Consider the following 144,179-nt stretch of genomic DNA (forward strand, 5'->3'; position numbering starts at 1 on the left):
GTCATTGTATTAACTGCTTTACCTGAATTATCTCATTTAATTCTTAAAAATTCTAATACCATCATTATACCAATTTCACATCCACAGAAATGTAAGGTGGTGTGATGATTGAGTGGAAATCTCCCTGCCAGCTGATTGCCAAACTGTGATTTGGACCTTTACAGTGTTATAGTATAGACTGTCTTTTTTATGATTCAAGGAACTATAACAAAAATTGCCTTCGGTTAGGCAGACATTCTCAAATCTCAAAATAAAATTAATTAAAGTGACTTTAATTAATGCAAAAAAGACTTTTGGAGGACTAAGAGACAGATACAGCAAAATCAAACTATCCATCCCCACATCAACCCTGTGCAACCCAGTGCAGCTCACTGTTAATGAGAATAGCTAATGGAGTCAGATATGAGTGAGTCTTCACTTATATTTCAACCCTCTAGAGTTTAGAGAGGAAATCTCTAACACAAATCTGATGTTTACAAGGTTGGAAAAATTATAGTATAAATTTGCTTCTTAGGTGAGTGAGTGGAAAATTAGAAAGGATTAAGCTAAGTAAATTAACAGTAAAATACAAGGACTTTTGGGCTTCCCTGGTGGCACAGTGGTTGAGAGTCCGCCTGCCAATGCAGGGGACACGGGTTCGTGCCCCAGTCCAGGAGGATCCCACATGCCGCAGAGCGGCTAGGCCCGTGAGCCATGGCCGCTGAGCCTGCGCATCCGGAGCCTGTGCTCCGCAAAGGGAGAGGCCACAACAGTGAGAGGCCCGCGTAATGCAAAAAAAAAAAAAAAAAAAGACAAGGACTTTAAATTTCATTAATTCAAAATAATCCAGATTTTATAATGATTTGCATACAGGCTCTATTAAAGCTTACTGTTATTTTTAAATTATAAGAATTGCTAAGCAAATTAACTTTTTAAATAAGCTTGTAGCATCTCATGATGCTCAACTTAATAGACTATTTTCAAGTAGTCCAATATCATGTTAAATTGAAATAATACTGTGCTAATTTTCTGGTCATGTTAGCTGCTATGTCAGAACCTCTCCTTCGCTGTACTTTACTCTGCATTTGTTTAAATCCCTCCACATATGTAACAGTGAAACAAACAACACTGTCTCCTTGGAAATATGTAATCCAAGGTTTATATTGACTCAGAAAATTTTAATTACAAGTGTCTTATATTCTACAATGGGATTAACATGCAATAATTCTTATCTTTCTGCAAGAGAACAGTCCTCCTGTTATGAAGATTTTATTTGATTGTCAATTCTGTTTCAGTGCAGGGTAGCATAGTCTGTTATTGATGCCTAGATGGCGTCAACTGATGTATATATCAGGAACGCAAGTCTGGGTACAGGTTTTCTGCAGGAAGGGACGATGCAGGCAAGAGGGAGGAGGATAATTTTGTAAACTTCCACTTGGTTATCTGAAACATACATTTCTGGAACCAATAATCCAGATAGGGACTTCTATTTAGATATAAATCACTATAAATCAGAACATTTGGCTACTAGGTGCATTTGTGTCATTTATGAGCTATGGCACCTTTGGTAAATCATTTTATCAATTAAGTTTTCAGCTTTTTCATCTCCTCTAATAACCAATAGCATCAAACTAGAAATATTTTAAATTTCTATAATGTTGTTAATTTGTCACTTCTTAAAAGTGAAAGCATTGATGTTTTAACTCATAAACTAGGTAGGAAAGAAGAATAATTTCATCACATAATTTCAAACTTTTATATTCAGGAAAGTTTGGGGCAACTACTAACTTTTGTAATCTGTAGCTTGCTTCATGGTGCAACTGGTTTCCAGTCTCTAACTGATAAGCAAAATGCATGTTAGCTCATTCTGCTTAGTTTTTTTTTTTTTAACCTGTCAAAGGACCACTTCATTACTAATGATTTGTATCCCTACTAAAGTGCATTCATGCTTAGAATATTACTATAATGTATTGACAAAGGATTTTATTGCTGCCAGTGTGCTAATTGAAACTCTTTACACTACAGTTAAATAAAACAAAACTGAATAAATCCAGCATAGCAATCTGACCAGTAACACTTCCCATATATTTCTGGCCTTCAAATTCATGCAATTGAAACATAGCAGAAAGTTAGGAAATTATCTGCATAACACAGAAGAAGAAAATGTTCAAATAAGTAATTTCACAACTATCCATGCTATTTTGGATGCTATTTGTGATCACTATTTGAGATTCAGATTCAAATAAAAATATAAAAGTATATGTTTTAAGATTCTGAATTAAAATATTTCTAATATTTTGGGTCAGAAGAAGTACACATATATTGGTTTAAGAGATCTTAATTGAGCATATATAGTTCAGGAGGATGTAGCAATGAGCAAAATGTATAAAGTCTTTATTCTTATGGAGCTGATAGTATAATGAGGAGTAGAGTTATATAAACAAACAATTAAAGTACAGCTTCACCAGGACGGTGATAGGGGAGGACTTTGGGAGCATAGAAAGGATCACTTAATCAGACCTAGTAGGAGAATAAAAGTACGGAGAAGCAACTGGCCACCAGGTCAAGAAAGAAGTGACCTCTAAAGAGACACCTGAAGGAGGAGTAGTAATTAAAGAGTAGAGGAGGAGGAGGAGGAAGTGGGGATAATGTTGGAAACAAAGGAATGAACATGTGTAAAGGCCCAAAAAGGCCTGGTGAATTCAAGGACCTAATAAAGCGGAAGTGAATTTAGATTTTAATGAGTGAGAGCTCAAGTTGGGAGAGTTGAGTTTGGGGAAGTGAGCCTGAGCCAGACTTATATAAGTGGATATTTTTAAGGTTGGTATTTTCTAGACAAAGCAAAAGATGAAGTAGGGCCATTATAGTAGAAAAGGTGAGCTCTAAACAGTGTGAAAATAAAAATAAATACCTAATATTTTCTCATGACTAAATCCAAAAGGACCAGAGGAAGCTTATAACAAATAGCATTAGTACAAGCGACCCACTGAAATAAGGCTAAAAGAACAAGAGCAAGGACTTGACATATATACACTACTATGTATATAAAATAGATAACTAATGAGAACCTAGTTTATAGCATAGAGAACTCTACTCAGTGATCTGTGGTGACGTAACTGGGAAGGAAATCTAAAAAAGAGGGGATACATGTATACGTATAACTGATTCACTCTGCTGTACAGCAGAAACTAACACAACAATGTAAAACAACTATCCGCCTATTAAAAAAAAAAGAATAAGAGCAAGGACTGAGGCTGGTTAAACCATGGTTACACTCATAAACAAAGACTAGGGTACCTCGTGAGAGACTTGCATTGGGACATTCAAATTAGCTTGAGTTTCCTAGTACTCAAGCTAACCACGGAAAGATGACTTCACTGGTCAGTAAAGAGAGAATAGAGATGAGTACTGAATGCCAAGATGCACCTAGAAATATAAAGTAGAATTGAAATATTGTATTTCTATATCTTGTAAGAATATAAGGAGGCACTGAAAAGTAGAGTGGTCTGTTTCTAGACTGAAGCTGTGATAAACAAGCAGAAATTATTTTGCTGTCCATTTCTTATGTGTCCTTGATTATAGTAAAGTGCAGTATGTGATCATATTTCTGGAAACATTTCTACTAGGAGCTAGAATAATACACTTGTATAAATTTCTAGTTGGAGAGATTTGATACTATTAACTATTATTAACTATTGTTAACTATTTAACTATTGTTAGGTATTAGAAAACAAGTTGTATTGTATTTTTTTCTATCTTAATTTCCATTTTAAATCATACACAAGTGAATTGCCTTAAAGGATGGTAAGTCTCCAATGAAAATGCCTGTTTGCAGTGGACCATTAAGAAAAAAATGGGCTAAGGACGAAGGAGCCCACCAGGTGTGAAAATCACCCTCCCCTATGCTAGAGCAAATTAATGCATACTAAATTGTATTTGTCAAAGTTACTATTTTTTTAAATGTTTATTTCTAAGTTAAATAAACACTGCGTTCTGAACTATGATTTAGACTATACTCACTGAGAGATCAAGAACTGTATCGATATCAGTTTGAATATAGAACCCTAATCCCACAACAGGATTTAAGAGAGGCCCTAAAATTCCATATCGACTGGGTAAAGCTGCTATTCCTCTCCCACATGCCCACCACTGTATGGAACTTCCTGCCAAAGAGCCCACTCACAATAAGCAATTCATAATTCAAACTAACACCCACCTTCCACTAAGTGACCCTTAGTACTTATTTACATGCTATTTACATGTTCACGATTTATATGCTCATTTCCTCAGCGTTGAGCAGAATTCCAAGCCTTTCAAGTCACCCACTTCACTCAGAATTTTAATCCCATGTATGTACCTCTGAATATCTAGACTATTTCACTCTAGCACCTCCATCTGCCCTCTCCCTCCACTCTCTGTTCTCAAACTCTTCTCTGAACTGTTTCCTTTGCTTTCCTGGAATCCATTTACCCCACCATTATTTACTGAGTGAGTATGACCCAGATGTAAATTTCCCTCCCGAATTCACTATTTCCCTCTCTGAGATGACTATCTCAGTCCTTCTCTTCTCAGACCTTTATTATTACCCCCTTCTCCTTTCCCACTCTCAGGTGGTAATCTTTCTTCCTATTTCATCAAGAACATAAAATCAATCAGGTGAGAATGGAATCATTTTTCCATGTTCAAATCTAATTACTATTCGCATATGTACCTACATGTTCTTCCTTCCTCCCGTTACACTGGATGACACTATGACATGGATGGCTCCTCCACTGTGTTCTTGATCCATTTACATTTCCTTTGTACAAGGCTTTTGCTCTGACATATATGCTATTCTTTATCTCCATCATCAATATATTATTCTATACTAATTCCCATTACAATATAAATATGCTGTAAGAATTCCCAACTTAAAAATAATTCTCATCTGTTTTGACTAATTTTTTATCACTTTAATTCAATCCACAGGTCTCATATTAATCAACTATCTACAGCATTTGTATCATCTGTTTCACTTCATGAAATTTAATTTTTAGACTTCACACTCTCCTAACATTTTTCTTGATGCAATGGTCATGCTTTCTTATATACTAAGCTGCCTCCTATTCTTTTCAGACCTCTTTCAGGTACTGTAATTATGAAGAGCCCCAGGAAACAGTTCTTAAGTCTCCCCTTTCCTCCATTTTCATTCTCTCCTTAAGTGATATATTTGAGTCTCATAACTTTAAATATCATTATATGCTAACTTCCCAATTTATATTTCCAGACCTGACCATTCTCTTAACCTCTAACTTATATACCCAGTTACCTTCTGGAAATATTTTCTTGGAGACTTAACAGATACTTAAATTTAAATACCAAAATGTTAACTCTCAGTTTAACTGCTACCCAAAATATGATTCTTCCTCAACATTTCCCCATCAACTGTGTTGCCCAAGCCAGAAACATAGGTCATATTTTTTATTCCTCAGCATTTCTTATCAGAAAGTTTTGTCAACCATAAAGTTAAAGAATGTCCTCAATCAAATCATTTGTCACTTGGTGACTACTATTAGAGTCCAAGTCATTATCATCTCACACCTGGACCACTCATTATGTTAGCCTCTTGTTTCCTGCTTTAGAATCTATTCCCAACACAACAGAGACATTTTTCTTCAAAATATCATATTATAAAAAATGTAAAAAACAAGAACATAGAATGATGAAAGTAAACCTTGTAAAATATACTCATCAATCACTTTAACTAAAAGGAAAATATATATTTCATCAGATTTTTTTATGTTAAGGAAATAGAACAGTATAATTATGAACATCCAACAATATAGTCTTTCCTTATTCCATTTCCCTGCATTCTCAACTGAATAAAAACTAGTTTAATACACGCTTTTACATTATTATTTATTTATGCATCCATAACACACGATAGTATTATGTATGTTTTAAAGTTTTATATAAACTATATTATACTCTATGTACCCTTTGGCAACTTGCAGTTTTTTTTTTTTACTTAAAAATATATCCTGAATATTTATATATGGTGTTCTTTATAGTTCTCTCTCATTTATTTTATCTGCTATATAATATTCTATGAAAATATTATAATTTATTTTTTCATTCTCTTATAGACATCATTTCATTCGTTTCTGATATTTCAGAGTATTGCAACATACATTCCTGTAAATGCCATCTTGCCACATATGTAAAAGTTTTCAGATATTACATTGTTCTAAAAAACAGTTGTGTCTATCTCCACACCACCAGCAGAGCATGAGACTTTGTCTTGCTTCGAATATTTATGTATATGCCAATATGATGTGTATGTGATAGCACCTTAGTGTATTATTATTATCAAGCTTAAAAACAAGTTAAAAGATAATGTTTTGATTGAACAGTTAAAATAAAAACTATGAGCAATAAAACAGGTGAATACTAGGAGTACAAATGCAAAGGCACACACAAAGAGTATGACCCACCATAAACTCAAGATAAAAGAAAACAAACTTATAAAAGTTTCCATAACCCTGATGAAATTCTGTGTACAGTAAGTCCCTTACATACGAACCTCCAAGTTGCAAACCTTCAAAGATGCGAATGTGCTTTTGCATGTCCAATCACGTTAGTTCACATGTCTGGCGTACACTGTCATGTGTGTGCATCCTCTACAAGTGGTCGTGCTTTTGTGTACTTTTCTGTACAGTACTGTATATAGTACAGTAGTACAGTGTCTTTATTTTAAGCTAGATCTGTGAGAGAACGAATTCATTGACCTCCTTGCTGTGCAACATGAGGAGCTTACTTATGAAGACCTGATGGAACTGGAGGCCCAGAAAAAGGATGAAGAGAGACAAGAAGAAGTAACTGAAGAAGCGAAGAGATTCACAATGCAGGAAATGGCAAGTGGATTTTCTTTATTTGAGGAGGCAATGTTACTTTTTGAGGCACAGGACCCGAACGTAGAATGGTACACGAAGGTTGCAGCAGCTGTTCAGAATGCTCTCCAGTGCTACCATGTCATCTATGACGAGAAAAAAAATAGCTACTACCCATACATCACTGGATTGTTTTTTCAAGAGGGTAGATATTGGGGATGGCCAAAAAGTTCGTTCGGGTTTTTCGTAACATCTTATGGAAAAACCCGAATGAACTTTTTTTTTTTTTTTTTTTTTTGTGTGTGTGTGTGTGGTACGCGGGCCTCTCACTGTTGTGGCCTCCCCCGTTGCGGAGCACAGGCTCCGGATGCGCAGGCTCAGCAGCCATGGCTCACGGGCCCAGCCGCTCGGCGGCATATGGGATCCTCCCAGACCGGGGCACGAACCCGTATCCCCTGCATCGGCAGGCGGACTCTCAACCACTGCGCCACCAGGGAGGCCCCCGAATGAACTTTTTGACCAACCCAATAGAATTGAACCCAGCAGGGAACCAGAACCTGTGCCATCATCGTCAGGCATGAGTGAAATTGCAGCTTGCTCTCCATCTCCTATTGCTCACAAGCCCTCAGCTCTACCATCTCCCACCTCCTCTTCCTCCTCCAGTCAGTAATTCTCCTTGCCTGTTCACTCGATGCCAGCCCCTGTACGCCAGCTGTTGTACTGTACTACTGTACTTTTCAAGGTACTGTACTGTAAGATTAAAAATGTTTTATTTTTTTGTTTTTTTATGTATTATTTATATGAAAAGTATCACAAATCTATTGGGTACCCAGGCTAACTTTGTTAGATTTATGAACAAATTGGACTTATGAACATGCTCTCAGAACGGAACTCATTTGTATGTAGGGGACTTACTGTAAATGAAGGGGAATTTCAGTGCCAGCACAAGAAAAGTCTTTCAGCAACAAGAAAAGAGGTGATAGATAGGTGTTTTACTGTTGTCTCTGCTGATTTTTAAAATGTACAGATACTTAATTACTAGTGAGGTTTAATCCATACTTTAATTGGCTTTTCCTTTTTCTTCTTTTGTAAAGTACTTTTTCATGTCTCTGGCCCATTTTTTAATTGTGGGATTTCATTATCTATTATTAATTGAAAAGCTCCTTATAAAATAAGAATACCGACCCTCTTCCTTTTATACATATCATAAATTATTCCCAAATTGTTGCTATATATTTGCATTTTTTTTTTTACAAACTTCATTTTGGAAGTGTTTTTGTAGTCAAATTTTCAGTCTCTATATTTTCTTTTTTTAACATTATATTTAGAAAATCCTCCCATAGGGAAAGTTAAGACAAATGTACACCTATATTTTCATCTGCAACATGCTTGCATATTTTCATGAGTATCATTTACACCAAAACTTAGCAACTTAAAGCAGCAAACATTTATTATCTCACATTTTCTGTGGGTGAGGAATTGAGGCACAGCTTAGCTTGATTCTCTGGCTCTGAGTCTCTCATATAGCTGCAATCAAGGTGCCAGCCAGAGTATACAGTCATCTCAAATCCCAACTTCGCTCATTCATTCATTCAGCACCTTTTTATTTAGCACTGACACTCATAAATATACAGATTTGAACAAAATGGATATAAGCTCTCCCTCATGTAGCTCATCAAACTTTTCTGCTCATAAATCTATTAAATGATATTTTCACTCTGCTTTATTCATTGAATGTTTATAGCCAGTAAAACCTTTTTTCTCCCCCAAATTCTTATCACTATGTTAGAACATTTACTTTCTTATAGGAATTTGTAATGTTAATATACATCCCCTCAACTTATCAAAATCGGATTATAATTGAAATTGAAATCTATTTATTGCCTAACTGGCAGATAATTTACATAGTTTGCATCATCAGATAACACAGTATGCCTCCTCAATTAATCAAGTGTATTCTATGTATCTCAAATTTTGAAATATCTCTTTAAAAAATTTTATTTTATTTTAATAAAAATTATATATATATATATTTAAGGTATACAACATGATGGTTTAATATACATACATAGTGAAATGATTATTGCATGTTTATTTTTAAGTGAGATTGGCCATGATTTTTACTTTCTACTGTTCTGTGCTAATTTTGTTACATTTTGCTGGCTTAAAACAAATTTTTAAAAATACATATTTTTCTATGCTTTTGAACATTTAAAATATAAGTGAGTCAGTTCTTTAACTTTTGAAAGAAAACTGGCATTCTTCAAGGAAGTAGTTCTTTGATGTAATTTTCAAGATCTGTATTCAAGTCTTCATGTGTTCTAATTCACAAGCTAGTTTGGTTCATTTATATTTCATACAGACATCATTTATTTTTTTCTAGATTTTTAAATATATTAGCATATAGATCTAAAGACTATTATAGTTTAACAATCTTTCAAATAGCTGTTTATCTCCTCCTTTTCAATTGTTTTTCTCTTTAAAAACCTTCCTTATTTCAATATTATCTCTTTAAAATTTTCTTTTTTGTCTTGATTACACTTACTGGCTATATATGGATGATATTAGTTTCTTCAAAGAAAATCTTAAAAATCTTAACCAGTAAGCATTTCAGCTTCCCTGTTCCCTAATTGATTAGTTTCTGCTATTTAGAGTGTTAATTTCTACCTTTTGCTTTTTTTGTTTTCTTTGGCACTACGTGTCTAATTTCTTGAGCTAACTACTCAGGTTATTATTTTTCTTTTACTTCCAAAACCATGGGAACACTTAAGGCACACCACATTTTCTGCCAAGTACAGTATCAGCTAAACACCATAAAATATAATATTTGTGCAGTAATATTTTCTAAATAGACTATAATCACACTTTTAATTTCCTTTTTAACCCAAGATTTAAGGAAATGTTCTTTATTTTCTAAGTTTTTAAATTTTAAAATGTTATTAAATTCTAGTTTTATATTTTGATGGTCATAGAGTATGACCTCTGCAATTTCTACTTGGAAAATCTGTTGAGCATTTCTTTGTAGCCTGCAAAATAATACAATTTGTAAATGTTCCACAGGCACTGAGGAATAAAGAATATCCTCAGCTTACAGACTACAAATTTGAGTGTATGATTATTAAATCAATAATATTTATTATGTTATTCTGAGCTTCTAAATTAGGCTTAAATATTTTTGTGTTTGTGGCAGTTTTTACATGCCAGAAAATTTGGCAGTGCATTTAAAGAGATTAAAAGATTGAAAGCAACATAAAACAAATCAGCTTTAATAACTGTACTCTCACCATTAAATGTGAACAATACTACTCCATATTGACAAAATGGGATTATAGTAATCACTGAGATTTGAGTGCTTAGTATGTGGCAGGCACAGCTCAATGTGATTCACACGCATTTAATCTGTGCACAACACACCTGTGAGCTACGTACTATTATTAGCTCTGTTTTAAAGATGAAAAAAATGAGGCACAGAGGTTGGGCATAATTGTCTACAAATATTAAAATAATGCAACAATCATATTATTGTTTTTGTTAAAACAGAGAATTACTTAGATGAGAGGTAATTGGAGAAATAAGATATGCTATTGTAATTTTTGGAAAACTGGAAAATATGATTTATTCATTCATTTTTTAATGTACCAGACATTTATTGAGTGCTTATTATGTGCCAGGCATTGTTTTAGGCCCTAGAGATACAAAGTGAATATGAAAGTATCCCCATCACACAGAAAGAGTATAAAGGAGAAACCTCTGCTTTGACTTACTAGGGTTGTTGAGAATGGGAATTGCAATTGAGAAGGCAGGATTGAAATAATATATAATTCCCTCCTTTGCCTCCACCCCTTTGTAAATTTCAAACAAATTAAGTTTACCTCTCTGTCTTGTCTGTCTGTCTGTCTGTCTCTCTCTCACACACACACACACACACACACACACACACACATCCCTTGACTGTCTCTCAAGCAGTTGTTGAGTGGGTCATGTGTAAACTGAACCAAGGAATTTTTTTTTTTTTTTAAGTAACCATCAGTAGCCTCAGAGAGCTAAAGGTGAATGGAGGATTTGTATCTCCTTGCAACAACTTCACTACTGGGTGGTACTTTACAAAGTAACAAACATATACACATTTATTAGCCACATGTACCTATTCACAAACTAATTTTTGTAATCTCAGGGATTTACCCAGTCTCTTTCCACAGACACTCAGGGAGGTGTACCTCGAGATTGGTGCTGTGACCTTCTGAGGGCAGGATCAGCCAATATGGGTCACAAAACAGTTCTCCACAAAATGAAACTGGAGGGGACCAAGTAGGAATACACAGAATCAAACAGAATTTAAGCCCTGCTCTGCTGCTCCTGGCCATCAGATGATGCAAAGGTGGTGGCACTTGTACAGTAATTCTCTGAGTATACATAGTTCTTAAGTGCCACTTATTTTGCTAAAGATAAGCATTTCTAACATCTGTATACTACCTAAAAACAAAAACAAACACTCTGCCCTGCAAAATCTCTGGTACACATTTCAAGAACAATATTTCAAATATTTCTATAACAAGTGTTTACATTGTGGATTCCAAAGTTTTTTTTCAAATGCTGAGTACCCCTAAGGTATGGACTAAAGTTTCCTTCCACTCACAGATATCATGCTTATAATGGCATATGTTAAAATAATTATCATATGGATGGTCTAACTGGAAGGGAAACAGGTTAATCAATTTCGTGCCATACCCAGCTTTCAGTTGGCTACTATAATTGTCCCAGCAATGTGACAGGAAAATGGACAAACTTTCTCCAGCAGATCAAAGGATTATATCATTTCAGTAACAGGAAGAGAGGAAATAACAGGCTTCTCTGCCCTCTTGATTAGCAACAATAGTTTGTCAGAGAAACTATGTTTTTTGTAAGCAAATTAGGAAAGAATGTTGGAAACTCAACTCTTGATATTGAAACTTATACAATAAATTGTTTAGAATACAAAATTATGAATGGAAGCGAATGGCAAGAAAATAGCAATAACTTAGCTGTATGTGGAAGTGTACACACAAAAATGTTTACTAAACACAAAAGAAACATGTCCCAAATGAATGTTCTTTTAGCAATATTCTAAAGATGTGCATGATCACTCCAGTGCTATGCTTTTAAGAGGCATACAGTGATAGCAAGAAATTCAAAGTGCAAAGGGAGAATAGTTTTTCATGATTTTGGCTAATTTTTTTATTGTCTTTTTTTTAACCTTTGAAATCTCCTGGAGCCTTCAGAAGCGTTCATGTAAATGAGGGGTCCTGACATTTAAGATTTATATTTTCATAGTAAATCTACCTATGCCTGAATAAAGAAAATGTTTATAATATTCTCTAACTATTAGGTTTGCTCTTTGTAGTTTGTGATAAAAACTTTACTGCTGATTTGTTTAAATACTTTTATTATACATGGAAAATACAAGAAAAATAATTATTTAGTTATAGGAATTTATTATATGTATCCTCAAGAGTATAACTTCCCATGTGCATAGAGTATGAAATGTGCATTTTCTTTAAGTATCCACACTAGGTATTATGCAGTTTATATCCAATGAGTATGCAATAAATACTGACAGAGTAACTAAATGGAAAAAGTAACTGGAAGGAAATTTTCTAAAGAAGTTTCTGTAACACCTATAATAAGCTGTGGTTTGTATCAGGTTTTTAATAGATTTTCTGCTTTTATTGAACTCACTGGTTCCATTTGCCCAGTGTACATGCTATTTATTTAGAGAACTATATTCAGAATTGTTTTTGCAACTTTCTGAATAACACTAGCTCCATTTTAAAAAATAAATTGGAAAAGCTCTTGTTTGATTGGGGGATTCAGTCTCTCTCTTTTTTTTTTTTTCCACCTCATCTAAAGCTAAGTATAGTTGAAGAAAATGGTCTCTATTCTTTAGAAAAATGGTTTACCATATTTTAAACACTGTCATTTATGAAACTGAATAAAAACATATAAGAAGTCAGAGGTTATAATGCTGGTCTTTCTTAGGAGTAAAGAATTTTATTGGAGGTTTCTCATTCAGAATACAAAGCTATGAATGAAAGTGAAAGGCAGGAAAATTGCAATAACTTGCTTGTACGTGAAAGTGTACACAAAAATGTTGTACTATATCCAAAAGAAACATGATTGTCTCATGATTCTCAAGTCTAGGATTCTGAAATAAAGGAGTGGGGAGGGTTGATTCCTTCTGAGGTCTGTGAGGGAGAATTAGTTCCATGCCTCTCTCCTAGCTTCTGGTAGCTTCAGGTTTTCTCAATGTATATAAGAATTAAGTGCTTTGTGTTGGATTAGGGCTCATCTTAATGACCTTATCTTAGCTTGATCATATGCAACACACTCTATTTCCAATTAAGATCATATCTGTAGATACTTATAATAATATTAATATATTGATATTATAAAATATCAATATTGATATTATAATATATCATGTTTTGTGGGGGACACAATTCAACCTATGATACCATGTGGCTTCTTTGGCCAATGGCATGTGGATGGAAGTGCCAGTATGCCAACTGCAAGCCTAATCATATAAAAATGCCTCATGTGCTTATAATTTCTTATATCTGTCATTGACATGAAAAGAACATAGGTTGCTGCTCACAGAAAGAGAATGAAAGGAGAATAGTAGTTAGTATCTAAATTATCCTCCTCTAAGTTTACTTACTGACTTGATTTCAGAAGATTTCATGCATTTTATTTCAATATGATAAATGCTTATTTTCTCTACCTTCCTATAATTTTGGGGATTTTTCTTAACAGATAAAATTTGTAAAAAGTAAAACCAGTAACAAGGAAAGTATGGGGAAGATCTTTTTCAGTTTTATAAGTCTAAAACATTTATAATGAGAAAGGAGAGATGCATATGATTTATTGAGTTCATAAATGTTTTGTTCTGCTGTAATCTTAACTCTCATCCTAACTCGAAACCTATACATATTAATCAAGAGTAAACAGGCAGAGCAAATATTTAAAATAGTAGATAGATAGTTAGCTAAGCTTTCCAACCTCTTTCTACTAGGCAGAATTCAACCTCTTTCTACTAGGCAGAATACATAATTCTGAAAAATAGAGGAATGTGGAGTATTTAAGAAGTTAAAATTTGCTGTGGTAGTTTGTCTAAGAGAGCTTATACGTAGAGCCGTCATTCAGATGGAATGGTTTTTCATCCCTAGAGTAGCCCTGCCCTCTTGAGTCATTCTAGACAGAATATTCTCACATGAATTTCTGCAAAAGAAGAAATAAGAGTATTACCTACAAGCTAAGGAGTCAGCAACTGCACTGTGTGCTCCATCTAATAAATGTAACGAAAGGAAACAACCATAAAGTGATACATTAATACCTAAGATTTGCTTGTCTCAGTAGAGATGACTGGAGATACCATCAGCTCCAATACATGAAATAATAGGTTTCTTTAATCTGGTATACAACTGAGTCTAAATGTGAATTTATCTTTACATTATCACCTATGAAAACTTCAATCTAATTACTATTTTCAGTCTGTTACTAAAATCGAGAACATAGAAAAATCAAAACATTATTTTTTGTTTCACTAGGACTTCACATTGTCATTATCTGGTTATTTTGACCAGCTCTGTTTGTTAAGTCATTTGAATCAATGTATTTTCTTTTAATTTTCTGGAGTTATTTTAATGATTGTCTCCTATTTTCCTCTTCAACTTGCAGTGAAGAGACCCCACCCCCCACCCTGGTGTAAGTCTTCTTTGTAGTTATTTGTATTTCTTCGTCTCCATTTGTTTCTCATTAGTTTGAGGAGCTTTGAAAGGCCTAAAGGAAGCACTATGTATTTCCTAAATGTTAATAAAGAGATTTTATATCTTACCCTAATGAATTAGGGAACAGTGAAAAATTTCACTCTTGTCTAATTTCATTCCATCTACCTGGCAAAAGGGCAGTCAAGTTATCATTGAAACCTAAGACCTTGAAACATGTATTTCTATAAATACATTAAAGGAACAAGTTGAATCAAGAAAAAGAGGATGGTGGGAAAAAGCTATGACAAAAAGTTTACTTTATGAGAAACAACCGTATTCTATTTGCTTTATTTAAAAAGACTAATCATTGTGTAAGATAACAGAAAACAATATCACTTAAGTTTTCTCAAAAATTTGTCAAATATCTTGATTTTTTTCCTATATTAAACTTATCATTATTAACATTCAAAACTATCAGCAAATTAAAGAACAAGCACTGTTCCAAGACATTTTGCAGAGCAAAATGGCAGATGCAAATGGCAGTATGTTAAGTTTCAATTCCATAAAAATTGATTAAAAAGAAAAAATCCCTCAGGTATATAGGCACTCAGCCTGGTAAGGTCTCTCCAAATTTTATACAAATCAGCAAATAAAAAAAATTAGGAAGCAAATAACTTAGTTTTATACAGTTCAAGGCATTTTGTTTTGTATCTCAGGCAAAAAAATAAAACAGCTGAGCGTAAAATCAGGCAGGCACACAGTCCTTAATCTAAAACGTATACTATATTTAAAACATAAATTAAATTTCTTGCATCTGGATACATTATGAGAAACTGGATGGAATCCTAATGTAACTTCTCTGGGAACAAATTAATTCCCCAGCCAACCAAATCAGCCAAATGATTTTTTTCATAGATTTATCTTTGTTTATAGGGCAAAACAAGCATTTTCCAAGTGTAGTATATTATACTTTTGCTACACATTTTTTTTCCTCCTACTTCTTACTCTTGCCTACACAGCACATGCATAAGCATTGAAGTTCTTATAGGAAAAGATTTATCTTTATTTTACAAATGATCTACTGGAATATTCACAAAGGCAAACTTCAGCATCCACCCTAGAACGTAGGACACTCACATATCTCTCTGACAGATAACCTTAACTAGTTGACTAGGATGCACTAGAAGAAGGAGTAGGTAAACCACAGCAAGCAAGTTTAAGTCCAGGGTTCCAGTAACTAGCTAACATGCAAGAGTATCTTCTACATATCTCTGGAATTGGAATGGAAAAATATTTTTCAAAACATTCAACAGTTCTTTTTGTTGTTGTTTTTGTTTTTGGGGGGTTTTTTTGGCATCCAATTACACAATGGGGCTATCAACACTCTTGAAAAAATAGCCAAGAAATTTAAAAAGTACAGAAAATATCAGTAAGATACCATTTCCTGCCAAATAAAAATAAAATACTGTATAAAGAAGCATTCAGGTAAATGGCTATACTTAAGCAATGATCGTGGAGATATAAATAGTAGTAATGCTGTAGGGTAATTTAATAAATAAATCATGTTAGATTTTTATGTGCTATTTACATACATGGTTCCAGTTATAGTAATACATTGTAGTAAAATAATGTGAATATATATGACAATTGAACTGCAGAGATGTCCATTGAGGACATCATATATATAGTGAAGGAAAATTGCAAACAATCCAAAACCACAACCATACTGGACTGATTCAGAAATTCATAAAATTACACAACAAACTAGCTTTAAAATATGGAGAACAGAAGTTTTTCTGAACTTCTTTGGCACTTGTACTTTTTCCCCCAAATGATATTGTATGTAGTGCTCAATTCTCTAATTGTGGAGCAAGGCACCCAAGAATGCTACTTAGTTTTTCTCTACCATAAATAGTATCCCATGAAGTACTTCTGTGGAACCTAGGGGAACCCTGGAACTCTTTTGGAGAATCCCTGTTACAGAAAATTATTTAACAGGTTCAAATCTGTTTAAAACATGTGGCTGAGTAACAAAAAACAAGTTACAAAAGACATAAACATACAAATATCTGTACAAAAAGGACTAAAAGTACATACTAAAAAAATTTAATAGGAATTACCTTTTAGAGATGACTTTTTTCCCCCTGCAAATATTTATATTCAATTCTTTCTGAAATGTTACCTTCTCAGGTAGGCCTTCCCAAACAAGTCTATTTTAAGTTGCATACACAGTCAATATTTCTGATGTCCTTTAATCTGCTCTACTTTCTTATTTTCCCTTATTTACACTTAGTACATTTTATTTTACCATATGATTTACTTTTTAATTTTTTATTTATCATTTTTTTTCCCACTCTGGTAGCATGTAAGCCCAGGAAAAAGACATATTTTGTTCAGTGATATTATTTACCTTGCCTAGCATTACCTGGTACATACTATTTCCTCAATAAATTCATGACTGAATGAAAGTTTATTTGTATTTTGTAAATATTCTCCTATGGTATACTAATTTTATAAAAGAAAAGTAAAGCTTTTGTCCTTTAAAATATTTTTGTTTGAAATTCATAGGAATGCTGTGACTCTGGGAAATTTAAGAAAACTTGGTTACCTAGGAAGCCGAAATATAGCAAGTAATATCTAAAGAGCATCACAGAAGAGCTTCAGAGTTTTTTGTGTAGTTTATATAAAAGATACCTAGGACTTATAATTTGACTATAATTTTACTCTTAGATGAAAATTATTATAAATCTTTCCTTAGTCATTTAGTAACTATAAATTAGAAGTGCATAGCTATGTAAGGAATAAAATGCTGGACCATCGATCTCAAAATCATTGTGAAGCAGTAGTAAAAATTTTCTACTATGATAAAAAAGAGCACATTTTAAAAGTCAGCCAAATAGAAAGTTATTATTTTTAATAATTAGACTGGCCATATATCTGAACTTCTACATTAAAGTCCCAAAGACACAAATCAGTTGGAAAAGCATTAGCATCTATTCTAAATGAATACTTATTTTAAGATGATGGTGTATAGAAACCTAATCATTTCAAGTTAAGGCAAAGGACATTGCATGAGACCATCACTTCTACTCAAACAATGAGAAAATACCCAGGAAACGCTTTTAAGCTATTCAGAGCTGTAGATGAAAAAAAGTCTAAATGAACTAAATTCCAAAGACATATGAGCCTTCTTATGTGAGAAGAGAACGATGACCTCTTTTTTTTCCCTTGGGAGGCATTATGGAAAGAGAACTAAACCTGTCAGGAAATATTACAGGAGTAAGGAAAAAATGGCCACAACTTTCATCCTGGCAATTTTAAATTTTTATATATTTTCAAATTTATAGAAAGTTTGCAAGAATAGTACAAAGAGCTTCCATATCCTCTTTTCTCAGATTAAGCATGTTTTGTGTTTTGCCTCATTTGCTTCATCATCTGCTCTCTAACATATCAATCCATTGATCTATCAACACATATATTTTCTTGAACAATTTTAGAGTAAGTGAAGACTTTTACAAGTTTCATGGGCATTTCTTAAGAATATGAACATTGTCTTAAATAATCACAGGAGAATTATCAAAGTCAGAAAATTAAAAATTTTCTGGAAAAAAATCCACAGTACATATTCAAATTTTGTCAATTGCCCCAATAATGTCCTTTATAGTGTTTTTCATTTCTAGTCCACAATATGCATTGCCTTTAGTTGTCATTTCTCTTTATTCTTTATCCTAGAATAGTTTCTCTGCCTTTCTTTGTGTTTCTTGGCCTTGATATTTTTTGAAGAGTACAGGCCAGGTTTTGTTTTGTTTGTTTGTTTTACATAATATCTCTCTATTTGGCTTTTCTCTAATATTTCCTCATGATTAGAACGATGTTTAACAATTTATCAGAAGGCATATGATGTCAATTTGGCTCAATATTAGTGATGCTAGTATTGATCATTAGTTACCAGCCAAGTTTCAGTGAACCTGTAGACAAGAATGACAGACTGGAATAGAGACAACTTACACAATTAATTTTGTCTCATAAAATGTTAGTAACAATAGAGTATTTATGGACTATTTGTGGTAAATATTTATACATTTCAACATTTTAAAAACTACTACTGTGAATAGCATCTGTTCAGTGGATTTGTCCTGAGTTTGCCAGGTCCCTTAGCACCTGTAGAGTGATTATTTCCTGAAGTAAAACTATTAGGATATACAGAAAAGAGAGGTGAAAGAGTGAACATTTTAAAATGTATTAACAAAAAAGACTACCTTAAGAAATATTTGTAAGCAATTCTTTAAAAGGCTTAGGTTGAAAAAAATATTACATTGAAAAATATATGGTTAGCCGTGGGGCAACTAAGCCCACACGCCACAACTACTGAGCTCATGCACCTCAACTAGTGAGCCTGTGTGCTGCAAACTACAGAGCCCACATGCTCTGGAACCCGCACACCACAACTACAAAGCCCACATGCCCTGGAGCCCGCACGCCACAATTAGAGAAGAGAAAACCTGCCACCACAATTAGAGAGCCCACGTGCTGCAACAAAAGATCCCACATGCTTGAACAAAGATCCCAAAGGCCACAACTAACACCTGACACAGCCAAAAAATAAAAAATAAAAATTTAATTAAAAAAAAAAGAAAAACATATGGCTATACCAAACTGATTAAAATTCGTAAATAAGTATTTTCTGTTTAAGCTCTTGAAAATGATCAGATATTCAATGTAATATTTTTGAACACTGCTTTAATTTACACAGATAAATGGTAGTTTAAGAAATTATTTTATTTTATTAAAAAAATATTTTTGAATAAGCATTTTTATGTGAACACCAATATGATGAAACCAACATTTAGGTCACTAAATAAATATTTTTAAATTATCATAATATTCTTAGAATTTTATCACCATCTATTGTTTTCATATGTCTCAGACTAGATGATAAATATAAGGTCAATCTTAAGATATATGCATTTTTTACAGAAGATAGACTTTTGCATAAAGGTACAAAAATTGGGACTTGCCTGGTGGCGCAGTGGTTAAGAGTCCACCTGCCAATGCAGGGGACACAGGTTCAAGCGCTGTTCCAGGAAGATCCCATATGCTGCGGAGCAACTAAGCCCGTGTACCACAACTACTGAGGCTGCGCTTTAGAGCCAGTGAGCCACAACTACTGAGCCCACGTGTCACAGCTACTGAAGCCTGCGTTCCTAGAGCCTGTGCTCTGCAACAAGAGGAGCCACCACTGTGAGAAGCCTGCGCACTGCAACAAAGAGTAGCCCCCACTCACCGCAACTAGAGAAAGCCCACGCGCAAAGACAGAGACCCAACGCAACCAAAAATAAATAAATAAAGGGTACAAAAATTGTTATAAAAAACTTATAATGAGCTCTGATCAGAGATATGGAGACAACTAATGCTCTGAAGGGCATTTAACCTCTTTGAGGTCAATGTCTTCACCTTTGAAATTACAGGGGTACATTGATTATTAAGGAGCCATCCAGTTTAACAATATGTAATCCAATGGTCTACAGAGCAGTTAATAGCCAAAAGCCAAAAATATTTGAACAAGCTTTACACAAAATACGTAGTTTCTTTTTCATGGTAACATCAACTAGAAACCATTCTTCGGAACTAAAGGGTCATAATATTTTTTTTCCTAAAATGTAGCACTAAATGAAAATAAAATACGTTAAGGACCTCTGGACCAGTGTTTTCTAAATCTTATCAGAATTTTTGACTCAAACTTCAGGGATGAGATTGAAAAATAATTGGCCATAACATATGATATAGATGATTTGACAGAAAAAAAGAACCTTTAGAAAAGAAAAAAACTTTTTTTTTTTTTTTTTTTTTTTTTTGCGGTACGCAGGCCTCTCACTGTTGTGGCCTCTCCCTTTGTGGAGCACAGCCTCCGGACGCACAGGGCCAGCGGCCATGGCCCACGGGCCCAGCTGCTCAGCAGCACGTGGGATCCTCCCGGACCGGGGCACGAACCCGCATCCCCTGCATCGGCAGGCAGACTCTCAACCACTGCGCCACCAGAGAAGCCCAGAAAAAAACATTCTTAACAGTAGTCAAGGGTGATGGGAAACATGGCTGTAGAAATTATTCATGGATGAAAAATGGATGATGGACTACAAGGTCATATTGAAACCATAAAAGAGGACAAGCTCAACCTGCAGTGGTTAGCTGCAATTTAAAGCCTTACATACATATAAACACTTACAGATATACCTGCAATGTAAACAGCAGAGCCAAAGGGAAGTAGCATCCAAAAACCAAGAGGAAGTCTCTACTAAGAGTCAAGGTTAGATGCGGGAGTTGCATCTAATATTTGAGACTTCCTGATCTTTGACTACAAACAACTAATGTGATAAAGCTGCCTGTCTAATTATCTGATGCAACCTATCACTGTGGTAGCTAAACACATTACTTTTCAAACCTTGCTGTCAGAATTTTAGTGCAAAAATCATATTCTGTATTTGATACTTTTTTTTTTTTTTTTTGCATTACGTGGGCTTCTCACTGCTGTGGCCTCTCCCGTTGCGGAGCACAGGCTCCGGACGCGCAGGCCCAGTAGCCATGGCTCACGGGCCTAGCCGCTCCGCGGCATGTGGGATCCTCCCAGACCGGGGCACGAACCCGCGTCCCCTGCATCGGCAGGCGGACTCTCAACCACTGCGCCACCAGGGAAGCCCTGTATTTGATACTTGAATTCCCAGCCAAGATTCTTTCAAAAAAGAAGTGGGAGACTTTTCCCTTAATAATTGAATTAAGCTCAGAATCTAATTGAAGTCATGGATGGCTTTGTGATAGCTATCTTAAAGCTTCTGAAATAAATAAAATAATTATTAGGTATTTTCTTAAGGATAAAAATACAATAGTGGAAAGGTTCGGCATCAAAGTAAAAGAGAACTTCCAATTAGCTACTGTGTTATTCTGAAATCTTTGCCATAACTGAATCAGAAAATGTTCCCGAAACTATGATTCCTTGTGACTCTAAATTAAGAGGATCAGTAAATAATTAGGAACAATGTAGTCAATAATAAGGCTAATAGATGACAAATGTAGTACCTGGAAGCTTAATGCTAAGACTAATGAGCTATGGAAAAAATTTAAAAGAACTCCTCTTTTAATGGTTCAGAATTATGCTAAACTAACCCAAACTTGTACTTTGGGAAGAAGACAAGATACAGAAATGTACAGAGCACAAAATGAAAGTGTGAAAGCATACCAAGACACCTACAGAAAAGTCAGCTACACAGTCACAAAAAACTTTCAGGTAACTTTTTTTTAAAGCAGCTCTTCATGTCATGGACTTAGGGGTCTTTTCATTCAGGAGTCCCCAGATTAAAATATAGTCTCCATGACTGATACAAATCTCAGTGTCCAGATTGAGTTTACAGCCATTCATATTTTACCACTAAGACAAATAAAATGAAGCATTTGACTATGCTGTCAGCCAATTATTTTTGTGGTTTACAATTAACCACCAATTTCCTGAATTTGTTGTTACAGAAGATTGGTGGTTTCTAGTTTGAAAAGCTATGGATCATAACCACAGTTTCCCCATGCTTTCTTTCAATTTATAGGTAAAAATAATCTGAGTAAGACTTTGCCATTTCTAATTGGTGATAGGAATTGGAAGGAGTCCAGAGCTTCACCTCACAGTGTTATGTAATCATACCTTAACCTCCACATCAAACAAACACACATACAACAAGACTGTGGCATTATCAAGTGAACAAATTATCTCAGGGAGCTAGCTGTCTCAGCAGTCTGAATACTAAATTATTTTATCATTTTCAGTGATAAAGTTAATTGGTATAGGCATTCAAGTATATTATTTTGAAACAATAAAAATATCAATTATTCCCCAATTAATCTATAAAATCTATGCAATCCAATGCAATTACAATCAAAATCCCAAGTATTTTTTCTGTAGATATTGATAACCTGATACTAAATTGTATATACAAAGTTAGAGTATTTAGACTTGCTGAACAAATTTTTAAAGAGAACAAAATTAGAGAACTTATGTTATTGATTTTAATTATTAGTATAATAATTTAATTAGCATAGGAATTTAACTTCTGTTAAATTGTGGGCCAATCCCTACTGTGACCTGCTTTTGTATGGCCTAAGAGCTAAGAATAGTTTTTATATTTCAAAGAGTTGTAAAAATAAACAAAGAAGAATATACAATGTGGCCCCTAAAACATAAAATATTTAATATCTGGTCCTTTATGAAAAAAATTGCCAACTCTTGATATAAAGAAAAAGGAATCAAGATAGTGTGGTACTGGCAAAGGATCGGCAAACACATCAAGGAACAGAGTAAATGTCTTAAAATCCAGCCATACATGCATAGTCAAGTTACCTTTGACAGAGGCTTTGATGTAATTTAGTGAGGACAGTAATTTCTTTTCAAAAATAATTGTTGAATATTTTCCATATTTTAAGCTAGCTCCCTACCTCACATCACTCACTAAAATTGAGGATGACCTCTTGTCACCTGTAATTGGAAGCAAGTATAAAGATAACTGAAGATACCTAAAAGAACATCAATGTGGCTAGAGGGGACAGGAGGGAAGACCAAGGGGAGAGAAATGAGAGAAGCCTATAGAGAGAAGAGGAACTAAAATATGCACAGGGGTTGAGCAATTTTGGACAAGATACTTAGGCTAGGCTTCCATGATAAGGTGACATTTGAGCAGAGAACTGGAAGTAGAGAGGGTCAGGTGAATGGCCAATGGAAGAACAAAGGTCGTAACACAGACAGAAGCTTGTTGTATTTTAGGAAAACGACAACACCACCATGGCTTTAATAGAATGAGCAAGGGTTTCAGTGGTGGGAAATTTGAAAAAGGGACTTGTAACAGTGAGAACTTTTGACTTTTATTCGAAATGTGATCTCAAGCCATTGGAAGATGTAGAGCAAAGGAATGCTATAATTTAGTCCACGTGTAAAAAATCAGTTTCTTTACTGCTCAGAGAGTAAACTGAATGGGAAGCAAAAGTGGAATCAAGATCAGTTAGACGACAAGCCCTATTGCCAGACAAAAGATGGTAGAGACAGAATACAAAGTTCTTTAGTAATTATATATTTAATTCAATAGTCAGCACCATTTTCTCTCTAAAGTAGGGAGCCAATTATTCCCACTGTTCATATGAGGAATTAAGGGTTAATCAAGGCACAGAACTAAACAATTATGGAGTTGGTATCAATGGTGTTTTCAGTCACCTTGTTATACTGCTTCCTGTAAACACACGAAGTACAAATATAAGGGTGAGGGGGGAGTTTCAGAGAGGTTAATTGCTAAATACAGTGAAATAATCAAATCAGAATAAAGAAGAGGATCACTTATTGGGACCATTTCATTTTATACTATCAAATGCACTTTTAATATAAATTGCAAATATTGCTGGGGAAAACAAAATAAAATAAGTTGACTAAAGTGTGTCCTTATGGTTGTCTCCACACCTTCAAAAAAAGAGATGTAAGGAATGACACAGTCTCTAATTGCATTGTTGCTTTCTTTAGGAAACAGTGTTTGTCAGAAAGTCACGACAGATAGAGAGCACATAACCTGCAATTCTCAATATTCATTTCAGGGTTTAGGCTAAGTTTTTTGTTTGGGTCCTTGCTGCCTATTCAGACTACTAGTTCATGTAATAAGACATGCAACCACAAAGAAGTCATTATGGTTAGAGTTTTCCTATTTAAAGCACATGCTATCAATTAAATCTGATCATATCCTTAGGGTAAGAGACATTATGGTTTGTCTTCTAATTGCCCTTATATTGAACACTGATGTGAGGTTTCTTTTGTGGTTAACCTTTATCAACAGTATTGCTGGATTGACTTTCCCTTCACACAGCGCCTGCTTTCACGTCATCTTTTATTTCCATAAATCTCTTTGGCCTTTTCCCTTTCCGTGTCAACAATGAATGTAGAATTACCTCTTTTCCATAAAGAAAAAACTTTTTAAAACGTTTAGCATTCTTTAGTTCTAACTGCTGCGCAGAATGTTTATCTGTTTTCTTTTCCCTCAGATTCCCAGACCAATGATACCAGTCTGTTCTGTTGAAGTGAGGAACAGATGGAGTGAGTTTAATTTCATGAATTAAAAATTGCATGTGTATGTGGGGAATTTATAGAGGTAATGTGCTTTCATTTAATAGCTAAGAAAATCGTGTATCAAACTTAAGTGGATTCTGTGTATCTATAGTTATGGAAACTTTGGAATTAATCAGATCTAGCTCTATGATCCATATTGGAGTTTGGCCCTTTTACCCTGGGGCCACATTACCCTGCTGCCTGACTTTGTAAATAAAGTTTTATTTGAACTCAGCAACACCCATTAGTTTATATAATAATGGAGTTGAGTAATAGTCACTCAGGTTGTATGACAGGAAAAGCAGAAAATACTATGAATTTTACAGAAAAAAACTATGTTGATTCCTGATCTACATAATCTCTTTCAAGAATGCTTACATTATAGAGCTGTTCTAATGATGAACAATATTGAGATATGTGAAGAAGTATTCCCTTGGAACACAGCTGGCACTCAATAATTAGTAACATTGATATCAATAGGCATGGGATAGAGGATGTTGCTAAAAAAGCCCAAATAATGAGAGTTCAGTGATCTTGGGTCTCTTCTGTGGACCAGCAACCCTCATCATCTGTGTTATAGACGCATTTCCTATACCATCCTTCCAAGATTTGGTGGATTATAAACTAACCTAACAACGTGATATATGCTCTATTATCTATGAGTCAGAAATATTATTTTATCTTTAAATGGGTAACATGTTTTTAATTTAGGGTAACTGCTGGGCTATTGCATTAAAGTGATACTTTCTAATTAATATTTGAATTTTATTTAAGCATCACTTTGTCAATCACACTGAGTTTCTGGTATCTCCAATTTGTACCTCTTTCACAGGGCCATTACCAAAATTACTCTTTATGAAATGTAAAAATCCAGACATGACAGTGAAAATAATCTAATCTGCATAAGCTTAATAAATGCCTTCCAATGAGGCAAAAAGCAGAGAAAAGGGTCTTGGGCAATGGGGTAAAAAGTGGGTATGTTTTATAAAAGAATATTTGGAGCACTGGAGAGATCCTTGTAATCTTAGAAATGCTGACCTAATTGACATATTACATGTTTGGGGGTTTCTAAGAGCCCTGGAGAGTTGAAGGCCATGTTACTTCAGCAGGGACACAGTCACAGGAGGGGAAGGAACTGAGCAGAGAGAGAACAGAAGTCAAATGTCACAAGAAAATCAACTTTGGTGAAGATGGACGTGCAAACAATTTGTTGAACTTCGTTCATACTTCTCTAGAAAATAATATTTTAAATTAATTTTGTTCCCCAAATTTTCCTCGATTAGAAAATTTTGGTTAAAAGCAAAATATTCCAAAATCACCAAAATTCCCTTTCAGACATGCCACAAGCAAAAAAACATATTTTTAAAAACTTTTATCTTCTTTTGATGCATAAAAATACTGGATCTATGCCAAAAATGGTGACAGCCTTGGAACTTGTGGAATTTTGTCATAGAAAAATTCTTTTTCTAAGTGCTACATTCTACTTTTCATTACTTAATGTGATTCCAGGCCTGAATCAATCCTAATTTGAGTTCTGCAGGATGTATGAGGATCCAATGAGGTCTTACTTTGTAATGCCTTACAACCCTAAAAATGGTGGTAACAATGACATTAATAAGAATCATTTAAATATATTTTATTTCCTCACTCTCTTTATGGTGAATATTTTTCAAATTGACAAGAGTTTTGTTATAAAGAGAAGTGAGAGTCAGGTGTTCAAGGCCAAAAGGAATGCTGCTTTGGTCAGGCAAGAAGGGAATTGGTTTGACTTTGCTCCAAGCAGGCAATTAAGGATGATGAATTAGAATCCCCTCAAAGCAGGAACCCTATTACTCTCAGATATGTCATGCACTCTGAAGTGTAAAATGCCTGATCATAAATAATAATGTCACTAATTGTGTGAAAAAAAAAACCTGAAAACAAATACTGTTGCTATGTGTAAGTGGCATCACTTATTGAAAAAAATGAACTCATCTCAAATTTTCTCACTGCGGTTGAAAGCACCTAATTTTACTCCTAAAATACTAAAGTACAAGTGGAGGGAAATGACATGATACTAAGACAGTATCTGTTGCTTTATCCAAAACTTGTAATAGACTCCAAACATCCTTGTTGTCTGAGATATGGATCACAGTAACTTACTGAAAAATCAAACTGACTGCACTAATATTAAACTCAAAAAAAGCCTAGTTGAAATTTGTACAAGTATGATATGAATATATATTATGATATTTGATATTCAGTATGGTCATAAGTATCTGAGAACATATATAAGCACAGTATGAATGCCATACATATTGACTAAATCAATAAATACATGATTAATGTTTACAACAGATACAACTATTTAAAAAATTAGTAATTTTGTTCAAATTGCTAGAATAAAAATAATTTAATGTGACATCTCAACCACATTTTTGTCAAACGATAACATGAACTTAATAAAAAAACACATTCATTAAATTTTTATTCTTATCCACATAATATAACCTTGGAAATTAGTTCTTTACCAAATTTATGATGCCATTATATTCACAAAAGATATACTGATAGTAATCAATATATATTCTGGGAAGTTTGCATCTACCACATTAAAACTTTAGAAAAAAAATTTTTTTCCCAGATTTATTGAGATCTAATTGACATGTAACATTGTGTAAGTTTAAGATGCATATGTGCTAAATTTGATACACCTATATATTGCAAAATGAGTACCACCATAGCTCTAGCTAACATTTCCAACATTTCATACCCATATAGAGGCTCACTGAAATTAAAAAAAAAATAATCTCCATCACAGCTCATTTGAGAAAGTTATTTTGTTTTCTACCTTGATGAAATTTTTGCTATTTTAATGCTATTACACAATAATTTCACAATAATAATGTCAACAACTTTTGAGAGTCAAAAGCTTTTGTTCTTGTGGATTTGGTAATTGTCTTTCCAGTGGGAAGTTGAGGAGAAGCATGTTTCAATTATTCCACTATCCCAGAACAGTGTAAGCTTATGTGTTTTGAACAATCACATTTAATCTTCAGGACAACCATTCTAGGCACGTATTACTTCCTGCATGTTAGTGATAAGAAGTTCGAGACTTACACATTTTTCCAATGTTGCCAGAGTGGCTCAGTTGCCTGCTCTGGGTCTGTTCATGTCCCTCGATGCTAGGCCTACTCTTTTGTTTATATATTGGCCTAGTCACCCACACTGGGGGAAAACTAATCAGATATAACAAAGAAGTACAGAGGTATGCTGTTGGGGAAACATTTTATAGGCTATACGTTTGTCAATTATACCCAACTGTCACACACTGTATGTGTGCTTCAAGCAGTAGACTTAAAACCAGCAATGATATACATCATAAGTAGTTATATACTCTGTGACAACTTCACTAGAAAATGTATAACTAGAAGTATGACTGACAACATAATACCAGAACATATTCAAATTTTAGAAACTTCATATAATTTCTAGAACACTAGATGAGGTTACCCATACAGTATGACCTAAGAATGTTTATCATTATTATTTGACGGTGTTTTCCGTGTAATTTAATGTACCAAATAATCCTAGTTATTTTACTGTTTCTTCTGAGATGCCTCAGGGGCCTTCTGGAATACTCAAAGTTAACTAGAGGGGCTTCCCTGGTGGCGCAGTGGTTGAGAGTCCGCCTGCCGATGCAGGGGACACGGGTTCGTGCCCCGGTCTGGGAAGATCCCACATGCCGCAGAGCGGCTGGGCCCATGAGCCATGGCCGCTGAGCCTGCGCGTCCGGAGCCTGTGCTCCGCAACGGGAGAGACCACAACAGTGAGAGGCCCGCGTACCGCAAAAAAAAAAAAGTTAGCTAGAGAAGAAACTTACAGTCTGTTATCAAAAGCAATTCAATATTCCAGGAAAACCTTGTTCTCATAACAGAAAGAGAAAACCAAATTCCAGTCCTGTACCAGCTTACTATTAATAACAACATTCATTTATCTAATTAAATTCAATCTAATCTTAATCCCGACAACTTACAAAATTCTTTTCTCAAAATTCCTTTTTCACAAACCTTTTATCATTTTCTGGATCCATATTAATATCCCTTATTTTCCCCATACATAAGCAGCCAGCTCAATTATTCTCCTTTTTTGGCTTAACAAAATATCTCCAGTCTTTACACATTCTCTTGCCGACAACACATATGCTACTTGCTTTACACACTGAAATGTTCCCCTTATCATTTTAGTAGCTTTAATTACATATTGAACTTTTAACCCATGAAAGGCCTTAACAAAACCAAGAAACAAGTAATTGGACTGTTATACCAGCATTTTCTGATTGGCAAACTTCAGAACATATTCCTTAACCTCTGAAAATATACATTTTTCTCATAGCACAGTTTCTCTTTAATGTCGTACAAGATACACGTTTAATGAACCCAAACATCTTTTGAATTTCTACTAATTAACCCAAGGCTGAAGTTTCAGGCAAAGTGGGCTGTTTTTGTATTTCAAGGACACGATAAGAGTTAACTTCAAGCTTTCTCTTAGGCATATTTTTGGTCTCTCGGGGTCACAGTTCTGAAAACAGTATTTTATAAGCTTTTTCTCTACTGAATTGAACCTGAATTTCCCATTTTACAAAAGACAACAAAGATTCAAATCACACAAATGGAATATACACGCACGCACCAGAAGACAAAACTGTCACAAATCCTTCAAGAGGACAACCCATATGTAGTCCCAAACAAACACTTCTCCAAAACAAAAGGTCCTCGACATCAGACACACACCAGAACCAACTGGAAAAATGCCCAAATGACCCTCAGTGCTCACAAACGGTCATCAACGTCAGACACACGTCAGAACCAATTGGCAAAATGCCCAAATAGCACTCTGTGCTCACAAACGGTCCTCAATGGCAGACAGACATCTGAACCAATCGGCAAAATGCCCAAACAGCACTTCATGCTCAAAAGAGAGGTTTGCCGGGGTGCACACCGGTGGACTTACTTGGTTTCAGAGCTGGTCAGCTCATCCAGCGGCATGTTTCCGTTCCACCAAGGAAAAGTGTAAGCTGACAGCCAGTACCGAGCAGGGGAGAAACAGGGAGGATCCCTGAAACCAATGGTTTTGGCAGCTGCTAGGAACGTGCCTCAAAAAAATCCCTCCCTCAGCGTCAGCTCACTACAAGCAGCTTGCTCCTTGCAGCCATCTTGGCGTGTAGTAATGGCCCGAGGTTCTACTCAGCGAAAACGCTGGGGAACCAGATATCGCGAGAGGACAGCCTCACCTTGGACGCCAAATAACTGCGATTCAGCTGCTCGCTGCTCAAAAGCCAATTAAGAGGCAAGGTGGAGGGAAAGGAAAGTTTGCTTTATTTCGGAGGCCAGCAACCGAGGGTGGGGGGAGGGCGGAATCCTGTCCAAAGGCTGACCCCTCCCACTGACAATCAGTGCGCAAGAGCTTTTATAGACGGAGGAAGGGGGCTACATGCAGAAACAGCACAGTCAGCTCTGACAGTCCTCTTGAAATTAGTCATGCAGTGGTCTGATCAGCGTCATATTGATCGCTTTAAGTACAGTTAGTCTTTAGTTCCAGGGTCAGTTTGTTCCCATTTCTTTGAGGCCTGTTCTCAGAATTGTGGAAGCTTATGTCATGGCTATAGTCTGGTCATTATGTAGTTAACTTTTTCCACCTGGTGGGTCTTTCAATATCTTTAAGACAGATCAACGGATATGTCTCAGAATATTATGTATAGCCCTTGCGGAGGAACTAAAGGTCCTTGACTTTGCTTAATGACTAAACTATTATTGTTTGGTCTTGTTTGACTGTTTTCCTTTGTTTCTGCGTTTCTCACTTCTCTGATTAAACTTATTCTCTGGCTAAAGTTTTTCTACAGACAAAAGGCAGGCTGAGTACATGGGGGCAGCGACCATAATAGGGTCCTGCTCCGTTTCAGTGCTATACACTTTGTTAGGTTTCCATTTTAGTTACCTGTACACTAAGGCTATGAGCTAGACGTTTTGAGTAGACTTGGATATTGCCATAATCCTTAGTTGCTCATTAATTGATAATCTCTTACTTCACTTTAAGAGGTGGTCTCATTTATTGTGTATGTATATACATATATACATATGTAAATATATACATACATATATATGTATATATATATGTGTGTATATATATATATGTATATGCATACAGGGCACCTTACTCTGCCTTGTGTACTAATGATATAATCACAAGAGATATAGCAACATATAATAGAATGAACATAGATTTTTTTTTTTTTTTTTTTTTTTTTTTTGCGGTATGTGGGCCTCTCACTGCTGTGGCCTCTCCCGTTGCGGAGCACAGGCTCCGGACGCACAGGCCCAGCGGCCATGGCTCACGGGCCCAGCCGCTCCGCAGCATGTGGGATCCTCCCAGACCGGGGCACGAACCCGCTTCCCCTGCATCGGCAGGTGGACTCTCAACCACTGCGCCACCAGGGAAGCCCTGAACATAGATTTTAATCACAATTTCAAACTGAACTGGCATTTTGTTAGAGCTCAAAACACCTATCTGATTCTGAGAGAGCTACGAAAACCCTGCGTGTTGTTTTGTCATCCCTAAAAGCGTGCATGACACTTAAACTCATAGAGTCATTATGAGGATTAAATTAGAGATATAAAATTCTAGCACAATCTTCAATATATACTTGTAGCTCTTGTTATATAAACAGGGCATAATAATACTCTGCTGACAGGTTGTTTGAGAATGGAAAAGCCTATATGTACCATCCCTAGTATAGTGCCTGACTAGGCACTGTTTTCTAAATGGTAGCTCTTTATGATTTAAGAGCCATGTCTTTTCTTACAGCCTGGGATTAATTCATTTGAAAAATTTCAGTAATGCAATAAGCAGATTTTGAGTGTCTTTACTATTTCAAGCAGTATGCTTACCCTTACAGGGGAAATAAAATGAAATAAGATATAAGTATTGCCTGCAAAGAACACAATACATTATATCCATTATATACATAATGGATATAATTATATGTAATAATTATATATATATTTATATACAAGTTATATATAAGTAACTATAATACTGTACTATCACTGAAGTATTATAATACTGTTTTGAGATAGGAAAAAATTACTACTTTTGGAAGCTTGAGTATTATCCCTTTATTTCATAAAAAATTGTGGAATTCTGTAAATAGCTTTAGTTAATAGTCCTTGATGGTTAGGATTTTATCTTTTATTTTTGCAGTGTTCCTTTTAGCATAATTAGAACGATTCATGTATTCTGGCAGCGTTTCTGTTTAGCAGTACACACATCTGTATACAAAGAATAATCTATTGGCAAAACACATCTTCAGCTCTCTTTTGTTTGATTTGTATTTGCTTTTAGGCTTAAAACATAATTCAGTTTTATGGCTTATTAAGAAAGACAAAAAATAAGTACTCCATAACTTTATTTTTACCATAAAGTGTATGTTACCTCTTGATATCTTAAACATTTTAACATATTAACTGTTAGTTTTCTTCTGCCTCTTCTTATGGAAGTGCAAATACATTTAGGGAATATTGTACATTGGAAGTAAAAATAATAAAATCCAGATAGGTTAGTAAAGGAGTCCTGTGTAGAAGATTCAAGTCAATTAGTAGAATAATATTGGATCTTTCTTTCATGAGAAACCAAGTATATATTTATCAGGTGTTCACTTCAGTAGAATTAGGTGTGTCTTTTATCTCATTTTATATTCTAAACCATTTTTGTTATAGAATATAAGTGGTAGAAATCTGACAGCTATGCTAACTGAGGATGACAATAGGGTAAAGGACAAGGAAAAAGCCTTTTGTAATTTAATTTTAAGTAGTACCATCATTTATTTTCAGTTGGCATTCAATTTTCGATACATTCACTTAAAAATGTGTTACTGTTTAGTTTTCAATGTTATGGTAATTTTGGAGTTGACTTAGCTTTTCTCAGTCACAGATATGAGGCATATTAATGCACATGAGTTCCAGATGACAAACGGTGCTTGAAGTTTCCATGTCTGCTAATTCATTTTTGATTATAACATGATGTCTCCTGAAATATAAATGGCATTTGCCTAGCCAAACGGTCATCGGATTTGAACATATGATGTGATGCTTCGCTGATGTTTGAACTTTGGAGTCATTTCAAATTCATTGATAATAGTCCTTATAAAGGCCATGTTCCCTCACTCAGAATGAAATAAACTAGGAGACTTTATCATCTGCTTCTCAGGTACGTTTCTCTAATGTATTTCATTTATGGAAAGTATTTGGAATTAATTTAGCACTAACCTTTGAAATCAGTGGATGTTTCACATCACTCACATTTTCAAAACCAAGTTTAAATAGTCCAGATTATATTGTGTCAAAGGATTCCAACGACATTAGTTGTCTTGGATCTTAGTTTTTTACAAAAAATGGCAGCTATTAATGTCCATTATCACTCAAAGTAAACTTAAATCTTAAAAATAGAGTCAATTTTATCATTAACCATCTAAATCACCTTGAGATTGAGAAAAGAAATGATAAAAAAAAAGTTGTACCACTATGTTTATTTTTATGCCACAAAGTATTTTCATGTATTTAAAAATTTCTTATACATTTTGAAAATCATTACTATCTCTAATAAAGTAGAAAAGGTAAAAAAAACATTTGTTTGAAAAATGTTTTATCATGCTCCTTGAAATTCTTATAGCATTCTAATTTTTAATTGTTTTAAGTTCCTTCCTGAGTGTCAGAGTGATATCAAACACCATCACACTATGAATTCACTAAGATCCAGTGATGCACCTGAAACAAGGCTGGGCTATGGTAAGTGGTCTCTTGAGATCTTAAAAACAATAAAACTGACTAAAAGTCAATTTGCTTTTATGCTTTATCACCATGATTCTAAACAATCAAAGATACACTATTCCTCCTTGAAATAATCTCGTTTGTATAACCTCTAAATATGTGCTGAGTTACAGGTGAGTTTTAATAATACCTTTTTAAGCTTCATATTTTAAGCTTTAGCATATTTTATTACTTGTATTTCATAAACATTATATTCTATGAGGAAGTTAATTTGAAGAAATCCTAGTGATTTAGTTGACTATCACACATAGAGACTCGGCTACATACATTTGTTTTCAAAGTTTGTAATGTTTCAAAAACTTGTGAACGTTTTGGGGGCAGATTTTGTGTTTTCAAGCCTGATCATACCATGTATTCTTACATATAAACATTAGATTTCTAATAAACAATGATAGCCTGACAGTTGTGTAGAAATAGAACTTGAATTGATTTAATTCTATTATTATATGGACCATTTGAAATGTTTGTGTTAAGTTTCTTGGAATTTGTTGAGAAATTCTTTTTTTAAAAGTATACTTATATTTATGACATTTCTAACTATTTGTATATCTGTTGCATCATGTGAAAGAAACTTCTGAAATTAATTCTTCAATAAAGTATGAACTAAGACTAACCAATCTGATTAAAATATTTACTGAAAGGAATATGCAAAAGTTATCCATTGTGACAAAGTCCTTGATGAACTGACAGAAATTAGGCTCTTAAACAGGAACTTGAATGTAGCTACTCATTACTGTGGGAGACCAATATTTAGGTATAATTTTCTTTTTTTTTGAAAAAAAGATTTATGGTATTAAAATATTAATCTATTCATTTCTCCTTTTTCTACAGTAATATTTATTTTATTTTTATTGACATAATTATATCTAAAGTAAAATATAAGAAGTTTCACTGGTTCTTTTCTGCCCATTATTGTTCATTTCATTGTATGATTATAACTAAAAATAATTTTGTTCTGTAGAGGAGGAAGTATCAAAAAATTATTCTCTACAGGAAAACATGCCTGGTATACTATTGATAGAAATGTAAAAGAAAAGTCTGGGAAAATACATGTAAAGAAAAAAATAATTCAGCAACTTGTTTAAGAAGTAGATACCTGCCTGACTTTTTTTTTTTTTTTCAAATGCATTATAAATCCTACGTGGGGTATGCTTAATTAAAATATCTCTGTAGGTGAAAGAAGAAGTAAGTGAGAGAAAGAGGTAAATCCCCTCTAATTTGTTCAGCAATAATTATTATGCTAACTTTTATGACCTATTATTAGCTTTACATTTCTAATAAATCAACATTTACATTATTTTAACACTATGAATTTTAACATTCCTCACCCCTACCCCTGTTCAGGTGATAGTAAAATGGAAACAGTATTATGTGGTGAAGAAAAAGTATATTTTACAACTGGAAAGATGACAATTCAAATCCAGATTTCAAACAAGTGGAAGCAAGGTAAGTATACTGTCTAAACTGTAAAATTGAATTAATATTTTTAAGTACAAGTCTGCTATGAGATAATATATAAGAATGTACTAGAACATAGAAATAAATTTGAATTCCTTTTTTTCAAGGATTAACACATATATCTGATATTTTAAAATTTAAATATATACTTATTAAATCATTGTGTGTTTCATTGTAATGTATCTTATGAGGAGGTCATATATGGAATACTAGGTTTAATTACAGTTAAATTTTTCTTAAGAAGTTAGAAACAAATATCTTATCCATTCTCAACAACAGCAATAAATCAGAAAACAAATTTCGATTTTCCAGTAGATAAAGGAAACTCCTATTTCTGGAAATATGTAGTTTTCATAAATTTACACTTTAGGATATCATTTAGGAAATAAAAAATAATAATTGAAATTAGCTTCCAATGAAGTATGTGAAATTAAGATACTACAAAATCTGATGATATAAATATACGGCATCTACATGCAGCTACCTATATGAAATATTTTTCAAAGGCACTGATAAAAATCTTTTGAGCAAGTACTGAACTCCCTTTAAATAGCAGGCATTGTAATAGATGCTGAGTATGCATATGTAAGAAAGAAACCATTGCAATATTCAAATACCCACAATTTGCTGAAAGGTTCATTTTAAAAACCATCATCATCAACAACAACAAAAACAAGAAAGGCAATAACAACTTAAGTCGAGACCATAGATTATTCAATGAAAGTAACTTGATGGTAGTCACTATAAGAGATTATTACATTATTAAATCTGCATTCAAAATAAATATTTATATCCTTTAATTGGATAAATACCCATTAATCTTCACTTTTTGAAACTGGTTAATGAAGCTATAGTTGTGCATTAAATCAAAAGGAAGAGGGAAGATACTAGTTATTCTTTCAGAAGAGAATTTGAAAGTTGAAGAAGATGATGGCAATGGCTTATTGAGATTGTATTTCAAATATAATTCCAATTTGGAAAGGTAAGGTTAACTGATCTGGTAACTATATAGCATAGACAGAGGAGTTGCTCACAGTCTACTTTTCTATGCGTAGAACAAGATTTGATGTGACAGCTCATGTGTTATGATTTTGTTATATATAATAAGTAGGAAACATTTGAAAACTGACAACATTTGTTAATAAAAGTAGGGTAGAGGGGCTTCCCTGGTGGCGCAGTGGTTGACAGTCTGCCTGCCGATGCAGGGGACACGGGTTCATGCCCCGGTCCGGGAAGATCCCACATGCCGCGGAGCGGCTGGGCCCGTGAGCCATGGCCGCTGAGCCTGCGCGTCTGGAGCCTGTGCTCCGCAACGGGAGAGGCCACAACAGTGAGAGGCCCGCGTACCGAAAATAATAATAATAATAATAATAATAAAAGTAGAGTAGATAAGCTGACTGTAAAACAAATTCAATCAAAATATATTGGTTTTTTACACTAGGTAAGCTCTGCAAAAGTTGGACATGGTCTAAGATCTAATATTAAAAATTTTGTCTTTCAATGTCATTTCAGGTTAGAAGCTATATTATTACGAAATACATTCCTAAGCACACATTTTCTTGAAAACTAGACTATAAGATAAATTTAATGTAGCTAACACTACAGTTCTTGATTTGAGTGGATGCTAAAAAGTTGTTTCCCTTTAGGGAAATTATTCCAAGCTTTACACATTTCATGTCTATTTTGCAATTAGTTTAATTTCCATTAAAAACTCTCCAACTCTGTCCTTTGTCACATGAAAATATAAAATGTGAGCAATAACTAAGTAGCCTTGTTTCTGACAAGAAAAGTTAAACTTTTAATTTTCCAATTCTCCTGTAAGTGCTTCTAAATGTGCTGTGTTGTATATAATGTGAAGATAAGTAATAAATATAAGTATTCAGTATGAAACTTTCAGGCACATTCCATTATTTTATGTAAATTGACTGATAGTTAAACTTTTTTTTATTAGTTTCTGCTTTATAACAAAGTGAATCAGTCATACATATACATCTGTTCCCACATCCCTTCCCTCTTGCGTCTCCCTCTAGTTAAACTTTTAATACAGACATTTTTGAATTCTTATGCTAAAAGGAATATATAGCAACCATTTTCAGGGGGCCAAGATGAGAGAACATAATATTGTTTAAAACTATATTTTAAAAAACATAAATATACAAGTTTGAATAGCAGACTTGATCCATTTACCACTTCATTTGGACCAGTCTTCTGATAGTCTATGAGAATTTTTGTGGTCCAATTGATACTACAACTGCTTAATCTTTTCTGACTCTCTTTTCAGAATCTCAGAGACTTATTTGTTCCTGCCTCTGTGGCATTTAGGTTACTAGTGCTTATTTTTGAACCATTTGTAGAATGAATAGTCTATAAAAAAAAAAAGTAAATACAAATGCATGTAATTTCCCTTTATGTCTTTACCTTTTGACTTATATATGCATGTATGTATGTATGCATGTGTGTATGTATATATGTATGTAATGTATTTATTTGTATGTATTATATTTTTTTTTGGTAATTTTTTTCAGACCTTAAAGAAGTGCATGGAGGGAAACTGTTTTGTAGAGGCTAATTTTTTCTGTGTTTTTGCTATTGCTGCTGCTGTTTGTTTTCTTTTAGTGTTTCCCCAACTTTCTTTTCCATTTTTTCTGATAAGAAGACCTCCCTTTATAAGAGAAAAACCACTCTCTAATTACATGTGTTTATGGGGATGCTGATTCTCTAGCCACAGGTGTGGACACAAAAGCCCTGTAAGGCCCTTGGATTAATATGTACGTTGGGTGAGAGAGAGTCATGTTTCCTTCTGGGGTCATTGAGTCTGAGGTGCAGGTAAGCTTAGATTTCTCGGTGCCCTCATCACCCCCAAATAAGGGACACGTAAAGCCAACAAAGAGAATGATGGAACCTAGTGATGATGGAGATTGAAAGAGAGCGAGAGAGAAAAAGAAAATAACATCATTTGAAGTGTCTGTGTAGCTTAACCTAATTTGCATTGTTCGAGTTTTTGGTTTCTGTTACTTCAAACAACAACAATAAAAAATAGTTCAACACAGCTATTTCTTAATAATATTACACCTATATACATATTTTGCAATTGAATGTACCATATATGTGCAATGTCATCAATTTACTTCCTCATTTCCTTGCCTCCATAAAGAATAGTTTTTTTCATCCAATCCAGTTCATGGTTTACTTAAACCATGGCATTCAGGAACCAGTATACGCTTTTATCTAATCCCTCCCAATCCTCACCTTATAAAAACAACAAAGCATGTGATTTCAAGTGTGGTGGGATAGGACATAAATCAAGCACTTTTTTATCATAGAGTAAGATAATTTTTTTTTTCAAATTGTATTCTGTCTTAGCCTTAACAAATATCATTCAGTCTCTGCCTTGTTACTTCACTAACTACATGTCTTTTTTAGAGCAAATTATATTTTATCATAAATCTAATTTAACAGGGAATATTAAATATCTTCTTGAAATAAACTATATATACATGCATGGCACAAATATGAACACACATACATAGATATACGTATACGTATATATATGTTGGTATATCACAGAAAATGACTAGACAGAAATGCACTCTCTTCCAATGAATACCTAAAAACTACAGAGGGAAAGTATATATAAGTAAGATAGATAAGTAGTCTACTTAATTTAATTTTCAATTTTTTTTTTAGTTGATTATTAGTGTGCCCCTGACCTCAAAGGCAGAGTCAATTTCTTCTTCTTTTATATCCATGTGATAGTTATTTGGGCTATTAACCCTTATTATGGTTCTTTATCCATTGCTTATGTCCCTTTATAATCCTTACTTTGGCCAATGAAATGCAAATGTAAGTGGTGTGTTATTTTTGTACACAAATTATAAGAGCTTTCTCTTGCCACAATAATTATGTAAATATTTTGGGACCTTTGGTAACAAACTGCGTAGATGTCTTATTGCCAACTGGGATTGGACATTGATGTTAGTGAAAACAACACTTTGTTGTGCTAAAGCCACAGAGACTGAGTTTATTTATTATTGAAGTATAATTTAGCCCATCCTGACTAATGAACGCAATTTTTTTTTGCCACTACATGTTATTCAGTTCCTATTATAGCATTCACCTCATTCCACTGCATTATGATATTTGCATAGATAACTCCCTGTTAGGTTATAAATGTCTCACGTTTAAGCATAGAGACTGGCATACAACAGCCATTTAAAAATGTTTGTTGACAGAGTATAATGAATATACAGTAAAGAGCAAAATATCATTCTTCTGGTATCTCTTCTAGAAAAGGAAACATAACATATAGCATATAATGTAGAATATGCATGGCACACATAAAACAAGACGCATAGTGGTTAGGAAGCAATTCAACATAAGCTTAGTTACCTGGAGTTGTCTCCTTCTCTGCTACTTCCTAGTTACGTGATCATGTAAATCTATATAATCTTTTGTATCTGAGTTTCCTCTTCCATAAAATGGGAGTAAATATAGTATGACTCTCATACAGTATTTGCAATAATAAAAAATGAATATAAATAATTTATAAAATACACAGACAGTACTAAGCACTCAAACTTGTATATAGGGGTGTACATACATAAACACACAAAAGTGAATTCCTCAGTTTTATATAAATATCATTGGGTATATTTGTGTTTAAATTATATCAGATGTTATATCAATTAAATATAATTTCAGATGCATTATCAATATACCTGATTGATTTCCATTCAGTAGTGGCAATAAGACTTTTAACTTTCTTCTGATTTTTGTGACCTCCTGAGAGTACTCTATTCTAGCTCAATATCAGGAATGTAATAATCATGAAAGGAACAGTATATCACCAAAGGAGCTAAAAGTTTCTTTATCTTATACCCTTTAGAAATATTGTGATCCCTTTTATAAACTTTTAATGAAAGATTTGTATGTGTTGTTGAAACAGAACAGGACCCTGTGGTCCTTCCCACACTATGTCCTCTGCTTGCCTTTTGTCTGTAGAAAAACTTAAGTAAAAGAATAAATTTAACCAGAGAGGTAAGAAAATAAAGAAGCAAAGGAAAACAGTCAAACAGGACAAAATAATAATAGTTTAGTCATTAAACAAAGTCAAGGACTTTTAGTTCCTCCTCAAGGGCTATAGATAATATTCTGAGCCACATTCTTTGAGCTGTTTTGTGGACGCTGAAACCCCTACCAGGTGGAAGAAGTTAACTTCGTGATGACCAGACTGTAGCCATGACATAAGCTGCCACAATTCTGAGAAGTGGCTTCAAAGAAATGGAAAAGAACTGACCCTGGAACTAAAGACTAACTGTACTTAAAACAATCAAGATGACACTGATCAAACTACCTCATGACCAATTTCAAGATGACTGTCAGAGCTGACTGTGCTGTTTCTGCATGTAGCCCCCTCCTTCCATCTATACACCTCTGAAACTCCCCTTTAAAAGCTCTTGCCCCCTTATTGTCGGAGGGTGGGGGAGGAGTCGACCTTTGGCACAAGTTCCTCCCCTGCCCCCAGGTTAGCAGCCTCCAGAATAAAGCAAATTTTCCTTTACACCAACCTTGCCTCTTAGAGTATTTGCTTTAGAGTGGTGAGCAGTCAGACCCCACTTTCAATAACATTATGTCTAATTTAATATATATTGTAGATTGATCTATAGTATATATAAATGTATTCTATGTATATATGTAGAGAGAGATGTAAGTATATGACCTATAAAGAGTATATATATATATGTGTATATGTAATATAACTGAACTATCCTCTTGCTTTCAAAGCATTTCAGTTGATTGATTGATTCATTGATCTACTATGGGAATTATTTCCTTCTTCCTTGTATTGTTGTTGGCTGTTTATAGATGTGTTCACCTATAGATTTGAAATTCCTTAGGCAGAACCTCCTCTAAGATTTGAGGCACCCAGGGCAAGAGTACAAATAAAGGCACCAATACCATATGACTAAATATTTAAAAGTTATGAATCAAGCTAACCTTCTATTAAATAAAGCATGATGTAGCCTCCTAAGTAGATGACTATATCTTTGTAATGAACTGGAAGGCCAAATATTAAGTAACAATTATAGGATTCCCAGTGGGAATTGAAGCACAGAAAGCTGGAGTTGTTAAAAAAAAAATGCTTCTACTCTGGATCATGCTACTTCTGGGAGTAATAAACTATCCTTTGTTTTCAGTCCATGAATCCTGTGTCTTCTGACAGCATCTATGAAACTGAGGCAGGCTAACTTGTTAGCGTGCAAGTAGGATAAACATCTCAGACTCTTGACATGGAGCTGATTAATTTCTATAGCCATTTATATATATATATATATATATATATATATATATATATATATATAAATAATTTATATATTTACATAATTTATCCTCACAAAGATCTACATTTAAGGCAGTAGGTACTAACTGATTTCTTTGTATTGTTTAGTTTTGTTTTTGCTTGATTGTTTGTTTTTCAGAGAGCATAATGCAGATATAGATACTTTCGTTAAATAAAAAGTAAAACTGTTACGGGTAAGATAAGAGACTTGCCTAATGTTATATGAGGAATAAAGAATCTGGATAGAGTTTTGGTCTCCAGATTCCTCCAATATCATGAAGTATCTACAAATTTACCAATAATGCAAGATACTCTCCTTTCTCACTATGATCACTGTAATTCGATAATAACTTACATGCTAGGTACAAAGAGAAAGCTAGAAGAAAAATGTCACTCAGAATGTTTACATCAAAAGCATTAGAGCATATCTATTCTCCATTAACAGTTATAATGAAAGCACTTTGATGAAAGAAGATTTAAGACCTCTTTGAACTGATCTCTCTCAACACTATAGATAATAAGGCACTTTATTTGCAAATACCCCATACTCTGAAAATCATGTTACTGGCTACATTACAGAATTCAATTAGTTACTTTATTCTCTGCTGGACACCATTAGTTTCTACTGAATGAGCTTTCATATGTACTGGCATCTTCAAACATATGCTTTTGTGAATGCATATTGAAATATTTAATTAAAGTATGACACAATGCACATTTAGTTGGAACTCTGCATGTTAAAACTCTGTAAAATTATTAGGAAAACAGGAAAATATACCTTACCTTTGATTTTCAAGATGATTTCCTCATTTAGGCATATTAAATTCAGTGATGCTAATAAAGATTTCAAATATTTTTCTTTTTGTGATTTCAGCACACAATGTATGTTTCAGTGAAGTTTCCCCTCTCTGTTATGTGACCTTGGCCAAACTAGCACAGTTTTCCTCTAGTGCCTAGTTTTGCATGATGCCTAGAGTTGGCATTCAATAAGTGGCTCTTGATTGGCTGGAAAATGATACATCATGCCTTTAGAATGCTAAAATACCAAGAGCAGTAAAACAATTTTTGTGATTTTAATATTTAGTCTCCAAAATGTATTTAATTTTAAGTTTGTTGCTTGAGATGATCCTAACATGAAAGTCCTTACTCCAACTAGGATTTCATTTTTGGTTATGAACAATACCCTTTGGTATATACAGTAAACAGAGCATTATAAGACTTAGAGAGAGCATTCTATCCTCAACTTAGTGGACGTAAATCTGATGCCCTAACACTATTTACTGGTACAAATCATTCTATCTACCTTCCAGACCATAATCCTTCTCACTTGCTTTTACTTGCGTTGGCTGACCTCTGTACATATGGCCTACTGGCTGATTAACGTTTATTGGGTTATCTTTTTCCTGGCCAACCTGTCCCATTTCTGTCCTCTCTCAAATACTTTTAGTAAGGCAGCAATCTCTGTATATCACAAACACCTTAAGAATAGGACGGGGTTCAATGAGGAATCAAGTTTAGGTAATTTCTCGTTTTATAGCAGCCTCAGCCAAAGCCATGAAGAGTGGGAGCCAGTTTTAAGCAGGACTTGTCATGATGCTTTGAAACTAGCAACCCTACTTCACCAACCTCAGCTCTTCTGATCTCAACATAAGAGGAGGTTGAAGCGGCTAGGAGTAAGAATTTCTTAAAAGAGAGTATTCAGGGCTTCCCTGGTGGCGCAGTGGTTGAGAGTCCGCCTGCCGATGCAGGGGACAGGGGTTCGTGCCCCAGACCGGGATGATCCCACATGCCGCGGAGCGGCTGGGCCAGTGAGCCATGGCTGCTGAGCCTGTGCGTCCGGAGCCTGTGCTCCACAATGGGAGAGGCCACAACAGTGAGAGGCCCGCGTACCAAAAAAAAAAAAAAAAGAGAGAGTATTCAGCATTCTACTGCTTTTCTCCTCCCTGATTGATCCTTAGACATTAGGTGGGTAGTGTGTTTCTCTCTCACTTTAAGCCATGTCATAAGTGAGACAGACACCCAAAAGCCCCCTTGGAGAGATTGGCATTCATCTTCTTGAGTTGGGAGAATAAAAGGAATGTTATCTGACTTGTTTTAAAAATCTTGAGGCCTGGGAGAGGCTGGCTTGAGTGATCTGCCTGAGAACAGAAAGATAAAGCACAGTGAGGAAGTTTCTCTTTCAGAGCACGTTTGGACAAAGGTACAAGTTGCCTGTGATTCAGATTTGGACTCAAAAGGGGGTCCAAAACACCCTTGTATATAGGCAGAATAAGGGTCATGGTTTTTGGTGCTACAGTTGGTGCCCTGCATAGAGGTTCAAGCTAGGGTTAAAATCCAGCCTGTGCCCATTATGGCAGCAGGGTCCTGTCAGCCTAGAAAACTTGTACTTTTATTTTTTAAGCCTCAGGAAAATCAAGATAGTGGCTATTTAATTATTTATTTTGTATAATTGCCCCCAAGCATTTCAACCAATCAATCAATCAGTCAATCAATCAATACTTATTGGGCACCAACTATATGCCAGGCACTGTTCACACAGCAGCGCATGAAAAAAAGTCTTTGTCCTCACGCCTCTGCATTCTAATAGAGAAGGAGAGAACACCAAACAAATAAGACAATTTCTGGCGTTATAACTGCTATAGAGGAAACAAACAGGATGATGTGACAGAAGTGGAGGGGGGGGCTACTTTAGATAAGTTGTCTTACAGGAGGTGACATCTGACGTGCAATTTAAAGGATGAACACAAGCCAGCCACAGGAACCATCTAGGGAAGAGAGAACATTCCATGGCAGAGAGAACAGCAAAGACAATGGTCTTTGGTGGTACTGAGCTTGACATGTTAAAGAAACTGAAAGCAGGGTCTGCAGCTGTGCGGGATACCTCAGCTCTGCTGGCCTTCACCTTACACCACTTGCTCTGTGTCTTCTACCTGTCTCGTGTCTATTTCACTTGCCATGAGTCTGGCCCAGGTTCTTCCCTGAACTTGGATGTCTGGAGCTTGTGCTGACGAAGCTCCCACTCTCCCCTCCATGCCCTGGGCTTGGATCAGCTGAAGACACATATTTAACCCCACAGAAGTGTTCTGCTTTGATCATCCTGAGAGCTGGACACAGGCCATGCTGAAATTCAAAGCAGAAAGCATGGAGCAGCTCATTCCCCCAATCATAGACCTGCCAATTGGCCAGGACTTCATTTACACCCCACAACTAACTGTGGTGAAGGTTGTGTTTCCCAGGACTCACCCACAGTCTTGCCCAATGACATTTCTGGAAGTTCTTATAATCACTCAAGAGACCCTTCTTTCTAATTTACAAAATAATGTATTGAACGGGCTTCCCTGGTGGCGCAGTGGTTGAGAGTCTGCCTGCTGATGCAGGGGACACGGGTTCGTGCCCTGGACCGGGAAGATCCCACATGCCGCGGAGTGGCTGGGCCCGTAAGCCATGGCTGCTGAGCCTGCACGTCCGGAGCCTGTGCTCCACAACGGGAGAGGCCACAACAGTGAGAGGCCCGCGTACCGCAAAAAAAAAAAAAAAAAAAAAAAAAAAAAAATTGTATTGAGGGATAGTGGAGCATCATCTGAATAAAATAGCCTTAAATAAAAGTATATTCCTAGGTATAAGGAGCTGACAGGGTAGTGCTAAACCATCACCTGGATGAGGCGTCACCTGAAACTAGGGACCTGAGATGAAATATTCCATTATATAAGGGTCTCTAAAAAAAGAAAAAATGAAAGAGGGAGGAAAAAAAAAGGGGGAGAGGTGGAAGAACACTTTGTGAATGAAAAAAAAGTGTTTGGAAATCTACCAAAGAGGATACCAACACTGGTTTACAGCTGCATGAACCTTGTAAGGCTTGATTTTTCTCATCTGACTCTCCCCTGCCCTTCTCCTCAGACACAATCCCAGAGTGGAGAATTTCAGTAGCATCAGGTGAAGGATGCATGTGGCTGGGAAAAAGGAGTGAAGTGACCTCCTCCTCCCCTTCCCCACTCTGAGCTTCAGGCCCCAGGTGGATTCTGACTGTGGGTGCTGTAGGGTTGGAGGAAAGAAGGGTGAAGAGAGTGGAGAAGTTTTGAATGACATGGATAAGTATATCTTAGATTAGACTGGACTTTTTGATACCTTAGAAAATTAGAGTACTGTTCAATACCTGTAAATCATAGAGAATGCTATGGGATCTGACCAAGATTTTATTCAGGAGTAGGAAAGGACAAGACCTCAGAATGTGTTCAAAGAGAACAAATGTGAAAACAAACAAAATTACTTTTTGTTCTCACTCCACTAAGTTCAATAAATACATTGAATCCATTGGCATAATTTCCATAAATTGCTTCTTCTCTCTCCTAAAACTGCTAATCCTCTTTTATTGGTTTGTGCTGAAAAAACAAATTTTGATTTCCTAAATAAACATGAATTAGTTTTTGAGGTGTTCTGTTTAATTCTCTAACCATTAAGTCTATCAGATAATAGCTAAAAACACTAAAAAAAGTTTCATCTTGTTCACTTCATATTCTGTCAATTATAATTCTTCATCGACTGGCCAGTCCTATTGCACATGTACACTGTAATAGCTGTTTTCCTCAGAATGACATTGTGACCTCAAAAGATTTTTTGTATTATTAAAATGGTGTCAAAATTATTTGGTGTTAACTGCTTCTTATTATATTATTTAAAAATAGAAAAGGCAAATAATTTATGTGGTTATGATGACTGTATTTCCCAAATCCCAAATCAAGAAATGTGATCTGACAAATGGTTTCTGGGCTACATCCAGGCACAAGAGAGTACCGAGACTACCCAAACACTGCTACAGGTTTAGTGTTTCTGATTTAATTCCTTTGGTCTAAAGAGCTGACAAAGCGAATATTAAAAATATGAAGTATACAGGAATATATCTGAATTATGTAGGGTAAATTACTTTAAGAAGATGACACCATGCTATCCATTAATACCAGAACCTTAACTTGCCTTTCTTACTTCTGCCTTTCAGGGGCTTTTTAAAAATCTGAGACATTTTTAAAGAAAACCTCTTCCTTTAGATATTACATTAACCAGTTTTTTTGTTTGCCTGATGATGACATTAAATCCCCTGTCATATTTTTAAATACAGAGTCTGTCTATCACGTTGCTCATTCAAAATTCTGTAACATTAAGGGCACAGGCCAGTCTGCATAATCATATTTCCAAGTCTTGTTATTGCACAATTATTTGGCATTTTAATTCAAGTTATTTTCACTGGATAGAGGTCAGTTATTTTTCTTTGTCTGTTCTGTGCTTATTCTCAACTGCTGTCATTCAGTATATATACATTCTATTCTTCCATTACTATGTTCTAACTCAGAAAAGGAGACAGTCAGGAATAGTTTAGAACACCAGATCAAGCATTATCACAGTTCTTAATTATGTTTTGAAGTTATTCCAAATGGTAGTATTCATCTAAAAATAAACCAAGCACTGCAGTAAAAGAGATGTGAAATATCCATATAAACACTCATAATACTAGTTCATTTTTCAGTTTACTAAGAACATCATTAACAAGAAAGCAGAAGGTTTTTTTTTTCCAGTTTAAAATAATTACTGGAACAATCCAGCATCTAAATAAAATTGCAAAAGTCAGAGACTAAGAACCAAATGCATCTGTATACATCTATGCATTAAAAGTAGTCAAACCTTTGGTAGTGTATATATGTCAATGCTACTCTCTCCTTCGTCACAGTTTACACTTCCCCCTCCCTGTGTCCTCAAGTCCATTCTCTATGTCTGCGTCTTTATTCCTGTCCTGCCCCTAGGTTCATCAGAACCATTTTTTTTGTTTTTTTAGATTCCATATAGATGTGTTAGCATATGGTATTTGTTTTTCTTTTTCTGACTTACTTCACTCTGTATGACAGACTCTAGGTCCATCCACCTCACTACAAATAACTCAATTTCGTTTATTTTTATGGCCAAGTAATACTCCATTGTATATATGTGCCACATCTTCTTTATCCATCCATCTGTCAATGGACACTTAGGTTGCTTCCATGTCCTGGCTATTGTAAACAGTGCTGCAATGAACACTGTGGTACACGTCTCTTTTTTTTTTTTTTTATTTTTTTGCCGTACGCAGGCCTCTCACTGTTGTGGTCTCTCCTGTTGCGGAGCACAGGCTCCGGACGCGCAGGCTCGGCGGCCATGGCTCACGGGCCCCGCCGCTCCGTGACATGTGGGATCCTCCCGGACTGGGGCATGAACCCGTGTCCCCTGAATTGGCAGGTGGACTCTCAACCACTGCTCCACCAGGAAAGCCCACACGTCTCTTTTTGAATTATGGTTTTCTCAGCGTATATGCCCAGTAGTGGGATTGCTGGGTCATATGGTAGCATAAAAAGAAACAAAATTGAGTTATTTGTAGTGAGGTGGATGGACCTAGAGTCTGTCATACAGAGTGAACTTAAGTCAGAAAGAGAAAAATAAATACCATATGCTAACACATATATATGGAATCTAAAAAAAAACACACAAAAGAACTGGTTCTGATGAACCTAGGGGCAGGACAGGAATAAAGATGTAGACGTAAAGAATGGACTTGAGGACACAGGAAGGGGGAAGGCTAAGCTGGGACAAAGTGAGAGAGTAGCATTGACATATATACACTACGAAATGTAAAACAGATAGCTAGTGGGAAGCAGCCGCATAGCACAGGGAGATCAGCTCAGTGCTTTGTGACCACCTAGAGGGGTGGGATAGGGAAGGTGGGAGGGAGACGCAAGAGGGAGGGGATATGGGGATATATGTATACATATAGCTGATTCACTTTGTTGTACAGCAGAGGCTAACACAACATTGTAAGGCGATTATACTCCAATAAAGATGTTAAAATAAATAAATAAATAAATAAAATAAAAGTGCCATTATCAACCCCCTCCCCCCAGAAAAAGCAGTCACGCCTAATTTCAGCCAATGAATGCATGACTAAGGGAAATACAGAGTTCTTCATTAATTATAAATTGAGAGTTTGGGAAAAGAAAAAGAAAAGCTCCGAGGAATAATGGACAGTCTTACTTGACAGATATCCACCACCATACTAACAAATGAATCATCCAAAGGTAATGTCATCCAAAGGTAACATTCTGTCATTTAATGGTTTACCCCTTGGCTATATTCACTAATCTCACCAGACTTTCTTAAATGTCTTGTTTTTAGGTCTGGGTATCTAAGTTGTCAATCGTTTTTGCTATAGAACAACTTAAGTTTGTAGAATATTTTTATATCTTGCTCAAGGAGACTCACTCACTGAACACAGCATTCCTATGATTGTTTTTTAATGTCCTCAAGCTTGATATTTGTAAATATAAGCTAAAGTACAAGATGACAGTCTGGTTCAGGTTTGGATGGGGTTTTTTTCTCACATCAAGAAAAAAATTCAAATCACAGTTCATATATTAATCCTGGCTGAATTTTAGGTTGTGGTTTGTTAATAAGAAAAATAATTAGTTCATATTTCCTTAAACAATAACTTATTAATAAAAAATTACCTGTTAGAAGTAATGCAAATTATATTAGAAGGAATGCAACTGAAACACAAAACACAAACATTTAAACAGTCCCATAGACTAAGTTCCAAATAGCTTAAGTTTACAATTAAAAAAAAAAGTGCTAAAGAAATGAAACCACCATGAATAAAAATTATCCTGGGGCGGGGGGTGTGATGGTGGTGGTGGGAACTATCTGTAGTAAAAGACCCACAAAGATGGCATATACTAGAATTAAAAATGTTTGTTTCATATGTTTAGAGAAATAAAGGATATATGACTAATATGATGGGGTTCCACTCTCACCTACGACATATAAAGCTGGAAGAGTGCATCACTCCTACTCTAATAACAGAAAAATAAACTATATAAAATACAAAATTATTATGTTTTTATTCCATTGAAGAGCTGAGTTTAAACTCCCAGGCCAGAGAACTCTGAGCAGGAGAGACAGAATACATGGGAAGAAAGTGTAGCTGCAGCAGGTAAGAGAAAATTAGAATTTTATCACATTGTTACAAGATGCTTGCAGGCTAGCTCAACGGCCTAGATTCCTTGGGTACCTCAGGCACAAGGAAATTTTCACTCACTTGGTGGCTGTTTTCTATGGACCTCCACTGAATGCTCACAAGAAAGCTTGTGCAAGTCCAGGAGACTGGGGAAAGCCACCCATGTGTGGTACAGGCACACAGGAAGGAATCATCTATCACAATAGGAAAGCCATGAAGGGCCCTCCCTGGACTCTGCTCTCATACAAAATTAAAACCTTAAAATGTTTGCGGAAGGCCAGCAAGTTCTGTCACTCTCAAGGCACAGGTAGATACCCATTATTGCTGTGGGAAGGGGAGTAGAAACAAACCTGTTCCCCTGGGGAAATGGCAGGAAGAGTTCTACACAGCATCCTATGTCAATAGCATTAGAGTCTCAGCACTGTAGAAGGAAAATCTCTCCCGCAAGAGACCCAATACAGGTAAAATACAGAGATTTACTATCATGGGGAGGAGGTGTAGGAATGGTGAGAAAGCCATAAAGCCCAGGTGTACAGGGTCAAACTAAGACTGATACTGGACCAGGGCAAAAGAGAACAGCTTCTGTTGTCTGTCTAGCAGCCCAGTAAGCAGTAACAAGCAATAATATTCTTCCCTGGAGAAGAAGCAAGAGTCCCCCTCTAAAGAGAGACCGTCTGTGTTACAGTTGGGCAAAGATGGCTGAAAACTGAGGTTGGAGAGGAACACTGAAAAAAACCCTCTGGTCCCTTAGCTCCCACTCCAAACACAAGGAATCATTTGAGCAAGTTGAGTTCTGTTGTGCACTAAGGGTAACAATAGCAACCATGAAACCCATGCTCAGCTCAACTCCTGACCAGATGAGTCAACGCTTTAAACCAGGGGTCTTCAGCCCCTGGGCCATGAACCGGTAGCGGTCCACGGCCTATTAGGAACCAGGCCTCACAGCAGGAGGTGAGCGGCTGGCTAGTGAGTGAAGCTTCATCTGCTGCTCCCCATCGCTCGCATTACCACCTGAACCATCGTTCACATTACCATTCCCCCCATCACTCGCATTCGCATTAACACCTGAACCATTCCCCGCACCCCGACCCTGTCCATGGAAAAATTGTCTTGCATGAAACCAGTCCCTGGTGCCAAAAAGGTTGGGGACCACTGCTTTAAACCAACATTCTGACAAAAGAAGAACCAGGCTCATTTCCAGGAATAAACACAAATTATCTCAGTATCTACTGTTCACATGATATCTAACATTCAATTAAAAAATACGCTATACACAGTAAAGGATTGATCTTTACTTTTCTTTAGATGTGATGGCTTTGATCATAGGTTTTTACTGACCTCATACAATGAGTTTGGAATTGTTTTTTCCCTTCCATTTTTTGGAAGAACTTATGGATTGTGGTATTTTTTCTTCTTAAAATGTTTGGAAGAAGTTACCTATGAAGCCATTTGAGCCTGAGGTGCTTTTTTGTTTGTTTTTGTTTGGTGAAAGGTTTTAAATACAAATTCAACTTTCTCAATAAATATTGACTATCTTAGCATTTTAATTCTTCTTGAGTAAAATTGATCAGTTTGTATCATTTAAGGATTTTGCTATTTCATTAAAATTGCCATGTTTATGCCATGAAGTAAATCAAAATATTATTATAACTTTAACATCTGTAAATCAATTACCCTTCTCATAATTGTTATGGATATTTTGGTTCATCTCTATTATTTTTCCTTATCAGTCTTGCTAGAGTTTAACAATTTTACAGATCTTGTCAAAAACCAGCTCTTAAATTTATTTTCTCTTTTCTTTCATTTAAAAACTGCTTTTGTGTCCTCACTGATGCAATAACTTTAATACTAACACCTGCTTTTTTTTTTTTTTTTTTGACCTATCTCACAGTGATTCAGTTAGACTCAGACCAATGCACATAAAATTTACTTGGCACACTGTTATATGTAAATTTTGCTTTTGTTGGTTTAAAAAAGTTTTTTAAATGCATTCTTTGCACAGAAATTAATATGCGACTTGTAGTTGGTCCTTTTTTTGATGAATTAATGAATGCATGTACCAGAAAACGAACTTGAATGTTTTTGGTTTTATAGGTAAAAATATGTCAAAGTAGACTCACTGTATATAATATTTATCCTTTTAATTTCTCTTTCCATATTCTCGGGAAGTAAATAGGAACAACACCTTTTAGGATTTCCTGAAGGATAAACCGTGCATGTATTCCATGCATTACCTCACAAAACAGGCAGAAGGGGGTCTGCTGGGTGGATGCAGAGGTTTCTGTCTTGCACACAGGCACCCTGTTTAGACTCTCTGTTGCTGTGGCAATCCCAGTGCCTTTGCTAAAGTGAGCTGGAGAGACCACCACAGGTGGTGGTCATGACAAATATGCACCTGCACTACTGGCCTAGCATTCCCATCTCTTAATTAGTTTTGTCTGTTTTATGGTTCAGTAATCAAACAAATTGTTATAAGTAACTAAAAAAATGGAAGCCAAGAAGCCCATTTCTACAGCTGGCAGCCTGACACATTAGAAGTTTAATTGCTAAAATGTTCTGTCAGGGCCAAATTCTTTATTATCGTCTGCCTAACAATTACAAATGAGTGGGTGGGTAGAAGTGGCACTTTGGGTACCATAAGAATCCTTTTATGACTGATCCCCCCCCAAGTATATTATTCTTTATAATGGCTGAGTTGCTTGGGAATGGATTAGGATAACCCATCTTTTTAAGCAGGGATGAATCTTTAAACCAGTGATACTTGCTGCTACTAAAGAGGTTTAAATCATCAGAGTTAGTCTGGATACTTTCTCCAGAGAATCATAAGACAAAGAAATAAAGATTTCCTCTCTGCTATGAATGAAAATCTTCCCATGCTGTTCTCTGTCTCTTACCTTAAATAAGGACCTTAAAACTAACAAACAGCCACATCCTTGGGACATACATCTGCCCATCTCTGTATAAATTATTACAGCTTCCTTCCAAATTCAGATGATGTTTCTAGGACCATTTAATTTTTATTCTCAGTTTTCCACACTTTAAGTTATGTAGAGTCATCTCTTTTATTTGCATAAAAGTATAATAGAAAAACATTTTTCTGTACAGACAAGAATAGGTACTATTTGTCTACTATGCTGAGTAGGAAATTTTTAATGAGACTTCAGGTTTTTTTGTTAGTTTTAAATTATGTATTTTTCTGAGTATTAAAGTGATACATCTTTAGTTTAGAAAATTGGAAAAATATATAATTGAAAAAATAAACATTATTCAAAATCCCACACTGGCATATTAGACTACTTCTCAGAAAATTTTTACTCCATTTCTCCTTAGAGTAGAGTATACCTCCTGTCCCACTGAGTTTGGGCTTGGTCATGGATTTCCCTTCGCCTCTGGAACGTGGGCAGAATTGTCAGTCCAGAGCAAACACTTTCAGAAGTTTACTCTCTTGTATTCCTGATGTCCACCATGGCATGGTCATACCTCATGCAGGCCCTGCTCCTTTAGCCCGGTTTCTAGACTGAGAGACATGCAAAACAGACCTGCACAAATGCTCATACAATCCAAGCCAGATCTAGCCAAGTTCCAGCTGGACTCTTTTTGAGCCTGAAATAAATGTCTTCTCTTATTATAAACCTTTGAGATTCTGAGATTGCTGTTACACAGCAATGTTGACATATATACCTAGCTTTCATTGGAGATTTTACATTTGGGTATATGTATGTATGCATGTATGTATGTACAGACATATACACACACATACATATATACATACATTCTGGCATATTTTCTTTCAGACATCCATTTTTTAAATCTTTCTCAGTAAGTGTGTGTATATAATACATGTATATTAAGGGTATGTATGAGTTATATAAAAATACTGTGTGTGTTTGTATGTGTACATATGTGAGAGTAAATCACATTCACAAACATAGATTTAAAGTAGATCTCTTATAAGGTGATTCACCCATTCTAGTTTGCCTGGAACTTTCCTGGTTTTAGCACTAGTAGGTCCTGGGACACTCCTTTGTTTTAGGCAAAAGAGAACTGTTATCCCCCTACTTCTTCCTTTCTTTACTTTAAAATATCTACTTTTTAAATTTAATAGCTCTCAGATAAAAATCTTCCAAATTCATTGCATGTTCTTCTTAGTTTGTAGTAATTTCATGGTACTCCCATCACAAGCACACGCTACACACCCAATTTAACCAATCACCTACTGTTAGATATGTTATTTTTGTCTTTTTTCCTTGTAAATTTAAAATGATTTATTTTAAAGTCTTTGATTCAGTTGTGGGTTATTTTTTCTTATTTTATCATAATTATTCATGACAATTTTATAATTTGAGAGACTAATTTATTGTATGAATTCAACAGCTTAATATAAAAATATTTTAGTAGAAGATAAAATGTTTTGAAGCAGTAGCATAGTTATAATTTATATCACAATACGATTTTTAATCAAAGTATACACATAGCAAATATAACCTATTCAGTAGAGTCATCTCAATAGCCTTTGAGCCACATGTTCTTTCTATTCAGCATGTAAGCCTTAGTACCTACTACCCTCAGCTGACTTTCAAAAGAAGTGTATGGGGCTTCCCTGGTGGTGCAGTGGTTGAGAGTCCGCCTGCTAATGCAGGGAACGCGGGTTCGTGCCCCGGTCCGGGAAGATCCCACATGCCGCGGAGCGGCTGGGCCCGTGAGCCATGGCTGCTGAGCCTGCACGTCCGGAGCCTGTGCTCCGCAACGGGAGAGGCCACAATGGTGAGAGGCCCGCGTACCGCAAAAAAAAAAAAAAAAAGAAGTGTATGACTAAAATATGCACATCTGAAAAATAAATTTACAATATTAATAATACGGGACATGTAAAGGATCATACTAATATCAAACACTACATGATTTTGAGGAAGTAAACAAATAATATAAATTAATGTGGTCAAGAAAAACTTCCCCAAGAAGATAGAACATGATGTTAAAGAAACATTAGACGTGATATATGGAACTTACTGTCTACTCTTAAAATGATTTATATGATGCAAAATGAAATTAGGACTGAATAAAATAAAAGTGTAATTCTGCAGTTAAAGGCTGAAATCTCTAAAAGAGAGATTCACGTGGGATGAAGCAATAGGGCGGCATTTGTGAGAAGGAAGGCATCTGAGCTGGATATCAAGGTCTTTTTCAGACCTGGTGAATAAGCCATTTACATCTCCAATATCTACAAATATAACAATATATTAATAAATAAAAGTGATAAAATTTCTGAGATGAGTTTAGAATGTTTTTGAGAAGAAATAGTTCATGCAAATATCCTGACAAATAATAATATTTAAAAATAGACCTCTAAAAAGCCTTGTCAAATACTGGGTTAAGAGATTTATATTCAAACCATAATTCCATCTTTGACTCTCTTCATTGAATTTCTAAAAATGTATATTTTGTTTTAGATACATCGTCTCATTCTTTCTCGTATCAGTAAAAGTGTTTATGTATTTTGATGTACACTAGTAAAATGACAAATTTTAAGTCATATTACTGGAATGGTCTTATGGAAAACCCCTTTCATGGCATGACCGACTACAGAAAATACAGTACTAAACAGTACCTTGCCAAGTCTTGCTAGGAGACGCAAGAATTAAAATAAATGACATTAGACATAAAATGCTACACTGCATATAAAAAACAAAAACAAAATAATACTCCTTTGTATCTTTATCCAAAGCAATTTTCATAGACAGGTGGGTGTTGATCATTACAAAAATGAAATCACTCCCAAACACACAATTTAACTAAACCAAACAGCTAGTGGTATTAACACTTAAAGGTGACATGTATGTTTCAAGAAGAAAAAATATCTTGTATAGAATATTTTCTGGATCAGGTTGCAGATTTATTAGTCATCCTTCAATACCTTGAGACCAGTTCAATTTGTCAGAACTCAATATCATTGCCATTTCCCACAGGATCTTGGTTTTTAAATCAAGGCTAACATCACAAGTAACCTTGGAGGGAAAACGCAATTTATGGTATTGCTGTAAGACCCAGGTCTCAGAGGGATTTAAATCATTTGAATAATCCATTCTTATTTTTTTTTCCCTAGAGAAGTGAAAAGAGGACAGCTACAAATATGATTAATGTTATAATTACTGCTATTAACATGAGTAGCAAGAGTGTTCAACAGAACAGGTTATGTTTATGCTTATTAAATGTTGGACTTAAATAAAGAAAGAAAATGTGTACATATAAGTTATTTTTATCATTGCTGAAGGTGCTGTTTAAATTTGTTTACCTACTCAAATTTATGGGAAGGCCATCATTCAAGGAGTATCTTAAAAACAACCAAAAATACACATGGGGAGGCGGAAAAGATCTCTGGTGGCTGGAAGAGGGGCAGATTTTGGTACTTTGAAAAATGTAATACATTAAATATAAATATAATTTATTTTTATTAGGGAGTTTATACATTGGGAGAAGTTCAGTCTTAAGGTCCATTTTCATATACTCCAAAAAATTAGATAGATTGGGGCACTACACACGTTAAAAAGAAAATGTAATTATGCATTTGCCTTAGTTATCCAGATTGTCTAAGTGAATTATTGTAAGTTCTGAGTTTTCTATTTTACTGTGTACCTGTAGGAATTAAAAAATTTTTTCATAAATTTTTTAAAGATATAGTCAATCAGTTATGCTTAAAATACTCAGTGGCCAGCTTAGTAATTGTTCTTCCTATTTTTTTTTCTCTCTCTCCCTAACTCATTTTCCCTTTCCTTTACTCCTGCATCTCTGGGTTTGCATACTGTATTAGTCAGCTTAGGCTGCCATAATAAAATAACATAGAGTGGGTCACCCAAGCAATAGAAATTTATTTTCTCTCAGTTTTGGAACCTGGAAGTCAAAGATCAGGGGCCAGCATGGTCAGATTCTAGTGAGAGCTTTCTTTCTGGCTTACAAACAGCTGCCTTCACACTGTGTCCTTACATGGTGGAGAGAGAGTTCTGGTGTCTCTTCTTCTTCTGATAAGGGTACCAGTCCCATCAGATCAGGACTCCACCCATATGACTTCACTTAACTTTAGTCACCTCCTTAAAGACCCTATTTCCAATATAGTCACACGGGGGTTAAAGCTTCAGCATATGAACCCTGGCTGGACACAAGTCAGTCCCTAGTACATATCTTAAATATTAACACAAAAACATTTGCCTCAAGATCTGCTTCCTTGGAACCAAAACTATGACTGGATTCCCTCCAAATATATTTGAGCACTCTTACATGGTGTGTAATAATTTTGGTAATAATTTTGTAATATTGTGACATGCATATACATATAAATGAAAATTATAATAAAATTTGGCTCTTTAACAAATTATTATAATCAGCATAGAAACATGATTTTTTTCTCTAATCCATTTTTTTTCTGTGATGCTGTTTCTCTTCCCATTGTGGACTTACTTTTTGCTCTTCTTTACATAAGCTTTCTCAAAGTAATCTCAACTTGTCCCATTTATCTCCTCTGATTCTCTCTTAAACTCACTCCCAACAGGCTTTCATTCCCCCAATGAGAACAATGATATTGTTCTCATTTTTCATCCACTCTGGTAGGTATTCTTCAAGGTGTCTGCCATCAGTTCCTTTTTTCCTGTATAAGCATGCTTCCCCTCACAGTAACAGGTGTAGTCTACCTCAACTACCCCTGAATCTGGACTAGTTCATCAACAGTGTGTTGCAAAAGTGACATTTGGAGACATCTGAGATTGTATTGTAAGAAGGTTTGCAGCTTCTGCCTGAATCTCTTGGATAACTTTTTCTTAGGATGCTGCCTCTGGAAACAGCCTTCATGATCAAAGCCACCTAAGCCAGATGGGGAGGTGACAGATATGTGTTCCTCTTGGCAGCCAGTATTAGTTTCCTACTACTGTCGTAATAAATTACCACAAACTTAGAATCTTCAGACAAAATAATTATCTTTCAGGTCTGCCTGAAAGTTATCAGCCTGAGCTAAAATCAGTGTTGGCAGGGCTACATTTTCTTCTGGAGACTCAAGGAGAGAATCCATTTTCTTGCCTTCATGAGTTTCTAGAGGTCACTTGCATTCCTTGCCTGGTGGACCCCTTCTTCAACCTGCAAAGCCAGTAATGAGTGTTGAGTCTTCCACACATCGCTTCACTTCACACTGAATCTTCTGCCTTCCTCTTCTGTATTTAAGGACCCTTGTGATTACTTAAGGACCCTTGTGATTACATTGATTTCAGTGGGATAATCCAGGAAATTTTCCTTATCTTAAGATCAGGTGATTAGCAACCTTAATTCCATCGGCTGCCTTGATTTTCCTTTGCCATATATCATGGTTAATTCCAAGGTTATGGGGATTAGAACTCGTACATCTTTGGGAGGTTACTTTCCTGCCTACCACACTGCTCAACCTGAGCATCAAGCTGTCAGCAAAAACCACTACCATGTGAGTGATCCATCAGGGACGTTCAGACCATTAGGGCTTTCAGATGACTAGAGCTACACGGATATCTAATTGCAACTGCTTGAGGGACCCCAAGTGGGAATCACCCAACCAACACAAGTCAACACATAGAACCAGAAGACATAATAATAAATTCATGTGTTAAGCCCTGAATTTTAGGATGGGTTGCTATACCACAATACATAATGGGAACCTCATCTTGCTAACTTAACAGTCAATTTTCTTACTCTTTATTTTCATTGAGCTATCAATCAGCACCATTTGACAGAGCTGGTGACTCCCTATTTTTTTGGCATACTTTCTTGCTTGACTTTTAGCACATCACACATTTCTGGGATTTCTTTTATCTTTATAGTTGTTTTCTCAGGCCCTTTGCTAATTCTTCCTCTTCTATCCAACCTCATAACGTTGGAGTGGCCTAGTGCTCTGTCCCTATTCCTCTTCCATATTTATATTTTATCCTTAGGTAATCTCAGTCTCATAGACTTAGATACTAACTATATGCCAACTCCCATGTTTATACCTCCTGTTCAGAATTCTCTGCAAGATGATACTGAAAAATCCAATGGACTCCATGACATTTCCACTTGGATATGAATTGCCATCTCAAATTTTAATTCCCCAAAACTGCCTCTAAATCTGTGCCATGCACAGTTCTTCATCTTAATCGTTAGAAAATCCATTCTTGTAATTTGTCAGGGCCTGCACCTTGTAATCATCCCTTTTCTCTCATATCTCATGCTCAAAACAAAAATCCATCAGGAGCTATGAAAGGGAGACAGATAACTGGATGGTTATGAACAGTCTCTTCACATTCCTGCCTCTGAATGACACATATCACTTCTACCCAAAGCCAAATGACTAGAGCTAATCACCTTTACCTGCAAAATGTTGGCAAGTGTGGAGGAGTAGATGGACTATTTGGGAACCACCACTGTCTCTAGTATAACTTCTTTATGGTCTATGTAAAGAACTCTAATACACAAATTTCACATTTTGTTTCACTTAGGTTTCCCTCATACTCCTTTTTTTAATAAACTTTAAAATTTTTTAAATTTATTTATTTAGGCTGTGATGGATCTTAGTTGTGGCCCACAGGATCTTCATTGCGGCATGCGGGATCTTTTAGTTGCGGCATGCAAACTCTTAGTTGCAGCATGCATGCAGGATCTAGTTTCCTGACCAGGGATTGAACCTGGGCCTCCTGTATTGGGAGCATGAAGTCTTACCCACTGGACCACCAGGGAAGTCCCTTCCCTCATACACTTAATTTGGAGCGTAGGTTGTGTTGTCCCTAAGGAATGTTTAAATGATTTAAGTGAAGTTCGAAGTCTACTGCCAGTAAGTGTTGTAGAATTCACACACGCATCCCTGCCCTCTGATTTTTACTCAGAATGCCTTCTCATATGCTGTACAGAAGCACTTAATTACTTTTCACTCTTGAAGTTAAATAGACTCCTTTATGACGTTTTCTCTTCCCATACAAACACACACACACACACACACACACAACACATGGTCTTACAAAATTTCCAGTGGGTTTATGGCTATCCTATAGTTTTTGACCCTTTTTCTTTCTACATGCTATTGTTTACAACAGACGCAAGCACGTAGTCAGAAACAAAACCGGCAGCTGGCTCTCTGGAATTTACTATTCTCAGAGAGCTCAGTAATGTATACGTATATTTGAGCCCTGCCCCCAATTTTACCAACATGCTCAGCTCCCGAGTGTCACCTATTGCTAAAAGTGCCTTGGGGGGAAAGTGATAATTACTATAAATGGACATATTTTCATAAATAACCCAGGGAATTCCATTCTACAGGTATAATGAACACTCTCATTCCTAAAGACAAAAATGTCTACTGCACCTTTACTCTTTCACCCTCATGAACACATCTACATCTGTGATAACAATTGCTACATCAGTCCTGGAATTTGTATTTGGCTTATGTTACACATGAGTCAGTGTAAGTGTGGCATAATTATTGCTGTTTCACAGAGTAACCACATGTGTACATCTCACCACTAAATACCAGAATTTAGCATGCTGCTTGGCACATAGTAGGCACTCAGTAAAAATATGTTGACTGAATACGTAAAACAATGAAATTATTAAGTCTAATCTCGCTATATTGAAAAAGACAAGTCACTCATAAAGCAAGGATTATCAAAACAAAATCATCTTCTAAGATACATCACCTGTTAACTGCAAGATTCTAATCAATAACTTGACCTACTTGCATAATACCTCACATAATGTTGATGTGAGGATTAAGTAAATGATTCATCCAAATCACCTACCTTGTACCTGACACATTGGAACAATTCAATACACATTTAAAACAAAAAAAAAATAGATAGCATCAACCAAAAGAAGTAATAAAACATAGATTTTAGAAATTCCTTTGGAAAGGAAGGCTAAGAAATATTTTCCTAAATTGTTTATTCTAAAACCTTGAAAAGATAATATCTGTAAGAAAGACCCTCTCAAAATCTTTGCAAGAAATACTAGCTTGTACATTTATAATTACACCAAACTTTGCTAGGTTATCTCTCCTAGATCCCATCAGTTAACAATAAAAAAAAAATTCAAAATATTTGAACTGAATAGTAAGCTTACAATATGCCCTATTAACTTCACAAATTCTACAAGTAGGTATGTGGCATGTATGCTATTAATTTCTCTGGCGTAATACTTGAATGCATAGGATTTGTATGCCAGAGATTACGAAGTATTTTTTTCACAAACATTGAGTACTGAAGTAGCCCTTTCTCTTTTTGTATAAGCATTGCTTATAAACTTTGTTTTCATTCTTCACAAAAAGCTAGACACAAACCTGTTATTCCAGGGCTCTCAGCAGTGTTCAGAGGAGCACCAGGCTTCTTTCCACGGTCTCATTTTAACATGTATCCACTTCCTGGATCTGGAAAAACAAAATGACTGATTTAGGCCAAGTCATTATGGAAAATAGTCTACCATTTTTAAAATTTGATCATTTACAAAATAATTTGTAACCTTTTTTGTGATTTCTATCCTCATTCCCTAGTTTACTTTGAGGTGCTTTCCGTCTCTTTCCACAATTTCCTTTTCTTAAGAGTTCTCAGAGTATGAACATGTCTATCCTCTCTCCCAACCTTTGTAAACTTTCCCTGAACCTTTTCTTCTTCTTTATTCAAGCCCCTTGAAAATATCCTATATGTGCTAGCTTCTTCTACTCACCTCCCAACTCTCCCTCTCCAACTAGCATCTTAAAAGATCCTTAGCTAATATCACAGGAACAAAAAGGAGAAGAACTGTTTTGAAAAGAAAGGCTGTTTGACAACAGTGTTAAATGCCATGCAGAGGACAACGAATGATGTTGACACATAAAGAAAATCAAAAATGACTTGACCTTTTATAGACTCCCCAGTTATCTCACTCCCATTAGTGATATCTCTTCCCCTCATCCATATCATGGTTAGAGTTAAGTTTCTGAAATGAAAATCTTCATATATCAATACCATGATGACATTTTTCAATAGTTCTCTTAACTTGCAGATTGCAGTCTTATCTCCTTAATACTGTGGATAAGCCCCAGTTTTCGGGACCCTGCTTGTCATTTCAATAAAATATCTTGCCACATGTTCTCATCAGTTGGGTTACAGAAGAACTGAATTCCTAGTTGCTCTATGCCTGCATCAGGTGATTTCATGCTCTGTGCTATGGCTTGGAAGTGTCTGGAACCCCCTTCACATCTTCTTCTAACTGGCAGACACTTTTCCATCACTAACAGTCTCACTTTAGAGATCACTGCATAATTTTCTGACTCTAGACAAATTCACTTAGATGCTTCTCTTTCTAGTCATTCACCTTACTTCTACGGTATGAGTACTGCTATAATTATTTGTTAACTTATTTTTCTCCGTACTGCTGTCTAAGCCACCTCTAGGCAAGGAATGTGTATTTCTTCTTGTGTAACTAGGATACAAAATGACTGACAAAATTATGGTATTTGATAGATGCCGATCTGAACTAAAAGATAGTATATGACCCTTTACTTATAATGTTTAAATTATTTGAATACTAATATTTAGTATTTGTGAGTGCAAGAGGTTTGGAGTAAAAATGACATGGCATGAGTGTCCTGGCTGAATGATGTAAGGTCAATTTATTTAAATGTTTTGGTCTCTGGCACCTCACTTGCTACATGCAGATACTGATTTTTCACTTCAGAGTATTGTTGTATTGCTAACTTCTTTAAACAGTGCATCACTTGCCTATACAGTAGGTGCTCAATAGATGCTAGCTATGTCTATCTTACCTTGTGCTTTGCCTCTGTAGTCAACCACTAGTTTTTCTTTGTAATACTAAAACTCCCTTAATACAGAAGGTATTGGATAATATAGAATAGAAAACCAAATGATATTATTTATCCAAGTTAAACACTAAAAATCTTCTACATTGAGTGAGGAATCAGAGAACTCAGCATTTCTAAGATCTTTGAAAACCAGAGCATCAGCCTTATGGCCCAATCAGCCTATTCTGTGTGTGCAGGCATTTGTTTTGGAAAGACTCACAATGGGGTAATTACCTATTCACTTTAACAGCCTTGGCTGTAGCTACCACTGAATCAATGTAAGTTAATGTAGCAGATCAAGTTTTTTTTTTTTCTTTTAGTTAGTTTGCTTCTAAAACAGTGAAAGATAATGAGTAACAGAAGATGAAAACACAAACATACACACATATATAAAGGAAAATACTTTATATTCTCACACTAAATATGCAGTAAATGATGCAAAACACAAAATACATTCTGCACAGTATTTCTCCCAGACACCAAATTTAGAAATAAGTCCAAGGTATGACTAAGACTATGAATTTAGCTAGAATTTAATACTAGAATAAGAAACCTACAGTCTGGGAAAATTTCCAACCTTAGCAAACATAACTGTAAGTAGCTTTCTTTTCTCTCTGAGTTTTTATTTCAGACTGCCTCAGAAGCATGCTACCTTCTTCTTTTACCTGGAGTTATGGTATCCAACTCCCTGAATTAAACACATTAGAGACTCTTGAGAAGTCACAGACAATGGATCACCAGAGATCAAGAGAGGAAGAAGATATTTTCTAATGAAATTATCCTTAACCACAATATTAAAGCATGTAATCATTCTCCTAATCTGTAACATAAAATAAAGTGTACTATTACCTTGCAAAATTCATTTTGGCATGACACTATTATGGATTAAGGTATTATCCATCAGTCTTGATGATAATAAATGAAAAGATCTATAAGCAGTTTCACTCTCCCACCAATATATTAAAACAAAAGCAGTCTGCAATTAGGCAACATTTCAGTTTATCTGTACCAATACATTGATTTCATCAATAACTTATTCAAGTCACTAATTGATGACAGGATTGCCCTTTCACACAGCTATGGAAACAAATGAGAAATCCAACAGAAAATAGTGTCAGTTTCCACAAGTTTAGCTGCTTTGTGAAATATCAAGCAAACATATTTACGATAAAACTCAGTAGATTCATAAATTAAAAATAACATACTATTGATGAAGATGACATTTTTTTCACTATGGACAGTATATCTGAATTGTAATTAATAATGCCATCTAGTATCAAAATCCCTTCAGATTTGTAAATCCAAAATATAAATAATGAAATGTTGAAAACAATTTTAGTATGCACACCTCGTCGTTAAAAAAATCAAGATGAACTCTACAACAGCTCCAAAACATTAGAAAAGATATAAAAATCTATAATTTGCTAGATTATGTATATATGATAATATACAATAATTAACTGGCTTTTAGCAATTTGCTTAAATCTTTAGACCATATATTCTACATATATATATTAGAATATTATGCAAAAATATAGAGAAATCATGTAATGTACACCCACATGCCCATTACCTTGATTAGATAATCAAAATTTTTTCCATATTTATATCTTCTATTTTTGCTAAAATATTTAATTAAATTATTAACATTATGAATCTTCACTATGAAATATTTTATTATGCTTTTCTAAATAAATCAGGACATTTTAGTACTTAAAAGTAATATTCTATTACAGCTAAAAAATTAATTATTGCAACATTAAAGCAATTGTTCATTAAAATAACCTGATACACATCTCATATTCAAATTCCCAAATTGCCACATTATTGTTTCCTTACCCCTGTTGCCTTAGTCAGTTCAGGCTGCTACAACAAAATACCATGCACTGGGTGGCTTATTAAAAAAAACAGAAATTTATTTCTTATAGTTCTGGAAGCTGGAAAGTCCAAGATCAAGGCACTGGCAGATTTGGTGTCTGGTGAGGGTTAGGACCCACTTCGTGGTTCATAAACAGCCACTGTCTTCTTGCTGTGTCCTCACATGCCAGAAGGAGTGAGAGAGGTCTCTGGTGTCTCCTCATCAGGGCACTAAACCCCACATCCTAATACCATCACATAAGGGTTAGGGCTTCAACATATGAATTTAGGGGTGAAACAAAGATCCAGTCTCAACACCTTTATTTCCTATACACGAAAAATTTTTAAGTCTCTATGTGACTCAAGTGAAACATTTTTGGTGAGAATACCTCATGGGTAGTGTGTATTTGTAGTGAATACTGCAGCACATGGGTAGTAGGTACATAGTGTTTTGTCTTTCCATTCACAGTGATGCCTAAGTTATTCACCAAGTGAGGGCAGAGATAGCTTTATTCATCCCTTGAAAACGTACATTTTTTTCTTCCCTGAGACTAGAAATACTGGATGGTGTAATATTTTTGTACCCTGAGAAAAATTTGCCCACCAACTTTTCATCCAATAGCTATAAAATGGTGATTTTCTAAAGCTTTCTTACCTTCACGTTTATTGGACTGCTCTCTTCTGTAAAGAAGAGCTTTCCCGATAAAGTAAAGCTATTCGATTAATGTGTAATATAATATCTTCCAGAAAGAATATTTTATTTATTTTAATTAACAATTTTTATGGGTAAAAATGTGATAAAATAGCCACATCAGATAGTAAAAATATGTTTTTGTTTGGCTGTAAGAAGCTTTCTCTTTTATTATTATGGTTTCACAGATTTTTATATATTTAATTTTGTCCAATTAATTATAGTACTTATTTCATTTTTAAAAATTTCATTGAAGTATACATACATCTAGAAAGACACAAAAAACATAAGTACATAAATTTTCGCAAAGTACAGATCACGTGTCTTAACACTCAGATGAAAAAGTGAACTTAGAAGCATCTCAGAAACCTCCCTTATGCCCTTCTCCTGTCACCCAAAAATCTTCCAACAAACAAAAGCTCAGGACCAGATGGCTTCACAGGCGAATTCTAGCAAACATGTACAGAAGAGCTAACACCTATCTTTCCCAAATTCTTCCAAAATATAGCAGAGGGAGGAACACTCCCAAACACATTCTACAAGGCCACCAGCACCCTGATACCAAAAGCAGACAAAGATGTCACAAAGAAAGAAAACTACAGGCCAATATCACTGATGAACAGAGATGCAAAAATCCTCAACAAAATACTAGCAAACAGAATCCAACAGCACATTAAAAGGATCATACACCATGATCAAGTGGGGTTTATTCCAGGAATGCAAGGATTCTTCAATATACGCAAATCAATCAACGTGATACACCATATTAACAAACTGAAGGATAAAAACCATATGATCATCTCAATAGATGCAGAAAAAGCTTTCAACAAAATTCAACACTGATTTATGAAAAAAACCCTCCATAAAGTAGGCATAGAGGGAACTTACCTCAACATAATAAAAGTTATATATGACAAACCCACAGCCAACATCGTTCTCAATTGTGAAAAACTGAAAGCATTTCCACTAAGATCAGGAACAAGACAAGGTTGCCCACTCTCAACACTATTATTCAACATAGTTTTGGAAGTTTTAGCCATAGTAATCAGAGGAGAGAAAGAAATAAAAGGAATCTGAATCGGAAAAGAAGAAGTAAAGCTCTCACTGTTTGCAGGTGACATGATACTATACATAGAGAATCCTAAAGATGCTACCAGAAATCTACTAGAGCTAATCAATGAATGTGGTAAAGTAGCAGGATACAAAATTAATGCCCAGAAATCTCTTGCATTCCTATACACTAATGATGAAACATCTGAAAGAGAAATTAAGGAAACACTTCCAGTTACCAATGCAACAAAAAGAATAAAATACCTAGGAATAAACTGACCTAAAGAGACAAAAGACTTGTATGCAGAAACTATAAGACACTGATGAAAGAAATTAAAGATGATACAAACAGATGGAGAGATATACATGTTCTTGGATTGGAAGAATCAACATTGTGAAAATGACTATACTACCCAAAGGAATCTACAGGTTCAATGTAATCCCTATCAAACTACCAATGGCATTTTTCACAGAAGTAGATTTACAAATTGCACAATTTGTATGGAAACACAAAAGACCCCGAATAGCCAAAGCAATTTGAGAAAGAAAAATGGAGCTGGAGGAATCAGGCTCCTGGACTTCAGACTATACTACAAAGCTACAGTAATCAAGACAGTATGGTACTGGCACAGAAACAGAAATATGGATCAATGGAACAGGATAGAAAGCCCAGAGGTAAAGCCACGCACATATGGTCACCTTATCTTTGATAAAGGAGGCAAGAATATACAATGGAAAAAAGACAGCTTCTTCAATAATGGTCCTGGGGAAACTGGAGAGCTATATGTAAAAGAATGAAATTAGAACACTACCTAACACCATACACAAAAATAAACTCAAAATGGATTAAAGACCTAAATGTAAGGCCAGACATTATCAAACTCTTAGAGGAAAACATAGGCAGAACACTTTATGACATGAATCACAGCAAGATCCTTTTTGACCCACCTCTAGAGAAACGGAAATAAAAACAAAAATAAACAAATGGGACCTTGTGAAACTTAAAAGTTTTTGCACAGCAAAGGAAAGCATAAACAAGACGAAAAGAAAACCCTCAGAATGGAAGAAAATATTTGCAAGTGAAGCAACTGACAAAGGATTAATCTCCAAAATTTACAAGCAGCTCATGCAGCTCAATATCAAAAAAACAAACAACCCAATCCTAAAATGGGCAGAAGACCTAAACAGACATCTCTCCAAAGAAGATATACAGATTGCCAACAAACACATGAAAGAATGCTCAACATCACTAATCATTAGAGAAATGCAAAGCAAAACTACAGTGAGTTATCACGTCACAGCAGTCAGAATGGCCATCATCAAAAAATATACTAACAATAAATGTTGGAGAAGAGCTGTTGGTGGGAATGTAAATTGATACAGCCACTATGGAGAACAGTACGGAGGTTCCTTAAAAAACTAAAAATAGAACTACCATATGACCCTGCAATCCTACTAGTGGGCATATACCCTGAGAAAACCATAATTCAAAAAGAGTCATGTACCAAAATGTTCATTGCAGCTCTATTTACAATAGCTAGGACATGGAAGCAACCTACGTGCCCATCAACAGATGAATGTATAAAGAAGACGTGGCACATGTATACAATGGCATAATACTCAGCCATAAAAAGAAACGAAATTGTGTTATTTGTAGTGAGGTGGATGGACCTAGAGTCTGTCATACAGAGTGAAGTAAGTCAGAAAGAGAAAAAAAAATACCGTACGCTAACACATATACATGAAATATATATGTGTTATATATGAAATGTAAAAAAAAAAAAAAAAAAAGGTTCTGAAGAACCTAGGGGCTGGACAGGAATAAAGACGCAGACGTAGAGAATGGACTTGACGACACAGGGAGGGCCAAGGGTAAGCTGGGACGAAGTGAGAGAGTGGCATGCACTTATATATACTACCAAATGTAAAATAGATAGCTAGTGGGAAGCAGCCTCATAGCCCTAGGAGATCAGCTCGGTGCTTTGTGACCACCTAGAGGGGTGGGATAGGGAGGGTGGGACAGAGATGCAAGAGGGAGGAGATATTGGGATATATGTATATGTACTGCCGATTCACTTCATTATACAGCAGAAACTATCACACCATTGTAAAGCAATTATACTCCAATAAAGATTAAAAAATTTTTTTAAAGGAGCATGGAATTCTGAGCATTAATTCCTTGTTTCAGTGTGTTGTCAGTGTGTATAAAAATAGACTTTGCCACCTGATTTATAGAAAAATAAATATAATTAAATTTTAAAAAATAGACTTTGTTCTCATAGAATAAATTTCTCTTGGGAATTCCCCTTGGGGGGGGATATATGGACACATATCAATGAGGATTGGTTCAAGTGCATATAATAATAATAATAATAATTTGAATTAAACACACTAGAATTTATTCTATCTCATTAAAATGAAAACAAAACAAACATTACCAAAGGTATCAACAACAACAAAAATACAGCATCAACAACAAAATGCAGGACTTCCTAAGGCAATATGAAAGCTCTGTAAAGTCATTTTACTTCTCTCTGCTAGGCTGACTTCTATACTCAAGGTCAGAGCACAGACCAGTATACACAAACAGCACAGCCATCATGTTTAGCTCTTCCAGGCAAAGAAAAGGGAGGAAGAACCATATAAGTGTCCTAAACAGCTGGGTGAGGTTTTTTTTTTTTTTTTTTTTTTTTTTTTTTTTTTGCGGTATGCAGGCCTCTCACTGTTGTGGCCTCTCCCGTTGCGGAGCACAGGCTCCAGATGTGCAGGCTCAGCGGCCATGGCTCACGCGCCCAGCCGCTCCGCGGCATGTGGGATCTTCCCAGACCGTGGCACAGACCCGCGTCCCCTGCATCGGCAGGCGGACTCTCAACCACTGCGCCACCAGGGAACCCCTGGGTGAATTTTTTTAATCAGCCTTCCTAGGAGTTCCACATGGCATTTCTGCTTACAAGTGCTTGGCCAGAACTAAGTCACACTGTCACATCTAGCTGCAAAGGAGGTTGAGAAATACAGTCTAGGAAATGTGTCCCAGTGAAAAATGGGCTCTTTTACAAAACAAATGTGAGAAATTTGATTTGGTGTATAAAATTATGAGTCAGCCACAGTCTTCCCCTTTGCCTTGCCTCATTTGCATCATCCTTATTTCTATACATAGACAAGCTTTACTTCTCATAACCCCAGATTCTCTTTAAGTTACTACTAGATCTATATCTGGACTAGTTTGGCTTCCCAGATCAGGTTCATATGTGTCTTCTCCTGGTCTACTAAGCTATAAACTGAATGATAACTCATCTGCTTCAAAATCACTCATTTCACACTGATGGACAAGGAACAACACAGCTCATTAAAACTCCTTTCTATATGAGGGGTAAATAGGTAATATTTAGCAGTACCTGGTTCCTGGTCAACAATATTGATATTTAGGCTGCACTAAGCATAAGTTACTTGATTAGCCCACAACTTTGCACTCCAGAATGCTACTCCTGGCACATTATCCCCCATTGCCATATCAAAACTGGAGTGTGGATTATAACTTTAGCAGCTCATCTTCTCTTGGTGCAGGGCACCAAGACAAGCTTCTGTAGGTAGAATTAGAGTTTCTTTTATAATACAGTTTCCTCAAAAAACCGGTAAACTCTGGGTCTGTATTTTTTTGTCAATATGTGTTTGAACAACTACAAGCTTTATCAGGCAGTAATATTTAAGCTTAATGTCTCAGATCTTTACTTGCCAGCTTCAGTGCTTTTTCTATCCATCTCTCATAATTTACTGGCCCATGCTGCAAAGTCTTCTTAAACAATAGGCTCTGCTGGGAAGGAAATATTTAATTCAGTCTTTACCAGTACACTCATCACCTTGTACAATGAAGCACAAATCTTATTTTTTAAGACTGCATTTTCTAAATTTGCCAAGCCCCCAAATTACAGCACTCTTAGTCTCATATTACAAATTCTTTTTATAGAAGTTATGTTTGGATGTTTTCTTCCATTTTTTGTTTTGTTTAAAATATTTTCCCCTTGTCTAGAAATAATAGTTGTATGCAGAGAAGAGGTGAGAAATTTGGGTGGCTTATAAATTCTTAAATCAAGAGCACCCTCTTCTACTGCTTGTATTTATTGTATTGATTTAATACATTCAGTTTCTTTAAGTGATGGGTTATTGTACTGAGAGAATAGGTGTTATGTCATTCAATTCTTATTTCCTTCTTTTTCTTCACCACCGAGAATCATAGGGTCATCTCTGCCTACTAAATGACTTATCTCTTCCCCAGGGGCACTGCTTTATCAAGATTGCCACCTCTGATCTCATTCAGTCTTAAAGCCTATTTTATTCTCCCATACAGGAGTCAGCAAACTATAACCCAGGAGCTAAATCCAGCCCTCTGCCTATATTTGTAAATCATATGTTTTGGGAAATAACCATGCCTATTTTTTATATATCGTCTAAGACTGTGTTCATGCTACAATGACAGAATTGAGTAGTACCACAGAGAACATTATGGGCTGCAAAGCCTAATAAAATACTATTTGGACCTTTACATAAAAGGTTGGCAATCCCTGCCATGGTAGCTAGTACTCTGATCTATTCATTTCAGAAATATTCAGTGTATTTCTTAACTAAGTAGGTATATTGGTTTTCTAGGGCTTCTATAACCAAGTGCCACAGAATGAATGGCTTAAACAACAGAAATTAATTTTCTCACAATTCTGGAGTCTAGAAGTCCAACATCAAGGCATCAGCAGGGTTGGTTCCTTCTAAAGCCTCTCTTCTTGGCTTATAGATGGCTGTCTTCCTCTTACATTTTCACATGGTCTTCTCTCTGTGTATGTCTGCATCCTAATCTTTTCTTATAAGGACACCAGTTATATTGGATTAGGGTCCACTCTAATGACCTGATTTTAAATTAATTACCTCTTTAAAGGTCATATCTTCAAATACAGTCATATTTTGAGGTACTGAGGGTAGGACTGCAACATAATGAACTTGGGGGACACACAATTCAGACAGCGGGATTTTCTTCTCTGAGGGTGATCTATGTTTTTTCACCCTTAGGTCCCCACTTCTCTGTCCCCTTTTTTCTTTCACATACCTCTTCACTCTATGCTCTAATGTGGACTCCAGAGCTGACTTTGCTGACTTTGGGTATTTTTTTGAGTGCTTACATTTAATGTGAAGTTGTAAGATCCTCAGTCTCCTAGTTATATGTACACAGGCATATATATATATATATATATATATATATATATGGGTAGGGGTGGTTCATCAAATTTTAAGGATGGATATAGACATACGGATTCGTTGGCTACCATTAACCTAAGGAAAGCTGAAATAATAAGCTTGTTTCTGACAGGTTGCTTTTCCTTCCTCATGAATTTTACTCCCTCTTTCATTTAACTGTATTAAACAGTTATTTTGAAATATTTATCTGATAATTCTGATATTTAAAATATTTGATGGTTCATTTTGTTGTTTATTGTTGTAGCTTTAAAGGATTAGTTTGATTTTCTTTTATTTCTTTCAGCTGGGAATTTAGCCTCTGTGTGTTGTCATTTCTCTATTTATATGCAGAGTTTTTTGGGTTTTTTTTGCGTTACGCGGGCCTCTCACTGTTGTGGCCCCTCCCGCGGCGGAGCACAGGCTCCGGACTCGCAGGCCCAGTGGCCACGGGCACATGGGACCAGCCGCTCGGCGGCATGTGGGATCCTCCCAGACCGGGGCACGAACCCGCGTCCCCTGCATCGGCAGGCGGACCCCCAACCACTGCGCCACCAGGGAAACCCCAGAGCTTTTTTTTTTTTTTCTGTACAACTATTCAAGCATTCCAAAAACCTGGAAGAGTGACGTACGGGAATAATATTAGTAACACAATCAATTAGAGGAAGCACTGCTAGTCTACACACACACACATACACATCTCTGCTTGCTCCCCACTGTTTCTCAGTAGTAGTGATATTTTCAGAATCAGGTTTTCTATGTTTATAGAGCTGTGTCATACAGGCAAACTCATTCTCTGTGTGTGTGATGAGAGGAGACCATATTAAGTTAGTGGACTAAGAAAACTGTATGATTGATTTTTACACATTTGTTGTTCTTTGGTATCTTCCATATAAGCTAGCCATAGAACTTGAAAACATTTAAAATTCTATTATTAAATAAAACAGAAGTAAGTTTTTAAAATAGATAAAATACTTAAACTAAAACCAAAAGACTAAAAACTAAAGAAGGTAATGTCAGAATGACTAATTTGTATCTCAGTTTGGATTATTCTATCATGCCTACAGCAGATATCAGAATTTTGGACAAGTTAAATATTAATTTTTGAAAGAGAAATATATAAAACATTGAAATGTTTATTGGCTTTCTCATCATTCATCAAGTTAATAAACATTTATTTGGAATATATTATGAATTCTGTGTTAGAAATTGAGCATTCCTTGGATTATGATGAAGAAGTGCCACATAGAAAGTGAGAAATCAAATTTAAGATTAGAGAATAGTCGGTTTTTCAGGCAGTTTTATATGAATCACATAAAAACTCTGAACACAAGTAACATATAAAGTTGAGATTTTGCAAGGCAGTATAAATGGGAGGTGAGAGAGGCCAGGACTTTTCAAGGGTGGTACTAAAATGATGAACAATAGATTACAATTAATATTTTTATGAAGTCAAAGAATTTTAGTTGTATATGTACTGGAACAAGTCATGTGAAAGGATAGGAGATGGTTGGTATAAAGGGTGAAATATTCGAAATAGTGCTTTTAGAAAAGACTCACTTTCTGGTGTAAAACTGGAAATGGCTGACTGAGGTGGTATGGTCAAAAATATCATTAGAAATAAATGCACCAATGAGTGAAGAAGTCAGGGAACTGAGGGGTCACCTTCCAAGATGATAGGAGTAGGCATTAAAATAAAGATTGTTATACGGGAGCCAAAATCTTTAAGAAATGAAGTAGAATCGTTAGAAGATTAGAATGGTAAAGGTCATGGACTGTCAGGAGGGACAGATTGCACCCACATACTTTGAGGAACAGGATTGATTTATTTCCTTCCCCTCTCACTTCCCACGAAAGAGGTGAAGAACTTGAATGCAAAGTTGAGTGGGGAACCAGAAGGTCACCAACCTCATCTTATATTTGCTTACTGCTCAGTGTCAAGTTCATGAGGTCACTGATATTTGGACAAACTTCCAAAAGTGATGGTGGTGAAAATAAAGAGAGAAAAAACTGTTTCAGTTTAGCCTTTATAAGAAAAAAGTTACTAGCCTGTTTTGTTGGGCCATCAAATTTTAGAGGTTTAGCCTATACCCTTAAAGTCACACAAGAGAAAACCAAAGATTGTATAAATTAAGTGACTTTCTCAAGCTCACACAACGTGTTATTGGCCAAATCTGGACTAATTCTAGGTTTCTGACTCCCAGTTCATATCCTTTCCTCTAGGCAGGTTTATTCTCCTCTAAGAAGGATTTTCCAGGTACAGTATATGTACTAGATTAATTTTAGGACATACAGTAAAGTTTATTCTTTCATAAATATTTAAAAAGCAGGAAATAATTCTCTTTTGGTATAAAGAATACTTAGGATTCTCATCTATAAGGATTCTTGACAATGAGGAAATAGTGACAGCTTTGGCATGCATTCTTTCATTCAAACAAAAGCAATTCTTTAAATTCTAAAATTCCATGGCATTTACACAATTTGATGCTAGTAAAGCAATAGCATCACCAAAATGTCCTTAATATAGCCTCAAGGAGAGTATCTTTGCAACGGTTTGTTTTAACAGTTTTATTTCTATCTGAAAAGGTTTTTTGCCTTGATGAAAGTAACTGGGAAGAAAACACAATGTTCTTATTTGTGGCTTAGAGACTGATCACAGCACTGCTACATCTATAAATAAGCTTCTGTGAGAGTCCCAGAAGTCCTGCCACAAGTCCACTGTCACGGTTTATTGGCTAATCAGCAAAGAATTGAAATCTTGATTGGCTTTATTTGTTGGCTGATTGAAACACTGAGATAGGAAGTAGTGGACAGATTAATTAATTTGTGCTGGGGAATCCAAAGTTAATCTAAAGAATGCTGTCACTTTGATTGATGGCTGTGTGAGAGAAGTCTTTAAAAACCATCATGAATCGTCACTCTGTGGGCACATAAATACAAGGTTTTGTCTATTTAACTGATTGAATTCTACTGAACAATGCAGAATACTAATGTTTCTCTGTGCATTACAATTACCACACGTTTTAAAGCTGGACTACACAGGACAGAGAAAAATGGACAAAAAATATTACTAAAAACAAACACTTGAATCTTATCATGTTCAAGAAATATGAATTTCCACTTTACTAACATATTATCTATGCAGCTTATTTTATGAGTTGTTTTAAGCTAATTGTCAAAATAATTTTACAAATTTGTAGTATATTCTAATTATAAACCTATAATTGTAAGACAGTATTTTTTTCTAAAACACCAGAATAGGGCTTCCCTGGTGGCACAGTGGTTGAGAGTCCGCCTGCCAATGCAGGGGACACAGGTTCGTGCCCCGGTCCAGGAAGATCCCACATGCCGTGGTGCGGCTGGGCCCGTGAGCCATGGCTGCTAAGCCTGTGCGTCCGGAGCCTGTGCTCTGCAACGGGAGAGGCCACAACAGTGAGAGGCCTGCGTACCACAAAAAACAAAACAAAACAAAAAAACAAAACAAAACAAAAAACAGAATAAGATTTTTATACTTATACAATCTTTAGAAAAGCAAAGAAACACGAACATCTAACATTAATTAATATTAAAAACTCTTTATGAAGTATAATTGGCATACAATAAGTTGAACATATTTAAAATACACAAATAGAAGAGTTTTGACATGTGTATACACCTGAGGAATTATTCTAAACATCAAGATAAAGAACATGTTAATCACCTTAAAAAAATTTCCTTATATCCCATTTCAATCCCTCCCTTTCTCTGCTCCCCAGTCCCATTAGATCTCGGGCAAACACTGATGTGATTTATGAGATTTTCTAGAATTTTATATAAGTGTAATTGTAGAGTACATATTCCTTTTTGTCTGGCTTCTTTCACTCAGCATAATTATTTTGAAATGTATATTATTGCATAGTTGTTGCATATAACAATATTTCATTATGTTCTATTATTGAATCGCATTCCATTGTATGGACATGCCATAATTTGTCTATTCTATTATTGAATAGCATTCCACTGTATGGATATTCATTGTGTGGTATGCCATTTCAGATAAAACTTCTATTAACATCTGTGCACAAGTCTTTTTTTTTTTTTTAAGATTTATTCATTATTTATTTATTTATTTATTTATTTATTGGCTGTGTCGGGTCTTATTTGCAGCATGTGGGATCTTCGTTGTGGTGCGAGGGCTTCTCTCTAGCTGTGGTGGCGGGTTTTCTCTTCTCCAGTTGTGGCGCACATGCTCCAGGGCGCATGGGCTCTGTAGTTGTGGCACACAGGTTACAGAATCTGTGGGTTCTGTAGTTTGCGGCACGTGGGCTCTAGTTGAGGTGCTCAAGGTCAGTAGTTGCAGCATGCGGGCTTAGTTGTCCCGCGGCTTGTGGGATCTTAGTTCCCTGACCAGGGATCGAACCCACTTTCCCTGCATTGTTAAGGCAGATTCTATACTGCCTGACCACCAGGGAAGTGTCTGTGCACAAGTTTTTATATGGACTTATGCTTCTATTGCTTTTGGGTAAGTAGGAGTGATGTGAATGGATTACATGACAAGTACAACTTTAAAAAAAAAACGCCAAACTTTTTTCCAAAGAGTTCCATTTTACATTCCCATCAGCAGTGTAACAGAATTCCCATTCTTCCACATCCTCAACAACACTTGGCATGGTCAATTTTAATTTTAGCCTTTCTACTAGGTGTGAGTAGAGTCTTATTGTGTTTGCAGTATGCATTTCCTTAATGACTATGATGTTATGCATCTTTTCATATGTTTATTTGCCATTTATTTATTTTACCTAATGAAAAATATCTGTTCAAATATTTCTTTTTTTTTAAAGCGGTTGAGTTTTAGAAGTCCTTTACCATTCTGCATACAACTACTTTATCAGATATTTGATTTGCAAATATGTTCTTCCAGTCTATTGCTTTTTTTCATTTACTGGCTATTTGTTTTCTATTTGCCCTATCTGTTCTTTGTTCCCTTTTTTTCTCTTTTTACTTTCTTTGGATTAATTATTTTTCATAATTTAATTTTACCTTCTTTATTGATTCATAAGCTATAACTTGTTGTGCTATTTTAGTGCCTCTTTTAGGGTTTATTGCAGACATCCTTATCAGAATGTACTTTCAAGTGATATTATGCCACAGTCTATGTAGTATGCAAACTTTACTCTATCATACTCTCCTTTCATTCCTTCTGTTTGGTGCTGCAGTTTTCAAACAATTTGCTTTTACATATATTACAAGTTGCACAATAAATTGTTATTTTTGTTTAAACAGTTGATTATCATTTAAAGATACTGAAATAATATGAAAAATACCTAATTTATTTACCCACATTATTACCATTTACCGTGTTCTTCATTTTTGGGGGTATAGATCCAAATTACCATATAATTTTTCTTCTGCCTGACAAACTCATTGTTCTTTCTTGTAATATGCATATGCTAGTGAGTAATTATTTCAACTTTTGTGTGTCTCAAAGTCTTGTGTGCCTTTATCTTTGTTTTGGAAAGACATTTTCGCTGAATATGAAATTCTAAGTTGACAGTATTGTTTCTTTCATTATTTTTAAGATTTTGGTCATCTGCTTTTTCACTTGCATTGTTTCTCTTAACAAATCTTATTTTGTCTCTGGCTTAAGATTTTCTCTTCACTCCTGTTTTTCGGCACTTAGGTTATGATGGGTCTCACTGAAACTTTCTTATGTATCTTATCCTGAGTTTTGTTGGGTTTATGGTTTTCATTATACTTAGAAATGTTTTTGCCATTATTTCTTCAAATGTTTTTTCTGTCTCCTTTCTCTATATTCTTTCAGGCTTCCAACTGGACACACATTAGGTTACCTGTTCAGTTTTTTTCTAGATATTTAATTGATTTAATTTAAAATTTTTATTTTAAATTGGAGTATAGTTGATTTACAATGTTGTATTAGTTTCAGGTGTTCAGCAAAGTGATTCAGTTATACGTATACACATAGTTTGCTTTGCTATGTTGTCAATTTCACTATCATTTTCTCTTATAATACCAAATCTGTGAATAATCCCATCCAATGTATTTTTCAGCTCCAAGATTTTAGTTTTTCTTTCTAAAAGTTTAATTTGAGTCTTTTTCTTCCTAATCTTCAATGTCTATACTTATCTCTTGGACAATATGAAATACAGTTATATTAAATATTTAATGTTCTTTTCTGCTAATTCTAACATCTGTGTTGGTCCTAGGTGGGTTTCAATGAATCATTTCCTCTTATTATGTTATATTTTTCTGTTTCTTTGGATGCTGCTCTTCTATGGATATCAGGTATTGTAAACTGAACCTTGTTGGGAGCTGGATATTTGTGTATTCCTGATATATATATATATACACACACACACACACAGAGTATAGTATGCTTAGATTAGCTATATGAATATACTTTGTTCAGGGATGCACTTAATTTACTTGTAAAAAAAAGTAAATTGATTTGTTAGGCAGGACTAGAGCATCATTTAATTTAGGTGTAAATACCTCTTACTACTGAAGCAAGAGCCTTCTTTGTACTCTAGACAATTCTCTGTGAGTTTTGACATGTCCTAGTCTGGCTGGTCGAAACAGGTATTATTCCAGTTCCTATGTGAGTGCTGAGAGTTCTTTCTCATTATCCTTTCAGATGATTCTTTCCACAGATTCAGTTTCCTTGTATGCATGCTTTGATCACTACTATGCTGAATGCTACATTTGGACTCTGCAGATCTCTGGGATTCTCTTTCTATGTACTTCTTTTCACAGCTACTTTTTCCTAGAAATTTTAGCCACCTTGATCCTTCCTCTTCTGTCTCTTAGGGATTCCTTTCCTTTATTGTCTGATGTCTAGTGCCTTGAATACTATCATTTTACATTTCATCTGTGTATTGTTGTGTGTTTGTTTCAGATGAGAAGATAAATCCAGTTCCTCTTATTTCATCTTGATTAAAAGCAGAGGTCTCTTCTCTTGTATTTTAATGTACCTAAAATGTAGGTTTTTGTTTTTTGGTTTTTTTTGGTTTTTTGGCCATGCCATGCGGCTTGAGGGATCACAATTCTCCGACCAGGGATTGAACCCAGGCCATGGCAATGAAAGCCCAGAATCCTAACCACTAGGCCACCAGGGAACTCCCATAAAATGTAGGTTTTGATTTAGCTTCATTCTGAAAGAAAAGAATCATATAGCAAAACCTTTAAGCTTTTGAAAACAGTGGGAGGTAAGTTAGGAAACTTAAGTAAGTACAAAAATAAGCAAAAATGCTATATTAAAAAAAACACATTTGTACAAAATGTCTTAGACTAGGAAAGAAGGAGAAAAATAAATCTCCGTGAAAACATGATTTTTAAAAAATTTGATTAGATCTAATATGTCCATAGACAAATATTAGTGTTTATTTTTTTGACACTGAATTTACAAGAATCAAGAGGATGCACTAAAGTGAAAGCCACCCTCCTCCCTTACCACTACCAGTGAATAGAATCAGTGGCAAATCCTTAGGTAGTGAAACAGCAAGTTGTATTAGAAACTGCAAACAGCTCTGTATTGTTGAATACAATGTGTAAAGTAAGGAACGGTAGAATATTATACTGATGTCATAGATTCGTCAGGACCAAAGACTTTCTGTGTGATGAAGAATTTAGGATTTTAGCCTACACACAGGAGGAGAATCCAGTGAAATTGTTTCTTCTCTTGGTATGTTTAATTGTTGAACATTTAATTGAAATATAATACATACAAAAGAGTATGCAAAATGTATACCTCAATAAATTTTCACAAAGTCAAAATGCATATGTAATCCCTACCCAGATCAAGAAGTCACAACAGTGCCAGTCCCTAGAAGCAGCCCTTAGGCTACTGCCAGTCATTAACAGGGCAGCCAGTTCAAAAAGTTACCTAATAAACTCCCCAGAGGGAATATATCTACTTGGAGGGCAGGAAGATTGAAACAAGTAGTTATTTTCCTTCTTGCATTGTCTTTAACAAAGAGGAAAAAGAGAAACGTCACTGAAGTAGAAATAAATTCATTAGACACTGTGAATGAAAGGAAACTGAGACAACTCAGATTTATACCTTTGTGCCATGCTAAATTATTCCATGCAAAAGGTTCACTCTGGCCCTCAGAGACATTTGAAAAAAACAAACAGCAAAAACAAGGAGGGTAATAAAGACTTCTTACATTATTGTGCTATAAATACTGAAAATATGTTTCCAAATGTGACAAGAAATATTATGTGCGATTGCAGATGCATAAATTGAGCAAGTGTAATACTCTTTCCTCAGAGGCACCGATAAAAAAAGACTATTACAAAGCACTACAAAATAATTTCTTTATCCAAAAGCTTCGAAGCAGTTATTAAACCAGCTGTTTTCAAAAGTACACAAATCTGCCAAGTTGCAGTTGGGTAACTGTTAAATGTTAAAGAAGTGAATGATCAGCATGGAGCAGATGGTCTGGGAATGGGTGAGAAAATGGCAATGTTAATACCACCAGACTGAGATGTTCATTTGTGCTGTGGTATGTGCAGACTGGGTGAATAATGAAGGTTCTGTAATAATGTGCAAATCCCAACATTATTAAATCGATTCAGCTGGGATTTCTTAATATATGTGAAGCACTTGATGTACTTGGAGAAATACCTCCTCTTTGGCTAAAGCTGTTCTCATTAACTTATACTGCTTTATTTGTGGTGACCTCGGTGTTCCCGTTAAGTAATGAGTGGAATAAGAATTAGAAATTCTCTTTCAGTCTAAGTATTAGAAAGGAGGGAAAATGTTAAGAAAAGTGTCAAAGCATGATTGTTGCAAGAGACTGGCCCACGGCGTTAATTTACCTATCAAGTTCAGTTAGTGGTTTTTTTTTAGACTATTTAAGAGTTTATAATTAGCCTTGCACTTTTGGGGTTTGAGAAAGTTGCCTTTCCCCAGTCAATGGTTATTTTACCTGAAAGGGAAGAAATCCATATTAACATATTTTATGGTTTTTAGTTTAATCTGGGCATTTCCAGATTTTTACCACAATATCACTTTAAAGATTTGTGAAAAGTGTTTGTGGAAAGCAGTTATCTATAGCAGTTTTTCTCAACCTGCACTATCTTGATAATTGCTTTGGGGGCTGTCTTTTGCAGTGTAGAACATATAAAAGCATATCTGGCCTTGGCCCACTAGATGCCAGTAGCAACCTTTCCCCCCAAATTGTGAATGTACCCAGACATCTCCCATTCTTCACTGAGAACCACTGGTCTATAGGAAAGCCAAGGAAGCATGTGGCTCATTACTTCTGGTGGAAAAAAGAAAAGAAAGAAAGTCAAAATGACTTGAAAGTGCCAACAAAAGTTGGAATTTTAAACTGAACTTGGCTTTAAGGAAAATACTGGTACAGAGTACCATGATAAGACTAAAATGCCAAATATAGTACTTCGGTTCTATGAGTGTGAGCTATGTGGTGTTCCTAATTGTTGGGAATGAAATGAGATTCAAAAATAAGTGAGAATAAAGAAGATGCAAGATAGGTGTCTCGAAATATTCTCTGGATAGTAGTCCATTGAGATATTATTAAAAATAAAGAAGTATGAAGTCAAGTAGATTTTGAGATATGCTACATATTACATCTTCACATTGAAGACTTATTTTGCCCAAAAGCATATTAAATGCTCCAAGATGTCTTGCAGTTAAAAAAAAAAAGAACTTCAAATATTTACCCTTGGAATGTGTGTGCATGTATGAGTGTATAATATGTAACTTCCCATAGAAGTAGTATTCTCCAGATTCATTTTAAGCAGTCAAAATGAAGTCACAAAATCTGTATCCTACAGCTCATATCACTTACAAGATAGCCCATTAAATCTTTGTCTAGAGCTTACCCCCTGCTATTTTAGAGATCATTGTAAGAAACTGGAAAGTGGCAGGAATGTGTTTGTACTGAGAGGTGGGGTGTTAGAGCTAGGGCAAGCAGGGAAGATTGGCTGTAGGCAGATTCACTGATACGATACGAGCAAGACCTGACATGCCACGAAGAGCTAATTTTAACACTGGAGACCAATGAACTATCGTAAACATTAAACAAAAACAAAGTTTATAGCAATTTAGAAGAGTTACAAATAAACCTGCACACAGGAAAGCCATTCATTCCAGTGCTAATAGTTAATAAGGCACATGTTCATTAATGAACATATTCACTAATGAACTGATTATTAAGATATTCCATTTAGACTAAATGCACTGTTTTATCTCTGTCATATCATACTTTTTTCTGCTTTTCAGATACTGTAAAAATCTATTCATAGAAACACTAAGCAAAAAAGGTAAGGAATTTGTTAATATTGTGAAGATTGCAGGATTTCATGAAATCTAGTAAAGTGAGTTTTGAGAATTAATACAATCAACACAAAGCTATTAACAAGTGAAGATTCTAGCAGAGTTAGCTCAGTTAACGACAGAAGAAGAAAAATGTAAAAGAGAAGAAGAAAAGAGATCTTTCAAGAGAGAATGATTTGAATATCAAAAGATGGAGACCTTTTTGGAATTTTGATGAAGGAAGTCCTTGAAAATTCTTGCAAAAATGATCCTCCTCATCATCACACTGTTAATTCCAAATATAGTGCTATCATTTAGTTTTGTCAGGAAAATTACTCCCTACAGTTAAAAGTTAGCTTATATTTATAATTATAACCAAAAATATAACAGATAACAGTTAAATAACCCATTTTTATAAATTTTAGCCTTATGTTTCAAATCAACCATTTGGAACAATCAGACATTCTCAATATGTAATATGAATTTTTGATCCCACCCTTGGAAACCTCTCTAAATGTGACTTTTTCTGTACTAACAAAGAAGAATGTCCTGAATCTCAGAAGGTATGAGAGACTCTACCTGCAAAGGCCATATGACTCTTCTGAGATTCAGTCCTACATTTATAAAATCACTGTGTTCTGTTTAATTATATTTATAAAGAAATATAAGTAATAAATGTATGTATAAATATATATAAACTATAAATTTCCTATACACTCTATACATTTGTTATTGCACACTTCAATTTTTATAATGAATATCTTAGATCAGTTTCAGAAAACAAAAAAAGTGTCATTTTGGAAACTTTCCTTTGTTAGTGCATTTTCAATGCTTTAATGGTTAAAAATCAGCCATCTGGAAAAAAAACCAACTCATTTTATTTCCTCATTGTATCAGATCCATAATATGAACATTTTTTTTCTGCTTAAAAAATCCAAAAAAACCCCTGTTTTTACATTGTGGAAAGTTTGGAAAATGACAAATAGACAAAATGGAGAAAACCACCATTATCTTTATACCCAAAGATAAAGATGCTTAAAATTTTATCACTATTCCTCTAATCTTCCATGTGTATTGATCAATTTAAATTATATCTGAGACATGTTCTCAAGACATTGAAAGCCTTTTGTAATCATTTTAATGTCACTGATGCATGTAACATACTAAATATTCTTCTCCTTGGCTATTTAAGCCGTATAAATATACTACTATAAAACAAAACTGTGCTATTATTGTTGTTTTTAGAATCCCTAATGTGAGTTTTAGATTATTCTCTAAGGACAGGTTTGTGGAAATAAAAATTTCAAATGAAAGACTATGAAAAATTTTAAAATTTGTGTTTTGAATTTCCAGAATATTAAAAAAATAACCTTAGGGAAATACTTAAGAAAAAAATGTGTAGGACTAACATAAAGAAAATTTTTAAACACTATTGAGGGATACAACAGTAATCCTGAATAAATAGAAACATATAACTTGTTTTTGAATGTAAAAAATCAAAATTATATGCTTAATTTTAAACCTGAAAGATCAAACACATGTTTATCTCTGAACCATCCCAAAATTCTACTAAAATGACAGCGATGGAATAAAGCACATAAACAGCCTCAAAGACAAAGAGAGGAAAAGTTGACAAAAGTGATTTTGTGGAATATGGTGAGTCAAGGTTTGCCGCTCCACAGAGTATATGTGAGTGTGGAAGGGAGTTGTGTTAGGGACCTCCGGGAATAACAAAAAGCAGGCTGGTTCTCCAATAAGGGCTCAGGAATTCAAGGCATCAGAGACTTTTGAAGGTAAAGGTACATGGTAGGGCTAAAACTGAGAGGATGTTTGGATGTCTATGCAACAGTTAGACCCTGAGATTTTCATCTGCCCAAGTATCCAGGTTTCTGTTCCTCCTTCTTGCAGAAGACAAGAGACTTTCATGCTGAAGTTTACGCTGGAGGCTTTGTACTCAGTAAAACCAGAAACAGGTTAGGCAGAGAGAAGACACTTTTCTGCCAACAAGGGAATATTCTCCAATCCAAGTATGTTGATAGCTAAACTTAAACTCATGAGGCAGAAGAATCTGATTCATCTTGTGGGAAATGGACTATAAAAGGGGGCACCCCCCCCAAAACAGTCAGCAAGACCTCTACCCCCTAATCCTGTACCAACACCAAGATTATAACATTCTTTTTTTTTTTTTTTTTTTTTTTTTTTTTGTGGTACGCGGGCCTCTCACTGCTGTGGCCTCTCCCGTTGCGGAGCACAGGCTCTGGACGCGCAGGCTCAGCGGCCATGGCTCACGGGCCCAGCCGCTCCGCGGCATGTGGGATCCTCCCAGACCGGGGCACGAACCCGCGTCCCCTGCATCGGCAGGCAGGCTCTCACCACTGCGCCACCAGGGAAGCCCCAAGATTATAACATTCTTAATGTGTTGCTGTTACATATAAATGGACAGCCAAGGGTCACTAGATGTCTGATAAAATCCCTTAACATGAGCAATAGAAACAAAAGTAATAAATAGAATGAAGTCAGAGGAAAGAGGAAACTCAATGAGCAGAAAAAACTTAGAGGAAAAGTCCTATATATAATGTTACAGATAGGAGAAGATATTGCATTATGAGACAAAACAAAGTACTACTGAGGGAAAAAGAATATTAAAGCAATGTAGGTCAAGAGAATGTCCCTAGAAATCAAAGATATGAAATTCTAACTTCACAGCTAATAGTTTGCAATTCAAATTTGAGGAAATCTCACAGGAAAGAAATATAGAGGAGAGAGAGAATAAAAGTAGAGAAACATTCTAACAAACTTATCATCAATTTTGTAGAACTCCTCACCAAAAAAAAAAAAAAAAAAAAAAAAAAAAAAAAAACCAGAAAAAATAGAAAGGATTTATCAAAGGAATAATATAAGAAATAATATAAATAATAATAATATAAAACATTTCCTGAAAACATGAGTTTATAGAACAGGAAGTCTCTAGTACAATGCATGAAGAAAGACTAATACACTACATTATCATGAAGTTAAAATACCATAAATAGGGAAATAATCCTGAAAGTTTATATCAAGAAAAGAGTGACTTCTATATAAAAATTCAGAATTCAGTATAGATTCCACAACAAAAACCCTATTTATCAGAAGGAAATATTTCAACCTAGTATTTTAAACCCAACCAAATGATGAATCCAATGTAAGGTTAGAATAAAGATATTTCAGGCATATAAATTAAAACAACTGATTTGTCATAAGCACTTTCTCAGCAATCTACTATAAGGTATTTGTTCCTAAAATAAGACAGTCATCTTAGAAAGAAGATATAAGATCCCAGAAACAGGAGCTCAAACATCAGAAAGAGGTGAAGGAGATTCCCGGGATAATATTGAAGGGAAGTCCCAGAATGCTAGCCACACTTAGGACCTAGAGATCTAGAAGATCTAAGTGCATCACAAGGCCAGGGCTCCTAATAAGATGATGAAAAGAGAGGATAGATAGGCAATCCAAGGAACTCAGAAACTACTTGATTTGTTTGTCCAAACAGGGAGTATTATATTTGGGAAATTATATTGTATCAAAAATTTTATGCAGGGATAGAAATAAGCAGAGAAAACCCAAGCAAATTCGAATAAAAGAAGCAATTAGTAACTCCAGGGGAAACAAACATTTTTATAAGAAAAGAAAGGTGATCTTAGTATGTTGTCAGTTGTGTGGAAAAAGGATGTTGCCAAACATTGCTGGAGGAAAAAGAAGACCTATTTATTTAGTAATAATCAAAATATAACATGTGAATAGCCTTTGTTCTAGCAATTCCTCTTCTAAGGAATATGACACATAGAAATATTCTTCAGAAATTTCTGGAGTATAGGCACAAAGATTTTTGTGGTAGCAAATCAATACTAGGGTAAGAGACAGAGGGAGAGAGAAAAAGAGAGAATTTAAATATTTAAATACATATTAGTAGTAGTATGGGATACTATATATCTATCAGAAAAAAAGAGAAAGTTTTATGTACTAACATGGAATTATGTCCATGCCATATTACAAGTGGAAAGGTTGTAAACAATTTTATTGTCTTATTCCATCCATATATATTTATGTAAATAAATATATATACACATATACTGGTGTGTATATGTGTGTGTAAGAGCCAGCTTATATTCATGAATGTGTGATCTAGATGTATACATACTAAAGTATTTTCAGTGATTATCTCTGGGACTTAGAAATGGGGAATGGGGCAACTTTCATTTGCACTACTTTTTATGAAGTATGTGTTATTTTGCAATAAAAATTAAAATACAGAAAATAAAGACAAGTAGAATTCATACCACAATGTGTCTTTGCCTCTGTCAATCATTTATTCTACTTTTCTCCTTATGTAGTTGTCATCCACAAAGTAAGGACAGTGTAGAGTGAAATATTTATGTCTAAGATCCATGCAATCTGTTATTTAAAAACTGCAGTTTTCTGGGTATATACAAATGTGTCTTTAGTATATACAGAAAGGATATAAAATTAAGGTCCCTGGTATTTCCACATATGTTAAAAAGGCACATTAAGATACTTAAAATAGCGTGATTGGCTATTTAGAGTCCAGATGATTATATGTTGGAAAACATGCACACGTTCCACTTCCTAACTAATGGACGTTATCATCCAGATGGATCTGGCTATAGATAGAAATGTTCTCCTAAGTGGTAATCAGTGCCTTTTGATAAAACATAAAATTACTTCTTGGTTGAAATAGTTACCTCAATTCTGGGCAGCTTCAGTCTCTTTCCAAAATATCTTGGCAAAAGAGTAAAGTAAGAAACATGTAGGAAAATTATGTATTTCTTTTAAGTGGAGCATCTTTGGAATGTAGAATCTAGTGGCAACAGAAATGGCTAACCTGATTGGAAAGCCAGTTGTCTGAGGCACCTCTGGAATGCTGCTTTCTATGATTCATAGGATGTTGGTTTTTCTCCAGATATACATATATATATGAATATCTATATGTATATGTGTATATGTGTATACACACACACACACGTATATAAATTAGTAATGAGGAATACCACATTAGTAATGAGGAATACATATAACTTTAATTCTATTTTGTCATATAATTTCACACATTCACAGTTTCTGAGGCTTAAAACATGGAAATCTTTGGGGAAACTTATTCTGTTTATCATAGAAGGCCTCTCTGATAATGTGATATTTGAATAATGAATAAGAGGAGGTAAGGCAGTAAGTAATGTAGTTTTTAACAGAAGAACATACCAGGCAAGAGGGAGAAGAAATACAAGAGTTCTGAGTAGGAGAGTGTTTGGCCTGTTCAAGGAATAGTAAGGAGGTCAGTGTGGCTTGAGTGAGGGAACAAAGGGAGAGTTAAAGTTATAGACCCAGACAAGTGAATTTGTGGAAGTGCAATCACTGGGGCTGTAAAACAAAGTAAGAACATTGAATTTTACTCCCAATGAGATGGGAAGTAATCCAAAATTTGTGAGCAGAAGAATATCATAAACTGATTTTTTTACATGATATGAAAAAGTTTGTGAGACAAATCATTGTTAATATATATAAAAGAAAATGTAGCAAATTTTAAAAAGTAGAATTTAAGGAAAAATATGAACTATAAGCAAAATAAAAGACTAAAGTATACTGATAAAATAAAACCCTTTAAGACAATTTAATAGACCTGATAATGTGTATTTCATACATATACACATACACATCTATATGTATATATCATATATACATATTTCATAGAGTTAAAGGAAAATATACAATTCACAATAATTGTGAAAGACTGACATATTTTAGATATTGACAGAATAAACTAAAAATTAAAAATTTAAGATACATAGGTATTAAGTAATCAATGTAATTTAAAAAAACCTGTTAAAAAAGAAAATAGCATGTTGTAATCAATAAATAAGGAATTTACATTTATTTCAAACACACACACACACATACACATAAAGACTTGATAGAAAATAACGTGTACCAAGATAAAAGTACATATATATATACTATATATATATAAATCATATATCTAAATTATTCAGGATCCATGTCTGCGGTCTGTCTACATTCCAAGCGCACCTTTTCTGTCATATGGATAAGAACTGTTTTTAGAAGCAAGCCTCCTTAAAAACCCAAGGCCTTACTGTGCTTTGTGTAGTCTTAGTGAAGCCTGAAAAAAGCTACCCTATGAATTTTCCTCATTATGTGTAATTAGGGCTTATTCTTGAACAAAAAACACTATTAAGAAGTTTTTAAGATATTAGGAGCATAGACATCAATTATATTCGGATCTGCCACTTATACAACCAACCTTCTAGCTTCTTTATGAAGTATATAAACAAGCAGGAAGACTTTGCCCTCAGGGAGACTATTATTTAGCTTGGTAGTCAAGACATAGTCATAAAGAACTAAGCAAACCACAGAGCACGTGAGTATCCTATAGGAGTGATCAGATATCAGCACTTAGTGCTTCTTCAAGATGTGCCACAGTGAAAATGCTTTAATAGATGAATCAACTATGCATCTCCACTTTCCCACTTCCAGGTTTTCATGAAGAATGATTGCTATCTATCTTCCCTCCCTTGTTACTCTCAGTAGCCTCAATGAAGCATGAAGTCGGTAGTTTCTTCTCAGACACTGACCACCTGTATCTTTATAGTATCTCTTTGACCAATATTCTGTTCAGATTCAATAAGTCACCTCAAAGGTGGAAGTATCGATACCATAATATCTCTTGACAGTAACATATACTCTGTCTGAGCTTCATCTCTGAATATTAGAAGTAAGTCTCATATTCCCTTTTCTGTCATTATCTTTTGGTGAAAGACAAATCATAATGGGGAAATAATTTTAATGAAGAGGATGATTAAAATGATGTGGTAGATTAATCAGAAAGTGCCTGCGTATAATAAATCAATGTCTAACTACAAAGATTTGCCATTGTTGTAAAAATACTCAGAGATTCTTCTAAAATAGACAACATCTTATACATTTGAGAAGCCCCAAATTGGTATAAGTCCTCAAAATTTCAATGGGGAGCAATACCTACTCAATATATTAATTATATTTTTTCAAGTTGCATTAATATAAATTAATATCTCTGTACATTTCTCCTTTCCTTCCTAACACATGGGTCCAGATGGCTCTGAAAGATGGTAGTTTTTAGGAATTTAAATAACATTTTTACCGCACAATAGAATATAGCAGGATAGAATCTCTACCTTAAAAAAGTTCTGAGAATATTTTGTGGCAAGCTAAAATAGTGGCTATTTTCAGATTTGATTTATATAATTATAGGCTGATTTAGATGACAGAGAAAGAATTTCAGTAAGGATAGAGTTTCCAGATTATAGCAAAAGCAAGATTTATTTTAAAAAACCCTATTGAAAAACAATAATTAAGAAAAATCAACTTAAAACTGTGATACCTAGTTATAAAAGTTTTTAAAAAATTGTAAACACTGGTCTCTCTAGTAAACAATAAAATTAAAATGAAAATGAGACATTTTCTCCTTATAAACGTGACTGCTATTAAAAATGTAATACTTAAACATGGTGAATACATGAGTAAATGTACCCTAGTTTATATTTAGTAGAATTATAGGCAGGTAAAATTCTCTATAGTAAAATTTGGCTAAGTATATTGAACATCATAAATAATTCCAATTCTAGAAATTAAAATGAATTAGTCAAACATTTTCAATAAGAACTAGTAGAAAGATGTTAATGAAAAATGGGAAATAAATCCTCAATGGAGGGGCTGTTAAATTAAAGAACATTCATTGATGGAATTCTATGAAGCCATAAAAATTCTATTTTGGAAGGATATTTATTTCCAATGTACAGTTTTTATAAAATGTCTATAAATGTATGACTTATAGCATGTATAAGATACACATAATATTGATGATGTAAACTTAATAGCCACAGTAGATTTCTCTATAGGAACATTTGATTTCCTTTTTAAAATATTTTTGTCCTTGCACATTTTGTAATAAATAATATATTAATTTATAATCAGGAAAATATCTTTAAGATATGCTTTGATTTTAGAGACCTCTTGGTATTAATATCTTTTGACCTCAAAACAAATGCAAACATACCTAAGTATTTTCTCCAGAGCAGAATATATCTACAGTTTTGTATGAACATTTCTATACACTAGGATTATTGCTAGACTGTTTATTCTCCCATATGATGTGCAGATAGTACATAGATTTTTCTAACCATTTAAACTATATGTATAACAATTTTTTTCTTAGGGTTTAAGAAACAAAAACACTAGCAAGGTATATATGTTGCATCTTAACTTCCAGATGGATAAACAGACCCTTTAAAATCAGTAGATAATAAAGCATTAGAAAAATAGTAACATATGTTAAAATAATATAATATAATTTGCAATCTAAGTGAATACATTCAACAAAGCTCTGCATTCTTCAACTGATCTCTAATTTCCAAAAATCTTTTAAGGAACATTGTGCCACTGGAAGATATATCCCTATGCTACTTGATTTCATACCGTATAAATCTCCTGCTTTCTCACAGGAGCCACCTATATAAGTTTGTTTCTCTTGCTAATAGCAAAGGTGGGTTAATCCCACTTCAGAAGCAAACAAACCAATCAAAATACAGCAGTGAACAGGAGAGTGGGTGAGCATTAGCAATCTTACTAAATAACAACTTTGCCATCAAATGGTATTAATATTTTAAAAGAATTCAATTTTGATGGTAATTAGACTTAGAACATTTGTTAACGTACAGAAATATTGAATCACTGTGTTGTGCACTTGAAACTAACATAGTATTTTAGGTCAATTATACTTCAATTAAAAAAAATTAAAAATCAGTTTCTTGTACTAAAGGCTGTCATATTTTTGAATATAAGCCATTTTTGAATATAAGCCATTTGAGCCTAAAATTCTCATATTAATGTATAATTAAAACCCTCAGAATGGGAGAAAATATTTGCAAATGAAGCAACTGACAAAGGATTAATCTCCAAAATTTACAAGCAGCCCATGCAGCTCAATATCAAAAAAACAAACAACCCAATCCAAAAATGGGCAGAAGACCTAAATAGACATTTCTCCAAAGAAGATGTACAGACTGCCAACAAACACATGAAAGAATGCTCAACATCATTCATCATTAGAGAAATGCAAATCAAAACTACAATGAGATATCATCTCACACCAGTCAGAATGGCCATCATCAAAAAATCTAGAAACAATAAATGCTGGAGAGGGTGTGGAGAAAAGGGAACACTCTTGCACTGCTGGTGGGAATGTGAATTGGTACAGCCACTGTGGAGAACAGTATGGAGGTTCCTTAAAAAACTACAAAGAGAACTACCATACGACCCAGCAATCCCACTACTGAGCATATACCCTGAGAAAACCATAATTCAAAAAGAGTCATGTACCAAAATGTTCATTGCAGCTCTATTTACAATAGCCAGGACATGGAAACAACCTAAGTGTCCATCATCGGATGAATGGATAAAGAAGATGTGGCACATATATACAATGGAATATTACTCAGCCATAAAAAGAAATGAAATTGAGCTATTTGTAATGAGGTGGATGGACCTAGAGTCTTTCATACAGAGTGAAGTAAGTCAGAAAAAGAAAGACAAATACCGTATGCTAACACATATATATGGAATTGAAGAAAAAAAAATGTCATGAAGAACATAGGGGTAAGACAGGAATAAAGACGCAGACCTACTAGAGAATGGACTTGAGGATATGGGGAGGGGGAAGGGTAAGCTGGGACAAAGTGAGAGAGTGGCATGGACATATATACACTACCAAATGTAAAATACATAGCTAGTGGGAAGCAGCCGCATAGCACAAGGAGATCAGCTCGGTGCTTTGTGACCACCTAGAGGGGTGGGATAGGGAGGGTGGGAGGGAGAGAGACGCAAGAGGGAAGGGATATGGGAACATATGTATATGTATAACTGATTCACTTTGTTATAAAGCAGAAACTAACACACCATTGTAAAGTAATTATACTCCAATAAAGATGTAAAAACAATAAATTAGAATAAAATAAAATATTAACTTTAACATATAGAAACATAACTTTTCTTTGTCTTGTTTCTCCAGTATGCTAATCTGATTTTTCTTCAAAAGACTTCCCTTTAAAGAAAATATTAAACATTTTCCCCAATAATCTCTGTTTCTATGTCTCATTTATTCTTTTGTTTTATCGTCTGGTGTAGACTCTGTTCTTCACATTTTGTTGACTGGAATTCTGTTTTGTTTTTGAAATTGAGAATGGACAAGGCCTTTTGCAAATGTTATGCCAATACACAGCAAACAGCAATATTGGGGGAGAAAAGAATAGAGCACCATTTGGCATTCTAATGATTATCATAAATGTGCATGTGTGACACAGCACGTTCCAAATCTAATCATTAAAATGAGTAACAGGATGAAATTCTATGGTTTTCTGGGCCAAAGTTGAAAGAATAACTGTTGTCAGCTGCAGTATCATTTGTCTTTTTTTTCTCAGAATTCTGGTGATAAATATACAAAATGAAAACGGACTTATCACTTTTCTCTAGTAGTGGTTCTGCCACTTTCATCCCAAATGGTAAATGGAAGCTGGTTTGTAACCTTGTAGCGATCCACTACTTAAAGTCTTCCTAAGAAGATGTATAACACTGGTACAAAAGAATACATAAGGAAAAGACTATAGGTAAATATAATCCTGAATATCAGGGAAAAAAATAAAATTAATTAAAAAACCCAGCAAGCTGAGTACAGATTTTTGTTAAAAGAATCATGCCCCATGAATAACTAAGAAGCCCCCAACTATTAAACATTAAAAAATCATTAATAAAATTCATTGTATTCAATATGTTTTTGAGAAGAATATTAATATGGTCACCTCCACAAAGATAATAAAACACATAAAAATTTATTCTTAGTAAAAATTTAGTAAATATATCTTTAAAAACTTGACTAGATGGGTAATTCCTTTATATTATGTTTAGAAATAGGAAAGAAGGAACAAATATGATAAAGGAATGACTGTTTATAATAAACATACTTGAAATAAATATTACAAGTAAAAAAGATTAACAATGTGGATATTATCAAAGGAAAGAACTAAAAAGAGAAGTTGCTAATGAAGATTAGGAGAATGAACTTTACATAATTAAAAAAATAGAGATATTAAATAATTAGTTACATAACACTTCAAATTTGCTAACAAGTTTTAAAACTTAAATAAAACTGAGGATTGAAAATAAAAGTATAGATATTGGCTAAACTGGAAAAAATAGATCTAAAAACATCAAATAAATTTAATCGGCACTCAAAAATTTACCTAATTATAGGTTTACAGCAGATTTTATTCAAACTTCTAGTAACATTAGAGCCTATGTTTAAAATATTCTTACAGAGAAACAGGTTAAAAGGGAAATTTCTACAACTGTATTCCAGTATTAGTATAAATTTAGCAGAACAAGGCATAAATGGTTTAAAAGGAAAATTCATAGAACAATTGTTCTTACTAACAGAACTGCAAAAAACCTTATGTAAAAAAATCCACATAGACACTTAGAAACTTGTCACGGGATGTATATTTCACATGACAAGTTCATCAGCATTCATCTGGTGGACTGCTACACATCTCCTCACTCAGATTCAGGTCCCTGAAGCAACCATCTCAAACCTTTGCAATGACTGCAGCAGAGGAAAAAAAGAGTTCTACAGAGTCTTATAAGAGTGCCAATCATATCACATCTACTCACAACTGAATTCCTAGAATAAACCATATGAATGTGCCCAAATACAAGTGGGTTCAGAAATATGGTTAGGAAACACATATGCATGCACACACACAGAGTTAAGAACCCTCAATAAAATAAAAATGTTATTTCTTCTTCAATGAGATTCAATCCAATCACTTGCAGAGAATACTGAGGATAATTTAAAACAAAAAGATTAATCTCCAGAAATATCTAGTAAATAATATAGCATGATACAAAGTCAGATAAGCAGAAAAATAAGTGGACTGGAATAGAGAGTCCAGAAGTAGATTTAAGCAAATGAAAGGAAATATATGAGAAAATAAAGTTGACATTTCAGAACACTGGGAAAAAATAGGGACTTTTTAATAGTGATGAGATGATCAGCTTGCCATTTGAAAACAAAGATTAATGCTTTCTCACTCCTTAGAAAAATAGACTTCAGATGGATCAGAAGTATATATTTAATTAAATGAAATAATAAAATCATAAAAAAGTAGAAAAGAAACATTCTTAATAAGAAGTCCTGCAGTGAGACATAATGGTTCAAGTTCCCATATAGCCAGCAACTAGCCAAGTGATCTTGTGCTGCTGAGTCTCTCTAAACCTAGTTCTTGTATCTGTAAAATGGACATATTAAAAATCACGAATTCATATAATTTTGAGGATAAAAATAGAAAACTCAATGTGCCTTTCATTTACCATAAGATCTGCCACAAAGTGTTCAATAAAATGATACCAATTATTATTATTATTATTATTTTTTTTTTTTTGCGGTACGCGGGCCTCTCACTGCTGTGGCCTCTCCCGTTGCGGAGCACAGGCTCCGGATGCGCAGGCCCAGCGGCCATGGCTCACGGGCCCAGCCGCTCCGCGGCATATGGGATCCCCCCAGACCGGGGCACGAACCCGTATCCCCTGCACCGGCAGGCGGACTCTCAACCACTGCGCCACCAGGGAGGCCCCCAATTATTATTAATATTATAATAATGATTGCATTATTAAAAAAGCACTTATCACATGTGGTTGAGACTTGATTTGGGAAGCTGAATTAGGCACAAGTTTCATGACACCTTTCTTGTCAAATAAAAGGTAATTGAGTGGAATTACTAGAAGTTTTTTAAAATGTAAAGAGCTTCATTTTATCAATCAGGTTAATGTTCTAAATTAAGCAATTACACATCATTAAATTAGTACTTATGAGATCCAATTAATAATTCATCTCCAACCCATTTATTTAAAGTTCTTTGGAATCACTGTATTTATTCAGTGAAGAGTGAAATAATTTAATTTTCTAAGCATTCACAATAAGGGTAATATCACTCTCTTCATTAGAAAGAAGCATTACATGCAGGCAAATTGAGGTCACTTTGGAGGAAGGAACCTCTTCTCTTGGAGATCTGTGAGATTTGGGGATTATTTTTTCTACTTCCTCAACCACATATTGTTTGCCTAAGATAAAGGGCATCAACCCGCCAGTTTTCCTAGAGAAAAACCAGAGGATGAAGCCTGAAATAGAAACCCTTAAACTTCAGTAACATTTTGAATATCTTTCCCTGATGAACACCTTTCTCTGTGATTAACTATTAAAAAACATTAGAAGATTTATTTTATTGAAACCCTTTTTCATGAAGTTCTAAACGTCAGTCAGATGCTTTTATACTAAAATAAACAGCTGTTTGCCATTGAATCACATGTTGCAGATTTAGGAACAGAAAATTACCAAACTGGTACATTATGATGTACTTAGATTGATCTCTATTCTGTTGTGTGAGAGGAACCTCAACAAACTGAAGATACAGAGTTGAAGGCATGCCCTAAATCAGTGAGCGATTTTAGTAATCTCTTCAAGATTGGTCTTTGTAAACTGGGCAGAATGAAATTATGTTTTGTTTTGTTTTGTTTCTGCGGTACGTGGGCCTCTCACTGTTGTGGCCTCTCCCATTGCAGAGCACAGGCTCCGTACACGCAGGCTCGGCGGCCATGGTTCACAGGCCCAGCCGCTCCGCGGCATGTGGGATCCTCCCGACCGGGGCACGAACCCGTGTCCCCTGCATCGGCAGGCGGACTCTCAACCACTGTACCACCAGGGAAGCCCTGAAATTATGTTTTAATATTTCTTTCATATAACTTTCAGAAAACATAACAATTGATGATAGGCCATGATTTTCTCCTAAGAAGAAAAGTACTCAAGAGAATTAAGGGAATTATATCTTGAGCAAGGTGGAATTTAGTATAGCAAGACTGGGTGGGAAGGATGTGCTGGAACATAGAACCAGCTCTCTCTAGAGGATTCAGTAGGCTCCTGGGAGGAAATATTGTTAAGTCAGGCAGGCAAAACATGAGGAAAGGAAGTATAAAGCAACAATGAACAAGTGGTAGTTAGTGATAAGGGCAGAGGGGATTCAGGAAGTAGACAGGGACACAGAACTCAGTTCCCACAGAGAGCCCAGCAGGTGTGAACTAGGGCCTCACTCATGAAGGTCTAAGCTTAAGGTTTCCAGTGCAGAGATGTGGACAAGAGGAACTGTGAGGCCAAGTTATTACAACCAGAATTCATCATAGTTAGTTGAGAAGCCCAAGAGACAGTGCAGAGACCTTTGAATCTCTCAGCCCCACATTTTTTTTAATTAGTTGTGTTTTTATGCATACCTATTACTTGGAATTTTTAGACACTTTGGGAAATGCATTGAGGTATGATTACTAAATTATAGCAGTAGGCTTTTATGGTATTTTCATATTTTTCTCATGCAAATGGGTGCAGAGACATGCAAGAAAAGATGGCTTCTTGCAAAAAAAAAAAAAAAAAAAGCAGAGATAGAAAAGCAGGAGAAAAAAGCAAGACTAGACAATGACCAAAGAAGAAAAGCTAATTTCAAAAGAGAGACTCATTTTAGCCACATACACATCTTAATGTAATATATTAATGGTAAGGTAGTTTACACGACTTGAAGACAGCTCTGAATATATTTTTGAGGGTAAAGAATGGAAACTTTCTCTTTCTAGTAGGTATCTAATTTGCCATCCCAGAAATGTACACATATATTCAGGGAGAGAACATATTCTTTAGGACATGTGCCCTTGATTTTCTTTCAAGGCCACTTATGGTTATTTTATCTGAGAAGCAATTTACCTGAAGAATCTGGATTTCTCATATTCTCAATTTGGATTTTCTCTTTTCAGATCAAAGAGGCAATTTCTACTTTCACAAAAGTTTCTTGGTTTATCACCTTGATGGACTTTACATTTATTAAATGCTAATCCTCACAAGTTTACAAATAGCTGAACACATAATTACCACCATTACACTTCATTCAGCAGCCTGCACAGTTGGTGTTTGATGTAGCCAATGCTGCTCCAGGGTGGAGCAGTCAGCGCTTTTCAACAAGACTGAATCCAAAAGAGAGAGGCTGTGCCATACAGACTCCATCTTATAACCCTGCCGTACTAAGCAAACAATGTGAATCTTGATTCAAAATTTAAAACTCTTGATTCCTGAGAAACAACACCAACCTCAAAGTGCACATACGGTCTAAGAAAAAAAGGGAGGGTAGCAGGTAACTTTGGTTGATATTTTGAAATAAAGTAGTGGTTAAATAAATAAAAAATATGGGAATCTGAAGGCACTCCTTTTCTGACATGCCAGATAAATCTCTTTATTAGCTGAGTTGTGTGCTTCTATGCATAACCTATTTCCAGTCTATGTAAATTATGTGATTCTTTCAAACCAGTACTGTCTCTTTCTGAGGAGAGGGAGGAAGAGAAGGAGAAGCAGAAGGGGAGAAGAGGTGCATAAGTTGATTTTTATTGCTTTCACTTGACTGAGAGTTAAGTTGGAGGCTTTAAAAAATCATGGTCTGGCTAAGTAATATTCCATTGTATATATGTGCCACATCTTTATCCATTCATCTGTTGATGGACACTGAGGTTGATTCCATGTCCTGGCTATTGTAAATAGAGCTTCAGTGAACATTGTGGTACATGTCTCTTTTTGAATTATGGTTTTCTCAGGGTATATACCTAGTAGTGGGATTGCTGGGTCATATGGTAGCATGAAAAGAAATGAAATTGAGTTATTGGTAGTGAGGTGGATGGACCTAGAGTCAGTCTGTCATACAGAGTGAAGTAAGTCAGAAAGAGAAAAACAAATACCATACGCTAATACATATTTGTGGAATCTAAAAAAAAAAAAAAGGTTCTGATGAACCTAGGGCAGGACAGGAATAAAGACGCAGACGTAGAGAATGGACTTGAGGACATGGGGAGGGGGAAGCGTAAGCTGGGACGAAGTGAGAGAGTGGCATTGACATATATACACTACCAAATGTAAAATAGATAGCTAGTGGTAAGTAGCTGCATAGCACAGGGAGATCAGTTCAGTGGTTTGCGACCATCTAGAGGGGTGGGATAAGGAGGGTGGGAGGGAGATGCAAGAGGGAGGGGATATGGGGATATATGTATACGTGTAGCTGATTCACTTTGTTATACGGCAGAAACTAACACAACATTGTAAAGCAATTATACTCCAATAAAGATGTTAAAAAAAAATCATGGTCTGGGAAATAAACCCACTGTCTTTCAGTTAGCCTGTCTTTTATTCACTAAAATTAAACTATTTATGTAAAGAAACATGTTGCTTCCTTTTTGACCTTCATATTAACTTTACAACCCAATTCCCACATATTCTTTGAAAGTTGCTGAAATATTTTTTTGTAAGTCAAAGTTCAGAAAGCAACCCAGTGGGTCTAAATTGCCAAAATAATCTTTAATTATCTGGGAGAATCTAGCTCAATATAAAAGGCTATATGCACGACTGAACGGATGTTCTCTTTCTTGCCCCATCTTACTCCTTTTTGACTGTCACATAATTTTAACCTCTGAAAGCTTGTTTAGTTATTTTTCTTTTTTACAACATCTTTTAGTTATTGAAATCATAATTTAGTTTAACAAGTGAGGGAAAATATATATAAATTAGTAATCAGAAGTAGCCCCACCGACCTCCCACCTCCAGCTACTGATAGGTTTGATAATATTTTCGTATATTTATAGATATTTTAATGGCTGCAAAATATTTTATCCTAGTATGAGCAAATGATTGTTTGCCCATTATTGCCCTTAAGGATTTTAAGTTTTTACTAGTACAGAAAATCAGTATCTTTAGTTTTTGCTATTTCTGTAGGATAGATTTCTTAGAGAATGATCACTAGGTCAAAGGCTGTGACCTTTTTTTAAAATTGAAGTTTAAAAAAACTGCTGGTTAGGATGTCACCATATTAATGCAGCGTGACACAACTCAACCTGTAATACCTCCCCATCCAACTGCCCACACACACCACTCCCCACACTCCCCAAGCTGAGCCCTGCTTCAGACTAGCCTTCTACTGTGAAGGGAGTGTTTGTGTCTTGATCTCTAGTTACTCACTTTGCACTTTTACTTACCCTCCTTTGCCACCCACTAACCTGCATATCCAGGATTGAAGGTGGCAGAGGAGGGAGAAGGGACAAGGGGCAAGAATGTTCCTACTTAACTACTCTTGTCCACAGTTGGCAGCTTCATCCTTGGGTTTGGCAGGTATTTAAAAACAATGATTTCTTTAATTGGATGCTTTTAAGGAACTCTTGGAGATCCACCATTTCCTCTCCACCCCGCATTGTTATAAACCTTAGCCCAACAGCAGTTTATACCAAGAGTGGAATGGTAGAAATGGTCAAGGGACACACTGTCTATAAAGACAGTCAAACAATATTAAAGCCAATTAAAGCCAGTCTGCTTTTCATTATCATCATCATGCACCAGCCATTCTAAACAATGTGTTTGATAGAGGATTTCTTTCCTTTCTCTCCATGTAAGTTCTAAACAGTTGCTGCCATTATTGTTGAATTTTAATAACATATATGAAAGCTTCAGATGAGCATAATTTTGTTAATTATGCTTTAATAAACACTGTAGTTTACATGGAAGTTTAATTTGGAATACTCCCAATTATACAGTCATCCCTAACACACAGGCCCAGCTCCATGCATTCATTTTGATTTTTTTTTTTTTTTTTTTTTTTTTTGCGGTACGCAGGCCTCTCACTGTTGTGGCCTCTCCCATTGTGGAGCACAGGCTCTGGACGTGTAGGCTCAGCGGCCATGGCTCACGGGTCCAGCCGCTCCGCGGCATGTGGGATCTTCCCGGACCGGGGCACAAACCCGTGTTCCCTGCATCATCAGGCGGACTCTCAACCACTGTGCCACCAGGGAAGCCCTTGCATTCATTTTGAGAAAAAGTTCACAAAATTTAGAAATTACTCAAGTTCTCTTTGGGTACAATTTTTGTCTTCTACTCCTATGGTACTGCATTTCAACAGTAGATCCAAAATTAAAATAATACTGCAGTGATTGCAAACATGAGCTTTTACAATATTGGCATTCTATGCGCCAACTTGGAATTTTCATCAACCTTTTGTCTGCAGAGATGTTTGAAAGCTGTTAGATTGGAACAATATTGCAATTTATGTTTTTCTGTTGTTGGTGTTGCTAACTCTAAATTTTTTGGATTTGTCAAAGCTCTTTATTATCTTTCAGACTTTTCCTAACTATTGGCATATCGTTTCCTCATGTGAAAAACAATATTTGAGAATAAAATTAATAAAAATTATCTTGAATTAACTATGAGTGAAGATAAATTGACAGACCTGGATATATATATTCTATTTAACATAGCATAAGAAGATACATTTTCTTGAAATCACTGACAAATTTTCAGAAGTTAAAGGTAAAAAACTACCATGTTCATATTTATATAATGACTGATAAGTCAATCTTTAAAAAATACATTAATGTAATTAAATGTATTAATCCATACAGTAATTAAAATGCATTAATTCATTACACTTTTCCTTTCCATTGTATAATATTTCCTTTATGTCATTATGTTTTAATGTTTTTATAGGCATGAATACACACACAATTCAATAAATAAATTTTCACTGGCTATATTTCTTTTCTGAACATTATTTTAAATTTCTATAATTTCATGATTTTTCCTGAAAACAATTTTTTTTCATACAGAGATTGGGATTTTAAAATATGATCTGTTCCAAGTGTCAAATGTACTAGGCAAATCACTGAACTACACTTTACTTGAAGCAGGCAATGCGCCTCTTTAATTTATTTATGACTTCACCACAGCTTCTAGATACCTGTGGTTTATATAATTTTTTCTTTTGTTTTGTTTTACTAGAGCAACATTATTCCTTCAGGTGATCTTTTTTGACAAGATCTGTAATAAAACCAGGGTAATTTAATCTGTGTGTGTGTTTGTCTCATGATTACATTGGATCTACAGAAATATTCATGCATTTTTTGTCTCCCTTATTTTACCATAAAGAGTGTCCTGTTTTAAGGTGGGATCATGCAGAACCCTGTGTAAACCTATACACAGGGTATATATAAATCCCAATAAAGACAAAACACTCACTCTTTCAGTATGAAAGTGATCCTACATCATTCATCTGCTCCCCTCTAGTGGGTCATTTAATCAAAAATGGTACCATATTGAGATCTAAATGTTTATCTTTGTTATGGGTAGATCAGTAAAATGACTGGATCAGACTTAGTGTTGAGCCATAGGACCTATACATAACTTCCATACCTGCACCCATACATAATCCAGTCAAGGGCTCATTGTGCAAGCACTGGGATGGCCAAGGAGAGAGATTAACTCTCAACAGCTGGATGAGAAACCAAATGTAAATGCCTCATCTGTAATGATGATCTCTGGTGGAAAAGATTCTCACATTTTTTTTGTGTTCACTCCCATAGGTCCACTTACATGTCTTTTCCTCAGAACTCCTTATAGTGGATCTTCTAATCCTGTTCCTTCAAGGTCCCTGAAAATATAGCTAGTCCATACTCTGCATCCCAAAAATCAATGTATATTCTCATCTCAGGCCATAACTCCCTCCAACTGAAATTAATTATCAGATGTATTGCTTGAAGTTTTGCTCACAGAGAGGCTTTTTCCTCACCACTCTTTCATTGTCACCCTGAATGGTGGGGGATAGAACATCTGCAGTCTATTTTTGCCTCACACAAACACATGGAGATGCCCATCCATGAGCCAGGTCAAGTGTGATTCCTTTTTCACCAGCTGGCTATGGAGATTCTCCCACCAGGTCATAGGCATGAGCTGAATGAGAGGTGATAGTGCATTAGAGGCAGGTAACATGAGGATCTGGGCCATCTGTTTGTGAAAATTAATTGCAATCTCTGGACTGCTCAGACAACCTCAAATTTGCCATTCCATTGTGCACTGGATTGCTGCTCTCATCTTATGACTATGTTGATCTGATGATATCCAGCTATTTGATGAGTACCTCCAGTCTCATGATTACTTAACTTTCTGTTGTAAGTCACTTGGTCTCTACTAGTGCCCACTAGCATGCCAGGAGCTTCTTTATGCACAGTGGATAATTTTCTTCAGAAGATAGCATGGTTGTGCTCCAGCGCTCCAAGGATATGCACTAAGATTCTGGTATTATGTCTTTTCAGAGTTTCTGCATTTTATTTTTATCAACAATGAATACCTTTAGCAAGTGAGATCTGCCAGTTTATATGACTCAATGGTTAGGGCCATTTGCATGAAACCCTGAACATGCTGCAAAGCTCTATTTTGCATTGGGACCCACTGAAAACTGGAAAACATAGTTGAAATGATATCCCCAAATGTGTTACATATTTTATCTAAAATCCAAGAGACCTACTAAGAAATGTTGTTCCTCCTTACTAGTAGTAGGAGGTGCAAGGTGCTATTAACTTGCTATTTTACTTGGAGGGCTTGTTCTGGAATACCGTAGATCACTGGACCTCTGAATTATCCCCATTATGGGAAGCCCTAAATCTTTATAGGGCTTATTTTCCACTATATGACACTCATATATCTTACTAGAACAATCAGAAAAAGTGGACTTCCCTCTTACCAGGGTACAAGTAACATGTTGACATTAACTTAATGTCCCCATTTGATGTTCTTGAGAATGTCCAGACAATCAAGCTCCCTGTGACTGTATTGTGAGAGAGACTAAGAAAATTAACTTAGCCCTGTGGTATACTTATTAATGTATAATGCTGACTGCATTAAGTAAATGAGAATTTCTTCTGATCCTCTTTCCTGATAGGGATTGAAATGAGTACATTTACCAAATCAATAGTCACAAACCAAAGTAGAGGCTGTATTGGATTTGCTCAAGTGAACAAAAAATCTAGGACAGCAGCTGTAATGGGAGCTATAACTTTGTTAATTTTAAGAAAACTTACTGCCTTCTGCTATAATCTATCTGGTTTTGCAAGGGCTGGACTGGTGATTTAAAGGTGGATGTGCTAAGGACCACTACTGCTGCATCTTCTAAATCTTTGAAGGTAGCACTAACTCTGCTATTTCTCTCAAGATGAACTATTGCTTCTGATCTACTATCTTGGTCATGGTGTGGCACATAGTCAGTCAGTAGATTTTCTGGTCTTAAGTTAGTAATCTACTTTAGCACACCCATATCTCTAAGCTCACTGAGTCTTCTCCAGAGCAAGGACATCTCATTTACTATGAGCCACTGCATTTTCCAGTTTCAGAGAGATATCCCAGAATCATGGCAAGAATGACTGAAGGTATCCTCACACGGATATTAAACCCCAAGAAACCAGAGAATGTTTTCATATCAATAAACTATTACTAAGTCTTATATATTGGAACCCCTCCCTTCCATCTACCACTCTCAAGATCCGTTCCTAAGCATGCTCACTAATGTGTTGCACATATTAGTCAGATCTGACAGCTCTTCTGATAATTAATTCCTTTCCTTCTAAAACAAGGATAGTACTTGTCTGGTTTGGTCAGGTTGGAATCTTATCAGTTTAAAAGTCAATAAAGGGAATAGGTGGAAACAAATCTTAAGACGTGCAAGTATCATTTTGAAGGAAATTCACATGAAATAATCTGTGAATTTTTTCAGGCAAGGGAGGCTATTACCTTGTTTCCTGGAGATACAAAGTCAAATCAGAACATTCAAAGGGTCCAGGTGTCCTATATCCAGTGTCAACACACCTCCCTGTCAGGACCCTGATTCTGCCACCGAAAACTTGCCGAAGCAGTGAAAAAAGCCTTCTCTGCAAGTTGATTATTCTTACAATCAGTTTCTTACCTCCAATTGCAGAAGATCAGGGTTGCTTTAAACCCTATTATAGAGGAATACTGGATTCACACCATGCTCTAAGTTGGTGGTCAGCTGATTTAAATATGCCATTTTCTTTCTTGAGCACAATGAGGGCACTTTACTATACAACTTGATAGCTCTTGTAATTATCATTACAATCATATCTCTAAAATGTTAGAGGGACTGCATAAGCCAGTTCATGCCCTCCACTTGTACCACTTTCCAATTTACCACATGCAGTAAAGTCTTAGTCATCATGATGCTACAGCATCCAAGGAGTTATCCACCATGCCACTTGTCTAAAACAATCAGATCTTTGTTGCCACCTGCTGGGGGATTATCCAATTCCAGAATCTCATCCTAAGTATCCGCTTCCTAGGAACTTTTTTTTTTTTTGCGGTACGCGGGCCTCTCACTGTTGTGGCCTCTCCCGCTGCGGAGCACAGGCTCCGGACGCACAGGCTCAGCGGCCATGGCTCACAGGCCCAGCCGCCCCACGGCATGTGGGATCTTCCCGGACCGGGGCACGAACCCGTGTCCCCTGCATCGGCAGGTGGACTCTCAACCACTGCGCCACCAGGGAAGCCCCTTCCTAGGAACTTTTTTGACATCAACTTTCTTAGTTTACATTTCCCCAGGAGAAGATCATATGGAATGAATCTGAGTGCAAGTAATTTATTTGGGAGATACAGGGTACAACAGTAGGAAAGTAGAGAAATGAGACAGAAAAGAGAATGCAGCCAATAATATGGATGTTATTAAGCCAGCTTCAGTGGTGGGACAGGAGCTTAATCCTAACAGGATATGGTGCAAAATACACTCCCCTGAATTATTCTACCCAAGGAGGGAGGAAGCCTGGATACTGATGTACCAACTACTGAGAATCATTGGGTACAGTCTAATACTGGGGGTTGTCAACTTTCAAGCACTTTCAGCCTGTCACAGGTCTGCAAGAGGCACTCCTTTACACAATTGTGTAAAAGGTTTTCCCAACTGGCAGTTGAAAGTTGGCAAAAACACAAGAACATGGTAAGGTCTGAAGAAAATGATTGGGAGTATAATATTGTCTGCTACAAAAAGCTGTATAATTTGCCTTTCACAATTTGGATTTTAATCCACTTGGGATTGATTTTTTTTTAAATGTGACGTTTGGAACCAATTGTATTGGTGGTTTTTTTGTTTATTTGTTTTATTTTCTTTTTCTTTCCTTTCCCCTTCCTTTTTTCCCTCCCTCCTTCCCTCCATCCCTTCCTTCCTTCTTAAATATTCTTTTATATTTTATTCTCAAATGGATAGCTAATTGTCTCAGCAACATGTATTGAGAATTCCATCTTTTCCCGCTCATCTGCAATACCACCTTGACCATATACTGCATGTCCAACTAAGACATATATTTGATGCCAATATAAATAGTATCCTTTTTAAAACTTTCATTTTCTATTTGTTATAGGCTAACAAAACTTCAACTGGTTCTGTAAAATATTAATTTAGTATCTGACAGATAAATTTTTCTAATTCATTTGTATATTCTCTTGATTGTTATGTATATAATGATGCTCTTCTTGAACTATGAGTTTTCTTGTTTTTGTTTTTTTTCTCTTTTCTACTCCTTATTCTCTTCACATGTTTTTCTTGGCTTACAGTGCTGACTAGAACTTTTAGTACTAATGTTGAATAGGAATAGTGGTAGTGACCATTATTTCCTTATTTCTGCTCTCAAAGAAAAAGCTTTCTGTGTTTCACGTTAACTATGATATTTGTTATCTATTCCTCCTCCCTTAATATGGTTTTAACAAACATCTTTCTTACTATTTTTCTAAGAGTTTGAATTTGTTTAAATCATGAACACATGTTGCATATTATCAAGGATGTTTTTTGCATCTATTAAGATGTTCATGTGATTTTTGTTCTTTATTTTGTGATTGTGATAAAATATAAGAAATGGAGTTTCTTGTGTTCATTCAGTCTATAGATTATGATGCATCATCTTCATTATCTTTTTGATATGTTATTGCCTTATTTTTCAGTGAAGGGAAGAGGGCTGCTCTCTAGGTTCTGAGTGAGGGTAACTTTTTTATATTGTTCTTTTTAGAGTTTGGAATCAAGGCAAAGAAAGTTGAGAAGCCTGCTCTTTTTTTTTCCCTTCTTATCTGAAATTGTTTACATAAGACTGGAATTATTTGTTCTCTCAAAGTGAGAATTCATTGAAGAAGTCATGTTGATTTGAGTGTTTGTGTAAATTTATTTATTTTTACTACTGATTGAATTTATTTTAAATTTACAGGGCTATTCAGGTTCTACTATTTCTTCTTGAGTTTGTAAATTATATTGTCTAAGAACTTATCATATCACATAAATTTTTAATTTATGGCCATGTTTCTGATGTCTCATTTCTCTTTTAATAAAATTATTTCTTTTCACTTCAGGATTTTATTCTTTTGTTTTTTGGTATTGATTTTATAACAGCTAGAGTGCAAGGTGTACTTAAACTTATCAATTAGTGAATTAAGTTGATAAAACAGGCATTTGAGATTTATTAGTCCTGTTCTCTCTACTGACTGCTTAGGAGATGGGAAAATAGAGGGCTTTAAGTAAGAAAAAAATACTTTCATTATGTCAAGAAGGCCCAGGTTGTCTGAGCATTTTAGAACTGGAAAATAATGGTTTAACTTAAGAGGGTATTGGGACTTTAAAATGTCTGGCAATAAACATTGAAAAGCAGCTAAGATATAGAATTTGTTTCTAATAAGGGATGCACACCTAGTAGGGTGAGCTTATATGGAATAAGCAAGTGAAACATTAGGGAAGATTGTGAAGATACCCATTGAAAAGGAATTTGAAATGGATTTTATAGGCAATTTGGTGTCATTAAAGCCAGATGAGCAGTGCTGTGATTTATGAGGGTACTTTTTTTTTTTTTTTTTTTTTTTTTTGCGGTACGCGGGCCTCTCACTGTTGTGGCCTCTCCCTCTGTGGAGCACAGGCTCCGGACACGCAGGCTCAGTGGCCATGGCTCACGGGCCCAGCCGCTCCGCGTCATGTGGGATCTTCCCGGACTGGGGCACGAAGCCGTGCCCCCTGCATCGGCAGGCGGACTCTCAACCACTGCGCCACCAGGGAAGCCCCTTTTGTGAGTTTTTAATAGGCTTTTATTCATGGAAATATCATACAGTTCACCCGGACTATAAAATATATTAGAATGTAGTAAATTCCTTGGTACTTGTAGTTATATTCACTTTATTTTCTTTAATTTTGTTATTTGGGGGAAAAATGAATACTTTCAATTTATTGGTTACAAAGTTTTCTCTCTCTGTCTCTCTGTGTCTCTCTGTCTCACTCTCTCTCCTCAGTTTAATGGTGAAATTCCATAGGGATAAAATAATTTAAAGAAGTGAAGTAACACCTGTGGAGAGATAAGGCAGTTTTGATCTGTTGTATGGGAGGGCTGATGGCTGCCTTTGAAAGGAGAGTGGAGAGTCAGGGGAAATGTTGAGGAAAAGCTGGAGAAAGCTTTGAGAGATGGGTCTCACTGCCCTAAACAGGTCATTGCAAGACACCTTGGAATTTCAGGGCAGGAAAATCGAAGCACCAGTTCTCACTGAAGGGACCTATGGAATAACCTGAGGAGAGTCTTGGAGTCCAGCCCATGTAACTACATTAGTCTTCTAATATACTATTTTACATTTAGTACCTGAGCAATACACTAAGTGATATTTTATTTATGTTTATTAAAAAATAGTTTACATTTGATAAGTTTAGCTGTGTATAACCTAGAATAGACTTTATCAGACTGGCAAGGAATTTTGGGATATTAAATCTTTATTAAAATAATAGAATGTAGTGTTCAATTTGTCTTTTGTGTTAGTTAGAAAACTGAACAGAGACCTTCCAAATGTTGCTAATGATCCTGTCCAATTATTTTTTTATTTAGTTAACATATATCACTTTCTGCTACTGACAATCTATCTTAATTGTGGATGCCCTATTAATTCTAAGCAAAGAAATGTAATGATAATACCATGGTTGAGTTTATGAGATTATGAGAATGATATTAAAGCATATTTCATTAGTTGGTCACAAACATTCCTTCCTCTACATAGTTAGTTTAGGGGAGTGCAACGTCTATTATTTATTATACTATTCCAAATAACCAAGCAGGAGTCTACAGGCCTACCAGTTATATGGATAACACTAAAGTTCAATTGAACAGAAATTTATTAAGTGTGCTAGGAATTGAACTAGGCACTGTGGTACAAAGAAATCTGCACAAAGTCACTGTCTTTGATGTGTTAAACATAACTGATCAGATTTCCATTTCCTGTGACCTGAATGGAGAAATGGAGGAGATCAAATAAACAGCCCATGTGAAGAAAGGAGAAAAATTATGTGCAACTATATTTATCAGACTATATGAAATCATTGCATAATTTGCACTGCCTTCTGTTTGATTCTAAAATGAGATTGCAGTGGGGAAAAGGAAAAGTTTTTAAAATGGCTGAGTCATTGTAGTTAAACAAGTATAATTGTCCTTTTCATCTCTAACTGCCTGAATATGCACTCTTTCAAATCTTAATATTCTTTATAAATATGGGTGTATTTTCTTCCCCCCTTTACATTTGGATGTTTCTTACTGTGCTCTGATACGATATTTATATTTCTCTTTGCATATTCAAACTTAAAAACAACTATGTATATATTCCTGCATGCTTATGATTCCAGTCACCATAAACATGATGGTATATATTTATTGAAAATAAAGATTAAACCAGATCTTGCTCTTAGGATGACTGTATTGAAATAATCATGTGTTTAAGAAAACAATTAAAAAAATAAGTATTACAAAAGTCTATTTAAGTAACATCTAATTTTAGACAAAATAATCTGATACTGCAAACAATTGGCTTGTACGTTAACATCTTGTGATACCACATTGTGACTCAGTACCAATAAACTCAGCCTTGGAACAAAGAGGAAATTTAAATTCATTTAATTTTCACAGTCCAAACATAGATCTTTGGGGGCAGACTGCCAGCAGTTTCCTTCTGTCAAAAAAAAAATATATTGCATCACTCCTATCACAAAGACAAAAAACACAGCCAGCATTTTGAATACCGTATCTACTGGCTTTTATTCAAATATTCAAATAAGCAGTATCTTTTTCCTGTGGAGAATGAGTTCCCCCTCTAATTAGAGTATAAAAAAATATGATGGATATAATGCAAAATGTGACCATCTGCATTTTTCAGTCTTGTCTTTCCCAGTTAGAACTCGCAGGTGTCTCTTAAACAATGATAAATTAGAAGGAAGGCTCTTTTTTTACTCATTTGTCTGTTAACTACCTTTATGATAATAATGCATTTGCATTTTTAATTTCCTCAGTTGTAAATGAGCACCTCTGAACCACTTCCTAATTATTTTACAATTTTCTTGTATTGTTCATTATTCATGCTTTCTATTTACTAAATAAAAATGACTTTTCCTATGAAGGACATTTGCAATTCTTATTATACCACACATAGATCATTTGGCTTCACGTAAGAAATAAGGAGTAAGAGAAAACTTAGAGACATGGCAGTAAACAAAAACAATTAAACGGGCATACCTGTTCACCTCTACATATAGAACAGAGTATAGGACAGGGTATATAATCTGGTGTATTAGAAGTCATGCTTATTGATTTCTAATTGATGATATAAAGGTTTCTACTCAACTCATTTCAGAGAGTGGCACTACAGAAATGTGAAGACATTGTTGACTAGTAGTCAATGAAGATAGGAACCTATGTAAATATTTTCCTGCAGACTATGTACATAATTCTTTTGTAAAAAGCACAGTGATGTTGTAAATGATATTGTAAAAGAGCTTACCAGCTACCTGGTGTATGTAAAGATTTATTCTAAGGTAATCTATAATGTGTTGGAGCCAGTTCCTACTGGCTTATGAGAACCATGGTTCACGTCTCTTCCAGTTTATATTTAGTGAAATCACTGGTAGCCTGAAATTGGCGAGGGTGAAAATATTTACGCCATGGAACTAATTGAATGCTAACAATCAGGACTAGTCAGTTTACTAGCACACAGCTAGTTATGAGACTTCTAAATTCCTTCTGCTTAGTAAAAGAATATAAGCAAAATGATTTCTGATAGTATCACTTTAGCAAGACTGTGTGATGATACAATTGAAATCAGAAATTGAAGAGGTGGTAATTAGAATGAGGTTGAAGGAAAGGTGGATGGCATTGTCCCTAGTGATAGCTCTAATTGACTTGCTTTCTTTATATGTGGACATATACAACTGCTAAGAGGAATCCCATTATCTCCTTCTTAGGGGACTAATATGATCAGATAAATTTATATTATAAAATAATCCTGTTGCTCCTTTTTCTCTTACTTCCCATGGTATGTCCATGTAAGAGTAAATCCATCCTCTATAATGGTTATAATGGTTGTGTTATGGTGAAAGTTGGTAGCAGTTCCATTAAGCTCCTTGAATTAGAAGGAATGCTTATGTAGGAAATTAGCAACCAAAGAAAGATCAAAGAGTTGAGTGAACTGTTCTAAGGAGATATTTATTTATTTATTTATTTGTCTATTTATCTATCTATTTATTTAGCCTCTGGTGGGAGGATGAGTTACTATTTGTATGTAGTAGTTGTATGTACTTAATATATATATTCTCTGTGAAAACATTTTTTACTGAGCTTGTCACTTATCTTTCAAGAGCCTATTCTTGTCAGCATTCATTTAGTACAGAGGGATGGATCCAGGTTTTGTGAAAACTGAAGCTTAAACAATTTGGGGATCTCTTCTTCAGGAAAATAATATAAAGCTATGAATATAAAATTAGGTGTAAACTTGAATATGCACTTAGAATACAAAAGGAAATTACAAAAAAATATACATTTAAAAGTACTGACAAATACCAGCAAAATCACGACAGCCAGAAAATTATGATAAAAAATTTAAAATAGCTTTTCCATAGAGGAAAAAAAGAAAGAAATTTAGTCTTCTTTCTTAGGTTGATCAAAAAGTGTTTATTATCACTGGCATTTTGATGGGTTTTGATGATAACTGAAGCCTCCATTTACAGGTTTACACACTGGATGATTATAAGAATTTTTCAGACCATCTTCTGGTCCCACATATCTCAAACCTCAGTTCTTCTTTATCACCCTCATACTTCAGATACCAGACCCCATAGAACATGTTCATTCTCTAATGGCTCTTTATGAGTGACAAGATCTGAAACTTGAGTTTCATACTTAATGACAAATTTGCCTCTGGATATGGAGTAGGTACATGGAGTAGATTACAATTTAAATATCAAGCCACACTTCAAATAGCAAGTATACTAAAATGCTTTTAGCAATAAACAAGTACATAATTTGTACATTTATCTCCTCACCATCTAGTAAAGAATTAAATGTTTGTGTGGTACGTGGTCTAAGATCCCTCCCTTTCTCCCTCTTTCTCTCTCTCTCTCTAACTTTGGACCATTAGCGGTACACTGTAACTAGAAAACAGTTGGGACTATATGCAGACTCATCATGGGAACCTGTTTAATGTAATTTAAACTTGATTATATTTATGAACCAAGCCAATGACATACTTTTATTTTGCTGTGTTACATATTATTATTCTACTTATGTTAGCATACTTGACTAAGAAATAAAGATACATGACATCTCTTTTTTCCTGAATATGGTAAGATGATTTCTGAACATACTTTGAAATGTTTCTTTATCTACTAAATTTAAGTTATAATTTTTATATACTGTGTCAATTACATTTATTTTTTTGTGTGTGATCTCTCACATTCAAATTTCATGAGTTAACATTTCAGAGGTACTTATGTTATTTAAGAAGTGTATTAATTTTTTTTTTTGTGGTACGTGGGCCTCTCACTGTTGTGGCCTCTCCCGTTGTGGAGCACAGGCTCCGGACGCGCAGGCTCAGCGGCCACGGCTCACGGGCCCAGCCGCTCCGCGGCATGTGGGATCCTTCCGGACCGGGGCACAAACCCGCGTCCCCTGCATCGGCAGGCAGACTCTCAACCACTGCGCCACCAGGGAAGCCCAAGAAGTGTATTAATTTTTTATTATTTAATTTCTTTGGTTTATACTATGCTTTTTTCTAACAACTACTAAACTTTCTTTTTTTTTTTTTTTTTTTTTTTTGCGGTACGCAGGCCTCTCACTGTTGTGGCCTCTCCCGTTGCGGAGCACAGGCTCCGGAAGTGCAGGCTCAGCGGCCATGGCTCATGGGCCCAGCCGCTCCGCGGCATGTGGGATCTTCCTGGACTGGGGCATGAACCCGTGTCCCCTGCATCGGCAGGTGGACTCTCAACCACTGCGCCACCAGGGAAGCCCTAAACTTCCATATTTATCTAAATAGTTTATATTTGCAACATATAATTATGAAGTCTTCACTATAAAATATACACTCTGCTGGACCCTAAGAATACAATGATAAAAATAAATTTCTCATGCTTTCGATATTATTAAGATATATAGTTATATTAAAATAATTGGTCTTTGAACTTTTCTATGATTCCTTATACGTGATAGGTTTTTCTCATTCAAAAGTGTCCACAGAACTTGAGGAATGAGTATTGTTTTAAAGGGAATGTAAAATTTCAAAAGTAAATATTTAGTTTAGTTGGATTATGTTTTAATTTAACTTCCAAAATAGGATTTTGGAGCCCAGTCAGAAATTATAATTTGGTCTTTAATTTGTTTTGTTAAGAAAGGAAACAAACAAAAAATATCCCCCCAAAATGAAATGGCAAACTTGGGGCTTGCAAATAGTGTCCCTTGTCTCAGTTGAATCAGACAGAATAAGAGAATAGAGTGGGTACTACCATAAAGGAAGTTTTAAGGCCATGGAAGAGAGACAAGACAGGGCAGTGGAATAGTATCATCAATTGTATGGAAACTTCTGTGAGCTGAACGATTTACCCACAGTAGTGCCCATCCAAGAGATCTGCACAGGTGAGCTGTGATGAGGAACCATATTAACTTTTCTTTTCCGATAACACCTTGGTAAAAGCCTTAAGTTGAGAATATCATCATGCCAATAACAACCACAGAGAAAATGTGACACCTATCTACATATGCAGACTTGATGAGCCCTATGAAAATGTCTATTTTGGACAGCATTCTCTACAATGGCTCAGGACACTTTCAAGCTCCTAAACAGATATTGAAATCCTTAAGAGAAAGAAGAAGTGAAGGATAAAGCCCCCAATGCCTATGCTTGGAAGTGACAGGCAAATGGTGAAGCTCCTGCTGGTGCATGATCTAATATGGAAACATGCACATGGCTATAATTGAATGAGGTCATTCAGTTAAATTTGAGCTTAGGAAAAGGAGCATATTAAATTACTTTTGTTATATGCCTCACCATATTATTGCTATATGATTATAAGTTATTCAGTCAACAGAAATTATTGACCACTTTTGGGTGCAAGGTAGAGTGATGAAACATGTAGAAGTACAATTACAATCCCATTTAATCCAAAGCCCAGAATTTAATCATCTTAAATTATTAAAATTTCACCAGAAGGCACAAAAATAAGCAAAATTCATCTGACCCACTTAAATGGAAGCATAGACTCATATACTCTCAAATTTAGCAAGAGTCTTAGATGCCATTCTGGAAAACACATATTGCACATAAATTTTTTTTAAATCAACCAAGATAATTAGTTCCTACTTCTTAGAGAAGCTTACTCAATTATTGATGATCTGTAAATATTCATTTTTTAATGAATAAAATATGCTTACTTATAACTTTAATATTCTGGTACTTATTCTGTTTTCTAAAACTGCACACCATGAGTAGAATTTGTCTTCTAGATCTGTGGTCCTTTCTTTGTTTGTTTTTGCTGGGACATTCTGGACAAAGTAAATATTTGAAATAGTCCCATAGGCATAACTAAAATTTTTAATGTGCTGTGGCATAAATGATATTGGCCACGAAATTTCTAGTATTACCTAAAAATAAATCCCTTTCTTTTCCAGCATGTCTTTATTTTCTACTGCTGTGGAGAACTGCTACTCTCTGTGAGAAATAATTTTTTGAATATGTGAAGATGGATTTTATGCTACCAGCCCTAAAATTTTTTTCTTTTATGTGAAATATAATAATATGGCGGGACATATAATGAAAATAATTTAATGCACTCTTGGTTCTGAGCTTGAATTTAACTGAATGACCTTATTCAATTTTAACCATGTGCACATTTCCACACTAGACCATGTAACACATGAGCTTCACCATTTACACATGACTATTTACAATTATTCTCTTTTCCAGACTGTACAACTCAAATTCCTTCAATAACATCTCATATCTCATGTCACTGACTCTCATCATCATAGTGATTATTTTTCTCATTATGGCAAGGAATAATTGAGATCTAATGTACAGTCAGCACTGATAAGGATCAAAGATTAGCTAGTTTCACTTCTTGGTCTCCAGGAACTTAGAACCGAGTGAAGGGTAGATAGTTAGATGTAGGATGCACCGAGTTTCTATGATTAAATATGTTTTAGAAGGAAGTTAATGGAAATGAGGACGAGGCTTTGCTATGTGTGTGTCTGGAAGGAAGAACATTCAGGCAGAGCAACAACAGGTGCAAAGGCTCTAAAGCAGGAACCCTAAAGCAAGGAGGTTTAGTGGGTCTGGAATAGAGTGAGCAAGTTTCATAGGGAGACAGGAGTTAAGATTAGACCCGTTCAAGCTAAAGTGACTTACCAAAGTCCCACTGCTACAACTTTTAGCTATGATTTTCCAACTATACTTCAAGGTATATCACTGTGTGTGACAGGGAGTGGGGAACTGGGGCGGTGGGGTGGGGATTCAAAAATTACAGGCTAAAGAGAATGTAACTTCTTAAGAGTGTTATTTGATTGGAAGTTTAGTAATTACAACATTACAGTTATTTTAAAAGCAAATATAATTATGGTGTTTATCAGCACTTTTCAAATTTGATGTGCACGTAAATCACCTGAAGATCTTATTAAAATACAGATTAGGATTCAATATTCTTGAGATTTATATTTCTAACAAGCTCCCACATTATGCAGATGCTACAGGTCCAAAATCATATTTTGAGTTGCAAGGTTTTATAATACAATACGTATATTATTTTTTAAGTTAAAAGTTAAAATACTCATGGGGGAATTAATACTCATGGGGGAACCTCTAGAGATCTTACACCTGTGATTTGGACTGCACCCACCAGATGGTAATACTCTGTGCTTTCAGTTACAGCACACATAACCAATTCAACTCTATAACACAGGGCTCTGGGAGAAACATTAGCAAGTTAACCTGTCTTTTATGAGCTATCTTTAATAAGCAAAATTTGCAGTCCTAATTTAAAAATGAGTTGCAAAACCAGTTCGTCACAAGAGACATTTCAGAAATTATATTAATATCTATAATTAAATGAAAAGAACAAAGTACCCATTGATCAGCCTTCTACAGAGGCAATCATTATCAACTCTATTAAAAAAAATCTGGGGCTTCCCTGGTGGCGCAGTGGTTGAGAGTCCTCCTGCCGATTCAGAGGGCACGGGTTCGTGCCCCGGTCCGGGAGGATCCAACATGCCGTGGAGCGGCTGGGCCCGTGAGCCATGGCCGCTGAGTCTGTGCGTCCGGAGCCTGTGCTCCGCAACGAGAGAGGCCACAACAGTGAGAGGCCTGCGTACCGGAAAAAAAAAAAAAAAAAAAAAATCTGGGTTGGTAGAGGGACATTCACTACTGTCATGGTGTGAAACCAGTGCTATATTTTCTGGCATGAGTCTCAGCTTAGAACAGCTCATATATCCCAACTACCTAAGGGTCAATCATCCTTAATTAATTTATATGCCTCATCAGTGAGAAGCATCCATTTGATTTATTAATAGGTCTCTAGAGAGCAAATTAGCTTCCTTGGCAGTTCCTGACATGCTTTGAAACACAGTACAAACAGAAATTTCTCTTGCTAGCTCTCTATCTGGCTTTGATAAACAAAATCCTTTAAAGCTAAGAAAAGATTTACACAATAGCATGGGTATGGTGACAACTGCAGAACTGAAGAGATTTTAGTCATAATCCAACTCAACATCAGCAGTGTTTCTATTAAGGAAATGGCAGCCCAAAAAATATAAGTGGCATATACGAGTTTCTACTGCTGGCTAATGGTTAAACTAATTATGACACCCCAGAGTTCTGGACTCATTGCTCCATAAGAGCCACACCCACCCCTCTCACCACTTTTCTAAACTAGGTTCTCTTAACAAAATTGACTTGTGACATGTTCCCTAATATATCATAAGTATACGTGCCTACTCACTTAAAAGTATAAAACATATATATGCCTTGTGAACTTTATGAATTCAACAAAAATATAATGTAGAATATAAATAATACTATTATTATGACAATCATGACATCTTTCACATAACATGTTCTCATTCTTCTAAAGGAAAGTATGGTCATGAAAATTGATTCAGTGTATTTTACTAACTGCAAATTCTATATCAATTTACACAGTTCCCCCCTCTTTACATTAATGTTCTAAGAGAAGAGAAGGTGATACTTTATTAGTAGTGTATTTCTGGCTACATGACAACTACATAAAGTGCTGTATCAGGGAAATGGCTCAGTCTTGACTTCTGAGACTCTAGGACAAAGTTAACCAGAGTCTATGGCAAAAGGAACAGACAAGGGTCAGACACTTAAAAAGGTATTCTGTGGGGTGAAGCAAATGAGGAAACTGTAATTCCGGCAGAGTAAAGCAGAGGGGTGGGTGAGGTTTCCATGGTAAAAACAGCCACTGGAAGGACAATGGACTCCAGCTCAGCCAGCATTAGGTAAAGTTGGAGAGGCAGCTCTCCATCACATAGGGATATCCATCTGTATCTGACAGTGTCATTCCCTCTGAACTCACAGGTTAATTTCTTCATGCCCAGGTTATATACTCCTCACTGGATTTATCCATGCAGCAATGGAACTTAATTTTCTCCCAGCAAGTTACAAAGTTATTTTAGGAATCTTAAAGTTCATTTTCAAAATAATAAAACAGAGGCACGAAGACACTAAGTGTCTTGCCTAAGGTCATACAGTTAATTAGTGGTAGAATAGCTACTAGACTTGGGTTTCATTATGCACAGATTATGTAATTGGAATATATCTGAAAGTCCACAAGTGAGTTTTGGATTTTCTAACTTCAACTTACTAGATCAGTGTTCTAACTAGCACAAATAGGATCTCAGATATTTTTGTTTTTATTTTTAAAGGAAAAATTCAATTCCAATTATATAGTCCATTGTGGTTGTATCTAGAATAAAACATGCCCTGTACTGTCCATCACTTAATATTTATTAAGTACTTATTCTCTCAATATCCTCAGATTGTAAGTAGCATTGAGGAGACACGTTTGTTTTATTTACTTTGTAACTTGCATCTAACCCTAATATGAGATGGTACATATTAGGAATTCAATACATTTTCAATAAATGCAAAAATAGTATTACCCCACACCTATTAGAATGTTTATTATTTAAAAAAAACACTAAAAGATAACAAGTGTTGATGAAGATGTGAAGAAAAGGGAACACTTGTGGGAATGCAAATTGGTACAGCCATTGTGGAAAAAAGTGTAGAGTTTCCTGAAAAAATTAACAATGGAATACCATATGACCCAGCAATCCTACTTCTCAGTATAAGGAGATAAGGAAATGAATTCAGTATTTCAAAGTGATATCTGCACTCCCATGTTCATTGCACCTTTATTCATAATAACCTAAGATATTGAAACAGCCTATCAACATATGAATGGATACAGAAGATGTGATTTATAAATATATAAATTATTCAGCCATGAGATAGAACATCCTGCCATTTGCAACAACATGGATGGATCTTGAGGGCATTATGCTAGGCAAAATAAGTCAGAGAGAGAAAGACAAATACTGTATGATATCACATGTGTGTGCACTCTAAAAAAGCCAAACTCATAAAAGCAAAGAGTAAATGGTGGTTACCAGGGCATGAGGGTAGGGGGATAAGATAGATGTTGCTTAAGGGTACAAACTTGTTAACTAGCAGTAAATAAGTCCTACAGATCTAATGTACAGTATAGTGAATATAGAGAACAATATTGTACTATAATCATCAAACTTGCTGAGAGACTATATCTTAATCATTCCAACCACTAAAAATGGCAATCATGTGACAAGATAGAGGTGATAATTATTGCTACAAAGGCAACATATTACAATATACAAATGTATCAAGTCAACATGTTGCATACCTTAAATTTACACAATGTTGTATGTCAAATACATTTCAATAAAATAAAATGCTCCTCCCCAAGGAAAAAAAGCAGTGCATCTAGATGGTGTTTGAGATGTTTAAGTGACCCTTCTAAACTTTATCTCAGTGGAACTGAAACTGACTTTAAAACCAAAATCCAAATGCTGATGACATGGCTTACATACTTCAGTTTTCTTGATTACTAAATGGTTCGTAACCCAGATGATGCATTCAACAAAGCTTTATTTTATTTCTACATGTAATACTTCATTTATGTAGTTTCTACATAAATTCCCTTAGATAATATTGCACTGATTACTAGTCAGTTGAAATATCCTCCTTCTCCTTTACTAGTATTGGTGAAAATACTAGAAATATAATCAAATAGCTTTGCACATAGAATTTCTTTAGGAGGTTTATTTTAAAATATTATATTAGATATTAATTATTCTGTGAAGATTTAATCTGAATATTAAGAATTCTTGGGTTATCTTAATCTGTAAATGCATCACTTTGCCTGTAAGTGTAAAACATTTTCTATCCCATAGGCTGGCAGTTGAGTCTTATAAGGGCAATAGTTTCTCTCCTCAGTCTCCTGAGTTTCTCAGCTGTCCTTAGACTCTAGTGTCTGTGCCAACTTTGTTGTCCTTTACTAAATAATATATATTACCCATCTAGTGCTGACCCCAACATGTAACCTGCATGGAGTCTTTGAGCTAGCAGGAGTACCCTCTCTGCTCAGTGCAGCTGAACTGCCTTTCTAACATCTGTTTTATACTCTCCAAATTGCTTAATCCATATTCTACTTTGTTTCTGGTCTTCTGAGATCACAGAGGTCAAAGCATATTTGCTGCTTGCTCATCCTAAATGATGCAAAATTCTCACCATATTTTTTTCCAGTCACATAGGGGATTTGATTCTCTGATTTTACAGGTGACTTTTGTTTCTCTCTTTCTGTGGTTTTCCTTTCTTTCACTAGAAAATTACTGCCAGTTTCTCATTATCTTCCTCTCTCTTTGAGTGGTTTTCCAACCTTCATGCTACTAACTCCCTTCCTCTCTCACAGGCTGTAAACTTTTTTCTGTTTACTATTACCCTGGTTTCAACCATTATTGGAAGTGCTACCTTAAACTGTTATAAGAAGTTCTACCTTCAAAAAATATGAACTCATGCTCATACTTAAAAAGTAAGAGAGCTAAAGTAAGACAGAGAACATTTGCAAGAAAAAAATAGTTCTATATATCTGAAATTATTTTTGTCAGAACACAGGTACAGTATGTGCTGTAAACTTTCCTATAACACAATATGCACTGAATTGCCACTTTTATTGCTCACAAATGGAAGAAAGAAATAATAGTGAGGGAATGAAAATTACTGACCCATTGTGTTGATTATATACATTTGCTATAGGGTATTCTACATAGTGCCTGATGGGGAATCCACCCAACCATTTCATTCGATAAAGAGAAAAAAAATTATAAAGCCACCGTTTCCAGGATCCTCTAAACTTTTAAAATAGAAATAAATAGATTTTATAAATGTTTTTCTTAACCCTGATAAAATAAAATGTTCATAGCAGGGTGTCTGGTAACAAACTGTCTTCTGAAATTGCGACAGGACATTCTACATGCCTACTGGCCATTTAATTTAATGGGATTTTTATTAGTAGTACACACACTGGTTATTTAAACCACAGGGGTCTTTGCAGGTATAGGCATAAAGACAAGAGAAAAAGAAAAACCAAAAGCTGCAATTTCGGTTTATAAAATTAAATATTTACATTTTGTATTCATTTATTTAAATTATATTCCTACTAACCTGTTTTTCCAAAGCATGGGGAAGAATATCACTTTTAAACAGGTGCAAAAAAATATACAATATAAGGGATTTTTTGTTTTGTTTTTTTTGTGGTACGTGGGCCTTTCACTGCCGCGGCCTCTCCCGCGCAGAGCACAGGCTCCGGACGCGCAGGCTCAGTGGCCATGGCTCACGAGCCCAGCCGCTCCGCGTCACATGGGATTTTCCCAGACCGGGGCACGAACCCATGTCCTCTGCATCGGCAGACGGACTCTCAACCACTGCGCCACCAGGGAAGCCCAGGGATTTGTTTTTAAACCATTCATTTCTTTCAACTCCCAAAGCTGGTAGTGTTATAAGCAACTTGCACCTACATTTTCTTTAAGCCTACTAACAGACAACTCAAGGTAAACAGAAATAAACCCATATTTCTAAAATGAGTTAATTTTTTAATAAATATTACCATATTTTTCTTATGAATCATATATAAAATGCCAAATATGTATATTATGGTTTAATATCACACATGTAATTATATATTTAATATTCCACTGTTTCTATAATTTAGGAATTCTAGAATTCATAGTCTATGCAATTAGATTCCATTTAGTTTCAGTTGAATACATGTGCTCAATGAGGTAATCTAAAGAGACCATATTACCATTAAACCAGCATGTTAGTGATCAAGTATTCTTTTAATTTTTTTCTTTTTCAAACACTTTCTTAAAGTTCTGCATAAATGTTTTACTTGAACTAAGTGTGAAGATCATTCAAAGAACTATTGTAAATCTGAATATAACTGAAAGGTCATTTTTGTGGTGTTATAAATTTTAATTTTTAAAAAAGAGTGAATATGTGTTAAGAAAAATCATTTTATCCTTCTTAGAACTAGGATATATTCCAACACTTAAAAAATTAATTTTAAAAAAATGTGAGGAAGATAATGAAGAGGAAAGGGTGGAGAATAATGGTGATGAGGATAATGAGGAGGAGGAGATTTGATTTTGGAAAAGAGAGGATCTATTTTGACTCTAAATCAAAGTTCTTTGTGCTTTTCTGTGTCCCCTCCAAGTTTGGATAGTTGCTGCATGTTGAATTTCCTGCATTGTTTGAGTCGTCAATGTTTCTGTATTACTTTTGATTCACTATTTGGTGAAACTAGGTTGACAGATATCATCCAAACCAAGACACTTTTGAAAGCTGAAAGCAGTGCAGTTTACATTGGCACAACAGATATTAACTAAGATTATCTTGAGAAAACTAAGAGGGATGATCAACTTTAGCTTCAACCATCAGACTTCTGACTTAGCTCTACCAAAACTGTATGATATGCAAGCACTTAAAATCAAAATAGGTAAAATAGAAGTTTACCCAACAAATATATGTGATAATATACAGTTAATTAAGTTCAAAAAAATCTGTGAAAGATGTGATATGAACTAGAGTTGAATGATAGGGAGGTTTTATACAGAGTAAAAGAAAATAAGAAAAATGATAGAAAAAAGAAATGAGACTGATTCAGAGATAGGAAAATTTCACTGTTACTTATTTTTCAAGTTAGAAAGGACTTCCAACTGATTCTTTTTTAAATACAATTAATATTTGCCCTTTTAGAGCTGTCACAATAACTTTAAAACTGCCATTATAAGGGCCAGCATTAATATCCTCAATATTCACTGTGAGAAAGGAGGAGAAACAGCAGTTCTGGATGAAGTTTGCCCAAGACCCAGGAAAAAGACATGGTAAGTAACTGTCAGATGTTTGGTCATAGGCTTTTTTTCTGCATTAGTGGGCAGGACAATTTGAAAGCTGTGAGCTGTGCAATTTGGATGCTTCTCTCCTTGGTATGAGAGTCAATTGATGTAGGGTGAATGATTATAACACAAACTCTTCCAGAACTCTGCTAGTCATAAAGACAAACAGTTTGGCTTTATTTTCTTTGTGGTCTATCAAACCTGTACAAGTGAAGAGGGAAAGTTTCAAAAAAATATCCAAATCATCCAATTAGATTTTTCAGCTTGATTATCAAGAGAGTAGAGAATACACCCATAATTCTGAAAAGGCCTGCTAGGGAGAATTTTACATAAAACAAAATCTGATCATGTTCTACTTTATTAAACAAGTACAAAAAATTCTGTATTTGCTCTTTGTTTATAGTAAACTATATATGGTATTTAGGATAACATATTTGTCATAGTGTAGAATGTTCTGAGTCCATGTTTTAATCAGGGTAGTTTATTTTTGTTGACCAGAAAACTTAGGAAGTAAAGATACATGATTTTCATTGAAACTGAGACTTTACCAGTGACTTGTTGGTTATATATATTGTAGTTAAGTGTTTGGGACAAAGTGCACAAAATTGTTATCTAATATTGTGATTATTTAATGGCAACTAAAAATCTTATAAAGGATTTACTCTTCTGTCCAAAATGTAGTAACAGAAGACAAAATTTATTTTCCCACCTGCAACAAAAACAAACAAAAGATGGACAAAATATATGAGACAATGGTTTCAAGCCATAGAACACTAGGCAATGAAGAATAATGATCACTGATAGAGGGGGTGGGGGAGAGGTGGATCGTTCATGCATCCCAGATGTAGAGAGAGTATCCAGGCAAAATGTAGCACAAAGGAACATAGACAAAGTCCAGTGGAATCTTTGAGTTTAAGAGATGGAGTTGAGAGTCCAGAGAGATTAAGACTACTCAAGCTCATAAAACAGAACACTAAAGGAAGCAAGTTGCACAATATACTCTTGAGATCTGAAGATGGTCCCTTTTGAGTATTTAGGTGAGTACTGATCAGTTTATATATCTGAGGAAATAACCTAATGCTGTGTAAAGAACCTCCCAGGTGGGTTAAAGGTAGCATTCCCAGCTGTCACAAAATGTAGTTTGTGTGTATCTCCACAAGCCAGACTGGAAAACCTCTTACTTCACAAGCATTGAGTATTCAGAGGATATTGAGAATAGTATTGGTATTCAGAAGAATATTTAAAAGTATTCAAAATAATGCCTCAGTAATGGGGGAATAAGGAGCCATAGACTAAACACTGCTGTGTTCCTACTTCTAGAAAAGGACAATAACTAAGCTGCAACCCAAAGAAAATGCCAGAATATTTATAGAAATTAAAAATATCCAGCAAATATAAGATTAAATATACAGTGTCTGCAATTCAACAAAAAAATTACCAGGCATGCAAAGAAGAAGGAAAATATGATCCATAATGAAGATTAATCAAAGCCAAACCAGAACTGACATAGATAACAGAGTTAGCAGACAAGACATTAAAACAGTTATTATAGAAGTATGTATATGTTCAAAAAGCAAAGTGGAGATATGGACATATTAAAAAGGCCAAATTCAAATTCTTAGAGATGAAATGTACAATAGAAAAGAAAAATGTACTGGGTGAGATTAATTGAAGATTAAAACAGGGAGAAGAAAAGATGAGTTAACGTGAAAGTATAGCAATAAAAACTATCCAAAATGAAACAAAAAATCAAAAGGGAACAATAAAGTATGAAAATAGCATCAGTGGACAGTGGAACAAATTCAACGGCTTTATATGTATACAATTTGTCATAAAAAGGTATGAGAAATAAGGTAACAGAAGACAATTCTGAAGAAATAATGACTGAAAATTTTTTCCAAATTTTATGAAAACTATGAATTTTTTTTCCAAATTTTATGAAAACTATGAAACCCACAGATTCAAGAAGTTCAACAAGTACAGGATTGTGAAGAAAACCACATAAAGGTAATTAACAGTCATATCACTCAAATCAAGTGATAAAGAAAAAACTGTAAAGTAGCCAGGGAAAGAACATATGTTATGTATAAAGAAACAAAGATAAGGGTAACAGTAAATTTCTCTTCAGAAACAATAAAAATTGAAAATGAAAAGATAATGGCGCGATGTCCTTAAAGTATTAAAATTGGGAGAAACAATCAGCCTAGAATTCTATACTCAGCAAACATATTTTCAAAATACAAGGGCTTAATTAAGGTTTTTCTGCAGGCACATAAAAGCTGAAGTAATTACTCATAAGCAGATGTGCACCACTCTAAGAAATGTTAAGGAAGTGTTAATGATACTGGATGTAAATACAGATCAACACAAAAGAATGAATAAGAGCACTGGAAATAGTAATCATATAGGTAAACATATGATATTTTCTTATTATTTATATCACTTCAAAAGATATTTGACCGTTTAGATAAAAAGTAATAATAATGCAATATGGGGATTATAATATATGTGATTAGAATATTAAAAAAATAGACTAACATCTGGGAGAGCAGAAATTGAAGTATAGTATTTAAGATTCTTATACTAAATATTAAGTGGTTTACTATGGCTTGAAGGAAGACTGTGATAATTTGAAGATGTATAATATGAACCCTAAAGTTGCCCTAGGGACTTCCCTGGTAGTCCACTGGTAAAGAATCTGCCTTCTTATGCAGGAGAAGCAGGTTCGATCCCTGGTCAGGGAACTAAGATCCCACATGCCATGGGGCAACTAACCCCACGTGCCATAACTACTAAGCTCACAAGCCTCAACTAGAGCCCACATGCAGCAAACTACAGAGCCCACACGCTCTGAAGCCTGCACGCCACAACTAGAGAGCCCATGTGCCTTGGAGTCTGCATGCCACAACTAGAGAAGAGAAAACCTGCCACCACAACTAGAGAGAAGCCCGCACGCCACAACAAAGATCCAATGCAACCAAAAAAAAAATAATAATAAATAAATAAATATTAAAATAACAAGAAAAGAGGCAGAGCTCCTTTTAAAAAAACAAAAACGAAATAAAGTTGCCCTAAAATAAAGAAACAAAGAGTTTTAACTAAGACAACAAAGATTCATAAATATAATCATAAAAATAGCCAATACAAAAGAAGACCAAAAAAGAGGAAAAGGGGAACAAAGAAAAGATAAAATAAATAAGAAACAAGTGAGAAGATAGACTGAAACCTAACTCTATTACTATTCACATTAAGTGTTTTAAACACTACAATGAAAAGGCAGAGATTGCCATATTGGATACAAAAGAAAGACCCAAGTACATGCTGCCTATAAAAAACACACTTTAAATTTTAAAAATGGTTAAAAGTAAGAGAATGCAAAAAGACATATGATGCTAACACAAATCAAGAGCAAGTTGGAATGGTTACATTAGTATCAAAGTAAATTTGAGAACAAAGAATATTACCACTAATAAAGAAGGTTATTACATAATGTTAAGAAGGTTAATTCATCAAGATGACATAATGATCTTTAACATTAATGCATCTAATAACAGAGTTCCCAAATAAAGGAATCAAAAATTGAGACAATGGAAAGGAGATCTAGACAAACTCACAATTCAAAGACTGTAATCTTCCCCGTCTCAAATGCTGATTGAAGAATCAGAAAAAACAAAAAGCAAGTACTTTTTCACAAAACTATCTTGCAACTTGACCCATTTGACCTATAAATCACTCCACCTAAAAAGCAGCAGAACACATTCTCTGCAAGTGCAATGGAACATTTAACACAATATATGACATTCGGATCTATAAAACTAAGTGCAATGAATTTAAAGGAATTCATATCTATAAAAGTATGTTTTCTGATCACAAATGAGTTAACTTAGAAATAAATAACTGAAAATCTCTGGAAAATCTGCAAATATTTGGAAATTAAATAACACATTCTCAAAGAAAAAATCATAGGTCAAAAAATAAATCAAAGTTGAAATTAGAAATTATTTTGAATTATACAAAGATGAAAACATGTCATCTAAACACTTGTGGAATGCCAACAAAATAATGCATATGGGCAAATTTATAACACTATTATTCTCTATTAGAAAAGAAGAAAGTTCTCAAAATAATAAGCTCAACTTCCACCCTAGGAAATAACTATTTAAGGGTAAATTAAACACCAAGTTGCAGAAGAAAGTAAAAAATAAGATCATATTGGAAATCAATGAAATACAAATCAGAAAAACAATAGAGAAGAAAGATTAGAGAAGAAATAAAATTTTCTTTATTCAAATATGACATAGCTGTCTATTTAGAAAATCTGTGGGAATATAGTTTTTAAAGCCACTTGAATGAATACATGAGTTTAGCAACTTGTCAGTACCATACAAAACTAATAGTAGTTCTATATACCAGCAACAATCATAAATTAAAATAAAATAACAGTTCTTATATTATCACATATAATGTATTAAATATTTAGGGATGGAATCCACAAAAGATGTTTAATACCTGTACACAGAAAATACAATAAAAATTGCTTAGATAAATTTTGTTTAAAAAAAAAAAAACTACATAATTGGGGAGCTAGAACAAGACCCTGGGCAGGAAGTCTCAATATTTTTATGATCCCAGTTCTCACAAGTTGATCCATATATTCACTGCAATGCAAATCAATATTCTTAGCATACTTTTCAGTTCAAATTGTAAAGCTAACTCTAAAATGCAGATAGAAATTCAATTTCCTAGAATAGCCAAAATAACTTTGATGAAGAACAAAATTATGGGAATAATGATGCTTACTTTCAAAATGTATTTTTAATGCCTCATTTTACAGAGTATGTGGTATTGATGTCAAGATTGGTAAATAGATCAATAGAACACAAAAATGAGTCTAAAAGCAGACCCAGGCATATGTGTACAAATGATTTTCAACAAATGTTCAGACATTTCAGTGGAGAAAAGATAGTAGTCTTCTCAATAAATGGTGCTAGAATAATTGGATATTTGTAAGTTAAAAAAAATTTGATCTATACCACGAGTACATACAGAAATGAATTTGAATGGATCACAGACATAAACGTAAACCCTAGCACTATAAAACTCACTGTCAATATTTCTAGTAATAACTTTGCATTAGGTGAAGATTTCTTACAGATGACACCAAAAGAATAATTTATAATTGAAACAAAAATGATAAACTGAATGTCAAATTTAAAAACTCTGTTCTACTAAAAACATTGTTAAGAAAATGAGAAGAAAAATAAGCAGACTGTAACAAGATATTTGCAAGGGACATATTTGATATCAGACTCATATTCAGAATGTATAAAAACTCTCAAAACTTAATAAAATAACCATTCAATACTAACATTGGCAATGTATTTGAACAGATATTTCAGCAAAGAAGATAGACGGATAACAAATGAGCCTATGGGGACTTCCCTGGTGGTCCAGTGGTTAAGAATCTGCCTTCCAATGCAGAGGGTGTGGGTTCGATCCCTGGTCGGGGAGCTAAGATCCCACATGCCTCATGGCCAAAAAACCAAAACATAAAACAGAAGCAATATTGTAACAAATTCAATAAAGACTTTAAAAATTGTCCACATCAAAAAAAATCTAAAAAAACAAAACAAAACAAATAAGCATATGAAAGATGCTCAGTGTTATTAGCTGCTAAGGAAATAGGAAGTTAAACAAAAATGAGATAACACTACATGCCTATTAGAATGTTTAAAAATATAAAAACTGACAATAGCAAGAGCTGGCAAAGCTGTGGAAAAACTGGCAGTTTTATACATTTCTGCTGCGGGTGAAAAATTATGCAACCACTTTGTAATATAGTTTGGCACTTTCTTAAAAAGTTAAACATAACATCAACCACAACATCCAGTCCATCCACTCCTAGGTTTTTAACCCAAGAGAAATGAAATCATATGTCCATACAAAGTTTTACACACAGACAAATGTGTCTAGCAGCTTCATTTTTTGTAGTCAAATCCTTGAAACAAGCTAAATGTTCATTAACAATTGAATGGATAAAGAAATTGTGGTGTGTCCTTACAGTAGGGTGCTACTCAGTAATAAAATGTGAAGATCTCTTTATACTTGCATCAACATTTGCTGAGGAAAATAAACTAGACAAAAAAGAGTACATGCTTTTAAATTCTATGTATATAAATGCAAAAATTCAAACTTATTTCTAGTGACAAAAAGTAGATCAGTGATTTTTTGGGGATGGATGGGGATGTAGGGAGGTGTGGAATTTGGGGACTACAAAGGAGAGCAAGGGAACTTTTGGAGGCATGTCTATGATCACTATCTTGATTGTGACCATGGTTTCATGTGTGTATACATATATCCAAAGTTATTAAGTCACGTATTTTAAATAAGTACAGCTTACTGTATTCTATCTAAATTAAGCTTCTAAATATAAAACAAAATAAAACAAACAAAAATATATGACATATATAATAAAACAACATATTAAAATCTCTTCAGTCCCATCTGGAAAGTCTCGTACTTAGGATTGGCAATGCTGGCAGAGTACATATGTATGAAAAATTTCCTAGACAGGTATCATCTGGAACATTTTATCTTTTAGAAAACCTCCTTTTAACATAGCTCTTTGAATTGTGTTGACATTTATTTTCAAATAAACCCATACATGTTGCTGTTTTCCATTTCAGACTATAAACTGACAGTTGCTTTTATAAAATTTCTGATTATATCAGCCTTAATAATTTTTAAAGTTTTTTGTTATGGAGATAATTTAATCTTTATAGTTCTCTTGAGTAGAACACAGTGATCTTTCTAGGCTCTACTATGTCCAGAAGAGTTTAGACTCCTTTTAGTATATTCCCTAAATTTACTTACTATAAAAACATTGACTAAATAAATCTAAACCTACATATCAATTTTATAAAAAGCCTTAAGAATTTTGACACTTTCAAAACTAATTAATTTCAAAAAGAGAAGCTACATGGATTAATAATCAAAGCATATATAGCAAGGAAAAGGTATTGATTTTGAGTCTCTGTCTTAAAATTTGAATTAGAAATAATCTCTTAAGATTTGTGACTTCATGCTTATGAAGCATGTTCTATGTTTTTCATAAGGAGGATATTATAAGACTAGCCAAGGTCAGCTGACTTGATTAGTTCGGTTGGAAAAAAGAGGTCATTTTTATATAAAGAGTAATTATAAATAACCTTATTTCAAGGGAACCTCATCATAATGCTAGATTTAAAGGGTAGTATTACCTCTTGCCACAGAGGTTAACGGTTGTTGAGTTTTTATTTTAAAAGTCTTTATATTCTGAAAAGCATATTTTTAAAATATATGAATATAAGTAATGAAGAATTATGTTGTAATGATGGTCTTCAACTTGTGGAACACTGACATTATACTGAAACTTTAAGTACATGTTTACTGAAAAATAATAACAGCCTCTCTATATCACCTCTTTTGAAATAGCTTCCTAACTTTTCTCTCTCCTTTGATACTCTCTCCTCTTAGGAGAGCTTCTTTATTTCTGTCAACATGATGATTTCAAAAACAAAACCTGTTCATGTTTATGTCCTCAAAAATATTCAATCTGACAAGATAAAATGCATATTCTTTAGCACAGGCAAAAAGCCCTTTGAAATATAAGCCATTTCTACCTTTAAACCTTATTGTTTACCTTGACAAAATTTAAGGAAATTAATACAAGCATGGCATATGAATCAGAATAACTCAAGAAGAATGAGAAGACAGGGAGAGAGAAAATCAGTTAAAGAGGCTTTTTCAAGAGTCTAGGTGAGAACAGGTAACTTAAGCTATGACAGTGGGAGTAGAGATTAAAGTTTGTATGTAACTGAGGAGTTATATTTGACTGGAGTTGTGGGGAGTGGGACAGAAACAGTTTACTATGAATACAAAAATTTATCTAGGTGACTGGATGTGCACAAAAAGGAGGAGAAAGTTTGGGATGGGGGATCATTTGTCTTAAACATGTTGATTTTGTTGAGCTGTGTGTGGCATTTTCAGATTCTGACATTGGCAAAGCATAAGGATATATGTCAAAACCTTAGAAAAATGGCAAAAGTCAATGACACATAATGGAATTCATTAGAAGACAGATATTAAGCCAGATAAAGTAAGTGAATCACTTAGCAAATATTTTCAGTCTAAAAGAAGACAACTGAAAAGAGATTCCTGGCTTGAATGGAGGACCAGGAGATGGAAAAGGAACAGTTAGTGTGCTAGTGTAGCAGTTAGTGTAGTTTAAAAACCAGGGGTAGCACAGATAGATAGTACCCTCCAAATATGTCACCAAACAATTCCTTGCAGTTAGATGGGGCCACATGAATAATTCTGGCCAACAGACTCTAAGCAACAGTGACCTAAGGAAGTCAAGAGCCAATATGTTTCCTCCTTTGTTCTCTTTGCTTGTTATTGTAACCTGGGAGACCAAATGCTCCAGATGATGTAGAACCAAGATGGAGAAAACTGGGCTTCCCTGGTGGCGCAGTGGTTGAGAGTCCACCTGCCGATGCAGGGGACACGGGTTCATGCCCCGGTCCGGGAAGATCCCACATGCCATGGGGCGGCTGGGCCCGTGAGCCATGGCTGCTGAGCCGGCGCATCCGGAGCCTATGCTCCGCAACGGGAGAGGCCACAACAGTGAGAGGCCGGTGTACCACAAAAAAAAAAAGGAGAAAACAACCCACATTGAACCTGACATAAGCGAAAATAAATCTGACCATGTTAATCCACTGAGATTTCAGGGTTCACTTGTCACTGAAACATGGCCTATCTTGTCCTGCCTAAAATGACAGTAACTAGTAATATCATACAAAGAAAAAGTGGATTGCAAAAAAGGGAATTATTATATATAAACCAAGCAAAATAAAATCCAATATGAGTCTACTGTAGTTAGCAATCATGTTGTAATTGGTGATGTTAGTATTAATTTTTCCTGTGACTATCAGAGGCTGAAGCCAGATAGTTATCAGTTGTAGGATAAAAGGAGAGAAACAAGTAATCAGAAATTGTTCTTTCAAATGTTTGATGATAAGTTGAAGAAAAAACAGTGGTTGAAGGTGTGGCAAAATAAGTAAATTACACTCAAAGTTTTGTTAAATTAAAATGGCGTTGGAGGGATTTTAAAAGTACTCTGAGATAGCAATGTAATTGAAAATGTGATCATTATAGTCACGGCATTACTCATATTTACTCTGTGATGATAAGCAAGTGTACTCTTAAATTTCATATGGAAAAATAACAGGCAGTTCACTAACAAAGGAAAAGTAATAACCAATTACTTTGATATGGATATGGAAATTCTGGCATTTAGAAGTTATTATTCCTGAATTAATCTTAGTTCTAAATCTCATGAGTCACTATTTAATAAAAACAATTTTTTTCTAAAGTACCTTACTTTTATTTGTATGAAAACAGCTTTGGAATTTTTGTATAACCATGAAGTCTAAGTCCTCAGTTTTATGTTTTGTTTTGATCAAGAAATATGATATACTGATGTACCCTAAGTTTTACATTATATGCATTAGGCTAAAATATAAAAGTTTTCCAGATAAAAAATTTGCTAGTTAGAAATTGTATATTAGAATCTGTTGAGTACCTACTGCTTTTATTTAAAACTGACTGAGTTTACTGAGTAAACTACAATGTACTTATTCTCACCTTGTTAGAAGAAACAATCTACCAGAAGTTAATTTGGTAGGAAGAAAATTCTATAATAGTTAGAACTTCACACAAGGGTTCTAATTGAATTTAGCTGGAGCAAGACTAATGTACTCTTTTAGCAGATCCAAGTCAGTTTCTTGACTCTAAGGAATATTCCTTTACTAGTCTGCTCTTGCCCAGGATTATAAAAGAATGAGAACGGGCATGGATTACAAAACCAGCTTCAGCCTTTCTTGTAGTAGTGTCAGTTTCCAGTAGGGAGGTTAGGTGATCACTGAGGCAGTGATAGAAGTGACCGTCTAGGGGCTTCCCTGGTGGTGCAGTGGTTAAGAATCCGCCTGCCAAAGCAGGGGATACAGGTTCGAGCCCTGGTCCGGGAAGATCCCACATGCCGTGGAGCAACTAATCCTGTGTGTCACAACTACTGAACCTGCGCTCTAGAGCCCAGAAGCCACAACTACTGAGGCTGTGTGCCACAACTATTGAAGCCCGAATGCCTAGAGCCTGTGGCAACAAGAGAAGCCACTGCAATGAGAAGCCTGTGCGCCACAATGAAGAGTAGCCCTGCTTGCCGCAACTAGAGGAAGCCCACTCACAGCAACGAAGACCCAATGCAGCCAAAAATAAATTTAAAAAAAAATTTTAAAAAAAGAAGTGACTGTCCATGTTCTGTGAGCCCTTGATGCTACAAGCAGGTAACAAGTATTATCTTGACAGTTATTCTCCCCTGTTAAAAGAAACTTTCTAACAAAATGGGTCTATAGAACTGCTTGAGCTCTGCTAGCATAAATAACATCACTGGGGCCAACCATTTTAAGTTAAACTAGGACAGGTGCCATCAATAATCCATGTTTTGTATTTGCACACTGGGGCACTCTACTATGTCCCAATGACAGTATCCCAGACACACTCATTACACATACATTCACTCATTTGTTCATGCATTAGCCTAGAATCCATTGCCTACCAATTTGTGTTAGGAACTGTGCTAGAAATACAAAACATAATAAGACAGAGTTCCAGTCCTCATTTGTTCACAGTAAAATAGAGATAGATGTATGAAAAAAGATGAGTGCAATAAAATGTAATAGGCACTATGATAATATTCTATACATGGGTCACAAAAGACAAAGGCAGCAATTCAATCTTGAAGGTCAGTAAGTACTTTACAGAAGTATTTATGAATGAATCTTAAAGTTCCATGCTTACTAGGAGGGCCATAGCAGAGGCTAAAGGTAAGGATAAAGATAACATGCCAATTTAGGTATGATTGAGGCAAAGATGCAAACAGAAGCAAGTTGAGAGGTAAAGCTGGAGAGGTAGAGAAGAGCCAGGACTGGGAGTCTGGTTGCCTATGTAGAAGAAGTGGACATTATTTATATAGTCATTTGAGAGTCAACAAATACACAGATGCATCAAATACAAGCTCCAACTAATATAATGTACGGTTATTTCTGTCAATTTATTTTAAAAAGTTATTTCTATATTTAAAACATTATCAACAAAACAATCAAGGCATTGTAGCATGGTAGCAAAGAATGTGGACTCTGGAAACAGATTGCCTGGGTTCAAATCCCACTATGGCACCAAATACCTGTAGTTTCTGTGCCTACTTTCTCATTAGTAAAATGGAGATAAATATAACAGCTAACTCATGGGGCCATTGTGAGGATTATATGATTTAATATAGTTAAAGAACTTAAAAGTGTAAATAGAATTTAATCAGTGCTATGTAAGTGCTAAATTAGCCAATAAAAAGATCTTAGACCATATTTCTATAAGATTGATCCTTTGGGAAAGAAGCTTACACAGCTAATAAAATTTTTGTCTCAGTCCCTAAAAATATTTACTTATTACATAATAAAGTGCACATTCTTTAACACAGAAAAAAAAAGTTCTTCAAAAGCTAACCACTCGTACTTTTACAGCTTCTTCTCTTGCTCCAATGCAACTTATGAAAAAATAACACAAGTCTGAAATATATGTATCAGTTATAACTCAATATTTTCCATCCAAAGATAAGTATAATTAAACTCTCAAGAGTTCAACTCACCAACTTTCAGAGTTGACCATCATTAAGATATACATACAGTTAATGCATTCCCTTCCTAGGATTGTAGATGTGGGGAATTGGATTGAGAGTAGTAACAAAATACATAGAAGGACAACCACTCAATATTTATGGCCCAGCTGAGGTGAGAAAGGGCAGTCTGCACTGCGGAGTAAATTACCAATAATTAAATAAATAGATGTTCAAAGGAATGCATACCTTATGGCTATATATACTATAGGACTCTCATGCTGAAGACCATATTGTATAAAATGTACAATATCTAATATTGTGATAAGTAATTAATTTCCCACGAGAGAGACCTGTCTCTGGGAGAATTGGTAGCATAAGCGATTTTCATGTATGGTTTCCCCAATACATTTTATTCATTTAAAGTTGTACTTCATAAAATATTTTAACTGTAGTTCATGTTATATTTTGGTTAAAATGAAAAAATATCACTTGAGAGTACTGGTTGTACATATGCTAGTAGAAAATTATACTGAGGAAGCTATGATGTTGTATGTTTTTAAAGTCTAATGTACAATACTTTAATTATATTATTCAAAGACGATTCATTCAATAGATATTTGTTGAGTAGTTTCTTTTTACTAGACATTGTCCTAGGTTTTAGTTAATCGGTGATGAACAAGATTAATATGGTTGTTGGCAGGAAGAGTTGCAGGTTCAAAAACCTAAAGAGTTGAGAGGTCTTGGCATGTTTGAGCAATTAAACGAAGCAAAGCCTAAAGGAGGAGTGTAAGGGTATGTGAGATAAGAGTCAGTCAGGGATGAAGAATTTTTAAGTCCTACTTTGATTTGAATCTTATCCTAAAAGCAATGAGGGAGATTTGAACTCCCATATTTACTCCACTCCTTCAAAATCCCACTGAAATGAATTAAAAATGGGGAAATATGACCAAAAGAAATGTGTAGTCCTGAAAAATAGGAAATGGTGAAATCAAAGTGCCTGCCTGTTTAAGGAGCTTTTGCATATGTAGTAGAATGGATTGTACTGTAAGAAGAAGCAAGACTGACTAGCCAATGTTTCAACTCTGAGCTAGAGGGATCATAGAAACCCGTGAGGTATAAGTGTAGGAATTTTTCAAAGTAACTCCAGGCTCAAAGAAAGAGATGTAAGCATGAGCAGGTCATGGGGCATTTCATAACAAGTGGTTGGGGGCAATCTAACACCTGTAGAGCTGAACCAGGTGCTTTACACAGAGCAGAGGCCATCTCCAGATTCCATACCTTCATATATCAACAGTGACCAACGGCAGAGATCAATGAGTGACACGTAGAGCGATGGAGGAAGAAAGAATGGAGCAGAAGCAAAGTAAAGAATGCAGTGTTGTAATAGGTTCCTAATGGTCCGTTCTGCTAGAGAGAGGAGCTGTGCAGTGTGTGATGCAACTTTGTGTCATTTGCTATGACAACAGCAAATACAGAAAGAGGAGGCAGGCTCAGAGCAGGAATCAATTCCTATTATGTCACTGTTCTCTCCAGTGTAAGTATACCGTTTTGAAATTACAGGTGAAAACTGACACCCATAAAATTCCTGGGAACTTCTGAAGCATCTGATCCACCAAAGAAAGAATTCCTGCCAAGCTGCCACCAACACCCCAATGCACCAAGATAAAGTGTTTTTTAGAACCCTCATCCACTTGTCCGGCCCTAATGATGATTTGCCCTGATTACTAACCCACAATACTAACCAATGAGTATATTTCTGACCTTGAAGTATCCTTCATTTCACCTTTCTTATCTCAGACATCAGATTAAAGAAATCTCTATTTACTTCTGACACAACATCCATAGTATCTTTTCTCTGTTTTAATCTTATGCCTAAAAGTCCTATGTATTACAATTTATCAATTCCTTAGTGAATGATAAGTTGACAGAATGTATCACCATTTCAATAACTATGACTCTTTTCCTCAAGGACATGAGAGCACAGAAGTAAAGTCAGGAAAGCCTGAAACTTCAAACAATTACCCTTTAGGTATTCCTGTTTTCACCAGCTTGGGAATCATTTTATATTTAATGAATGATTAATAGAAATACAGATGTGTTCTGGTTTGAGAAACTCAGAGTATATAAAATTAAAGTGTTCAGAATAGATGGTCAGTTTCATTATATTTATGTTATGTTTCCTTTAGTGAGCACTTTTAATGCATTTACATTATAATTCAATTTACCAGTTAGATGAGTTTTTCCTAACTTTGAAAATACCTGTATTCTGAAAAGGAAAATAGAGGATATATAACTTGCATTTGTTTTCATATAGAAAATGAAAATAAGAAGCAAATGACACAAAACTCTGTTTTTTATTCCCCCAACTTTCTTGTATGTAATATAGCATTGTTAACTACATTCAAAATGCTGTGTATTAGAACCTCAGGACATATTCATCTCCTAACTGGACGTTTGTATTCTTTGATCAATATCTCCCCATTTGCCCCACCCCACCCCAGCCCTTTGTAACCACCCTCTACTCTCTGTTTCTATACGTTCAGATTCCACATATAAGTGATATCATACACTATTTGTCTTTGTCTGACTTACTTCCCTCAGTATGGTGCCCTCAAGCATTCCATCCATGTTGTCACAAATGGCACGATTTTATTCTTTCTCATGGTTGAATAATACTCTATGATATTCAATCTATCTCTATCTATCTATCTATCTATCAATATCACAACTTTGTATGATACCACATCTTTATTCATTCCCACATTAACAGACACCAGTTAAATTGTTTCCACATCTTGGTTACAATGAATAAGGCTGCAATGAACATGGGATTACAGATATCTCTTTGAGATTCTGTTTTCATTTTCTTCAGATAAATACCTAGAACTGGGATTGGTAGTTCTACTTTTAATTTTTTGATGAACCTCCATACTGTTTTCCATAGTGGCTATAACAATTTACATTCCCACCAACAGTACACAATGGTTCCCTTTTCTCCGCATCCTTGCCAACAATTGTTATCTCTTGTCTTTTTGATGACTGACAGCCATTCTAACAGATATGAGATGATATATCATTGTGATTTTGATTTTCAATTCCATGATGATTAGTTATGTGTGAAATATCTTTTTCTATCCCTTCACTTTGGGCTGTGTCTGTTCTTAAAGCTGAGATAGTAGTCTCCTTAATCTACAAATTTATCAATAATTATCACTGGTCACAGCATACTTATTTTATTAATTTTATTTACCCCTCTTCCTAAAACACAAATATGCCTGTTTGGCAGATAAAGTACAGAACAAGAATGATAACTTAGTTTTAAAGCATTTGCATTCATAGAAAATATTGTGACTAAAAATTATCATTCAAAATATAAGATGTTTGTGAAATATTAAATGGAATATAAACATGAATTCAATGCTTCAAATCTGAGGTAGTTCACCTACATCAGTAAGTGCCAACATCACTACACTCAAGGACTTCTCTTATGAAAATATTCTTTTAAGTCCATAATTTTAAATATATTATTTGCCAAATGGCTTTTGCATCGTTATTTTGTTCACGGAGCCTCGTTACTACCACTGAGTCTATAACAGTAGGTAGGTCTTGGGACTTTGTAAAGTAACTCACAAAAACAGACTGAAGCAATTTCTAGACTAATGAGTTTTAATGACTAGCTTTCCTCTTATGCATTTCATGACAATGTAACTGAACCTTAAATATATTTTTGTATTATTAAATACTCTGAAACAGATATTTACTTGGAAATTTTCAGAAGCTTTAGACAGATAGGTGTAGTTCCTGAGCTTCTAAGAGGAAGACATCAAGTAATGAATTATTGCTTCATTACCTGCATAATAACTGGTGATCTTTTCAGGAAATGTGTCAAAAGAGCCCACGGCTGCATCTGTGAAGCGGAACTCATTACACCTGCTTTATCAATGTAAAATGTTCAGTAGACCCAGAACAGACCACTTTGTGGGGTTTATCAAGAAGAGTGAAGGTGATCTTCCTAATTAATAGAATAGAAGGTCATAAGGATGATGAGGCATACTTGCTCTGGATACGTTACCTCGGTCTACTCTCTAACGATGACTAGATAAAAGTTAATGTTCATGATATATTACTAGATTATCCTGCGGAATGAACTAATACTTAAAATTTCCTCCTTTTAAAATTTTTTTTTAAGATTTGTTTGATGGGGACCATTTTTAAAGTCTTTATTGAACTTGTCACAACACTGCTCCTGTATTATGTTTTGGTTCCTTAGCCCTGAGGCATGTGGGATCCCAGCTCCCCGACAAGGGATCAAACCCACACTCCCTGCATTGGAAGAAGTCCCAACCACTGGACCACCAGGAAAGTCCCCTGCTTCCTTTAACTAAGGTATTTCCTTTGTTAAAAAATCATTAATATACATGAATTATTTTGAGGATTTGCCTTTTATTCAGAAGCCTTGACAATGGCATACAATGGGCAATGTGGTGTTTTTAAAAATTGCTTTTTAAACCCTGTTCTTAGGTCTTTTATTTATTTTATTTTTTTTATTTTATTATTATTTTTTTTTTTGCGGTACGCGGGCCTCTCACTGTTGTGGCCTCTCCCGTTGCGGAGCACAGGCTCTGGACGCACAGGCTCAGCGGTCATGGCTCACGGGCCCAGCCGCTCCGCGGCATGTGGGATCCTCCCAGACCGGGGCACGAACCCGTATCCCCTGCATCGGCAGGCGGACTCTCAACCACTGCGCCACCAGGGAGGCCCAGGTCTTTTATTTTTAAGTGGTAAACTTTACTGTCTAAAATCAAGAGACCATTTTCTTTCATTACAGTTATTTTTTACCAATCTTTCGTGTTAGCAGAAAAGTTTAGGCTCACTCTATTTTGGTCCATTTTTTGAGGGATGTAATTATAATAAGAAAATGATTCCATAGAGACACTTGATGTGGTAAATAATTAAAGAAAGCATACTATTTACTTTTTTGGCAAAGAGACATGTAAAATTCCATTTGTATATTAATTTATTTTCTTGGATTTGGAAACCAATAATAGGCTCAGAATAGAAAATATTTCAAACTTAATTATTTGGTTAAAAAGTCAGAAACATAATATTTAAAATCTCTTTACAATGTACATCAGAAAGAGATGCTAGAAAAATATATATAGTGACCATCATTCAGGATCAGGGAAAACGGTGTACAAAATATCTGTGGTAGCACCTGTGTCTGACTTAAAATTAGTGGTGAGCTATTACTTCATGACTCATGCTAAGCATAAAAATATGTGATCTGAGCTCATCTTTACTCTCCTACTAACTAGTTTTCCTTTTTCGTCATACTAGAGCCAAGAGGAATGCCTAGAACACAGCTTTTCAATAGAGATATAAGCAATATAAATGATTTTAAATTTACTGGTAGCTATATTAAAAAGAATTTTTTAAAAGTCACATTAAAAAAGAAAAAAACTTTGACAGATGAATGGATAAAGAAGATGTGGCACATATATACAATGGAATAATACTCAGCCATAAAAAGAAATGGAGTTATTTGTACTGAGGTGGATGGACCTAGAGTCTGTCATACAGAGTGAAGTAAGTCAGAAAGAGAAAAACAAATACTGTATGCTAACATATATATGGAATCAAAAAAAGAAGAAAGAAAAAAAGGTTCTGAAGAACCTAGGGTCAGGACAGGAATAAAGATGCAGACGTAGAGAATGGACTTGAGGACACAGGGAGGGGGAAGGGTAAGCTGGGACGAAGTGAGAGAGTGGCATGGACTAATATATACTACCAAATGTAAAATAGATAGCTAGCAGGAAGCAGCCGCATAGCACAGGGAGATCACCTCCATGTTCTGTGACCACTCAGAGGGGTGGGAAAAGGAGGGTGGGAGGGAGACGCAACAGGGAGTGGATATGGGGATATATGTATACATATAGCTGATTCACTTTGTTGTACATTCACAATGTTGTACTAACACAACATTGTAAGGTGATTATACTCCAATAAAGATGTTTAAAAAAAATAAAAGAAAGTGACCTTAATTTTAATAGCATATTTAATCCAACCTAATAAATATATAAATATATAAAACAAAACATGGAAAATATTGTGATTTCTACATGTAATCACTACAAGTATATACATTTTATATTATTTTCTGCCAAGGAAGGCTTTGAAATCCAGAGTATATTTTAAACTTACAGCACATCCCAACTTGGATGCTAAATTTTCAAATGTTAAAGTAAAATGCAGTCCCATAAAAGGATAAAGTTACATTTAATAGAAATAAATTTTATACTGTGTATTAATTTCCTAGGGCTGCTATAAAAAAGTATCACAGAGTGGGTGGCCTAAACATGCAAAAATTTGTCTCCTCACAGTTCTGGAGGCTAGAAGTCCAAGATCAAGGTGTTAGGAGAGCTGGTTTTAGTTTGAGTCCTCTTGTTGGCTTGTAGATAGCTGTCCTCTCCTTATGTCTTCATATGATCTTCCCTCTGTAACGTGTCTATGTTCTAATCTCCTCATCGTATAAGGACACCGGTCATCTTGGATTAGAGCTCACCCATATGACCTTATTTAACTTAATTTCCTCTTTCAAGATCCTGTCACCAAATACATTCACATTCTGTGGTACTGGGGGTTAGGATTTTAGTATATGAATTTTGAAAGAACATATTGTAATTGGGCTCATAACACACTGCTTCAGTTTTTATATTGTAAGTAAAATTGATTAAAATTAAATTAAAAATTTTATCATACTAGACATATTTCAAGTACATTTATTTTTCTAAATAAAAGTATTACACATAAAATTTTTAAACAATTGCCAAAGTCTGAACACACACACACAGACATACACACACATACATTCATATGTCTACTTCTCATCAAGGCTATTTATGCACATCACATCTATAAAATCCTTCATGCTAGCTCAAACTGGTGTTCAAGCAAGAGCCATTGTTTTTAAAAAGTCAATGACAGTTATTGTGAGCTGAATGTTTTCTTTTATAATTCTGCTATTAGGGAATCTATTCACTATATTCATTTTCAATGTTTTGTGTGACTGTTTTCCACTGTTCTTTTACTAAGCAAATTGAAATGAGATATATTTTCTTCTAGTAGCTTAGATGTATTTCCATGTTATATTTATACTCGATAGTCCCTTTAAAACATTTATACTGGTGGACCTTCAAGATGGCGGAGCAGTAAGACATAGAGAACACCTTCATCCCCAAAAATACATCAAAAATACATCTACATGTAGAACAGCTCCTACAGAACACCTACTGAACACTGGTAGAAGACCTCAGACTTCCCAAAAGGCAAGAAACTCCCCATGTACCTGGCTGTGTAGCTGACAGGATCTTGGTCCTCCAGCCTGGAGTCAGGCCTGAGCCTCAACATAGGAAAGTCGAGTTCAGGACAAGGGACCACCAGAGACCTCCCAGCCCAATGTAACATCACTTGGCAAGAGCTCTCCCAGAGTTCTCTGTCTGACCACTGAGATCCAGCAACAGCCAGCAAGCTCCAGGGCTGGACGCCCCATGTCAAACAACTAGCAAGACAGGAACACAACCCCACCCATTAGCAGAGAGGCTGCCTAATATCATAATAAGGTGACAGACACCCCAAAACACATGACTAGATGCAGCCCTGCCCACCAGAAAGACAAGATCCAGCCCCATCCACCAGAACACTGGTAGCAGTCCCCTCCACAATCCACTGAACCAAACTTACCCACTGGGGGCAGACACAAAAAACAACGGGAACTATGAACCTGCAGCCTGAAAAAAGGAGACCCCAAATACAGTAAGTTAAAAAAAATGGGAAGACAGAGAAATATTCAGCAGATGAAAGAGCAACATAAAAACACACCAACCAAACAAATGAAGAGGAAATAGTCAGTCTACCTGAAAAAGAATTCAGAGTAATGATAGTAAAGATGATCCAAAGTCTTGGAAATAGAATGGAGAAAATACAAGAAATGTTTAACAAGAACCTAGAAGAACTAAAGAGCAAACAAACAATGATGAACAACAAAATAAATGAAACTGAAAATTCTCCAGAAGGAATAAATACCAGAAAAACTGAAGCAGAAGAAAGGATAAGTGACCTGGAAGATAAAATAGTGGAAATAACTACCACTGAACAGAATAAAGAAAAAAAAAAAAAAGAATTGAGCACAGTATCAGAGACATCTGGTACAACATTAAACGCACCAATATTTGAATTGTAGAGGTCCCTGAATAGAGAAAAAGAAAGGGTCTGAGAAAATATTTGAAGAGATTATAGTTGAAAACTTCACTAACATGGGAAAGGAAATAGTCAAATAAGTCCAGAAAGCGAACACAGTCCCATACAGGATAAATCCAAGGAGAAACACGCTAAGACACACATTAATCAAACTATCAAAAATTAAATACAAAGAAAAAATACTAAAAGTAGCAAGGGAAAAGCAACAAATAACATGCAAGGGAATCCCCATAAGGTTAACAGCTGATCTTTCAGCAGAAAATCTGCAAGCCAGAAGGGAGTGGCAGGACATGTGTAAAATGATGAAAGGGAAAAACCTACAACCAAGATTACTCTACCCAGCAAGGATCTCATTCAGATTCAACAGAGAAATTAAAACCTTTACAGACAAGCAAAAGCTAAGAGAATTCAGCACCACCAAACCAGCTTTACAACAAATGTTAAAGGAACTTCTCTAGGCAGGAAACACAAGAGAAGCAAAAGACCTACAAAAACAAACCCAAAACAATTAAGAAAATGGAAATAGGAACATACATATTTATAACTACCTTAAATGTAAATGGATTAAATGCTCCACCCAAAAGACATAAACTGGCTGAATGGATACAAAAACAAGACCCTTATATAAGCTCTCTACAAGAGACCCATTTCAGACTTAGGGACACAGACAGACTGAAAGTGAGGGCATGGAAAAAGATTTTCCATGCAAATGGAAATCAAAAGAAAGCTGGAGTAGCAATTCTCATATCAGACAAAATAGACTTTAAAATAAAGACTATTACAAGAGACAAAGAAGGACACTACATACTGATCAAGGGATCAATCCAAGAAGAAGATGTAACAATTGTAAATATTTATGCACCCAACAGAGGAGCACCTCAATATATAAGGCAAATGCTAACAACCATAAAAGGGGAAATCGACAGTAACACAGTAATACTAGGACACTCTAACACTCCACTTTCACAAATGAACAGATCGTCCAAAATGAAACCAAATAAGGAAACACAAGCTTAAATGATACATTAAACAAGATACACTTAATTGATATTTATAGGATATTCCATGCAAAAACAACAGAATAGACTTTCTTCACAAGTGCTCATGGAACATTCTCCAGGATAGAAAGTATGTTGGGTCACAAATCAAGCCTTGGTAAATTTAAGAAAATTGAAATTGTATCAAGTAACTTTTCTGACCCCAACGCTATGAGACTAGATGTCAATTACAGGAAAAAACTGTAAAAAATACAAACACATGGAGGCTAAACAATAAACTACTAAAGAACCAAGAGATCACTGAAGAAATTAAAGAGGAAATCAAAAAATACTTAGAACAATGACAATGAAAACATAATGACCCAAAACCTATGGGATGGAGCAAAAGCAGTTCTAAGAAGGAAGTTTATGGCAATACAACCCTACCTCAAGAAACAAGAAACATCACAAATAAACAACATAACCTTACATCTAAAGCGGTTAGAGAAAGAAAAACAAAAAATCCCCAAAGTTAGCAGAAGGAAAGAAATCATACAGATCAGATTAGAAATAAAAGAAAAGAAATGAAGGAAACAGTAGCAAAGATCAGTAAAACTAAAAGCTGCTTCTTTGAGAATACAAACAAAATTGATAAACCACTAGTCGGACTCATCAAGGAAAAAAGGGACAAGACTCAAGTCAACTGAATTAGAAATGAAAAAGGAGAAGTAATAACTGACACTGCAGAAAAACAAAGGACCATGAGAGATTACTACAAGCAACTATATGCCAATAAAATGGACACCCTGGAAAAAACTGACAAATTCTTAGAAAAGCACAACCTTCCGAGACTGAACCAGGAAGAAATAAAAAATATAAACAGACCAATCAGAGGCACTGAAATGGAGACTGTAATTAAAAATCTTCCAACAAACCAGGACCAGATGGCCTCACAGGTGAATTCTATCAAATATTTAGAGAAGAGCTAACACCCATCCTTCTCAAACTCTTCCAAAACATAGCACAGGGAGGAACACTCCCAAACTCATTCTACGAGGCCACCATCACCCTGCTACCAAAACCAGACAAATATGTCACAAAAAAAGAAAACTACAGACCAATATCACTGATGAACATAGATGCAAAAATCCTCAAAAAAATAATAGCAAACAAAATCCAACAGTATATTAAAAGGATCATACGCCATGATCAAGTGGGGTTTATCCCAGGGATGCAAGGATGCTTCAATATACACAAACCAAACAATGTGATACACCATACTAACAAACTGAAGGATAAAAACCATATGATCACCGTAATAGATGCAGAAAAAGCTTTCGACAAAATTCAACACCGATTTATGACAAAATTCAACACCCATTTATGATAAAAAAAAAACTCTCCAGAAAGTAGGTGTAGAGGGAACTTACCTCAACATAATATAGGCCATATATGACAAACCCAGAGCCAACATCATTCTTTTGTGTGTGTGGGGGGGGGGGGGGGGTACGCGGGCCTCTCACTGTTGTGGCCTCTCCCGTTGCAGAGCACAGGCTCCGGACGCGCAGGCTCAGCAGCCATGGCTCACAGGCCTAGCCGCTCCATGGCACGTGGGATCTTCCTGGACTGGGGCACGAACCCGTGTTCCCTGCATCAGCAGGCGGACTCTCAACCACTGCGCCACCGGGGAAGCCCCAACATCATTCTTAATGGTGAAAAACTGAAAGCACTTCCTCTAAGTTCAGGAATAAGACAAGGATGCCCACTCTCACCACTATTATTCAACATAGTTTTGGAAGCTTTAGCCACAGCCATCAGGGAAGAAAAATAAATAAAAGGAATCCAAATCGGAAAAGAAGTAAAACTGTCACTGTTTGCAGATGACATGATACTATACATAGAGAACTCTAAAGATGCTACCAGAAAACTACTAGAGCTAATCAATGAATTTGGTAAAGTAGCAGGATACAAAATTATTGCACAGAAATCTCTTGCATTCCTATACACTAATGATGAAAAATCTGAGAGCAAAATTAAGGAAATGCTCCCATTTACCATTGCAAGAAAAAGAATAACATACCTAGGAATAAACCTACCTAAGGAGACAAAAGACCTGTATGCAG

This window comes from Hyperoodon ampullatus, assembly GCF_949752795.1.
Source record: "Hyperoodon ampullatus genome assembly, chromosome: 9".
Lineage (NCBI taxonomy): Eukaryota > Metazoa > Chordata > Mammalia > Artiodactyla > Ziphiidae > Hyperoodon > Hyperoodon ampullatus.